This window comes from Chroicocephalus ridibundus, chromosome Z, assembly GCF_963924245.1.
Source record: "Chroicocephalus ridibundus chromosome Z, bChrRid1.1, whole genome shotgun sequence".
NCBI classification, from domain to species: domain Eukaryota; kingdom Metazoa; phylum Chordata; class Aves; order Charadriiformes; family Laridae; genus Chroicocephalus; species Chroicocephalus ridibundus.
Genome location: NC_086316.1, coordinates 38,954,326 through 39,093,799, shown reverse-complemented (window position 1 = coordinate 39,093,799; position 139,474 = coordinate 38,954,326).

Sequence of the window (139,474 nt, the reverse complement as noted above, 5' to 3'; positions counted from 1 at the left end):
TTGAAAAGTCCTGGAGAACAGGCGAGGTGCCTGCGGACTGGAGGAAAGCCAATGTCACTCCAGTCTTCAAGAAAGGCAAGAAGGAGGAGCCGGGGAACTACAGGCCGGTCAGCCTCACCTCCATCCCTGGAAAGATGATGGAACAGCTCGTTCTGGGTGTCATCTCAAGGCGCGTGGAGGAAAGGAAAGCTATCAGAAGTACTCAGCATGGATTCACCAGGGGGAAATCATGTCTGACTAACCTGATAGCCTTCTACGATGGCATGACTAGATGGATAGATGAGGGGAGGGCGGTAGATGTGGTCTACCTTGACTTAAGCAAGGCGTTTGACACGGTCTCCCACAGCATCCTCATAGGGAAGCTTAGGAAGTGTGGGTTAGATGAATGGACAGTGGGGTGGATAGAAAACTGGTTGAAAGATAGAGCTCAGAGGGTTGTGATTAGGGGCACAGAGTCTAGTTGGAGACCAGTGACGAGTGGTGTTCCCCAGGGGTCAGTACTGGGTCCAGTCCTGTTCAACATATTCATCAATGACCTGGATGAGGGGATAGAGTGCACCCTCAGCAAGTTTGCTGATGACACCAAGCTGGGTGGGGTGGCTGACACACCGGAAGGCTGTGCCGCCATACAGAGAGACCTGGACAGGTTGGAGATCTGGGCAGAGAGAAACCTTATGAAGTTCAACAAGGGCAAGTGTAGGGTGCTGCACCTGGGGAGGAACAACCCCATGCACCAGTACAGGTTGGGTGCTGACCTGCTGGAGAGCAGCTCTGTGGAAAGAGACCTGGGAGTCCTGGTGGACAACAGGATGACCATGAGTCAGCAATGTGCCCTTGTGGCCAAGAAGGCCAATGGCATCCTGGGGTGCATCAAGAGGAGCGTGGCCAGCAGGTCAAGGGAGGTCATCCTCCCCCTCTACTCTGCCTTGGTGAGACCGCACCTGGAGTACTGTGTCCAGTTCTGGGCTCCCCGGTTCAAGAGGGACAGGGAACTGCTGGAAAGGGTGCAGCGGAGGGCTACGAGGATGATTAGGGGACTGGAACACCTCTCTTATGAGGAAAGGCTGAGGGATTTGGGTCTCTTCAGTCTGGAAAAAAGACGTCTGAGGGGTGACCTTATCAACGCTTATAAATACTTAAAGGGTGGGTGTCAGGACGATGGGGCGAGGCTCTTTTCAGTGGTGCCCGGGGACAGGACAAGAGGCAACGGGCACAAACTGGAACATAGGAAGTTCCACCTAAACATGAGGAGGAACTTCTTTACCCTGAGGGTGGCAGAGCACTGGAACAGGCTGCCCAGAGAGGTGGTGGAGTCTCCATCTCTGGAGACATTCAAAACCCACCTGGACATGTTCCTGTGTAACCTGCTCTAGGTGACCCTGCTCTGGCAGGGGGGTTGGACTAGATGATCTCCAGAGGTCCCTTCCAACCCTATGATTCTATGATTCTATGATTCTATGATTCTATGAAGGACCCGTTGGAAAAATTGGCATCTAGCCGGCAATCTGTTTTTAGGGCAGCTCTTCTGAGAGTGATAGCATAGAGGTAGCTGGTGCAATTGGATAGAGTTTGCGGAGACAGTGAGGAGAAGCCCCACTTTTCCCTCCTGGCTCTTTCTATGTGAGAGGAACCTCCAATGGTTCCTGCTTTTCAGTGTAGCTCTCACGTGAGTGATAGCAAAGAGACAACCTGAGCAGCGAGAGCAGTTCCCAGAGACAGTGAGAACAAGGCCCACTTTTCCCTCCCGGCACTTTTTGTGTGGGAGCAACCTCCACACGGTTCCGGTTTTCAGTACAGCTCTAAAGAGAGTGTGAGCACACCAGTTCCCTGCACACTAAAAGCACTTCCTAGAGACACTGAGAACAAGCCTTCCTTTTCCCTCCCGGGGCTTTCCATGTGGCAGATATCCCCAGATGTTTCTTTCTTTGTTTGTTGGTCTGTAGGACCAGGAACGCTCTCTGGAGAGGGTTAGCCCAGAACTGCCTGAACCAGTGAGAGCAGTTCCTCGAGACCCTGAGAAGAAGCCCTGCATTTCCCACCGGCCACTTTCCATATGGGAGCAATTTCCTTGTTTTGCTGCTTTTGTGTGCAGCTCTTTGCAGAGCGTAACAACTGAGGTTACTGGGACGGTGCAAGCCGTTCCTAGAGACAGTGGGAAGAAGGCCTACAAGTCCCTCTTGGCACTTCCCATGTGGGAGATCTAGCAAGATGGTTGTTGGTTTTGCGCCTAGCTCCGAGGAGAGTGTAAGCAAAGCGATAAGTGGAAGTAGTTTCTGGAGACAGTGAGAACAAGAACCACTTTTCCCTTCCCGCACTTTTTGTGTGGGAGCAATCTGCACACGGTTCCCTGTTTTCAGGGCAGCTCCGAAGAGAGTGTGAGCACACCAGTTCCCTGCACACTGAAAGCACTTCCTAGAGACACTGAGAACAAGCCTTCCTTTTCCCTCCCGGGGCTTTCCATGTGGCAGATATCCCCAGATGTTTCTTTCTTTGTTGGTTTGTTTTGAGGAACGCTCTCTGGAGAGGGTTAGCCCAGAACTGCCTGAACCAGTGAGAGCAGTTCCTCGAGACCCTGAGAAGAAGCCCTACATTTCCCTCCGGCCACTTGCCATATGGGAGCAATTTCCTTGTTTTGCTGCTTTTGTGTGCAGCTCTTTGCAGAGCGTAACAACTGAGGTTACTGGGACGGTGCAAGCCGTTCCTAGAGACAGTGGGAAGAAGGCCTACAAGTCCCTCTTGGCACTTCCCATGTGGGAGATCTAGCAAGATGATTGTTGGTTTTGCGCCTAGCTCCGAGGAGAGTGTAAGCAAAGCGATAAGTGGAAGTAGTTTCTGGAGACAGTGAGAACAAGAACCACTTTTCCCTTCCCCCACTTTTTGTGTGGGAGCAATCTGCACACGGTTCCCTGTTTTCAGGGCCGCTCCGAAGAGAGTGTGAGCACACCAGTTCCCTGCACACTGAAAGCACTTCCTAGAGACACTGAGAACAAGCCTTCCTTTTCCCTCCCGGGGCTTTCCATGTGGCAGATATCCCCAGATGTTTCTTTCTTTGTTTGTTGGTCTGTAGGACCAGGAACGCTCTCTGGAGAGGGTTAGCCCAGAACTGCCTGAACCAGTGAGAGCAGTTCCTCGAGACCCTGAGAAGAAGCCCTACATTTCCCTCCGGCCACTTGCCATATGGGAGCAATTTCCTTGTTTTGCTGCTTTTGTGTGCAGCTCTTTGCAGAGCGTAACAACTGAGGTTACTGGGACGGTGCAAGCCGTTCCTAGAGACAGTGGGAAGAAGGCCTACAAGTCCCTCTTGGCACTTCCCATGTGGGAGATCTAGCAAGATGATTGTTGGTTTTGCGCCTAGCTCCGAGGAGAGTGTAAGCAAAGCGATAAGTGGCAGTAGTTTCTGGAGACAGCGAGGAGATCCACTTTTCCCTCTTGGCACTTTCTCGAGGAGCCAGGAGGGAAAAGTGTGGCTTGTTCTAAAGCTCTCTGGGAGCGGCTTGCATGGCCCCACAGACCTTGGGGCTGCGCGTTTCCCTGCCGCCTCCGACCTCCAAAGTCCCCGTTCTCTCATGTCGAAGGACCCGTTGGAAAAATTGGCATCTAGCCGGCAATCTGTTTTTAGGGCAGCTCTTCTGAGAGTGATAGCATAGAGGTAGCTGGTGCAATTGGATAGAGTTTGCGGAGACAGTGAGGAGAAGCCCCACTTTTCCCTCCTGGCTCTTTCTATGTGAGAGGAACCTCCAATGGTTCCTGCTTTTCAGTGTAGCTCTCACGTGAGTGATAGCAAAGAGACAACCTGAGCAGCGAGAGCAGTTCCCAGAGACAGTGAGAACAAGGCCCACTTTTCCCTCCCGGCACTTTTTGTGTGGGAGCAACCTCCACACGGTTCCGGTTTTCAGTACAGCTCTAAAGAGAGTGTGAGCACACCAGTTCCCTGCACACTGAAAGCACTTCCTAGAGACACTGAGAACAAGCCTTCCTTTTCCCTCCCGGGGCTTTCCATGTGGCAGATATCCCCAGATGTTTCTTTCTTTGTTGGTTTGTTTTGAGGAACGCTCTCTGGAGAGGGTTAGCCCAGAACTGCCTGAACCAGTGAGAGCAGTTCCTCGAGACCCTGAGAAGAAGCCCTACATTTCCCTCCGGCCACTTGCCATATGGGAGCAATTTCCTTGTTTTGCTGCTTTTGTGTGCAGCTCTTTGCAGAGCGTAACAACTGAGGTTACTGGGACGGTGCAAGCCGTTCCTAGAGACAGTGGGAAGAAGGCCTACAAGTCCCTCTTGGCACTTCCCATGTGGGAGATCTAGCAAGATGGTTGTTGGTTTTGCGCCTAGCTCCGAGGAGAGTGTAAGCAAAGCGATAAGTGGAAGTAGTTTCTGGAGACAGTGAGAACAAGAACCACTTTTCCCTTCCCCCACTTTTTGTGTGGGAGCAATCTGCACACGGTTCCCTGTTTTCAGGACAGCTCTAAAGAGAGTGTGAGCACACCAGTTCCCTGCACACTGAAAGCACTTCCTAGAGACACTGAGAACAAGCCTTCCTTTTCCCTCCCGGGGCTTTCCATGTGGCAGATATCCCCAGATGTTTCTTTCTTTGTTTGTTGGTCTGTAGGACCAGGACCGCTCTCTGGAGAGGGTTAGCCCAGAACTGCCTGAACCAGTGAGAGCAGTTCCTCGAGACCCTGAGAAGAAGCCCTACATTTCCCTCCGGCCACTTGCCATATGGGAGCAATTTCCTTGTTTTGCTGCTTTTGTGTGCAGCTCTTTGCAGAGCGTAACAACTGAGGTTACTGGGACGGTGCAAGCCGTTCCTAGAGACAGTGGGAAGAAGGCCTACAAGTCCCTCTTGGCACTTCCCATGTGGGAGATCTAGCAAGATGGTTGTTGGTTTTGCGCCTAGCTCCGAGGAGAGTGTAAGCAAAGCGATAAGTGGCAGTAGTTTCTGGAGACAGCGAGGAGATCCACTTTTCCCTCTTGGCACTTTCTCGAGGAGCCAGGAGGGAAAAGTGTGGCTTGTTCTAAAGCTCTCTGGGAGCGGCTTGCATGGCCCCAGAGACCTTGGGGCTGCGCGTTTCCCTGCCGCCTCCGACCTCCAAAGTCCCCGTTCTCTCATTCTCTCATGCTTCGGTCTTTTCTGCTCGGCCCAGCCCTCAGGAGTCCCAGGCATTGAATAAAGTAACAGGGAAAGAAGACGACTTCCCTTGGGTTGAGGAGGAGCGAGTGAGGGACCAATTAGATCATCTAGATATTCACAAGTCCATGGGCCCTGATGGGATGCACCCGAGAGTGCTGAGGGAGCTGGCGGAAGTCATTGCTGGGCCGCTCTCCATCATCTTTGAAAAGTCCTGGAGAACAGGCGAGGTGCCTGCGGACTGGAGGAAAGCCAATGTCACTCCAGTCTTCAAGAAAGGCAAGAAGGAGGAGCCGGGGAACTACAGGCCGGTCAGCCTCACCTCCATCCCTGGAAAGATGATGGAACAGCTCGTTCTGGGTGTCATCTCAAGGCGCGTGGAGGAAAGGAAAGCTATCAGAAGTACTCAGCATGGATTCACCAGGGGGAAATCATGTCTGACTAACCTGATAGCCTTCTACGATGGCATGACTAGATGGATAGATGAGGGGAGGGCGGTAGATGTGGTCTACCTTGACTTAAGCAAGGCGTTTGACACGGTCTCCCACAGCATCCTCATAGGGAAGCTTAGGAAGTGTGGGTTAGATGAATGGACAGTGGGGTGGATAGAAAACTGGTTGAAAGATAGAGCTCAGAGGGTTGTGATTAGGGGCACAGAGTCTAGTTGGAGACCAGTGACGAGTGGTGTTCCCCAGGGGTCAGTACTGGGTCCAGTCCTGTTCAACATATTCATCAATGACCTGGATGAGGGGATAGAGTGCACCCTCAGCAAGTTTGCTGATGACACCAAGCTGGGTGGGGTGGCTGACACACCGGAAGGCTGTGCCGCCATACAGAGAGACCTGGACAGGTTGGAGATCTGGGCAGAGAGAAACCTTATGAAGTTCAACAAGGGCAAGTGTAGGGTGCTGCACCTGGGGAGGAACAACCCCATGCACCAGTACAGGTTGGGTGCTGACCTGCTGGAGAGCAGCTCTGTGGAAAGAGACCTGGGAGTCCTGGTGGACAACAGGATGACCATGAGTCAGCAATGTGCCCTTGTGGCCAAGAAGGCCAATGGCATCCTGGGGTGCATCAAGAGGAGCGTGGCCAGCAGGTCAAGGGAGGTCATCCTCCCCCTCTACTCTGCCTTGGTGAGACCGCACCTGGAGTACTGTGTCCAGTTCTGGGCTCCCCGGTTCAAGAGGGACAGGGAACTGCTGGAAAGGGTGCAGCGGAGGGCTACGAGGATGATTAGGGGACTGGAACACCTCTCTTATGAGGAAAGGCTGAGGGATTTGGGTCTCTTCAGTCTGGAAAAAAGACGTCTGAGGGGTGACCTTATCAACGCTTATAAATACTTAAAGGGTGGGTGTCAGGACGATGGGGCGAGGCTCTTTTCAGTGGTGCCCGGGGACAGGACAAGAGGCAACGGGCACAAACTGGAACATAGGAAGTTCCACCTAAACATGAGGAGGAACTTCTTTACCCTGAGGGTGGCAGAGCACTGGAACAGGCTGCCCAGAGAGGTGGTGGAGTCTCCATCTCTGGAGACATTCAAAACCCACCTGGACATGTTCCTGTGTAACCTGCTCTAGGTGACCCTGCTCTGGCAGGGGGGTTGGACTAGATGATCTCCAGAGGTCCCTTCCAACCCTATGATTCTATGATTCTATGATTCTATGATTCTATGAAGGACCCGTTGGAAAAATTGGCATCTAGCCGGCAATCTGTTTTTAGGGCAGCTCTTCTGAGAGTGATAGCATAGAGGTAGCTGGTGCAATTGGATAGAGTTTGCGGAGACAGTGAGGAGAAGCCCCACTTTTCCCTCCTGGCTCTTTCTATGTGAGAGGAACCTCCAATGGTTCCTGCTTTTCAGTGTAGCTCTCAGGTGAGTGATAGCAAAGAGACAACCTGAGCAGCGAGAGCAGTTCCCAGAGACAGTGAGAACAAGGCCCACTTTTCCCTCCCGGCACTTTTTGTGTGGGAGCAACCTCCACACGGTTCCGGTTTTCAGTACAGCTCTAAAGAGAGTGTGAGCACACCAGTTCCCTGCACACTAAAAGCACTTCCTAGAGACACTGAGAACAAGCCTTCCTTTTCCCTCCCGGGGCTTTCCATGTGGCAGATATCCCCAGATGTTTCTTTCTTTGTTTGTTGGTCTGTAGGACCAGGAACGCTCTCTGGAGAGGGTTAGCCCAGAACTGCCTGAACCAGTGAGAGCAGTTCCTCGAGACCCTGAGAAGAAGCCCTGCATTTCCCACCGGCCACTTTCCATATGGGAGCAATTTCCTTGTTTTGCTGCTTTTGTGTGCAGCTCTTTGCAGAGCGTAACAACTGAGGTTACTGGGACGGTGCAAGCCGTTCCTAGAGACAGTGGGAAGAAGGCCTACAAGTCCCTCTTGGCACTTCCCATGTGGGAGATCTAGCAAGATGGTTGTTGGTTTTGCGCCTAGCTCCGAGGAGAGTGTAAGCAAAGCGATAAGTGGAAGTAGTTTCTGGAGACAGTGAGAACAAGAACCACTTTTCCCTTCCCGCACTTTTTGTGTGGGAGCAATCTGCACACGGTTCCCTGTTTTCAGGGCAGCTCCGAAGAGAGTGTGAGCACACCAGTTCCCTGCACACTGAAAGCACTTCCTAGAGACACTGAGAACAAGCCTTCCTTTTCCCTCCCGGGGCTTTCCATGTGGCAGATATCCCCAGATGTTTCTTTCTTTGTTTGTTGGTCTGTAGGACCAGGAACGCTCTCTGGAGAGGGTTAGCCCAGAACTGCCTGAACCAGTGAGAGCAGTTCCTCGAGACCCTGAGAAGAAGCCCTACATTTCCCTCCGGCCACTTGCCATATGGGAGCAATTTCCTTGTTTTGCTGCTTTTGTGTGCAGCTCTTTGCAGAGCGTAACAACTGAGGTTACTGGGACGGTGCAAGCCGTTCCTAGAGACAGTGGGAAGAAGGCCTACAAGTCCCTCTTGGCACTTCCCATGTGGGAGATCTAGCAAGATGGTTGTTGGTTTTGCGCCTAGCTCCGAGGAGAGTGTAAGCAAAGCGATAAGTGGCAGTAGTTTCTGGAGACAGCGAGGAGATCCACTTTTCCCTCTTGGCACTTTCTCGAGGAGCCAGGAGGGAAAAGTGTGGCTTGTTCTAAAGCTCTCTGGGAGCGGCTTGCATGGCCCCACAGACCTTGGGGCTGCGCGTTTCCCTGCCGCCTCCGACCTCCAAAGTCCCCGTTCTCTCATGTCGAAGGACCCGTTGGAAAAATTGGCATCTAGCCGGCAATCTGTTTTTAGGGCAGCTCTTCTGAGAGTGATAGCATAGAGGTAGCTGGTGCAATTGGATAGAGTTTGCGGAGACAGTGAGGAGAAGCCCCACTTTTCCCTCCTGGCTCTTTCTATGTGAGAGGAACCTCCAATGGTTCCTGCTTTTCAGTGTAGCTCTCATGTGAGTGATAGCAAAGAGACAACCTGAGCAGCGAGAGCAGTTCCCAGAGACAGTGAGAACAAGGCCCACTTTTCCCTCCCGGCACTTTTTGTGTGGGAGCAACCTCCACACGGTTCCGGTTTTCAGTACAGCTCTAAAGAGAGTGTGAGCACACCAGTTCCCTGCACACTAAAAGCACTTCCTAGAGACACTGAGAACAAGCCTTCCTTTTCCCTCCCGGGGCTTTCCATGTGGCAGATATCCCCAGATGTTTCTTTCTTTGTTTGTTGGTCTGTAGGACCAGGAACGCTCTCTGGAGAGGGTTAGCCCAGAACTGCCTGAACCAGTGAGAGCAGTTCCTCGAGACCCTGAGAAGAAGCCCTGCATTTCCCACCGGCCACTTTCCATATGGGAGCAATTTCCTTGTTTTGCTGCTTTTGTGTGCAGCTCTTTGCAGAGCGTAACAACTGAGGTTACTGGGACGGTGCAAGCCGTTCCTAGAGACAGTGGGAAGAAGGCCTACAAGTCCCTCTTGGCACTTCCCATGTGGGAGATCTAGCAAGATGGTTGTTGGTTTTGCGCCTAGCTCCGAGGAGAGTGTAAGCAAAGCGATAAGTGGAAGTAGTTTCTGGAGACAGTGAGAACAAGAACCACTTTTCCCTTCCCGCACTTTTTGTGTGGGAGCAATCTGCACACGGTTCCCTGTTTTCAGGGCAGCTCCGAAGAGAGTGTGAGCACACCAGTTCCCTGCACACTGAAAGCACTTCCTAGAGACACTGAGAACAAGCCTTCCTTTTCCCTCCCGGGGCTTTCCATGTGGCAGATATCCCCAGATGTTTCTTTCTTTGTTTGTTGGTCTGTAGGACCAGGAACGCTCTCTGGAGAGGGTTAGCCCAGAACTGCCTGAACCAGTGAGAGCAGTTCCTCGAGACCCTGAGAAGAAGCCCTACATTTCCCTCCGGCCACTTGCCATATGGGAGCAATTTCCTTGTTTTGCTGCTTTTGTGTGCAGCTCTTTGCAGAGCGTAACAACTGAGGTTACTGGGACGGTGCAAGCCGTTCCTAGAGACAGTGGGAAGAAGCCCTACAAGTCCCTCTTGGCACTTCCCATGTGGGAGATCTAGCAAGATGGTTGTTGGTTTTGCGCCTAGCTCCGAGGAGAGTGTAAGCAAAGCGATAAGTGGAAGTAGTTTCTGGAGACAGTGAGAACAAGGCCCACTTTTCCCTCCCGGCACTTTTTGTCTGGGAGCAACCTCCACACGGTTCCTGTTTTCAGGGCAGCTCCAAAGAGAGTGTGAGCACACCAGTTCCCTGCACACTGAAAGCACTTCCTAGAGACACTGAGAACAAGCCTTCCTTTTCCCTCCCGGGGCTTTCCATGTGGCAGATATCCCCAGATGTTTCTTTCTTTGTTGGTTTGTTTTGAGGAACGCTCTCTGGAGAGGGTTAGCCCAGAACTGCCTGAACCAGTGAGAGCAGTTCCTCGAGACCCTGAGAAGAAGCCCTACATTTCCCTCCGGCCACTTGCCATATGGGAGCAATTTCCTTGTTTTGCTGCTTTTGTGTGCAGCTCTTTGCAGAGCGTAACAACTGAGGTTACTGGGACGGTGCAAGCCGTTCCTAGAGACAGTGGGAAGAAGGCCTACAAGTCCCTCTTGGCACTTCCCATGTGGGAGATCTAGCAAGATGGTTGTTGGTTTTGCGCCTAGCTCCGAGGAGAGTGTAAGCAAAGCGATAAGTGGAAGTAGTTTCTGGAGACAGTGAGAACAAGAACCACTTTTCCCTCCCGGCACTTTTTGTGTGGGAGCAATCTGCACACGGTTCCCTGTTTTCAGGGCCGCTCCGAAGAGAGTGTGAGCACACCAGTTCCCTGCACACTGAAAGCACTTCCTAGAGACACTGAGAACAAGCCTTCCTTTTCCCTCCCGGGGCTTTCCATGTGGCAGATATCCCCAGATGTTTCTTTCTTTGTTTGTTGGTCTGTAGGACCAGGAACGCTCTCTGGAGAGGGTTAGCCCAGAACTGCCTGAACCAGTGAGAGCAGTTCCTCGAGACCCTGAGAAGAAGCCCTACATTTCCCTCCGGCCACTTGCCATATGGGAGCAATTTCCTTGTTTTGCTGCTTTTGTGTGCAGCTCTTTGCAGAGCGTAACAACTGAGGTTACTGGGACGGTGCAAGCCGTTCCTAGAGACAGTGGGAAGAAGGCCTACAAGTCCCTCTTGGCACTTCCCATGTGGGAGATCTAGCAAGATGATTGTTGGTTTTGCGCCTAGCTCCGAGGAGAGTGTAAGCAAAGCGATAAGTGGCAGTAGTTTCTGGAGACAGCGAGGAGATCCACTTTTCCCTCTTGGCACTTTCTCGAGGAGCCAGGAGGGAAAAGTGTGGCTTGTTCTAAAGCTCTCTGGGAGCGGCTTGCATGGCCCCACAGACCTTGGGGCTGCGCGTTTCCCTGCCGCCTCCGACCTCCAAAGTCCCCGTTCTCTCATGTCGAAGGACCCGTTGGAAAAATTGGCATCTAGCCGGCAATCTGTTTTTAGGGCAGCTCTTCTGAGAGTGATAGCATAGAGGTAGCTGGTGCAATTGGATAGAGTTTGCGGAGACAGTGAGGAGAAGCCCCACTTTTCCCTCCTGGCTCTTTCTATGTGAGAGGAACCTCCAATGGTTCCTGCTTTTCAGTGTAGCTCTCACGTCAGTGATAGCAAAGAGACAACCTGAGCAGCGAGAGCAGTTCCCAGAGACAGTGAGAACAAGGCCCACTTTTCCCTCCCGGCACTTTTTGTGTGGGAGCAACCTCCACACGGTTCCGGTTTTCAGTACAGCTCTAAAGAGAGTGTGAGCACACCAGTTCCCTGCACACTGAAAGCACTTCCTAGAGACACTGAGAACAAGCCTTCCTTTTCCCTCCCGGGGCTTTCCATGTGGCAGATATCCCCAGATGTTTCTTTCTTTGTTGGTTTGTTTTGAGGAACGCTCTCTGGAGAGGGTTAGCCCAGAACTGCCTGAACCAGTGAGAGCAGTTCCTCGAGACCCTGAGAAGAAGCCCTACATTTCCCTCCGGCCACTTGCCATATGGGAGCAATTTCCTTGTTTTGCTGCTTTTGTGTGCAGCTCTTTGCAGAGCGTAACAACTGAGGTTACTGGGACGGTGCAAGCCGTTCCTAGAGACAGTGGGAAGAAGCCCTACAAGTCCCTCTTGGCACTTCCCATGTGGGAGATCTAGCAAGATGGTTGTTGGTTTTGCGCCTAGCTCCGAGGAGAGTGTAAGCAAAGCGATAAGTGGAAGTAGTTTCTGGAGACAGTGAGAACAAGAACCACTTTTCCCTTCCCCCACTTTTTGTGTGGGAGCAATCTGCACACGGTTCCCTGTTTTCAGGACAGCTCTAAAGAGAGTGTGAGCACACCAGTTCCCTGCACACTGAAAGCACTTCCTAGAGACACTGAGAACAAGCCTTCCTTTTCCCTCCCGGGGCTTTCCATGGGGCAGATATCCCCAGATGTTTCTTTCTTTGTTTGTTGGTCTGTAGGACCAGGACCGCTCTCTGGAGAGGGTTAGCCCAGAACTGCCTGAACCAGTGAGAGCAGTTCCTCGAGACCCTGAGAAGAAGCCCTACATTTCCCTCCGGCCACTTGCCATATGGGAGCAATTTCCTTGTTTTGCTGCTTTTGTGTGCAGCTCTTTGCAGAGCGTAACAACTGAGGTTACTGGGACGGTGCAAGCCGTTCCTAGAGACAGTGGGAAGAAGGCCTACAAGTCCCTCTTGGCACTTCCCATGTGGGAGATCTAGCAAGATGGTTGTTGGTTTTGCGCCTAGCTCCGAGGAGAGTGTAAGCAAAGCGATAAGTGGCAGTAGTTTCTGGAGACAGCGAGGAGATCCACTTTTCCCTCTTGGCACTTTCTCGAGGAGCCAGGAGGGAAAAGTGTGGCTTGTTCTAAAGCTCTCTGGGAGCGGCTTGCATGGCCCCACAGACCTTGGGGCTGCGCGTTTCCCTGCCGCCTCCGACCTCCAAAGTCCCCGTTCTCTCATTCTCTCATGCTTCGGTCTTTTCTGCTCGGCCCAGCCCTCAGGAGTCCCAGGCATTGAATAAAGTAACAGGGAAAGAAGACGACTTCCCTTGGGTTGAGGAGGAGCGAGTGAGGGACCAATTAGATCATCTAGATATTCACAAGTCCATGGGCCCTGATGGGATGCACCCGAGAGTGCTGAGGGAGCTGGCGGAAGTCATTGCTGGGCCGCTCTCCATCATCTTTGAAAAGTCCTGGAGAACAGGCGAGGTGCCTGCGGACTGGAGGAAAGCCAATGTCACTCCAGTCTTCAAGAAAGGCAAGAAGGAGGAGCCGGGGAACTACAGGCCGGTCAGCCTCACCTCCATCCCTGGAAAGATGATGGAACAGCTCGTTCTGGGTGTCATCTCAAGGCGCGTGGAGGAAAGGAAAGCTATCAGAAGTACTCAGCATGGATTCACCAGGGGGAAATCATGTCTGACTAACCTGATAGCCTTCTACGATGGCATGACTAGATGGATAGATGAGGGGAGGGCGGTAGATGTGGTCTACCTTGACTTAAGCAAGGCGTTTGACACGGTCTCCCACAGCATCCTCATAGGGAAGCTTAGGAAGTGTGGGTTAGATGAATGGACAGTGGGGTGGATAGAAAACTGGTTGAAAGATAGAGCTCAGAGGGTTGTGATTAGGGGCACAGAGTCTAGTTGGAGACCAGTGACGAGTGGTGTTCCCCAGGGGTCAGTACTGGGTCCAGTCCTGTTCAACATATTCATCAATGACCTGGATGAGGGGATAGAGTGCACCCTCAGCAAGTTTGCTGATGACACCAAGCTGGGTGGGGTGGCTGACACACCGGAAGGCTGTGCCGCCATACAGAGAGACCTGGACAGGTTGGAGATCTGGGCAGAGAGAAACCTTATGAAGTTCAACAAGGGCAAGTGTAGGGTGCTGCACCTGGGGAGGAACAACCCCATGCACCAGTACAGGTTGGGTGCTGACCTGCTGGAGAGCAGCTCTGTGGAAAGAGACCTGGGAGTCCTGGTGGACAACAGGATGACCATGAGTCAGCAATGTGCCCTTGTGGCCAAGAAGGCCAATGGCATCCTGGGGTGCATCAAGAGGAGCGTGGCCAGCAGGTCAAGGGAGGTCATCCTCCCCCTCTACTCTGCCTTGGTGAGACCGCACCTGGAGTACTGTGTCCAGTTCTGGGCTCCCCGGTTCAAGAGGGACAGGGAACTGCTGGAAAGGGTGCAGCGGAGGGCTACGAGGATGATTAGGGGACTGGAACACCTCTCTTATGAGGAAAGGCTGAGGGATTTGGGTCTCTTCAGTCTGGAAAAAAGACGTCTGAGGGGTGACCTTATCAACGCTTATAAATACTTAAAGGGTGGGTGTCAGGACGATGGGGCGAGGCTCTTTTCAGTGGTGCCCGGGGACAGGACAAGAGGCAATGGGCACAAACTGGAACATAGGAAGTTCCACCTAAACATGAGGAGGAACTTCTTTACCCTGAGGGTGGCAGAGCACTGGAACAGGCTGCCCAGAGAGGTGGTGGAGTCTCCATCTCTGGAGACATTCAAAACCCACCTGGACATGTTCCTGTGTAACCTGCTCTAGGTGACCCTGCTCTGGCAGGGGGGTTGGACTAGATGATCTCCAGAGGTCCCTTCCAACCCTATGATTCTATGATTCTATGATTCTATGATTCTATGAAGGACCCGTTGGAAAAATTGGCATCTAGCCGGCAATCTGTTTTTAGGGCAGCTCTTCTGAGAGTGATAGCATAGAGGTAGCTGGTGCAATTGGATAGAGTTTGCGGAGACAGTGAGGAGAAGCCCCACTTTTCCCTCCTGGCTCTTTCTATGTGAGAGGAACCTCCAATGGTTCCTGCTTTTCAGTGTAGCTCTCACGTGAGTGATAGCAAAGAGACAACCTGAGCAGCGAGAGCAGTTCCCAGAGACAGTGAGAACAAGGCCCACTTTTCCCTCCCGGCACTTTTTGTGTGGGAGCAACCTCCACACGGTTCCGGTTTTCAGTACAGCTCTAAAGAGAGTGTGAGCACACCAGTTCCCTGCACACTAAAAGCACTTCCTAGAGACACTGAGAACAAGCCTTCCTTTTCCCTCCCGGGGCTTTCCATGTGGCAGATATCCCCAGATGTTTCTTTCTTTGTTTGTTGGTCTGTAGGACCAGGAACGCTCTCTGGAGAGGGTTAGCCCAGAACTGCCTGAACCAGTGAGAGCAGTTCCTCGAGACCCTGAGAAGAAGCCCTGCATTTCCCACCGGCCACTTTCCATATGGGAGCAATTTCCTTGTTTTGCTGCTTTTGTGTGCAGCTCTTTGCAGAGCGTAACAACTGAGGTTACTGGGACGGTGCAAGCCGTTCCTAGAGACAGTGGGAAGAAGGCCTACAAGTCCCTCTTGGCACTTCCCATGTGGGAGATCTAGCAAGATGGTTGTTGGTTTTGCGCCTAGCTCCGAGGAGAGTGTAAGCAAAGCGATAAGTGGCAGTAGTTTCTGGAGACAGCGAGGAGATCCACTTTTCCCTCTTGGCACTTTCTCGAGGAGCCAGGAGGGAAAAGTGTGGCTTGTTCTAAAGCTCTCTGGGAGCGGCTTGCATGGCCCCACAGACCTTGGGGCTGCGCGTTTCCCTGCCGCCTCCGACCTCCAAAGTCCCCGTTCTCTCATGTCGAAGGACCCGTTGGAAAAATTGGCATCTAGCCGGCAATCTGTTTTTAGGGCAGCTCTTCTGAGAGTGATAGCATAGAGGTAGCTGGTGCAATTGGATAGAGTTTGCGGAGACAGTGAGGAGAAGCCCCACTTTTCCCTCCTGGCTCTTTCTATGTGAGAGGAACCTCCAATGGTTCCTGCTTTTCAGTGTAGCTCTCATGTGAGTGATAGCAAAGAGACAACCTGAGCAGCGAGAGCAGTTCCCAGAGACAGTGAGAACAAGGCCCACTTTTCCCTCCCGGCACTTTTTGTGTGGGAGCAACCTCCACACGGTTCCGGTTTTCAGTACAGCTCTAAAGAGAGTGTGAGCACACCAGTTCCCTGCACACTAAAAGCACTTCCTAGAGACACTGAGAACAAGCCTTCCTTTTCCCTCCCGGGGCTTTCCATGTGGCAGATATCCCCAGATGTTTCTTTCTTTGTTTGTTGGTCTGTAGGACCAGGAACGCTCTCTGGAGAGGGTTAGCCCAGAACTGCCTGAACCAGTGAGAGCAGTTCCTAGAGACCCTGAGAAGAAGCCCTGCATTTCCCACCGGCCACTTTCCATATGGGAGCAATTTCCTTGTTTTGCTGCTTTTGTGTGCAGCTCTTTGCAGAGCGTAACAACTGAGGTTACTGGGACGGTGCAAGCCGTTCCTAGAGACAGTGGGAAGAAGGCCTACAAGTCCCTCTTGGCACTTCCCATGTGGGAGATCTAGCAAGATGGTTGTTGGTTTTGCGCCTAGCTCCGAGGAGAGTGTAAGCAAAGCGATAAGTGGAAGTAGTTTCTGGAGACAGTGAGAACAAGAACCACTTTTCCCTTCCCGCACTTTTTGTGTGGCAGCAATCTGCACACGGTTCCCTGTTTTCAGGGCAGCTCCGAAGAGAGTGTGAGCACACCAGTTCCCTGCACACTGAAAGCACTTCCTAGAGACACTGAGAACAAGCCTTCCTTTTCCCTCCCGGGGCTTTCCATGTGGCAGATATCCCCAGATGTTTCTTTCTTTGTTTGTTGGTCTGTAGGACCAGGAACGCTCTCTGGAGAGGGTTAGCCCAGAACTGCCTGAACCAGTGAGAGCAGTTCCTCGAGACCCTGAGAAGAAGCCCTACATTTCCCTCCGGCCACTTGCCATATGGGAGCAATTTCCTTGTTTTGCTGCTTTTCTGTGCAGCTCTTTGCAGAGCGTAACAACTGAGGTTACTGGGACGGTGCAAGCCGTTCCTAGAGACAGTGGGAAGAAGGCCTACAAGTCCCTCTTGGCACTTCCCATGTGGGAGATCTAGCAAGATGGTTGTTGGTTTTGCGCCTAGCTCCGAGGAGAGTGTAAGCAAAGCGATAAGTGGAAGTAGTTTCTGGAGACAGTGAGAACAAGGCCCACTTTTCCCTCCCGGCACTTTTTGTCTGGGAGCAACCTCCACACGGTTCCGGTTTTCAGTACAGCTCTAAAGAGAGTGTGAGCACACCAGTTCCCTGCACACTGAAAGCACTTCCTAGAGACACTGAGAACAAGCCTTCCTTTTCCCTCCCGGGGCTTTCCATGTGGCAGATATCCCCAGATGTTTCTTTCTTTGTTGGTTTGTTTTGAGGAACGCTCTCTGGAGAGGGTTAGCCCAGAACTGCCTGAACCAGTGAGAGCAGTTCCTCGAGACCCTGAGAAGAAGCCCTGCATTTCCCACCGGCCACTTTCCATATGGGAGCAATTTCCTTGTTTTGCTGCTTTTGTGTGCAGCTCTTTGCAGAGCGTAACAACTGAGGTTACTGGGACGGTGCAAGCCGTTCCTAGAGACAGTGGGAAGAAGGCCTACAAGTCCCTCTTGGCACTTCCCATGTGGGAGATCTAGCAAGATGGTTGTTGGTTTTGCGCCTAGCTCCGAGGAGAGTGTAAGCAAAGCGATAAGTGGAAGTAGTTTCTGGAGACAGTGAGAACAAGAACCACTTTTCCCTTCCCGCACTTTTTGTGTGGGAGCAATCTGCACACGGTTCCCTGTTTTCAGGGCAGCTCCGAAGAGAGTGTGAGCACACCAGTTCCCTGCACACTGAAAGCACTTCCTAGAGACACTGAGAACAAGCCTTCCTTTTCCCTCCCGGGGCTTTCCATGGGGCAGATATCCCCAGATGTTTCTTTCTTTGTTTGTTGGTCTGTAGGACCATGACCGCTCTCTGGAGAGGGTTAGCCCAGAACTGCCTGAACCAGTGAGAGCAGTTCCTCGAGACCCTGAGAAGAAGCCCTACATTTCCCTCCGGCCACTTGCCATATGGGAGCAATTTCCTTGTTTTGCTGCTTTTGTGTGCAGCTCTTTGCAGAGCGTAACAACTGAGGTTACTGGGACGGTGCAAGCCGTTCCTAGAGACAGTGGGAAGAAGGCCTACAAGTCCCTCTTGGCACTTCCCATGTGGGAGATCTAGCAAGATGGTTGTTGGTTTTGCGCCTAGCTCCGAGGAGAGTGTAAGCAAAGCGATAAGTGGCAGTAGTTTCTGGAGACAGCGAGGAGATCCACTTTTCCCTCTTGGCACTTTCTCGAGGAGCCAGGAGGGAAAAGTGTGGCTTGTTCTAAAGCTCTCTGGGAGCGGCTTGCATGGCCCCACAGACCTTGGGGCTGCGCGTTTCCCTGCCGCCTCCGACCTCCAAAGTCCCCGTTCTCTCATGTCGAAGGACCCGTTGGAAAAATTGGCATCTAGCCGGCAATCTGTTTTTAGGGCAGCTCTTCTGAGAGTGATAGCATAGAGGTAGCTGGTGCAATTGGATAGAGTTTGCGGAGACAGTGAGGAGAAGCCCCACTTTTCCCTCCTGGCTCTTTCTATGTGAGAGGAACCTCCAATGGTTCCTGCTTTTCAGTGTAGCTCTCATGTGAGTGATAGCAAAGAGACAACCTGAGCAGCGAGAGCAGTTCCCAGAGACAGTGAGAACAAGGCCCACTTTTCCCTCCCGGCACTTTTTGTGTGGGAGCAACCTCCACACGGTTCCGGTTTTCAGTACAGCTCTAAAGAGAGTGTGAGCACACCAGTTCCCTGCACACTAAAAGCACTTCCTAGAGACACTGAGAACAAGCCTTCCTTTTCCCTCCCGGGCCTTTCCATGTGGCAGATATCCCCAGATGTTTCTTTCTTTGTTGGTTGGTCTGTAGGACCAGGAACGCTCTCTGGAGAGGGTTAGCCCAGAACTGCCTGAACCAGTGAGAGCAGTTCCTCGAGACCCTGAGAAGAAGCCCTACATTTCCCTCCGGCCACTTGCCATATGGGAGCAATTTCCTTGTTTTGCTGCTTTTGTGTGCAGCTCTTTGCAGAGCGTAACAACTGAGGTTACTGGGACGGTGCAAGCCGTTCCTAGAGACAGTGGGAAGAAGGCCTACAAGTCCCTCTTGGCACTTCCCATGTGGGAGATCTAGCAAGATGGTTGTTGGTTTTGCGCCTAGCTCCGAGGAGAGTGTAAGCAAAGCGATAAGTGGAAGTAGTTTCTGGAGACAGTGAGAACAAGAACCACTTTTCCCTTCCCCCACTTTTTGTGTGGGAGCAATCTGCACACGGTTCCCTGTTTTCAGGGCAGCTCCGAAGAGAGTGTGAGCACACCAGTTCCCTGCACACTGAAAGCACTTCCTAGAGACACTGAGAACAAGCCTTCCTTTTCCCTCCCGGGGCTTTCCATGGGGCAGATATCCCCAGATGTTTCTTTCTTTGTTTGTTGGTCTGTAGGACCAGGACCGCTCTCTGGAGAGGGTTAGCCCAGAACTGCCTGAACCAGTGAGAGCAGTTCCTCGAGACCCTGAGAAGAAGCCCTACATTTCCCTCCGGCCACTTGCCATATGGGAGCAATTTCCTTGTTTTGCTGCTTTTGTGTGCAGCTCTTTGCAGAGCGTAACAACTGAGGTTACTGGGACGGTGCAAGCCGTTCCTAGAGACAGTGGGAAGAAGCCCTACAAGTCCCTCTTGGCACTTCCCATGTGGGAGATCTAGCAAGATGGTTGTTGGTTTTGCGCCTAGCTCCGAGGAGAGTGTAAGCAAAGCGATAAGTGGCAGTAGTTTCTGGAGACAGCGAGGAGATCCACTTTTCCCTCTTGGCACTTTCTCGAGGAGCCAGGAGGGAAAAGTGTGGCTTGTTCTAAAGCTCTCTGGGAGCGGCTTGCATGGCCCCACAGACCTTGGGGCTGCGCGTTTCCCTGCCGCCTCCGACCTCCAAAGTCCCCGTTCTCTCATGTCGAAGGACCCGTTGGAAAAATTGGCATCTAGCCGGCAATCTGTTTTTAGGGCAGCTCTTCTGAGAGTGATAGCATAGAGGTAGCTGGTGCAATTGGATAGAGTTTGCGGAGACAGTGAGGAGAAGCCCCACTTTTCCCTCCTGGCTCTTTCTATGTGAGAGGAACCTCCAATGGTTCCTGCTTTTCAGTGTAGCTCTCACGTGAGTGATAGCAAAGAGACAACCTGAGCAGCGAGAGCAGTTCCCAGAGACAGTGAGAACAAGGCCCACTTTTCCCTCCCGGCACTTTTTGTCTGGGAGCAACCTCCACACGGTTCCGGTTTTCAGTACAGCTCTAAAGAGAGTGTGAGCACACCAGTTCCCTGCACACTGAAAGCACTTCCTAGAGACACTGAGAACAAGCCTTCCTTTTCCCTCCCGGGGCTTTCCATGTGGCAGATATCCCCAGATGTTTCTTTCTTTGTTGGTTTGTTTTGAGGAACGCTCTCTGGAGAGGGTTAGCCCAGAACTGCCTGAACCAGTGAGAGCAGTTCCTCGAGACCCTGAGAAGAAGCCCTACATTTCCCTCCGGCCACTTGCCATATGGGAGCAATTTCCTTGTTTTGCTGCTTTTGTGTGCAGCTCTTTGCAGAGCGTAACAACTGAGGTTACTGGGACGGTGCAAGCCGTTCCTAGAGACAGTGGGAAGAAGGCCTACAAGTCCCTCTTGGCACTTCCCATGTGGGAGATCTAGCAAGATGGTTGTTGGTTTTGCGCCTAGCTCCGAGGAGAGTGTAAGCAAAGCGATAAGTGGAAGTAGTTTCTGGAGACAGTGAGAACAAGAACCACATTTCCCTCCCCGCACTTTTTGTGTGGGAGCAACCTCCACACGGTTCCGGTTTTCAGTACAGCTCTAAAGAGAGTGTGAGCACACCAGTTCCCTGCACACTGAAAGCACTTCCTAGAGACACTGAGAACAAGCCTTCCTTTTCCCTCCCGGGGCTTTCCATGGGGCAGATATCCCCAGATGTTTCTTTTTTGTTGGTTTGTTTTGAGGAACGCTCTCTGGAGAGGGTTAGCCCAGAACTGCCTGAACCAGTGAGAGCAGTTCCTCGAGACCCTGAGAAGAAGCCCTACATTTCCCTCCGGCCACTTGCCATATGGGAGCAATTTCCTTGTTTTGCTGCTTTTGTGTGCAGCTCTTTGCAGAGCGTAACAACTGAGGTTACTGGGACGGTGCAAGCCGTTCCTAGAGACAGTGGGAAGAAGCCCTACAAGTCCCTCTTGGCACTTCCCATGTGGGAGATCTAGCAAGATGGTTGTTGGTTTTGCGCCTAGCTCCGAGGAGAGTGTAAGCAAAGCGATAAGTGGAAGTAGTTTCTGGAGACAGTGAGAACAAGAACCACATTTCCCTCCCCGCACTTTTTGTGTGGGAGCAACCTCCACACGGTTCCGGTTTTCAGTACAGCTCTAAAGAGAGTGTGAGCACACCAGTTCCCTGCACACTGAAAGCACTTCCTAGAGACACTGAGAACAAGCCTTCCTTTTCCCTCCCGGGGCTTTCCATGGGGCAGATATCCCCAGATGTTTCTTTTTTGTTGGTTTGTTTTGAGGAACGCTCTCTGGAGAGGGTTAGCCCAGAACTGCCTGAACCAGTGAGAGCAGTTCCTCGAGACCCTGAGAAGAAGCCCTACATTTCCCTCCGGCCACTTGCCATATGGGAGCAATTTCCTTGTTTTGCTGCTTTTGTGTGCAGCTCTTTGCAGAGCGTAACAACTGAGGTTACTGGGACGGTGCAAGCCGTTCCTAGAGACAGTGGGAAGAAGGCCTACAAGTCCCTCTTGGCACTTCCCATGTGGGAGATCTAGTAGATGGTTGTTGGTTTTGCGCCTAGCTCCGAGGAGAGTGTAAGCAAAGCGATAAGTGGCAGTAGTTTCTGGAGACAGCGAGGAGATCCACTTTTCCCTCTTGGCACTTTCTCGAGGAGCCAGGAGGGAAAAGTGTGGCTTGTTCTAAAGCTCTCTGGGAGCGGCTTGCATGGCCCCACAGACCTTGGGGCTGCGCGTTTCCCTGCCGCCTCCGACCTCCAAAGTCCCCGTTCTCTCATGTCGAAGGACCCGTTGGAAAAATTGGCATCTAGCCGGCAATCTGTTTTTAGGGCAGCTCTTCTGAGAGTGATAGCATAGAGGTAGCTGGTGCAATTGGATAGAGTTTGCGGAGACAGTGAGGAGAAGCCCCACTTTTCCCTCCTGGCTCTTTCTATGTGAGAGGAACCTCCAATGGTTCCTGCTTTTCAGTGTAGCTCTCACGTGAGTGATAGCAAAGAGACAACCTGAGCAGCGAGAGCAGTTCCCAGAGACAGTGAGAACAAGGCCCACTTTTCCCTCCCGGCACTTTTTGTCTGGGAGCAACCTCCACACGGTTCCGGTTTTCAGTACAGCTCTAAAGAGAGTGTGAGCACACCAGTTCCCTGCACACTGAAAGCACTTCCTAGAGACACTGAGAACAAGCCTTCCTTTTCCCTCCCGGGGCTTTCCATGGGGCAGATATCCCCAGATGTTTCTTTCTTTGTTGGTTTGTTTTGAGGAACGCTCTCTGGAGAGGGTTAGCCCAGAACTGCCTGAACCAGTGAGAGCAGTTCCTCGAGACCCTGAGAAGAAGCCCTACATTTCCCTCCGGCCACTTGCCATATGGGAGCAATTTCCTTGTTTTGCTGCTTTTGTGTGCAGCTCTTTGCAGAGCGTAACAACTGAGGTTACTGGGACGGTGCAAGCCGTTCCTAGAGACAGTGGGAAGAAGCCCTACAAGTCCCTCTTGGCACTTCCCATGTGGGAGATCTAGCAAGATGGTTGTTGGTTTTGCGCCTAGCTCCGAGGAGAGTGTAAGCAAAGCGATAAGTGGAAGTAGTTTCTGGAGACAGTGAGAACAAGAACCACTTTTCCCTCCCCGCACTTTTTGTGTGGGAGCAACCTCCACACGGTTCCGGTTTTCAGTACAGCTCTAAAGAGAGTGTGAGCACACCAGTTCCCTGCACACTGAAAGCACTTCCTAGAGACACTGAGAACAAGCCTTCCTTTTCCCTCCCGGGGCTTTCCATGTGGCAGATATCCCCAGATGTTTCTTTCTTTGTTTGTTGGTCTGTAGGACCAGGAACGCTCTCTGGAGAGGGTTAGCCCAGAACTGCCTGAACCAGTGAGAGCAGTTCCTCGAGACCCTGAGAAGAAGCCCTACATTTCCCTCCGGCCACTTGCCATATGGGAGCAATTTCCTTGTTTTGCTGCTTTTGTGTGCAGCTCTTTGCAGAGCGTAACAACTGAGGTTACTGGGACGGTGCAAGCCGTTCCTAGAGACAGTGGGAAGAAGCCCTACAAGTCCCTCTTGGCACTTCCCATGTGGGAGATCTAGTAGATGGTTGTTGGTTTTGCGCCTAGCTCCGAGGAGAGTGTAAGCAAAGCGATAAGTGGCAGTAGTTTCTGGAGACAGCGAGGAGATCCACTTTTCCCTCTTGGCACTTTCTCGAGGAGCCAGGAGGGAAAAGTGTGGCTTGTTCTAAAGCTCTCTGGGAGCGGCTTGCATGGCCCCACAGACCTTGGGGCTGCGCGTTTCCCTGCCGCCTCCGACCTCCAAAGTCCCCGTTCTCTCATGTCGAAGGACCCGTTGGAAAAATTGGCATCTAGCCGGCAATCTGTTTTTAGGGCAGCTCTTCTGAGAGTGATAGCATAGAGGTAGCTGGTGCAATTGGATAGAGTTTGCGGAGACAGTGAGGAGAAGCCCCACTTTTCCCTCCTGGCTCTTTCTATGTGAGAGGAACCTCCAATGGTTCCTGCTTTTCAGTGTAGCTCTCACGTGAGTGATAGCAAAGAGACAACCTGAGCAGCGAGAGCAGTTCCCAGAGACAGTGAGAACAAGGCCCACTTTTCCCTCCCGGCACTTTTTGTCTGGGAGCAACCTCCACACGGTTCCGGTTTTCAGTACAGCTCTAAAGAGAGTGTGAGCACACCAGTTCCCTGCACACTGAAAGCACTTCCTAGAGACACTGAGAACAAGCCTTCCTTTTCCCTCCCGGGGCTTTCCATGTGGCAGATATCCCCAGATGTTTCTTTCTTTGTTGGTTTGTTTTGAGGAACGCTCTCTGGAGAGGGTTAGCCCAGAACTGCCTGAACCAGTGAGAGCAGTTCCTCGAGACCCTGAGAAGAAGCCCTACATTTCCCTCCGGCCACTTGCCATATGGGAGCAATTTCCTTGTTTTGCTGCTTTTGTGTGCAGCTCTTTGCAGAGCGTAACAACTGAGGTTACTGGGACGGTGCAAGCCGTTCCTAGAGACAGTGGGAAGAAGCCCTACAAGTCCCTCTTGGCACTTCCCATGTGGGAGATCTAGCAAGATGGTTGTTGGTTTTGCGCCTAGCTCCGAGGAGAGTGTAAGCAAAGCGATAAGTGGAAGTAGTTTCTGGAGACAGTGAGAACAAGAACCACTTTTCCCTTCCCCCACTTTTTGTGTGGGAGCAATCTGCACACGGTTCCCTGTTTTCAGGGCAGCTCCGAAGAGAGTGTGAGCACACCAGTTCCCTGCACACTGAAAGCACTTCCTAGAGACACTGAGAACAAGCCTTCCTTTTCCCTCCCGGGGCTTTCCATGGGGCAGATATCCCCAGATGTTTCTTTCTTTGTTTGTTGGTCTGTAGGACCAGGACCGCTCTCTGGAGAGGGTTAGCCCAGAACTGCCTGAACCAGTGAGAGCAGTTCCTCGAGACCCTGAGAAGAAGCCCTACATTTCCCTCCGGCCACTTGCCATATGGGAGCAATTTCCTTGTTTTGCTGCTTTTGTGTGCAGCTCTTTGCAGAGCGTAACAACTGAGGTTACTGGGACGGTGCAAGCCGTTCCTAGAGACAGTGGGAAGAAGGCCTACAAGTCCCTCTTGGCACTTCCCATGTGGGAGATCTAGCAAGATGGTTGTTGGTTTTGCGCCTAGCTCCGAGGAGAGTGTAAGCAAAGCGATAAGTGGCAGTAGTTTCTGGAGACAGCGAGGAGATCCACTTTTCCCTCTTGGCACTTTCTCGAGGAGCCAGGAGGGAAAAGTGTGGCTTGTTCTAAAGCTCTCTGGGAGCGGCTTGCATGGCCCCACAGACCTTGGGGCTGCGCGTTTCCCTGCCGCCTCCGACCTCCAAAGTCCCCGTTCTCTCATGTCGAAGGACCCGTTGGAAAAATTGGCATCTAGCCGGGAATCTGTTTTTAGGGCAGCTCTTCTGAGAGTGATAGCATAGAGGTAGCTGGTGCAATTGGATAGAGTTTGCGGAGACAGTGAGGAGAAGCCCCACTTTTCCCTCCTGGCTCTTTCTATGTGAGAGGAACCTCCAATGGTTCCTGCTTTTCAGTGTAGCTCTCACGTGAGTGATAGCAAAGAGACAACCTGAGCAGCGAGAGCAGTTCCCAGAGACAGTGAGAACAAGGCCCACTTTTCCCTCCCGGCACTTTTTGTCTGGGAGCAACCTCCACACGGTTCCGGTTTTCAGTACATCTCTAAAGAGAGTGTGAGCACACCAGTTCCCTGCACACTGAAAGCACTTCCTAGAGACACTGAGAACAAGCCTTCCTTTTCCCTCCCGGGGCTTTCCATGGGGCAGATATCCCCAGATGTTTCTTTCTTTGTTGGTTTGTTTTGAGGAACGCTCTCTGGAGAGGGTTAGCCCAGAACTGCCTGAACCAGTGAGAGCAGTTCCTCGAGACCCTGAGAAGAAGCCCTACATTTCCCTCCGGCCACTTGCCATATGGGAGCAATTTCCTTGTTTTGCTGCTTTTGTGTGCAGCTCTTTGCAGAGCGTAACAACTGAGGTTACTGGGACGGTGCAAGCGGTTCCTAGAGACAGTGGGAAGAAGCCCTACAAGTCCCTCTTGGCACTTCCCATGTGGGAGATCTAGCAAGATGGTTGTTGGTTTTGCGCCTAGCTCCGAGGAGAGTGTAAGCAAAGCGATAAGTGGAAGTAGTTTCTGGAGACAGTGAGAACAAGAACCACATTTCCCTCCCCGCACTTTTTGTGTGGGAGCAACCTCCACACGGTTCCGGTTTTCAGTACAGCTCTAAAGAGAGTGTGAGCACACCAGTTCCCTGCACACTGAAAGCAGTTCCTAGAGACACTGAGAACAAGCCTTCCTTTTCCCTCCCGGGGCTTTCCATGGGGCAGATATCCCCAGATGTTTCTTTTTTGTTGGTTTGTTTTGAGGAACGCTCTCTGGAGAGGGTTAGCCCAGAACTGCCTGAACCAGTGAGAGCAGTTCCTCGAGACCCTGAGAAGAAGCCCTACATTTCCCTCCGGCCACTTGCCATATGGGAGCAATTTCCTTGTTTTGCTGCTTTTGTGTGCAGCTCTTTGCAGAGCGTAACAACTGAGGTTACTGGGACGGTGCAAGCCGTTCCTAGAGACAGTGGGAAGAAGGCCTACAAGTCCCTCTTGGCACTTCCCATGTGGGAGATCTAGTAGATGGTTGTTGGTTTTGCGCCTAGCTCCGAGGAGAGTGTAAGCAAAGCGATAAGTGGCAGTAGTTTCTGGAGACAGCGAGGAGATCCACTTTTCCCTCTTGGCACTTTCTCGAGGAGCCAGGAGGGAAAAGTGTGGCTTGTTCTAAAGCTCTCTGGGAGCGGCTTGCATGGCCCCACAGACCTTGGGGCTGCGCGTTTCCCTGCCGCCTCCGACCTCCAAAGTCCCCGTTCTCTCATGTCGAAGGACCCGTTGGAAAAATTGGCATCTAGCCGGCAATCTGTTTTTAGGGCAGCTCTTCTGAGAGTGATAGCATAGAGGTAGCTGGTGCAATTGGATAGAGTTTGCGGAGACAGTGAGGAGAAGCCCCACTTTTCCCTCCTGGCTCTTTCTATGTGAGAGGAACCTCCAATGGTTCCTGCTTTTCAGTGTAGCTCTCACGTGAGTGATAGCAAAGAGACAACCTGAGCAGCGAGAGCAGTTCCCAGAGACAGTGAGAACAAGGCCCACTTTTCCCTCCCGGCACTTTTTGTCTGGGAGCAACCTCCACACGGTTCCGGTTTTCAGTACAGCTCTAAAGAGAGTGTGAGCACACCAGTTCCCTGCACACTGAAAGCACTTCCTAGAGACACTGAGAACAAGCCTTCCTTTTCCCTCCCGGGGCTTTCCATGTGGCAGATATCCCCAGATGTTTCTTTCTTTGTTGGTTTGTTTTGAGGAACGCTCTCTGGAGAGGGTTAGCCCAGAACTGCCTGAACCAGTGAGAGCAGTTCCTCGAGACCCTGAGAAGAAGCCCTACATTTCCCTCCGGCCACTTGCCATATGGGAGCAATTTCCTTGTTTTGCTGCTTTTGTGTGCAGCTCTTTGCAGAGCGTAACAACTGAGGTTACTGGGACGGTGCAAGCCGTTCCTAGAGACAGTGGGAAGAAGCCCTACAAGTCCCTCTTGGCACTTCCCATGTGGGAGATCTAGCAAGATGGTTGTTGGTTTTGCGCCTAGCTCCGAGGAGAGTGTAAGCAAAGCGATAAGTGGCAGTAGTTTCTGGAGACAGCGAGGAGATCCACTTTTCCCTCTTGGCACTTTCTCGAGGAGCCAGGAGGGAAAAGTGTGGCTTGTTCTCAAGCTCTCTGGGAGCGGCTTGCATGGCCCCACAGACCTTGGGGCTGCGCGTTTCCCTGCCGCCTCCGACCTCCAAAGTCCCCGTTCTCTCATGTCGAAGGACCCGTTGGAAAAATTGGCATCTAGCCGGCAATCTGTTTTTAGGGCAGCTCTTCTGAGAGTGATAGCATAGAGGTAGCTGGTGCAATTGGATAGAGTTTGCGGAGACAGTGAGGAGAAGCCGCACTTTTCCCTCCTGGCTCTTTCTATGTGAGAGGAACCTCCAATGGTTCCTGCTTTTCAGTGTAGCTCTCACGTGAGTGATAGCAAAGAGACAACCTGAGCAGCGAGAGCAGTTCCCAGAGACAGTGAGAACAAGGCCCACTTTTCCCTCCCGGCACTTTTTGTGTGGGAGCAACCTCCACACGGTTCCGGTTTTCAGTACAGCTCTAAAGAGAGTGTGAGCACACCAGTTCCCTGCACACTGAAAGCACTTCCTAGAGACACTGAGAACAAGCCTTCCTTTTCCCTCCCGGGGCTTTCCATGTGGCAGATATCCCCAGATGTTTCTTTCTTTGTTGCTTTGTTTTGAGGAACGCTCTCTGGAGAGGGTTAGCCCAGAACTGCCTGAACCAGTGAGAGCAGTTCCTCGAGACCCTGAGAAGAAGCCCTACATTTCCCTCCGGCCACTTGCCATATGGGAGCAATTTCCTTGTTTTGCTGCTTTTGTGTGCAGCTCTTTGCAGAGCGTAACAACTGAGGTTACTGGGACGGTGCAAGCCGTTCCTAGAGACAGTGGGAAGAAGGCCTACAAGTCCCTCTTGGCACTTCCCATGTGGGAGATCTAGCAAGATGGTTGTTGGTTTTGCGCCTAGCTCCGAGGAGAGTGTAAGCAAAGCGATAAGTGGAAGTAGTTTCTGGAGACAGCGAGGAGATCCACTTTTCCCTCTTGGCACTTTCTCGAGGAGCCAGGAGGGAAAAGTGTGGCTTGTTCTAAAGCTCTCTGGGAGCGGCTTGCATGGCCCCACAGACCTTGGGGCTGCGCGTTTCCCTGCCGCCTCCGACCTCCAAAGTCCCCGTTCTCTCATGTCGAAGGACCCATTGGAAAAATTGGCATCTAGCCGGCAATCTGTTTTTAGGGCAGCTCTTCTGAGAGTGATAGCATAGAGGTAGCTGGTGCAATTGGATAGAGTTTGCGGAGACAGTGAGGAGAAGCCCCACTTTTCCCTCCTGGCTCTTTCTATGTGAGAGGAACCTCCAATGGTTCCTGCTTTTCAGTGTAGCTCTCACGTGAGTGATAGCAAAGAGACAACCTGAGCAGCGAGAGCAGTTCCCAGAGACAGTGAGAACAAGGCCCACTTTTCCCTCCCGGCACTTTTTGTCTGGGAGCAACCTCCACACGGTTCCGGTTTTCAGTACACCTCTAAAGAGAGTGTGAGCACACCAGTTCCCTGCACACTGAAAGCACTTCCTAGAGACACTGAGAACAAGCCTTCCTTTTCCCTCCCGGGGCTTTCCATGTGGCAGATATCCCCAGATGTTTCTTTCTTTGTTGGTTTGTTTTGAGGAACGCTCTCTGGAGACGGTTAGCCCAGAACTGCCTGAACCAGTGAGAGCAGTTCCTCGAGACCCTGAGAAGAAGCCCTACATTTCCCTCCGGCCACTTGCCATATGGGAGCAATTTCCTTGTTTTGCTGCTTTTGTGTGCAGCTCTTTGCAGAGCGTAACAACTGAGGTTACTGGGACGGTGCAAGCCGTTCCTAGAGACAGTGGGAAGAAGCCCTACAAGTCCCTCTTGGCACTTCCCATGTGGGAGATCTAGCAAGATGATTGTTGGTTTTGCGCCTAGCTCCGAGGAGAGTGTAAGCAAAGCGATAAGTGGAAGTAGTTTCTGGAGACAGTGAGAACAAGGCCCACTTTTCCCTCCCGGCACTTTTTGTGTGGGAGCAACCTCCACACGGTTCCGGTTTTCAGTACAGCTCTAAAGAGAGTGTGAGCACACCAGTTCCCTGCACACTGAAAGCACTTCCTAGAGACACTGAGAACAAGCCTTCCTTTTCCCTCCCGGGGCTTTCCATGTGGCAGATATCCCCAGATGTTTCTTTCTTTGTTGCTTTGTTTTGAGGAACGCTCTCTGGAGAGGGTTAGCCCAGAACTGCCTGAACCAGTGAGAGCAGTTCCTCGAGACCCTGAGAAGAAGCCCTACATTTCCCTCCGGCCACTTGCCATATGGGAGCAATTTCCTTGTTTTGCTGCTTTTGTGTGCAGCTCTTTGCAGAGCGTAACAACTGAGGTTACTGGGACGGTGCAATCCGTTCCTAGAGACAGTGGGAAGAAGGCCTACAAGTCCCTCTTGGCACTTCCCATGTGGGAGATCTAGTAGATGGTTGTTGGTTTTGCGCCTAGCTCCGAGGAGAGTGTAAGCAAAGCGATAAGTGGAAGTAGTTTCTGGAGACAGCGAGGAGATCCACTTTTCCCTCTTGGCACTTTCTCGAGGAGCCAGGAGGAAAAAGTGTGGCTTGTTCTAAAGCTCTCTGGGAGCGGCTTGCATGGCCCCACAGACCTTGGGGCTGCGCGTTTCCCTGCCGCCTCCGACCTCCAAAGTCCCCGTTCTCTCATGTCGAAGGACCCGTTGGAAAAATTGGCATCTAGCCGGCAATCTGTTTTTAGGGCAGCTCTTCTGAGAGTGATAGCATAGAGGTAGCTGGTGCAATTGGATAGAGTTTGCGGAGACAGTGAGGAGAAGCCCCACTTTTCCCTCCTGGCTCTTTCTATGTGAGAGGAACCTCCAATGGTTCCTGCTTTTCAGTGTAGCTCTCACGTGAGTGATAGCAAAGAGACAACCTGAGCAGCGAGAGCAGTTCCCAGAGACAGTGAGAACAAGGCCCAATTTTCCCTCCCAGCACTTTTTGTGTGGGAGCAACCTCCACACGGTTCCGGTTTTCAGTACAGCTCTAAAGAGAGTGTGAGCACACCAGTTCCCTGCACACTGAAAGCACTTCCTAGAGACACTGAGAACAAGCCTTCCTTTTCCCTCCCGGGGCTTTCCATGTGGCAGATATCCCCAGATGTTTCTTTCTTTGTTGGTTTGTTTTGAGGAACGCTCTCTGGAGAGGGTTAGCCCAGAACTGCCTGAACCAGTGAGAGCAGTTCCTCGAGACCCTGAGAAGAAGCCCTACATTTCCCTCCGGCCACTTGCCATATGGGAGCAATTTCCTTGTTTTGCTGCTTTTGTGTGCAGCTCTTTGCAGAGCGTAACAACTGAGGTTACTGGGACGGTGCAAGCCGTTCCTAGAGACAGTGGGAAGAAGGCCTACAAGTCCCTCTTGGCACTTCCCATGTGGGAGATCTAGCAAGATGGTTGTTGGTTTTGCGCCTAGCTCCGAGGAGAGTGTAAGCAAAGCGATAAGTGGCAGTAGTTTCTGGAGACAGCGAGGAGATCCACTTTTCCCTCTTGGCACTTTCTCGAGGAGCCAGGAGGGAAAAGTGTGGCTTGTTCTAAAGCTCTCTGGGAGTGGCTTGCATGGCCCCAGAGACCTTGGGGCTGCGCGTTTCCCTGCCGCCTCCGACCTCCAAAGTCCCCGTTCTCTCATGTCGAAGGACCCGTTGGAAAAATTGGCATCTAGCCGGCAATCTGTTTTTAGGGCAGCTCTTCTGAGAGTGATAGCATAGAGGTAGCTGGTGCAATTGGATAGAGTTTGCGGAGACAGTGAGGAGAAGCCCCACTTTTCCCTCCTGGCTCTTTCTATGTGAGAGGAAGCTCCAATGGTTCCTGCTTTTCAGTGTAGCTCTCACGTGAGTGATAGCAAAGAGACAACCTGAGCAGCGAGAGCAGTTCCCAGAGACAGTGAGAACAAGGCCCACTTTTCCCTCCCGGCACTTTTTGTGTGGGAGCAACCTCCACACGGTTCCGGTTTTCAGTACAGCTCTAAAGAGAGTGTGAGCACACCAGTTCCCTGCACACTGAAAGCACTTCCTAGAGACACTGAGAACAAGCCTTCCTTTTCCCTCCCGGGGCTTTCCATGTGGCAGATATCCCCAGATGTTTCTTTCTTTGTTGGTTTGTTTTGAGGAACGCTCTCTGGAGAGGGTTAGCCCAGAACTGCCTGAACCAGTGAGAGCAGTTCCTCGAGACCCTGAGAAGAAGCCCTACATTTCCCTCCGGCCACTTGCCATATGGGAGCAATTTCCTTGTTTTGCTGCTTTTGTGTGCAGCTCTTTGCAGAGCGTAACAACTGAGGTTACTGGGACGGTGCAAGCCGTTCCTAGAGACAGTGGGAAGAAGCCCTACAAGTCCCTCTTGGCACTTCCCATGTGGGAGATCTAGCAAGATGGTTGTTGGTTTTGCGCCTAGCTCCGAGGAGAGTGTAAGCAAAGCGATAAGTGGAAGTAGTTTCTGGAGACAGTGAGAACAAGAACCACTTTTCCCTTCCCGCACTTTTTGTGTGGGAGCAATCTGCACACGGTTCCCTGTTTTCAGGGCAGCTCCGAAGAGAGTGTGAGCACACCAGTTCCCTGCACACTGAAAGCACTTCCTAGAGACACTGAGAACAAGCCTTCCTTTTCCCTCCCGGGGCTTTCCATGTGGCAGATATCCCCAGATGTTTCTTTCTTTGTTTGTTGGTCTGTAGGACCAGGACCGCTCTCTGGAGAGGGTTAGCCCAGAACTGCCTGAACCAGTGAGAGCAGTTCCTCGAGACCCTGAGAAGAAGCCCTACATTTCCCTCCGGCCACTTGCCATATGGGAGCAATTTCCTTGTTTTGCTGCTTTTGTGTGCAGCTCTTTGCAGAGCGTAACAACTGAGGTTACTGGGACGGTGCAAGCCGTTCCTAGAGACAGTGGGAAGAAGGCCTACAAGTCCCTCTTGGCACTTCCCATGTGGGAGATCTAGCAAGATGGTTGTTGGTTTTGCGCCTAGCTCTGAGGAGAGTGTAAGCAAAGCGATAAGTGGAAGTAGTTTCTGGAGACAGTGAGAACAAGAACCACTTTTCCCTTCCCGCACTTTTTGTGTGGGAGCAATCTGCACACGGTTCCCTGTTTTCAGGGCAGCTCCGAAGAGAGTGTGAGCACACCAGTTCCCTGCACACTGAAAGCACTTCCTAGAGACACTGAGAACAAGCCTTCCTTTTCCCTCCCGGGGCTTTCCATGGGGCAGATATCCCCAGATGTTTCTTTCTTTGTTGGTTTGTTTTGAGGACCGCTCTCTGGAGAGGGTTAGCCCAGAACTGCCTGAACCAGTGAGAGCAGTTCCTCGAGACCCTGAGAAGAAGCCCTACATTTCCCTCCGGCCACTTGCCATATGGGAGCAATTTCCTTGTTTTGCTGCTTTTGTGTGCAGCTCTTTGCAGAGCGTAACAACTGAGGTTACTGGGACGGTGCAAGCCGTTCCTAGAGACAGTGGGAAGAAGGCCTACAAGTCCCTCTTGGCACTTCCCATGTGGGAGATCTAGTAGATGGTTGTTGGTTTTGCGCCTAGCTCCGAGGAGAGTGTAAGCAAAGCGATAAGTGGAAGTAGTTTCTGGAGACAGCGAGGAGATCCACTTTTCCCTCTTGGCACTTTCTCGAGGAGCCAGGAGGGAAAAGTGTGGCTTGTTCTAAAGTTCTCTGGGAGCGGCTTGCATGGCCCCAGAGACCTTGGGGCTGCGCGTTTCCCTGCCGCCTCCGACCTCCAAAGTCCCCGTTCTCTCATGTCGAAGGACCCGTTGGAAAAATTGGCATCTAGCCGGCAATCTGTTTTTAGGGCAGCTCTTCTGAGAGTGATAGCATAGAGGTAGCTGGTGCAATTGGATAGAGTTTGCGGAGACAGTGAGGAGAAGCCCCACTTTTCCCTCCTGGCTCTTTCTATGTGAGAGGAACCTCCAATGGTTCCTGCTTTTCAGTGTAGCTCTCACGTGAGTGATAGCAAAGAGACAACCTGAGCAGCGAGAGCAGTTCCCAGAGACAGTGAGAACAAGGCCCACTTTTCCCTCCCGGCACTTTTTGTGTGGGAGCAACCTCCACACGGTTCCGGTTTTCAGTACAGCTCTAAAGAGAGTGTGAGCACACCAGTTCCCTGCACACTGAAAGCAGTTCCTAGAGACACTGAGAACAAGCCTTCCTTTTCCCTCCCGGGGCTTTCCATGTGGCAGATATCCCCAGATGTTTCTTTCTTTGTTGGTTTGTTTTGAGGACCGCTCTCTGGAGAGGGTTAGCCCAGAACTGCCTGAACCAGTGAGAGCAGTTCCTCGAGACCCTGAGAAGAAGCCCTACATTTCCCTCCGGCCACTTGCCATATGGGAGCAATTTCCTTGTTTTGCTGCTTTTGTGTGCAGCTCTTTGCAGAGCGTAACAACTGAGGTTACTGGAACGGTGCAAGCCGTTCCTAGAGACAGTGGGAAGAAGGCCTACAAGTCCCTCTTGGCACTTCCCATGTGGGAGATCTAGTAGATGGTTGTTGGTTTTGCGCCTAGCTCCGAGGAGAGTGTAAGCAAAGCGATAAGTGGAAGTAGTTTCTGGAGACAGCGAGGAGATCCACTTTTCCCTCTTGGCACTTTCTCGAGGAGCCAGGAGGGAAAAGTGTGGCTTGTTCTAAAGTTCTCTGGGAGCGGCTTTCATGGCCCCAGAGACCTTGGGGCTGCGCGTTTCCCTGCCGCCTCCGACCTCCAAAGTCCCCGTTCTCTCATGTCGAAGGACCCGTTGGAAAAATTGGCATCTAGCCGGCAATCTGTTTTTAGGGCAGCTCTTCTGAGAGTGATAGCATAGAGGTAGCTGGTGCAATTGGATAGAGTTTGCGGAGACAGTGAGGAGAAGCCCCACTTTTCCCTCCTGGCTCTTTCTATGTGAGAGGAACCTCCAATGGTTCCTGCTTTTCAGTGTAGCTCTCACGTGAGTGATAGCAAAGAGACAACCTGAGCAGCGAGAGCAGTTCCCAGAGACAGTGAGAACAAGGCCCACTTTTCCCTCCCGGCACTTTTTGTGTGGGAGCAACCTCCACACGGTTCCGGTTTTCAGTACAGCTCTAAAGAGAGTGTGAGCACACCAGTTCCCTGCACACTGAAAGCAGTTCCTAGAGACACTGAGAACAAGCCTTCCTTTTCCCTCCCGGGGCTTTCCATGTGGCAGATATCCCCAGATGTTTCTTTCTTTGTTGGTTTGTTTTGAGGAACGCTCTCTGGAGAGGGTTAGCCCAGAACTGCCTGAACCAGTGAGAGCAGTTCCTCGAGACCCTGAGAAGAAGCCCTGCATTTCCCACCGGCCACTTTCCATATGGGAGCAATTTCCTTGTTTTGCTGCTTTTGTGTGCAGCTCTTTGCAGAGCGTAACAACTGAGGTTACTGGGACGGTGCAAGCCGTTCCTAGAGACAGTGGGAAGAAGGCCTACAAGTCCCTCTTGGCACTTCCCATGTGGGAGGTCTAGCAAGATGGTTGTTGGTTTTGCGCCTAGCTCCGAGGAGAGTGTAAGCAAAGCGATAAGTGGAAGTAGTTTCTGGAGACAGTGAGAACAAGAACCACTTTTCCCTTCCCGCACTTCTTGTGTGGGAGCAATCTGCACACGGTTCCCTGTTTTCAGGGCAGCTCCGAAGAGAGTGTGAGCACACCAGTTCCCTGCACACTGAAAGCACTTCCTAGAGACACTGAGAACAAGCCTTCCTTTTCCCTCCCGGGGCTTTCCATGGGGCAGATATCCCCAGATGTTTCTTTCTTTGTTTGTTGGTCTGTAGGACCAGGACCGCTCTCTGGAGAGGGTTAGCCCAGAACTGCCTGAACCAGTGAGAGCAGTTCCTCGAGACCCTGAGAAGAAGCCCTACATTTCCCTCCGGCCACTTGCCATATGGGAGCAATTTCCTTGTTTTGCTGCTTTTGTGTGCAGCTCTTTGCAGAGCGTAACAACTGAGGTTACTGGGACGGTGCAAGCCGTTCCTAGAGACAGTGGGAAGAAGGCCTACAAGTCCCTCTTGGCACTTCCCATGTGGGAGATCTAGCAAGATGGTTGTTGGTTTTGCGCCTAGCTCCGAGGAGAGTGTAAGCAAAGCGATAAGTGGAAGTAGTTTCTGGAGACAGTGAGAACAAGAACCACTTTTCCCTTCCCGCACTTTTTGTGTGGGAGCAATCTGCACACGGTTCCCTGTTTTCAGGGCAGCTCCGAAGAGAGTGTGAGCACACCAGTTCCCTGCACACTGAAAGCACTTCCTAGAGACACTGAGAACAAGCCTTCCTTTTCCCTCCCGGGGCTTTCCATGTGGCAGATATCCCCAGATGTTTCTTTCTTTGTTGGTTTGTTTTGAGGAACGCTCTCTGGAGAGGGTTAGCCCAGAACTGCCTGAACCAGTGAGAGCAGTTCCTCGAGACCCTGAGAAGAAGCCCTACATTTCCCTCCGGCCACTTGCCATATGGGAGCAATTTCCTTGTTTTGCTGCTTTTGTGTGCAGCTCTTTGCAGAGCGTAACAACTGAGGTTACTGGGACGGTGCAAGCGGTTCCTAGAGACAGTGGGAAGAAGGCCTACAAGTCCCTCTTGGCACTTCCCATGTGGGAGATCTAGCAAGATGGTTGTTGGTTTTGCGCCTAGCTCTGAGGAGAGTGTAAGCAAAGCGATAAGTGGAAGTAGTTTCTGGAGACAGTGAGAACAAGAACCACTTTTCCCTTCCCGCACTTTTTGTGTGGGAGCAATCTGCACACGGTTCCCTGTTTTCAGGGCAGCTCCGAAGAGAGTGTGAGCACACCAGTTCCCTGCACACTGAAAGCACTTCCTAGAGACACTGAGAACAAGCCTTCCTTTTCCCTCCCGGGGCTTTCCATGTGGCAGATATCCCCAGATGTTTCTTTCTTTGTTGGTTTGTTTTGAGGAACGCTCTCTGGAGAGGGTTAGCCCAGAACTGCCTGAACCAGTGAGAGCAGTTCCTCGAGACCCTGAGAAGAAGCCCTACATTTCCCTCCGGCCACTTGCCATATGGGAGCAATTTCCTTGTTTTGCTGCTTTTGTGTGCAGCTCTTTGCAGAGCGTAACAACTGAGGTTACTGGGACGGTGCAAGCCGTTCCTAGAGACAGTGGGAAGAAGGCCTACAAGTCCCTCTTGGCACTTCCCATGTGGGAGATCTAGCAAGATGGTTGTTGGTTTTGCGCCTAGCTCCGAGGAGAGTGTAAGCAAAGCGATAAGTGGAAGTAGTTTCTGGAGACAGTGAGAACAAGAACCACTTTTCCCTTCCCGCACTTTTTGTGTGGGAGCAATCTGCACACGGTTCCCTGTTTTCAGGGCAGCTCCGAAGAGAGTGTGAGCACACCAGTTCCCTGCACACTGAAAGCACTTCCTAGAGACACTGAGAACAAGCCTTCCTTTTCCCTCCCGGGGCTTTCCATGTGGCAGATATCCCCAGATGTTTCTTTCTTTGTTGGTTTGTTTTGAGGAACGCTCTCTGGAGAGGGTTAGCCCAGAACTGCCTGAACCAGTGAGAGCAGTTCCTCGAGACCCTGAGAAGAAGCCCTACATTGCCCTCCGGCCACTTGCCATATGGGAGCAATTTCCTTGTTTTGCTGCTTTTGTGTGCAGCTCTTTGCAGAGCGTAACAACTGAGGTTACTGGGACGGTGCAAGCGGTTCCTAGAGACAGTGGGAAGAAGGCCTACAAGTCCCTCTTGGCACTTCCCATGTGGGAGATCTAGCAAGATGGTTGTTGGTTTTGCGCCTAGCTCTGAGGAGAGTGTAAGCAAAGCGATAAGTGGAAGTAGTTTCTGGAGACAGTGAGAACAAGAACCACTTTTCCCTTCCCGCACTTTTTGTGTGGGAGCAATCTGCACACGGTTCCCTGTTTTCAGGGCAGCTCCGAAGAGAGTGTGAGCACACCAGTTCCCTGCACACTGAAAGCACTTCCTAGAGACACTGAGAACAAGCCTTCCTTTTCCCTCCCGGGGCTTTCCATGTGGCAGATATCCCCAGATGTTTCTTTCTTTGTTTGTTGGTCTGTAGGACCAGGAATGCTCTCTGGAGAGGGTTAGCCCAGAACTGCCTGAACCAGTGAGAGCAGTTCCTCGAGACCCTGAGAAGAAGCCCTACATTTCCCTCCGGCCACTTGCCATATGGGAGCAATTTCCTTGTTTTGCTGCTTTTGTGTGCAGCTCTTTGCAGAGCGTAACAACTGAGGTTACTGGGACGGTGCAAGCCGTTCCTAGAGACAGTGGGAAGAAGGCCTACAAGTCCCTCTTGGCACTTCCCATGTGGGAGATCTAGCAAGATGGTTGTTGGTTTTGCGCCTAGCTCCGAGGAGAGTGTAAGCAAAGCGATAAGTGGCAGTAGTTTCTGGAGACAGCGAGGAGATCCACTTTTCCCTCTTGGCACTTTCTCGAGGAGCCAGGAGGGAAAAGTGTGGCTTGTTCTAAAGCTCTCTGGGAGCGGCTTGCATGGCCCCACAGACCTTGGGGCTGCGCGTTTCCCTGCCGCCTCCGACCTCCAAAGTCCCCGTTCTCTCATGTCGAAGGACCCGTTGGAAAAATTGGCATCTAGCCGGCAATCTGTTTTTAGGGCAGCTCTTCTGAGAGTGATAGCATAGAGGTAGCTGGTGCAATTGGATAGAGTTTGCGGAGACAGTGAGGAGAAGCCCCACTTTTCCCTCCTGGCTCTTTCTATGTGAGAGGAACCTCCAATGGTTCCTGCTTTTCAGTGTAGCTCTCACGTGAGTGATAGCAAAGAGACAACCTGAGCAGCGAGAGCAGTTCCCAGAGACAGTGAGAACAAGGCCCACTTTTCCCTCCCGGCACTTTTTGTCTGGGAGCAACCTCCACACGGTTCCGGTTTTCAGTACAGCTCTAAAGAGAGTGTGAGCACACCAGTTCCCTGCACACTGAAAGCACTTCCTAGAGACACTGAGAACAAGCCTTCCTTTTCCCTCCCGGGGCTTTCCATGTGGCAGATATCCCCAGATGTTTCTTTCTTTGTTGGTTTGTTTTGAGGAACGCTCTCTGGAGAGGGTTAGCCCAGAACTGCCTGAACCAGTGAGAGCAGTTCCTCGAGACCCTGAGAAGAAGCCCTACATTTCCCTCCGGCCACTTGCCATATGGGAGCAATTTCCTTGTTTTGCTGCTTTTGTGTGCAGCTCTTTGCAGAGCGTAACAACTGAGGTTACTGGGACGGTGCAAGCCGTTCCTAGAGACAGTGGGAAGAAGCCCTACAAGTCCCTCTTGGCACTTCCCATGTGGGAGATCTAGCAAGATGGTTGTTGGTTTTGCGCCTAGCTCCGAGGAGAGTGTAAGCAAAGCGATAAGTGGCAGTAGTTTCTGGAGACAGCGAGGAGATCCACTTTTCCCTCTTGGCACTTTCTCGAGGAGCCAGGAGGGAAAAGTGTGGCTTGTTCTCAAGCTCTCTGGGAGCGGCTTGCATGGCCCCACAGACCTTGGGGCTGCGCGTTTCCCTGCCGCCTCCGACCTCCAAAGTCCCCGTTCTCTCATGTCGAAGGACCCGTTGGAAAAATTGGCATCTAGCCGGCAATCTGTTTTTAGGGCAGCTCTTCTGAGAGTGATAGCATAGAGGTAGCTGGTGCAATTGGATAGAGTTTGCGGAGACAGTGAGGAGAAGCCGCACTTTTCCCTCCTGGCTCTTTCTATGTGAGAGGAACCTCCAATGGTTCCTGCTTTTCAGTGTAGCTCTCACGTGAGTGATAGCAAAGAGACAACCTGAGCAGCGAGAGCAGTTCCCAGAGACAGTGAGAACAAGGCCCACTTTTCCCTCCCGGCACTTTTTGTGTGGGAGCAACCTCCACACGGTTCCGGTTTTCAGTACAGCTCTAAAGAGAGTGTGAGCACACCAGTTCCCTGCACACTGAAAGCACTTCCTAGAGACACTGAGAACAAGCCTTCCTTTTCCCTCCCGGGGCTTTCCATGTGGCAGATATCCCCAGATGTTTCTTTCTTTGTTGCTTTGTTTTGAGGAACGCTCTCTGGAGAGGGTTAGCCCAGAACTGCCTGAACCAGTGAGAGCAGTTCCTCGAGACCCTGAGAAGAAGCCCTACATTTCCCTCCGGCCACTTGCCATATGGGAGCAATTTCCTTGTTTTGCTGCTTTTGTGTGCAGCTCTTTGCAGAGCGTAACAACTGAGGTTACTGGGACGGTGCAAGCCGTTCCTAGAGACAGTGGGAAGAAGGCCTACAAGTCCCTCTTGGCACTTCCCATGTGGGAGATCTAGCAAGATGGTTGTTGGTTTTGCGCCTAGCTCCGAGGAGAGTGTAAGCAAAGCGATAAGTGGAAGTAGTTTCTGGAGACAGCGAGGAGATCCACTTTTCCCTCTTGGCACTTTCTCGAGGAGCCAGGAGGGAAAAGTGTGGCTTGTTCTAAAGCTCTCTGGGAGCGGCTTGCATGGCCCCACAGACCTTGGGGCTGCGCGTTTCCCTGCCGCCTCCGACCTCCAAAGTCCCCGTTCTCTCATGTCGAAGGACCCATTGGAAAAATTGGCATCTAGCCGGCAATCTGTTTTTAGGGCAGCTCTTCTGAGAGTGATAGCATAGAGGTAGCTGGTGCAATTGGATAGAGTTTGCGGAGACAGTGAGGAGAAGCCCCACTTTTCCCTCCTGGCTCTTTCTATGTGAGAGGAACCTCCAATGGTTCCTGCTTTTCAGTGTAGCTCTCACGTGAGTGATAGCAAAGAGACAACCTGAGCAGCGAGAGCAGTTCCCAGAGACAGTGAGAACAAGGCCCACTTTTCCCTCCCGGCACTTTTTGTCTGGGAGCAACCTCCACACGGTTCCGGTTTTCAGTACACCTCTAAAGAGAGTGTGAGCACACCAGTTCCCTGCACACTGAAAGCACTTCCTAGAGACACTGAGAACAAGCCTTCCTTTTCCCTCCCGGGGCTTTCCATGTGGCAGATATCCCCAGATGTTTCTTTCTTTGTTGGTTTGTTTTGAGGAACGCTCTCTGGAGACGGTTAGCCCAGAACTGCCTGAACCAGTGAGAGCAGTTCCTCGAGACCCTGAGAAGAAGCCCTACATTTCCCTCCGGCCACTTGCCATATGGGAGCAATTTCCTTGTTTTGCTGCTTTTGTGTGCAGCTCTTTGCAGAGCGTAACAACTGAGGTTACTGGGACGGTGCAAGCCGTTCCTAGAGACAGTGGGAAGAAGGCCTACAAGTCCCTCTTGGCACTTCCCATGTGGGAGATCTAGCAAGATGATTGTTGGTTTTGCGCCTAGCTCCGAGGAGAGTGTAAGCAAAGCGATAAGTGGAAGTAGTTTCTGGAGACAGTGAGAACAAGGCCCACTTTTCCCTCCCGGCACTTTTTGTGTGGGAGCAACCTCCACACGGTTCCGGTTTTCAGTACAGCTCTAAAGAGAGTGTGAGCACACCAGTTCCCTGCACACTGAAAGCACTTCCTAGAGACACTGAGAACAAGCCTTCCTTTTCCCTCCCGGGGCTTTCCATGTGGCAGATATCCCCAGATGTTTCTTTCTTTGTTGCTTTGTTTTGAGGAACGCTCTCTGGAGAGGGTTAGCCCAGAACTGCCTGAACCAGTGAGAGCAGTTCCTCGAGACCCTGAGAAGAAGCCCTACATTTCCCTCCGGCCACTTGCCATATGGGAGCAATTTCCTTGTTTTGCTGCTTTTGTGTGCAGCTCTTTGCAGAGCGTAACAACTGAGGTTACTGGGACGGTGCAATCCGTTCCTAGAGACAGTGGGAAGAAGGCCTACAAGTCCCTCTTGGCACTTCCCATGTGGGAGATCTAGTAGATGGTTGTTGGTTTTGCGCCTAGCTCCGAGGAGAGTGTAAGCAAAGCGATAAGTGGAAGTAGTTTCTGGAGACAGCGAGGAGATCCACTTTTCCCTCTTGGCACTTTCTCGAGGAGCCAGGAGGGAAAAGTGTGGCTTGTTCTAAAGCTCTCTGGGAGCGGCTTGCATGGCCCCACAGACCTTGGGGCTGCGTGTTTCCCTGCCGCCTCCGACCTCCAAAGTCCCCGTTCTCTCATGTCGAAGGACCCGTTGGAAAAATTGGCATCTAGCCGGCAATCTGTTTTTAGGGCAGCTCTTCTGAGAGTGATAGCATAGAGGTAGCTGGTGCAATTGGATAGAGTTTGCGGAGACAGTGAGGAGAAGCCCCACTTTTCCCTCCTGGCTCTTTCTATGTGAGAGGAACCTCCAATGGTTCCTGCTTTTCAGTGTAGCTCTCACGTGAGTGATAGCAAAGAGACAACCTGAGCAGCGAGAGCAGTTCCCAGAGACAGTGAGAACAAGGCCCAATTTTCCCTCCCAGCACTTTTTGTGTGGGAGCAACCTCCACACGGTTCCGGTTTTCAGTACAGCTCTAAAGAGAGTGTGAGCACACCAGTTCCCTGCACACTGAAAGCACTTCCTAGAGACACTGAGAACAAGCCTTCCTTTTCCCTCCCGGGGCTTTCCATGTGGCAGATATCCCCAGATGTTTCTTTCTTTGTTGGTTTGTTTTGAGGAACGCTCTCTGGAGAGGGTTAGCCCAGAACTGCCTGAACCAGTGAGAGCAGTTCCTCGAGACCCTGAGAAGAAGCCCTACATTTCCCTCCGGCCACTTGCCATATGGGAGCAATTTCCTTGTTTTGCTGCTTTTGTGTGCAGCTCTTTGCAGAGCGTAACAACTGAGGTTACTGGGACGGTGCAAGCCGTTCCTAGAGACAGTGGGAAGAAGGCCTACAAGTCCCTCTTGGCACTTCCCATGTGGGAGATCTAGCAAGATGGTTGTTGGTTTTGCGCCTAGCTCCGAGGAGAGTGTAAGCAAAGCGATAAGTGGCAGTAGTTTCTGGAGACAGCGAGGAGATCCACTTTTCCCTCTTGGCACTTTCTCGAGGAGCCAGGAGGGAAAAGTGTGGCTTGTTCTAAAGCTCTCTGGGAGTGGCTTGCATGGCCCCAGAGACCTTGGGGCTGCGCGTTTCCCTGCCGCCTCCGACCTCCAAAGTCCCCGTTCTCTCATGTCGAAGGACCCGTTGGAAAAATTGGCATCTAGCCGGCAATCTGTTTTTAGGGCAGCTCTTCTGAGAGTGATAGCATAGAGGTAGCTGGTGCAATTGGATAGAGTTTGCGGAGACAGTGAGGAGAAGCCCCACTTTTCCCTCCTGGCTCTTTCTATGTGAGAGGAAGCTCCAATGGTTCCTGCTTTTCAGTGTAGCTCTCACGTGAGTGATAGCAAAGAGACAACCTGAGCAGCGAGAGCAGTTCCCAGAGACAGTGAGAACAAGGCCCACTTTTCCCTCCCGGCACTTTTTGTGTGGGAGCAACCTCCACACGGTTCCGGTTTTCAGTACAGCTCTAAAGAGAGTGTGAGCACACCAGTTCCCTGCACACTGAAAGCACTTCCTAGAGACACTGAGAACAAGCCTTCCTTTTCCCTCCCGGGGCTTTCCATGTGGCAGATATCCCCAGATGTTTCTTTCTTTGTTGGTTTGTTTTGAGGAACGCTCTCTGGAGAGGGTTAGCCCAGAACTGCCTGAACCAGTGAGAGCAGTTCCTCGAGACCCTGAGAAGAAGCCCTACATTTCCCTCCGGCCACTTGCCATATGGGAGCAATTTCCTTGTTTTGCTGCTTTTGTGTGCAGCTCTTTGCAGAGCGTAACAACTGAGGTTACTGGGACGGTGCAAGCCGTTCCTAGAGACAGTGGGAAGAAGGCCTACAAGTCCCTCTTGGCACTTCCCATGTGGGAGATCTAGCAAGATGGTTGTTGGTTTTGCGCCTAGCTCCGAGGAGAGTGTAAGCAAAGCGATAAGTGGAAGTAGTTTCTGGAGACAGTGAGAACAAGAACCACTTTTCCCTTCCCGCACTTTTTGTGTGGGAGCAATCTGCACACGGTTCCCTGTTTTCAGGGCAGCTCCGAAGAGAGTGTGAGCACACCAGTTCCCTGCACACTGAAAGCACTTCCTAGAGACACTGAGAACAAGCCTTCCTTTTCCCTCCCGGGCCTTTCCATGTGGCAGATATCCCCAGATGTTTCTTTCTTTGTTTGTTGGTCTGTAGGACCAGGACCGCTCTCTGGAGAGGGTTAGCCCAGAACTGCCTGAACCAGTGAGAGCAGTTCCTCGAGACCCTGAGAAGAAGCCCTACATTTCCCTCCGGCCACTTGCCATATGGGAGCAATTTCCTTGTTTTGCTGCTTTTGTGTGCAGCTCTTTGCAGAGCGTAACAACTGAGGTTACTGGGACGGTGCAAGCCGTTCCTAGAGACAGTGGGAAGAAGGCCTACAAGTCCCTCTTGGCACTTCCCATGTGGGAGATCTAGCAAGATGGTTGTTGGTTTTGCGCCTAGCTCTGAGGAGAGTGTAAGCAAAGCGATAAGTGGAAGTAGTTTCTGGAGACAGTGAGAACAAGAACCACTTTTCCCTTCCCGCACTTTTTGTGTGGGAGCAATCTGCACACGGTTCCCTGTTTTCAGGGCAGCTCCGAAGAGAGTGTGAGCACACCAGTTCCCTGCACACTGAAAGCACTTCCTAGAGACACTGAGAACAAGCCTTCCTTTTCCCTCCCGGGGCTTTCCATGGGGCAGATATCCCCAGATGTTTCTTTCTTTGTTGGTTTGTTTTGAGGACCGCTCTCTGGAGAGGGTTAGCCCAGAACTGCCTGAACCAGTGAGAGCAGTTCCTCGAGACCCTGAGAAGAAGCCCTACATTTCCCTCCGGCCACTTGCCATATGGGAGCAATTTCCTTGTTTTGCTGCTTTTGTGTGCAGCTCTTTGCAGAGCGTAACAACTGAGGTTACTGGGACGGTGCAAGCCGTTCCTAGAGACAGTGGGAAGAAGGCCTACAAGTCCCTCTTGGCACTTCCCATGTGGGAGATCTAGTAGATGGTTGTTGGTTTTGCGCCTAGCTCCGAGGAGAGTGTAAGCAAAGCGATAAGTGGAAGTAGTTTCTGGAGACAGCGAGGAGATCCACTTTTCCCTCTTGTCACTTTCTCGAGGAGCCAGGAGGGAAAAGTGTGGCTTGTTCTAAAGTTCTCTGGGAGCGGCTTGCATGGCCCCAGAGACCTTGGGGCTGCGCGTTTCCCTGCCGCCTCCGACCTCCAAAGTCCCCGTTCTCTCATGTCGAAGGACCCGTTGGAAAAATTGGCATCTAGCCGGCAATCTGTTTTTAGGGCAGCTCTTCTGAGAGTGATAGCATAGAGGTAGCTGGTGCAATTGGATAGAGTTTGCGGAGACAGTGAGGAGAAGCCCCACTTTTCCCTCCTGGCTCTTTCTATGTGAGAGGAACCTCCAATGGTTCCTGCTTTTCAGTGTAGCTCTCACGTGAGTGATAGCAAAGAGACAACCTGAGCAGCGAGAGCAGTTCCCAGAGACAGTGAGAACAAGGCCCACTTTTCCCTCCCGGCACTTTTTGTGTGGGAGCAACCTCCACACGGTTCCGGTTTTCAGTACAGCTCTAAAGAGAGTGTGAGCACACCAGTTCCCTGCACACTGAAAGCAGTTCCTAGAGACACTGAGAACAAGCCTTCCTTTTCCCTCCCGGGGCTTTCCATGTGGCAGATATCCCCAGATGTTTCTTTCTTTGTTGGTTTGTTTTGAGGACCGCTCTCTGGAGAGGGTTAGCCCAGAACTGCCTGAACCAGTGAGAGCAGTTCCTCGAGACCCTGAGAAGAAGCCCTACATTTCCCTCCGGCCACTTGCCATATGGGAGCAATTTCCTTGTTTTGCTGCTTTTGTGTGCAGCTCTTTGCAGAGCGTAACAACTGAGGTTACTGGAACGGTGCAAGCCGTTCCTAGAGACAGTGGGAAGAAGGCCTACAAGTCCCTCTTGGCACTTCCCATGTGGGAGATCTAGTAGATGGTTGTTGGTTTTGCGCCTAGCTCCGAGGAGAGTGTAAGCAAAGCGATAAGTGGAAGTAGTTTCTGGAGACAGCGAGGAGATCCACTTTTCCCTCTTGGCACTTTCTCGAGGAGCCAGGAGGGAAAAGTGTGGCTTGTTCTAAAGTTCTCTGGGAGCGGCTTGCATGGCCCCAGAGACCTTGGGGCTGCGCGTTTCCCTGCCGCCTCCGACCTCCAAAGTCCCCGTTCTCTCATGTCGAAGGACCCGTTGGAAAAATTGGCATCTAGCCGGCAATCTGTTTTTAGGGCAGCTCTTCTGAGAGTGATAGCATAGAGGTAGCTGGTGCAATTGGATAGAGTTTGCGGAGACAGTGAGGAGAAGCCCCACTTTTCCCTCCTGGCTCTTTCTATGTGAGAGGAACCTCCAATGGTTCCTGCTTTTCAGTGTAGCTCTCACGTGAGTGATAGCAAAGAGACAACCTGAGCAGCGAGAGCAGTTCCCAGAGACAGTGAGAACAAGGCCCACTTTTCCCTCCCGGCACTTTTTGTGTGGGAGCAACCTCCACACGGTTCCGGTTTTCAGTACAGCTCTAAAGAGAGTGTGAGCACACCAGTTCCCTGCACACTGAAAGCAGTTCCTAGAGACACTGAGAACAAGCCTTCCTTTTCCCTCCCGGGGCTTTCCATGTGGCAGATATCCCCAGATGTTTCTTTCTTTGTTGGTTTGTTTTGAGGAACGCTCTCTGGAGAGGGTTAGCCCAGAACTGCCTGAACCAGTGAGAGCAGTTCCTCGAGACCCTGAGAAGAAGCCCTGCATTTCCCACCGGCCACTTTCCATATGGGAGCAATTTCCTTGTTTTGCTGCTTTTGTGTGCAGCACTTTGCAGAGCGTAACAACTGAGGTTACTGGGACGGTGCAAGCCGTTCCTAGAGACAGTGGGAAGAAGGCCTACAAGTCCCTCTTGGCACTTCCCATGTGGGAGGTCTAGCAAGATGGTTGTTGGTTTTGCGCCTAGCTCCGAGGAGAGTGTAAGCAAAGCGATAAGTGGAAGTAGTTTCTGGAGACAGTGAGAACAAGAACCACTTTTCCCTTCCCGCACTTCTTGTGTGGGAGCAATCTGCACACGGTTCCCTGTTTTCAGGGCAGCTCCGAAGAGAGTGTGAGCACACCAGTTCCCTGCACACTGAAAGCACTTCCTAGAGACACTGAGAACAAGCCTTCCTTTTCCCTCCCGGGGCTTTCCATGGGGCAGATATCCCCAGATGTTTCTTTCTTTGTTTGTTGGTCTGTAGGACCAGGACCGCTCTCTGGAGACGGTTAGCCCAGAACTGCCTGAACCAGTGAGAGCAGTTCCTCGAGACCCTGAGAAGAAGCCCTACATTTCCCTCCGGCCACTTGCCATATGGGAGCAATTTCCTTGTTTTGCTGCTTTTGTGTGCAGCTCTTTGCAGAGCGTAACAACTGAGGTTACTGGGACGGTGCAAGCCGTTCCTAGAGACAGTGGGAAGAAGGCCTACAAGTCCCTCTTGGCACTTCCCATGTGGGAGATCTAGCAAGATGGTTGTTGGTTTTGCGCCTAGCTCCGAGGAGAGTGTAAGCAAAGCGATAAGTGGAAGTAGTTTCTGGAGACAGTGAGAACAAGAACCACTTTTCCCTTCCCCCACTTTTTGTGTGGGAGCAATCTGCACACGGTTCCCTGTTTTCAGGGCAGCTCCGAAGAGAGTGTGAGCACACCAGTTCCCTGCACACTGAAAGCACTTCCTAGAGACACTGAGAACAAGCCTTCCTTTTCCCTCCCGGGGCTTTCCATGTGGCAGATATCCCCAGATGTTTCTTTCTTTGTTGGTTTGTTTTGAGGAACGCTCTCTGGAGAGGGTTAGCCCAGAACTGCCTGAACCAGTGAGAGCAGTTCCTCGAGACCCTGAGAAGAAGCCCTACATTTCCCTCCGGCCACTTGCCATATGGGAGCAATTTCCTTGTTTTGCTGCTTTTGTGTGCAGCTCTTTGCAGAGCGTAACAACTGAGGTTACTGGGACGGTGCAAGCGGTTCCTAGAGACAGTGGGAAGAAGGCCTACAAGTCCCTCTTGGCACTTCCCATGTGGGAGATCTAGCAAGATGGTTGTTGGTTTTGCGCCTAGCTCTGAGGAGAGTGTAAGCAAAGCGATAAGTGGAAGTAGTTTCTGGAGACAGTGAGAACAAGAACCACTTTTCCCTTCCCGCACTTTTTGTGTGGGAGCAATCTGCACACGGTTCCCTGTTTTCAGGGCAGCTCCGAAGAGAGTGTGAGCACACCAGTTCCCTGCACACTGAAAGCACTTCCTAGAGACACTGAGAACAAGCCTTCCTTTTCCCTCCCGGGGCTTTCCATGTGGCAGATATCCCCAGATGTTTCTTTCTTTGTTGGTTTGTTTTGAGGAACGCTCTCTGGAGAGGGTTAGCCCAGAACTGCCTGAACCAGTGAGAGCAGTTCCTCGAGACCCTGAGAAGAAGCCCTACATTTCCCTCCGGCCACTTGCCATATGGGAGCAATTTCCTTGTTTTGCTGCTTTTGTGTGCAGCTCTTTGCAGAGCGTAACAACTGAGGTTACTGGGACGGTGCAAGCCGTTCCTAGAGACAGTGGGAAGAAGGCCTACAAGTCCCTCTTGGCACTTCCCATGTGGGAGATCTAGCAAGATGGTTGTTGGTTTTGCGCCTAGCTCCGAGGAGAGTGTAAGCAAAGCGATAAGTGGAAGTAGTTTCTGGAGACAGTGAGAACAAGAACCACTTTTCCCTTCCCGCACTTTTTGTGTGGGAGCAATCTGCACACGGTTCCCTGTTTTCAGGGCAGCTCCGAAGAGAGTGTGAGCACACCAGTTCCCTGCACACTGAAAGCACTTCCTAGAGACACTGAGAACAAGCCTTCCTTTTCCCTCCCGGGGCTTTCCATGTGGCAGATATCCCCAGATGTTTCTTTCTTTGTTGGTTTGTTTTGAGGAACGCTCTCTGGAGAGGGTTAGCCCAGAACTGCCTGAACCAGTGAGAGCAGTTCCTCGAGACCCTGAGAAGAAGCCCTACATTGCCCTCCGGCCACTTGCCATATGGGAGCAATTTCCTTGTTTTGCTGCTTTTGTGTGCAGCTCTTTGCAGAGCGTAACAACTGAGGTTACTGGGACGGTGCAAGCGGTTCCTAGAGACAGTGGGAAGAAGGCCTACAAGTCCCTCTTGGCACTTCCCATGTGGGAGATCTAGCAAGATGGTTGTTGGTTTTGCGCCTAGCTCTGAGGAGAGTGTAAGCAAAGCGATAAGTGGAAGTAGTTTCTGGAGACAGTGAGAACAAGAACCACTTTTCCCTTCCCGCACTTTTTGTGTGGGAGCAATCTGCACACGGTTCCCTGTTTTCAGGGCAGCTCCGAAGAGAGTGTGAGCACACCAGTTCCCTGCACACTGAAAGCACTTCCTAGAGACACTGAGAACAAGCCTTCCTTTTCCCTCCCGGGGCTTTCCATGTGGCAGATATCCCCAGATGTTTCTTTCTTTGTTTGTTGGTCTGTAGGACCAGGAATGCTCTCTGGAGAGGGTTAGCCCAGAACTGCCTGAACCAGTGAGAGCAGTTCCTCGAGACCCTGAGAAGAAGCCCTACATTTCCCTCCGGCCACTTGCCATATGGGAGCAATTTCCTTGTTTTGCTGCTTTTGTGTGCAGCTCTTTGCAGAGCGTAACAACTGAGGTTACTGGGACGGTGCAAGCCGTTCCTAGAGACAGTGGGAAGAAGGCCTACAAGTCCCTCTTGGCACTTCCCATGTGGGAGATCTAGCAAGATGGTTGTTGGTTTTGCGCCTAGCTCCGAGGAGAGTGTAAGCAAAGCGATAAGTGGAAGTAGTTTCTGGAGACAGTGAGAACAAGAACCACTTTTCCCTTCCTGCACTTTTTGTGTGGGAGCAATCTGCACACGGTTCCCTGTTTTCAGGGCAGCTCCGAAGAGAGTGTGAGCACACCAGTTCCCTGCACACTGAAAGCACTTCCTAGAGACACTGAGAACAAGCCTTCCTTTTCCCTCCTGGGGCTTTCCATGGGGCAGATATCCCCAGATGTTTCTTTCTTTGTTTGTTGGTCTGTAGGACCAGGACCGCTCTCTGGAGAGGGTTAGCCCAGAACTGCCTGAACCAGTGAGAGCAGTTCCTCGAGACCCTGAGAAGAAGCCCTACATTTCCCTCCGGCCACTTGCCATATGGGAGCAATTTCCTTGTTTTGCTGCTTTTGTGTGCAGCTCTTTGCAGAGCGTAACAACTGAGGTTACTGGGACGGTGCAAGCGGTTCCTAGAGACAGTGGGAAGAAGGCCTACAAGTCCCTCTTGGCACTTCCCATGTGGGAGATCTAGCAAGATGGTTGTTGGTTTTGCGCCTAGCTCTGAGGAGAGTGTAAGCAAAGCGATAAGTGGAAGTAGTTTCTGGAGACAGCGAGGAGATCCACTTTTCCCTCTTGGCACTTTCTCGAGGAGCCAGGAGGGAAAAGTGTGGCTTGTTCTAAAGCTCTCTGGGAGCGTCTTGCATGGCCCCACAGACCTTGGGGCTGCGCGTTTCCCTGCCGCCTCCGACCTCCAAAGTCCCCGTTCTCTCATGTCGAAGGACCCGTTGGAAAAATTGGCATCTAGCCGGCAATCTGTTTTTAGGGCAGCTCTTCTGAGAGTGATAGCATAGAAGTAGCTGGTGCAATTGGATAGAGTTTGCGGAGACAGTGAGGAGAAGCCCCACTTTTCCCTCCTGGCTCTTTCTATGTGAGAGGAACCTCCAATGGTTCCTGCTTTTCAGTGTAGCTCTCACGTGAGTGATAGCAAAGAGACAACCTGAGCAGCGAGAGCAGTTCCCAGAGACAGTGAGAACAAGGCCCACTTTTCCCTCCCGGCACTTTTTGTGTGGGAGCAACCTCCACACGGTTCCGGTTTTCAGTACAGCTCTAAAGAGAGTGTGAGCACACCAGTTCCCTGCACACTGAAAGCACTTCCTAGAGACACTGAGAACAAGCCTTCCTTTTCCCTCCCGGGGCTTTCCATGGGGCAGATATCCCCAGATGTTTCTTTCTTTGTTGGTTTGTTTTGAGGAACGCTCTCTGGAGAGGATTAGCCCAGAACTGCCTGAACCAGTGAGAGCAGTTCCTCGAGACCCTGAGAAGAAGCCCTGCATTTCCCACCGGCCACTTTCCATATGGGAGCAATTTCCTTGTTTTGCTGCTTTTGTGTGCAGCTCTTTGCAGAGCGTAACAACTGAGGTTACTGGGACGGTGCAAGCCGTTCCTAGAGACAGTGGGAAGAAGGCCTACAAGTCCCTCTTGGCACTTCCCATGTGGGAGATCTAGCAAGATGGTTGTTGGTTTTGCGCCTAGCTCCGAGGAGAGTGTAAGCAAAGCGATAAGTGGAAGTAGTTTCTGGAGACAGTGAGAACAAGAACCACTTTTCCCTCCCGGCACTTTTTGTGTGGGAGCAACCTCCACACGGTTCCGGTTTTCAGTACAGCTCTAAAGAGAGTGTGAGCACACCAGTTCCCTGCACACTGAAAGCACTTCCTAGAGACACTGAGAACAAGCCTTCCTTTTCCCTCCCGGGGCTTTCCATGTGGCAGATATCCCCAGATGTTTCTTTCTTTGTTGGTTTGTTTTGAGGAACGCTCTCTGGAGAGGGTTAGCCCAGAACTGCCTGAACCAGTGAGAGCAGTTCCTCGAGACCCTGAGAAGAAGCCCTACATTTCCCTCCGGCCACTTGCCATATGGGAGCAATTTCCTTGTTTTGCTGCTTTTGTGTGCAGCTCTTTGCAGAGCGTAACAACTGAGGTTACTGGGACGGTGCAAGCCGTTCCTAGAGACAGTGGGAAGAAGGCCTACAAGTCCCTCTTGGCACTTCCCATGTGGGAGATCTAGCAAGATGGTTGTTGGTTTTGCGCCTAGCTCCGAGGAGAGTGTAAGCAAAGCGATAAGTGGAAGTAGTTTCTGGAGACAGTGAGAACAAGGCCCACTTTTCCCTCCCGGCACTTTTTGTGTGGGAGCAACCTCCACACGGTTCCGGTTTTCAGTACAGCTCTAAAGAGAGTGTGCGCACACCAGTTCCCTGCACACTGAAAGCACTTCCTAGAGACACTGAGAACAAGCCTTCCTTTTCCCTCCCGGGGCTTTCCATGTGGCAGATATCCCCAGATGTTTCTTTCTTTGTTTGTTGGTCTGTAGGACCAGGACCGCTCTCTGGAGAGGGTTAGCCCAGAACTGCCTGAACCAGTGAGAGCAGTTCCTCGAGACCCTGAGAAGAAGCCCTACATTTCCCTCCGGCCACTTGCCATATGGGAGCAATTTCCTTGTTTTGCTGCTTTTGTGTGCAGCTCTTTGCAGAGCGTAACAACTGAGGTTACTGGGACGGTGCAAGCCGTTCCTAGAGACAGTGGGAAGAAGGCCTACAAGTCCCTCTTGGCACTTCCCATGTGGGAGATCTAGCAAGATGGTTGTTGGTTTTGCGCCTAGCTCTGAGGAGAGTGTAAGCAAAGCGATAAGTGGAAGTAGTTTCTGGAGACAGTGAGAACAAGGCCCACTTTTCCCTCCCGGCACTTTTTGTGTGGGAGCAACCTCCACACGGTTCCGGTTTTCAGTACAGCTCTAAAGAGAGTGTGAGCACACCAGTTCCCTGCACACTGAAAGCACTTCCTAGAGACACTGAGAACAAGCCTTCCTTTTCCCTCCCGGGGCTTTCCATGTGGCAGATATCCCCAGATGTTTCTTTCTTTGTTGGTTTGTTTTGAGGAACGCTCTCTGGAGAGGGTTAGCCCAGAACTGCCTGAACCAGTGAGAGCAGTTCCTCGAGACCCTGAGAAGAAGCCCTGCATTTCCCACCGGCCACTTTCCATATGGGAGCAATTTCCTTGTTTTGCTGCTTTTGTGTGCAGCTCTTTGCAGAGCGTAACAACTGAGGTTACTGGGACGGTGCAAGCCGTTCCTAGAGACAGTGGGAAGAAGGCCTACAAGTCCCTCTTGGCACTTCCCATGTGGGAGATCTAGCAAGATGGTTGTTGGTTTTGCGCCTAGCTCCGAGGAGAGTGTAAGCAAAGCGATAAGTGGAAGTAGTTTCTGGAGACAGTGAGAACAAGAACCACTTTTCCCTTCCCCCACTTTTTGTGTGGGAGCAATCTGCACACGGTTCCCTGTTTTCAGGGCAGCTCCGAAGAGAGTGTGAGCACACCAGTTCCCTGCACACTGAAAGCACTTCCTAGAGACACTGGGAACAAGCCTTCCTTTTCCCTCCCGGGGCTTTCCATGTGGCAGATATCCCCAGATGTTTCTTTCTTTGTTGGTTTGTTTTGAGGAACGCTCTCTGGAGAGGGTTAGCCCAGAACTGCCTGAACCAGTGAGAGCAGTTCCTCGAGACCCTGAGAAGAAGCCCTACATTTCCCTCCGGCCACTTGCCATATGGGAGCAATTTCCTTGTTTTGCTGCTTTTGTGTGCAGCTCTTTGCAGAGCGTAACAACTGAGGTTACTGGGACGGTGCAAGCCGTTCCTAGAGACAGTGGGAAGAAGGCCTACAAGTCCCTCTTGGCACTTCCCATGTGGGAGATCTAGCAAGATGATTGTTGGTTTTGCGCCTAGCTCCGAGGAGAGTGTAAGCAAAGCGATAAGTGGAAGTAGTTTCTGGAGACAGTGAGAACAAGAACCACTTTTCCCTTCCCGCACTTTTTGTGTGGGAGCAATCTGCACACGGTTCCCTGTTTTCAGGGCAGCTCCGAAGAGAGTGTGAGCACACCAGTTCCCTGCACACTGAAAGCACTTCCTAGAGACACTGAGAAGAAGCCTTCCTTTTCCCTCCCGGGGCTTTCCATGTGGCAGATATCCCCAGATGTTTCTTTCTTTGTTTGTTGGTCTGTAGGACCAGGACCGCTCTCTGGAGAGGGTTAGCCCAGAACTGCCTGAACCAGTGAGAGCAGTTCCTCGAGACCCTGAGAAGAAGCCCTACATTTCCCTCCGGCCACTTGCCATATGGGAGCAATTTCCTTGTTTTGCTGCTTTTGTGTGCAGCTCTTTGCAGAGCGTAACAACTGAGGTTACTGGGACGGTGCAAGCCGTTCCTAGAGACAGTGGGAAGAAGGCCTACAAGTCCCTCTTGGCACTTCCCATGTGGGAGATCTAGCAAGATGGTTGTTGGTTTTGCGCCTAGCTCTGAGGAGAGTGTAAGCAAAGCGATAAGTGGAAGTAGTTTCTGGAGACAGTGAGAACAAGAACCACTTTTCCCTCCCGGCACTTTTTGTGTGGGAGCAACCTCCACACGGTTCCGGTTTTCAGTACAGCTCTAAAGAGAGTGTGAGCACACCAGTTCCCTGCACACTGAAAGCACTTCCTAGAGACACTGAGAACAAGCCTTCCTTTTCCCTCCCGGGGCTTTCCATGTGGCAGATATCCCCAGATGTTTCTTTCTTTGTTGGTTTGTTTTGAGGAACGCTCTCTGGAGAGGGTTAGCCCAGAACTGCCTGAACCAGTGAGAGCAGTTCCTCGAGACCCTGAGAAGAAGCCCTGCATTTCCCACCGGCCACTTTCCATATGGGAGCAATTTCCTTGTTTTGCTGCTTTTGTGTGCAGCTCTTTGCAGAGCGTAACAACTGAGGTTACTGGGACGGTGCAAGCCGTTCCTAGAGACAGTGGGAAGAAGGCCTACAAGTCCCTCTTGGCACTTCCCATGTGGGAGATCTAGCAAGATGGTTGTTGGTTTTGCGCCTAGCTCCGAGGAGAGTGTAAGCAAAGCGATAAGTGGAAGTAGTTTCTGGAGACAGTGAGAACAAGAACCACTTTTCCCTTCCCCCACTTTTTGTGTGGGAGCAATCTGCACACGGTTCCCTGTTTTCAGGGCAGCTCCGAAGAGAGTGTGAGCACACCAGTTCCCTGCACACTGAAAGCACTTCCTAGAGACACTGGGAACAAGCCTTCCTTTTCCCTCCCGGGGCTTTCCATGTGGCAGATATCCCCAGATGTTTCTTTCTTTGTTGGTTTGTTTTGAGGAACGCTCTCTGGAGAGGGTTAGCCCAGAACTGCCTGAACCAGTGAGAGCAGTTCCTCGAGACCCTGAGAAGAAGCCCTACATTTCCCTCCGGCCACTTGCCATATGGGAGCAATTTCCTTGTTTTGCTGCTTTTGTGTGCAGCTCTTTGCAGAGCGTAACAACTGAGGTTACTGGGACGGTGCAAGCCGTTCCTAGAGACAGTGGGAAGAAGGCCTACAAGTCCCTCTTGGCACTTCCCATGTGGGAGATCTAGCAAGATGATTGTTGGTTTTGCGCCTAGCTCCGAGGAGAGTGTAAGCAAAGCGATAAGTGGAAGTAGTTTCTGGAGACAGTGAGAACAAGAACCACTTTTCCCTTCCCCCACTTTTTGTGTGGGAGCAATCTGCACACGGTTCCCTGTTTTCAGGGCAGCTCCGAAGAGAGTGTGAGCACACCAGTTCCCTGCACACTGAAAGCACTTCCTAGAGACACTGAGAAGAAGCCTTCCTTTTCCCTCCCGGGGCTTTCCATGGGGCAGATATCCCCAGATGTTTCTTTCTTTGTTTGTTGGTCTGTAGGACCAGGACCGCTCTCTGGAGAGGGTTAGCCCAGAACTGCCTGAACCAGTGAGAGCAGTTCCTCGAGACCCTGAGAAGAAGCCCTACATTTCCCTCCGGCCACTTGCCATATGGGAGCAATTTCCTTGTTTTGCTGCTTTTGTGTGCAGCTCTTTGCAGAGCGTAACAACTGAGCTTACTGGGACGGTGCAAGCCGTTCCTAGAGACAGTGGGAAGAAGGCCTACAAGTCCCTCTTGGCACTTCCCATGTGGGAGATCTAGCAAGATGGTTGTTGGTTTTGCGCCTAGCTCCGAGGAGAGTGTAAGCAAAGCGATAAGTGGAAGTAGTTTCTGGAGACAGTGAGAACAAGAACCACTTTTCCCTTCCCGCACTTTTTGTGTGGGAGCAATCTGCACACGGTTCCCTGTTTTCAGGGCAGCTCCGAAGAGAGTGTGAGCACACCAGTTCCCTGCACACTGAACGCAGTTCCTAGAGACACTGAGAACAAGCCTTCCTTTTCCCTCCCGGGTCTTTCCATGTGGCAGATATCCCCAGATGTTTCTTTCTTTGTTGGTTTGTTTTGAGGAACGCTCTCTGGAGAGGGTTAGCCCAGAACTGCCTGAACCAGTGAGAGCAGTTCCTCGAGACCCTGAGAAGAAGCCCTACATTTCCCTCCGGCCACTTGCCATATGGGAGCAATTTCCTTGTTTTGCTGCTTTTGTGTGCAGCTCTTTGCAGAGCGTAACAACTGAGGTTACTGGGACGGTGCAAGCCGTTCCTAGAGACAGTGGGAAGAAGACCTACAAGTCCCTCTTGGCACTTCCCATGTGGGAGATCTAGCAAGATGGTTGTTGGTTTTGCGCCTAGCTCCGAGGAGAGTGTAAGCAAAGCGATAAGTGGAAGTAGTTTCTGGAGACAGTGAGAACAAGAACCACTTTTCCCTTCCCGCACTTTTTGTGTGGGAGCAATCTGCACACGGTTCCCTGTTTTCAGGGCAGCTCCGAAGAGAGTGTGAGCACACCAGTTCCCTGCACACTGAAAGCACTTCCTAGAGACACTGAGAACAAGCCTTCCTTTTCCCTCCCGGGGCTTTCCATGTGGCAGATATCCCCAGATGTTTCTTTCTTTGTTTGTTGGTCTGTAGGACCAGGACCGCTCTCTGGAGAGGGTTAGCCCAGAACTGCCTGAACCAGTGAGAGCAGTTCCTCGAGACTCTGAGAAGAAGCCCTACATTTCCCTCCGGCCACTTGCCATATGGGAGCAATTTCCTTGTTTTGCTGCTTTTGTGTGCAGCTCTTTGCAGAGCGTAACAACTGAGGTTACTGGGACGGTGCAAGCCGTTCCTAGAGACAGTGGGAAGAAGGCCTACAAGTCCCTCTTGGCACTTCCCATGTGGGAGATCTAGCAAGATGGTTGTTGGTTTTGCGCCTAGCTCCGAGGAGAGTGTAAGCAAAGCGATAAGTGGAAGTAGTTTCTGGAGACAGTGAGAACAAGGCCCACTTTTCCCTCCCGGCACTTTTTGTGTGGGAGCAACCTCCACACGGTTCCGGTTTTCAGTACAGCTCTAAAGAGAGTGTGAGCACACCAGTTCCCTGCACACTGAAAGCACTTCCTAGAGACACTGAGAACAAGCCTTCCTTTTCCCTCCCGGGGCTTTCCATGTGGCAGATATCCCCAGATGTTTCTTTCTTTGTTGGTTTGTTTTGAGGAACGCTCTCTGGAGAGGGTTAGCCCAGAACTGCCTGAACCAGTGAGAGCAGTTCCTCGAGACCCTGAGAAGAAGCCCTGCATTTCCCACCGGCCACTTTCCATATGGGAGCAATTTCCTTGTTTTGCTGCTTTTGTGTGCAGCTCTTTGCAGAGTGTAACAACTGAGGTTACTGGGACGGTGCAAGCCGTTCCTAGAGACAGTGGGAAGAAGGCCTACAAGTCCCTCTTGGCACTTCCCATGTGGGAGATCTAGCAAGATGGTTGTTGGTTTTGCGCCTAGCTCCGAGGAGAGTGTAAGCAAAGCGATAAGTGGAAGTAGTTTCTGGAGACAGTGAGAACAAGAACCACTTTTCCCTTCCCGCACTTTTTGTGTGGGAGCAATCTGCACACGGTTCCCTGTTTTCAGGGCAGCTCCGAAGAGAGTGTGAGCACACCAGTTCCCTGCACACTGAAAGCACTTCCTAGAGACACTGAGAACAAGCCTTCCTTTTCCCTCCCGGGGCTTTCCATGTGGCAGATATCCCCAGATGTTTCTTTCTTTGTTTGTTGGTCTGTAGGACCAGGACCGCTCTCTGGAGAGGGTTAGCCCAGAACTGCCTGAACCAGTGAGAGCAGTTCCTCGAGACCCTGAGAAGAAGCCCTACATTTCCCTCCGGCCACTTGCCATATGGGAGCAATTTCCTTGTTTTGCTGCTTTTGTGTGCAGCTCTTTGCAGAGCGTAACAACTGAGGTTACTGGGACGGTGCAAGCCGTTCCTAGAGACAGTGGGAAGAAGGCCTACAAGTCCCTCTTGGCACTTCCCATGTGGGAGATCTAGCAAGATGATTGTTGGTTTTGCGCCTAGCTCCGAGGAGAGTGTAAGCAAAGCGATAAGTGGCAGTAGTTTCTGGAGACAGCGAGGAGATCCACTTTTCCCTCTTGGCACTTTCTCGAGGAGCCAGGAGGGAAAAGTGTGGCTTGTTCTAAAGCTCTCTGGGAGCGGCTTGCATGGCCCCACAGACCTTGGGGCTGCGCGTTTCCCTGCCGCCTCCGACCTCCAAAGTCCCCGTTCTCTCATGTCGAAGGACCCGTTGGAAAAATTGGCATCTAGCCGGCAATCTGTTTTTAGGGCAGCTCTTCTGAGAGTGATAGCATAGAGGTAGCTGGTGCAATTGGATAGAGTTTGCGGAGACAGTGAGGAGAAGCCCCACTTTTCCCTTCTGGCTCTTTCTATGTGAGAGGAACCTCCAATGGTTCCTGCTTTTCAGTGTAGCTCTCACGTGAGTGATAGCAAAGAGACAACCTGAGCAGCGAGAGCAGTTCCCAGAGACAGTGAGAACAAGGCCCACTTTTCCCTCCCGGCACTTTTTGTGTGGGAGCAACCTCCACACGGTTCCGGTTTTCAGTACAGCTCTAAAGAGAGTGTGAGCACACCAGTTCCCTGCACACTGAAAGCACTTCCTAGAGACACTGAGAACAAGCCTTCCTTTTCCCTCCCGGGGCTTTCCATGTGGCAGATATCCCCAGATGTTTCTTTCTTTGTTGGTTTGTGTCCTGGTTCCGGTGGGGATAGGGTTAATTTTCCCTGGTATTCCATGCCATGTGAGCCACGCCCACCCTGAGCTGCCGGGGGAGGGGACAGGAAGTTGCTGCTTAAAAGCGGGCTGGGGCGTCCCGGGGCCGGCTGGTCGGTGAGCGGCGGGGAGTGGCGGTTCCGTAATCGCGTTTGTATATTCCCCTACCCGTGTTGTTGTTGTTGTTTGCCTGTTCCCTTTGCTGTTTTGTTAAACTGCCTTTGTCCCAACCCAAGAGTCTTGCCTTTTCTTACGATCCTTCCTCTATTAGGAAGGCACGTGCGAGCGGCACGTGGTTCTTTGTTGCCATCTGAGGCTAAACCACGACAGTCCTTTTTGGCGCCCAACGTGGGGCTCGAAGGGTTGAGATAACGACAGAATCCAACTAGAACGTGGAAAAAACGGTTTTGGGTTTTTTTTTTCCTTCTTGTATGCATTTATTTTATTAGGTAAATAGTCACTGGTCATCATGTTGCTTGGTTTGTTCTCATGGCTGTGTTACATAAATTCCTATATGGCTTATGTACTCCCTGCGATGCTGTTTACCATGTCTGGAAGAGGGATGAGGATTATCATTCTGCTGTCCTGTGCGATATCTGTTTATGATATGATAACATCACTGTTCAGACGGCTATTTTGGGGTGTTTATGTGGTTTTGTTGTCCTGTCCGTACATTGGACACTGTCTCTCAGAATTTGTTAATAGTTTCCCCAGCCCTTTTGCCTCCCTTTTCTCCTTCGGGTCAGGTATGACAGCTTTTGAGAATCTTGAATATCCTTGGGATACTCAAACCAGCGTGCTCCTAGTGTTATGTCTCCTGAATACGTTCCAGGTCTTGTTTAGGGTTAAGCAACTATTTAAGACTACCACCCGGAGATCTGCTCCGAGGCTGGATAGTCAGGGGTGGCATGGCATGTGGGAGAGCATGGGCAGGTACCTAGAGAACTACTCACCTCCAATGGTCTGGGACTTCACCCCTGAACAATTACAGGACCCTGATAAAGTGGTAGAATATTTGAAGGGAAAATGCTGTGGCTATTCTAGAGAGGCACAACTCACCGCGCTGTGCTGGGCCCTGGCCAGTATCTACCAGGCACTGCTCAGAATTATGCAGCACCCTCAAGGGGAAGAGATGGAAACCAGACTGGCGGCCCCTACTGCAGCCCCTGCGGCGGCCCCTGCGGCTACTGCAGCCCCTGCGGCGGCCCCTGCGGCTACTGCAGCCCCTGCGGCGGCCCCTGCGGCTACTGCAACCCCTGCGGCGGCCCCTGCGGCTACTGCAACCCCTGCGGCGGACACTGCGGCTACTGCAACCCCTGCGGCAGACACTGCGGCTACTGCAACCCCCGTGGTAGCCACTGCCACTGAACCAGGAAACCAACCCGTGCCGGTATCAGTTGCCCCCATACAGAAGAAGAAGTACACAAAGAAATCAGTTCGCTTAGTAAGAGATGATGATGAACCAGGGCCATCACGAGAGCAGGAGGAAGAGGCAGAACCAGAGATAATTACTCGATCCCTATCCTTGAGTGAGCTGCGGGATATGCGAAAAGATTTCAGCCGACTTTCAGGCGAGCACATTGTCACCTGGCTGCTCCGGTGCTGGGATAATGGGGCCAGTAGCCTGGAATTAGAGGGTAGGGAGGCCAGGCAGCTGGGATCCCTGTCTAGGGAAGGCGGCATTGACAAGGCGATTGGGAAAAAGACCCAAGCCCTCAGCCTCTGGAAACGACTCCTGTCAGGCGTGAGGGAGAGGTACCCCTTCAGTGAGGATGTTGTATGTCAGCCAAGCAAGTGGACTACCATGGAAAGAGGTATCCAGTACCTGAGAGAATTAGCCGTGCGGGAGATGATTTATTATGACTTGGACAATGCCGACTTACCCACAGACCCTGATGAGGTGCGATGCACAAGGCCCATGTGGCGGAAGTTTGTACGGAGCGCACCATCGTCATATGCCAACTCCCTGGCAGTAATGGAATGGAAAGGTGAAGAGGGACCAACAGTGGATGAGGTAGCTGGCCGGCTCCGGCGATATGAAGAAAGTCTCTCTTCCCCCCTTGTCTCAGCTGTGGAGAAATTGTCGCGGAAGGTCCAGCAACTTGAAGAGAATATGTTCTATTCCCCACCTGCACGGGCCAGCATCTCAGCTATTAGAAGCAGGCATTTCCCCACTCAAGAGAGAGAGTACAGAGGGTACACACCACGAGGCACCCTGTGGTTCTACCTGCAGGACCACGGAGAGGACATGAGGAAGTGGGATGGACGACCTACTTCGATCCTGCGGACACGGGTACAGGAGTTGCAAGGAAGGACAACCACAAAAGGGGATCCCTCCAGGAAAAGTGCCGCCCCAGTTTCCAGTGGGCCGTTCCCCAGACAAAGCAGAAGGCCTGATCTTGCTTCTGATCCTCTTGAAGGAACTTCCAAGTCATTTATGCAAGAAGTGAGTAATGGATACTATGACGAGTATTAGGGGGGCCCTGCCTCCGGCCAGGTGGAGGAAAGGGACAACCGGGTTTATTGGACGGTGTGGATTCGATGGCCTGGCACATCAGACCCACAGGAGTATAAGGCTCTAGTGGACACGGGTGCGCAGTGTACTTTAATACCATCAAGCTATAGAGGGGCAGAACCCATTTGTATTTCTGGGGTGACAGGGGGATCCCAAGAGTTGACTGTACTGGAGGCAGAAGTGAGCCTAACTGGGAATGAGTGGCAAAAGCATCCCATTGTGACTGGCCCAGAGGCTCCATGCATCCTTGGTATAGATTACCTCAGGAGAGGGTATTTTAAGGACCCAAAAGGGTACCGCTGGGCCTTTGGCATAGCTGCTTTGGAGACAGAGGAAGTTAAACAGTTGTCTGCCTTGCCTGGTCTCTCGGAGGATTCTTCTGTTGTGGGGTTATTGAGGGTCAAAGAACAACAGGTGCCGATTGCTACCACAACGGTGCACCGGCGACAGTATCGCACTAACCGAGACTCTCTGATTCCCATCCATGAGCTGATTCGTCAACTAGAGGTTCAAGGAGTGATCAGCAAGACTCGCTCCCCCTTTAACAGTCCCATATGGCCGGTGCGAAAATCTAATGGAGAGTGGAGGCTAACTGTAGACTATCGTGGTCTGAATGAAGTCACGCCACCGCTGAGTGCTGCCGTGCCGGACATGCTAGAACTGCAGTACGAACTGGAGTCCAAGGCAGCCAAGTGGTATGCCACGATTGATATAGCGAATGCATTCTTCTCAATCCCTTTGGCAGCAGAGTGCAGGCCACAGTTTGCTTTCACTTGGAGGGGCGTCCAATACACCTGGAATCGACTGCCCCAGGGGTGGAAACACAGTCCCACCATTTGCCATGGACTGATCCAGACTGCACTGGAACAGGGTGAAGCTCCAGAACATCTGCAGTACATTGATGACATCATTGTATGGGGAAACACAGCAGAAGAAGTTTTTGAGAAAGGGAGTAAAATAGTCCAAATCCTTCTGAACGCTGGTTTTGCTATAAAGCGAAGTAAGGTCAAGGGACCTGCGCAGGAGATCCAGTTTTTAGGAATAAAATGGCAAGATGGACGCCGTCAGATTCCAATGGATGTGATCAACAAAATAGCATCTATGTCTCCACCAACTAGTAAAAAGGAAACACAGGCTTTCTTAGGTATTGTGGGTTTTTGGAGAATGCATATCCCAGATTATAGTCAAATTGTAAGCCCTCTGTATCAAGTAACCCGGAAGAAGAATGATTTTAAATGGGGTCCTGAGCAACGACAAGCTTTTGAACAAATCAAACAGGAAATAGTCCATGCAGTGGCCCTGGGGCCAGTCCGGGCAGGACAAGATGTTAAAAATGTGCTCTATACCGCAGCCGGGGAGAACGGCCCTACCTGGAGCCTCTGGCAGAAAGCACCAGGGGAGACTCGAGGTCGACCCCTAGGGTTTTGGAGTAAGTGGATTGCACTGATCACGCAGCGAACTCGAATGGGAAACCCCAGTCGCCCAGGAATTCTGGAAGTGATCATGGACTGGCCAGAAGGCAAGGATTTCGGAATGTCACCAGAGGAGGAGGTGACGCGTGCAGAAGAGGCCCCACCATATAATAAACTGCCAGAAAATGAGAAGAAATATGCCCTGTTCACTGATGGGTCCTGCCGTATTGTGGGAAAGCATCGAAAGTGGAAGGCTGCTGTGTGGAGTCCTACACGACGGGTTGCAGAAGCCAGTGAGGGACAGGGTGAATCGAGCCAGTTTGCAGAGGTGAAGGCTATTCAGCTGGCTTTGGACATTGCTGAGCGAGAAAAATGGCCAGTACTTTATCTCTACACTGACTCATGGATGGTGGCAAATGCTCTGTGGGGGTGGTTACAGCAGTGGAAGCAGGGCAACTGGCAGCGCAGAGGCAAACCCATCTGGGCTGCTGACCTATGGCAAGATATTGCTGCCCGGATAGAGAATCTGGTTGTGAAAGTACGCCATGTAGACGCCCACGTACCGAAGAATCGGGCCACGGAGGAGCATCAGAACAACCAGCAGGTGGATCGGGCCGCCAGGATTGAAGTGGCTCAGGTGGATCTGGACTGGCAACGTAAGGGTGAACTATTCATAGCTCGGTGGGCCCATGACTCCTCAGGCCATCAAGGGAGAGATGCGACATATAGATGGGCTCGTGACCGAGGGGTGGACTTGACCATGGACGCTATTGCACAGGTCATCCATGAATGTGAGACATGTGCTGCGATCAAACAAGCCAAGCGTTTGAAGCCTCTTTGGTATGGAGGGCGATGGCTGAAATACAAATATGGGGAGGCCTGGCAGATTGATTATATCACACTGCCACAAACCCGTCAAGGCAAGCGCTATGTGCTCACAATGGTGGAAGCAACCACTGGATGGCTGGAAACATACCCTGTGCCCCATGCCACTGCCCGGAACACTATACTGGGCCTTGAAAAGCAAGTCCTGTGGCGACATGGTACCCCAGAGAGAATTGAGTCGGACAACGGGACTCATTTCCGAAACAGCCTCATAGACACCTGGGCCAAAGAGCATGGTATCGAGTGGGTGTATCACATCCCCTATCACGCACCAGCCTCTGGGAAGATAGAACGATACAATGGACTGTTAAAAACTACACTGAGAGCAATGGGTGGTGGGACTTTCAAACACTGGGATACACATTTAGCAAAAGCTACCTGGCTAGTTAACACCAGGGGATCTAACAATCGGGCTGGCCCTGCCCAATCGAAACTTCCACGTACTGTAGAAGGGGATAAAGTCCCCGTAGGGCACATGAAGAATATGCTAGGGAAGACAGTCTGGGTTAGTCCTGCCTCAGGCAAAGGCAAACCCATCCGTGGGATTGCTTTTGCCCAGGGACCTGGGTGCACTTGGTGGGTGATGCGGCAGGATGGGGAAGTCCGATGTGTACCTTATGGGGATCTGATTTTGGGCGAGAATAGCCAATGAATCAGATTGTGTGCTGTTAATTGCTAAGTAACATTGTCATTGTATGTCCTCATTGCTATAATTACTATCAGTTGTACTACAAGTAAGGCACAGGGATGATGGGATAAGAACTGATCTCAACAGCTGGCGCCCAGCAGTTTCCTCAAGATCTACATCTTCAGCCCACGGACCGCGTGCATGAGCCACACCAGGTGCACCAGTCACAAGCTCCGAAAAATACAGCATGCAACAGACCAGCACCACCCAGCATCTCACCTGCCCTGAGAGACTGTTCTAACAGATGGAGCCCAAAGCCGTGGATTAAAAGAACTCAACGGACACTTTGGAGGGATGACCCATAAACTAAGGGCATTATATGTGTGTATATATATATATATATATATATATATATATAACAGGGGACAGTGGTGGCAATTCATTGGAACCTGCTGGGCATGGCATAGATGGTATGGAATAAGGGGTGGATAATGTCCTGGTTCCGGTGGGGATAGGGTTAATTTTCCCTGGTATTCCATGCCATGTGAGCCACGCCCACCCTGAGCTGCCGGGGGAGGGGACAGGAAGTTGCTGCTTAAAAGCGGGCTGGGGCGTCCCGGGGCCGGCTGGTCGGAGAGCGGCGGGGAGTGGCGGTTCCGTAATCGCGTTTGTATATTCCCCTACCCGTGTTGTTGTTGTTGTTTGCCTGTTCCCTTTGCTGTTTTGTTAAACTGCCTTTGTCCCAACCCAAGAGTCTTGCCTTTTCTTACGATCCTTCCTCTATTAGGAAGGCACGTGCAAGCGGCACGTGGTTCTTTGTTGCCATCTGAGGCTAAACCACGACAGTTTGTTTTGAGGAACGCTCTCTGGAGAGGGTTAGCCCAGAACTGCCTGAACCAGTGAGAGCAGTTCCTCGAGACCCTGAGAAGAAGCCCTACATTTCCCTCCGGCCACTTGCCATATGGGAGCAATTTCCTTGTTTTGCTGCTTTTGTGTGCAGCTCTTTGCAGAGCGTAACAACTGAGGTTACTGGGACGGTGCAAGCCGTTCCTAGAGACAGTGGGAAGAAGCCCTACAAGTCCCTCTTGGCACTTCCCATGTGGGAGATCCAGCAAGATGGTTGTTGGTTTTGCGCCTAGCTCCGAGGAGAGTGTAAGCAAAGCGATAAGTGGAAGTAGTTTCTGGAGACAGTGAGAACAAGAACCACTTTTCCCTTCCCGCACTTTTTGTGTGGGAGCAATCTGCACACGGTTCCCTGTTTTCAGGGCAGCTCCGAAGAGAGTGTGAGCACACCAGTTCCCTGCACACTGAAAGCACTTCCTAGAGACACTGGGAACAAGCCTTCCTTTTCCCTCCCGGGGCTTTCCATGTGGCAGATATCCCCGGATGTTTCTTTCTTTGTTTGTTGGTCTGTAGGACCAGGACCGCTCTCTGGAGAGGGTTAGCCCAGAACTGCCTGAACCAGTGAGAGCAGTTCCTCGAGACCCTGAGAAGAAGCCCTGCATTTCCCACCGGCCACTTTCCATATGGGAGCAATTTCCTTGTTTTGCTGCTTTTGTGTGCAGCTCTTTGCAGAGTGTAACAACTGAGGTTACTGGGACGGTGCAAGCCGTTCCTAGAGACAGTGGGAAGAAGGCCTACAAGTCCCTCTTGGCACTTCCCATGTGGGAGATCTAGCAAGATGGTTGTTGGTTTTGCGCCTAGCTCCGAGGAGAGTGTAAGCAAAGCGATAAGTGGAAGTAGTTTCTGGAGACAGTGAGAACAAGAACCACTTTTCCCTTCCCGCACTTTTTGTGTGGGAGCAATCTGCACACGGTTCCCTGTTTTCAGGGCAGCTCCGAAGAGAGTGTGAGCACACCAGTTCCCTGCACACTGAAAGCACTTCCTAGAGACACTGAGAACAAGCCTTCCTTTTCCCTCCCGGGGCTTTCCATGGGGCAGATATCCCCAGATGTTTCTTTCTTTGTTTGTTGGTCTGTAGGACCAGGACCGCTCTCTGGAGAGGGTTAGCCCAGAACTGCCTGAACCAGTGAGAGCAGTTCCTCGAGACCCTGAGAAGAAGCCCTACATTTCCCTCCGGCCACTTGCCATATGGGAGCAATTTCCTTGTTTTGCTGCTTTTGTGTGCAGCTCTTTGCAGAGCGTAACAACTGAGGTTACTGGGACGGTGCAAGCCGTTCCTAGAGACAGTGGGAAGAAGCCCTACAAGTCCCTCTTGGCACTTCCCATGTGGGAGATCTAGCAAGATGGTTGTTGGTTTTGCGCCTAGCTCCGAGGAGAGTGTAAGCAAAGCGATAAGTGGCAGTAGTTTCTGGAGACAGCGAGGAGATCCACTTTTCCCTCTTGGCACTTTCTCGAGGAGCCAGGAGGGAAAAGTGTGGCTTGTTCTAAAGCTCTCTGGGAGCGGCTTGCATGGCCCCACAGACCTTGGGGCTGCGCGTTTCCCTGCCGCCTCCGACCTCCAAAGTCCCCGTTCTCTCATGTCGAAGGACCCGTTGGAAAAATTGGCATCTAGCCGGCAATCTGTTTTTAGGGCAGCTCTTCTGAGAGTGATAGCATAGAGGTAGCTGGTGCAATTGGATAGAGTTTGCGGAGACAGTGAGGAGAAGCCCCACTTTTCCCTCCTGGCTCTTTCTATGTGAGAGGAACCTCCAATGGTTCCTGCTTTTCAGTGTAGCTCTCACGTGAGTGATAGCAAAGAGACAACCTGAGCAGCGAGAGCAGTTCCCAGAGACAGTGAGAACAAGGCCCACTTTTCCCTCCCGGCACTTTTTGTCTGGGAGCAACCTCCACACGGTTCCGGTTTTCAGTACAGCTCTAAAGAGAGTGTGAGCACACCAGTTCCCTGCACACTAAAAGCACTTCCTAGAGACACTGAGAACAAGCCTTCCTTTTCCCTCCCGGGGCTTTCCATGTGGCAGATATCCCCAGATGTTTCTTTCTTTGTTTGTTGGTCTGTAGGACCAGGAACGCTCTCTGGAGAGGGTTAGCCCAGAACTGCCTGAACCAGTGAGAGCAGTTCCTCGAGACCCTGAGAAGAAGCCCTGCATTTCCCACCGGCCACTTTCCATATGGGAGCAATTTCCTTGTTTTGCTGCTTTTGTGTGCAGCTCTTTGCAGAGCGTAACAACTGAGGTTACTGGGACGGTGCAAGCCGTTCCTAGAGACAGTGGGAAGAAGGCCTACAAGTCCCTCTTGGCACTTCCCATGTGGGAGATCTAGCAAGATGGTTGTTGGTTTTGCGCCTAGCTCCGAGGAGAGTGTAAGCAAAGCGATAAGTGGAAGTAGTTTCTGGAGACAGTGAGAACAAGAACCACTTTTCCCTTCCCGCACTTTTTGTGTGGGAGCAATCTGCACACGGTTCCCTGTTTTCAGGGCAGCTCCGAAGAGAGTGTGAGCACACCAGTTCCCTGCACACTGAAAGCACTTCCTAGAGACACTGAGAACAAGCCTTCCTTTTCCCTCCCGGGGCTTTCCATGTGGCAGATATCCCCAGATGTTTCTTTCTTTGTTGGTTTGTTTTGAGGAACGCTCTCTGGAGAGGGTTAGCCCAGAACTGCCTGAACCAGTGAGAGCAGTTCCTCGAGACCCTGAGAAGAAGCCCTACATTTCCCTCCGGCCACTTGCCATATGGGAGCAATTTCCTTGTTTTGCTGCTTTTGTGTGCAGCTCTTTGCAGAGCGTAACAACTGAGGTTACTGGGACGGTGCAAGCCGTTCCTAGAGACAGTGGGAAGAAGCCCTACAAGTCCCTCTTGGCACTTCCCATGTGGGAGATCCAGCAAGATGGTTGTTGGTTTTGCGCCTAGCTCCGAGGAGAGTGTAAGCAAAGCGATAAGTGGAAGTAGTTTCTGGAGACAGTGAGAACAAGAACCACTTTTCCCTTCCCGCACTTTTTGTGTGGGAGCAATCTGCACACGGTTCCCTGTTTTCAGGGCAGCTCCGAAGAGAGTGTGAGCACACCAGTTCCCTGCACACTGAAAGCACTTCCTAGAGACACTGAGAACAAGCCTTCCTTTTCCCTCCCGGGGCTTTCCATGTGGCAGATATCCCCAGATGTTTCTTTCTTTGTTGGTTTGTTTTGAGGAACGCTCTCTGGAGAGGGTTAGCCCAGAACTGCCTGAACCAGTGAGAGCAGTTCCTCGAGACCCTGAGAAGAAGCCCTACATTTCCCTCCGGCCACTTGCCATATGGGAGCAATTTCCTTGTTTTGCTGCTTTTGTGTGCAGCTCTTTGCAGAGCGTAACAACTGAGGTTACTGGGACGGTGCAAGCCGTTCCTAGAGACAGTGGGAAGAAGGCCTACAAGTCCCTCTTGGCACTTCCCATGTGGGAGATCTAGCAAGATGGTTGTTGGTTTTGCGCCTAGCTCCGAGGAGAGTGTAAGCAAAGCGATAAGTGGAAGTAGTTTCTGGAGACAGTGAGAACAAGAACCACTTTTCCCTTCCCGCACTTTTTGTGTGGGAGCAATCTGCACACGGTTCCCTGTTTTCAGGGCAGCTCCGAAGAGAGTGTGAGCACACCAGTTCCCTGCACACTGAAAGCACTTCCTAGAGACACTGAGAAGAAGCCTTCCTTTTCCCTCCTGGGGCTTTCCATGTGGCAGATATCCCCAGATGTTTCTTTCTTTGTTTGTTGGTCTGTAGGACCAGGAACGCTCTCTGGAGAGGGTTAGCCCAGAACTGCCTGAACCAGTGAGAGCAGTTCCTCGAGACCCTGAGAAGAAGCCCTACATTTCCCTCCGGCCACTTGCCATATGGGAGCAATTTCCTTGTTTTGCTGCTTTTGTGTGCAGCTCTTTGCAGAGCGTAACAACTGAGGTTACTGGGACGGTGCAAGCCGTTCCTAGAGACAGTGGGAAGAAGCCCTACAAGTCCCTCTTGGCACTTCCCATGTGGGAGATCTAGCAAGATGGTTGTTGGTTTTGCGCCTAGCTCCGAGGAGAGTGTAAGCAAAGCGATAAGTGGCAGTAGTTTCTGGAGACAGCGAGGAGATCCACTTTTCCCTCTTGGCACTTTCTCGAGGAGCCAGGAGGGAAAAGTGTGGCTTGTTCTAAAGCTCTCTGGGAGCGGCTTGCATGGCCCCACAGACCTTGGGGCTGCGCGTTTCCCTGCCGCCTCCGACCTCCAAAGTCCCCGTTCTCTCATGTCGAAGGACCCGTTGGAAAAATTGGCATCTAGCCGGCAATCTGTTTTTAGGGCAGCTCTTCTGAGAGTGATAGCATAGAGGTAGCTGGTGCAATTGGATAGAGTTTGCGGAGACAGTGAGGAGAAGCCCCACTTTTCCCTCCTGGCTCTTTCTATGTGAGAGGAACCTCCAATGGTTCCTGCTTTTCAGTGTAGCTCTCACGTGAGTGATAGCAAAGAGACAACCTGAGCAGCGAGAGCAGTTCCCAGAGACAGTGAGAACAAGGCCCACTTTTCCCTCCCGGCACTTTTTGTCTGGGAGCAACCTCCACACGGTTCCGGTTTTCAGTACAGCTCTAAAGAGAGTGTGAGCACACCAGTTCCCTGCACACTAAAAGCACTTCCTAGAGACACTGAGAACAAGCCTTCCTTTTCCCTCCCGGGGCTTTCCATGTGGCAGATATCCCCAGATGTTTCTTTCTTTGTTTGTTGGTCTGTAGGACCAGGAACGCTCTCTGGAGAGGGTTAGCCCAGAACTGCCTGAACCAGTGAGAGCAGTTCCTCGAGACCCTGAGAAGAAGCCCTGCATTTCCCACCGGCCACTTTCCATATGGGAGCAATTTCCTTGTTTTGCTGCTTTTGTGTGCAGCTCTTTGCAGAGCGTAACAACTGAGGTTACTGGGACGGTGCAAGCCGTTCCTAGAGACAGTGGGAAGAAGGCCTACAAGTCCCTCTTGGCACTTCCCATGTGGGAGATCTAGCAAGATGGTTGTTGGTTTTGCGCCTAGCTCCGAGGAGAGTGTAAGCAAAGCGATAAGTGGAAGTAGTTTCTGGAGACAGTGAGAACAAGAACCACTTTTCCCTTCCCGCACTTTTTGTGTGGGAGCAATCTGCACACGGTTCCCTGTTTTCAGGGCAGCTCCGAAGAGAGTGTGAGCACACCAGTTCCCTGCACACTGAAAGCACTTCCTAGAGACACTGAGAACAAGCCTTCCTTTTCCCTCCCGGGGCTTTCCATGTGGCAGATATCCCCAGATGTTTCTTTCTTTGTTTGTTGGTCTGTAGGACCAGGACCGCTCTCTGGAGAGGGTTAGCCCAGAACTGCCTGAACCAGTGAGAGCAGTTCCTCGAGACCCTGAGAAGAAGCCCTACATTTCCCTCCGGCCACTTGCCATATGGGAGCAATTTCCTTGTTTTGCTGCTTTTGTGTGCAGCTCTTTGCAGAGCGTAACAACTGAGGTTACTGGGACGGTGCAAGCCGTTCCTAGAGACAGTGGGAAGAAGGCCTACAAGTCCCTCTTGGCACTTCCCATGTGGGAGATCTAGCAAGATGGTTGTTGGTTTTGCGCCTAGCTCCGAGGAGAGTGTAAGCAAAGCGATAAGTGGAAGTAGTTTCTGGAGACAGTGAGAACAAGGCCCACTTTTCCCTCCCGGCACTTTTTGTGTGGGAGCAACCTCCACACGGTTCCGGTTTTCAGTACAGCTCTAAAGAGAGTGTGAGCACACCAGTTCCCTGCACACTGAAAGCACTTCCTAGAGACACTGAGAACAAGCCTTCCTTTTCCCTCCCGGGGCTTTCCATGTGGCAGATATCCCCAGATGTTTCTTTCTTTGTTGGTTTGTTTTGAGGAACGCTCTCTGGAGAGGGTTAGCCCAGAACTGCCTGAACCAGTGAGAGCAGTTCCTCGAGACCCTGAGAAGAAGCCCTACATTTCCCTCCGGCCACTTGCCATATGGGAGCAATTTCCTTGTTTTGCTGCTTTTGTGTGCAGCTCTTTGCAGAGCGTAACAACTGAGGTTACTGGGACGGTGCAAGCCGTTCCTAGAGACAGTGGGAAGAAGGCCTACAAGTCCCTCTTGGCACTTCCCATGTGGGAGATCTAGCAAGATGGTTGTTGGTTTTGCGCCTAGCTCCGAGGAGAGTGTAAGCAAAGCGATAAGTGGAAGTAGTTTCTGGAGACAGTGAGAACAAGGCCCACTTTTCCCTCCCGGCACTTTTTGTGTGGGAGCAACCTCCACACGGTTCCGGTTTTCAGTACAGCTCTAAAGAGAGTGTGAGCACACCAGTTCCCTGCACACTGAAAGCACTTCCTAGAGACACTGAGAACAAGCCTTCCTTTTCCCTCCCGGGGCTTTCCATGTGGCAGATATCCCCAGATGTTTCTTTCTTTGTTGGTTTGTTTTGAGGAACGCTCTCTGGAGAGGGTTAGCCCAGAACTGCCTGAACCAGTGAGAGCAGTTCCTCGAGACCCTGAGAAGAAGCCCTACATTTCCCTCCGGCCACTTGCCATATGGGAGCAATTTCCTTGTTTTGCTGCTTTTGTGTGCAGCTCTTTGCAGAGCGTAACAACTGAGCTTACTGGGACGGTGCAAGCCGTTCCTAGAGACAGTGGGAAGAAGCCCTACAAGTCCCTCTTGGCACTTCCCATGTGGGAGATCCAGCAAGATGGTTGTTGGTTTTGCGCCTAGCTCCGAGGAGAGTGTAAGCAAAGCGATAAGTGGAAGTAGTTTCTGGAGACAGTGAGAACAAGAACCACTTTTCCCTTCCCGCACTTTTTGTGTGGGAGCAATCTGCACACGGTTCCCTGTTTTCAGGGCAGCTCCGAAGAGAGTGTGAGCACACCAGTTCCCTGCACACTGAAAGCACTTCCTAGAGACACTGAGAACAAGCCTTCCTTTTCCCTCCCGGGGCTTTCCATGTGGCAGATATCCCCAGATGTTTCTTTCTTTGTTGGTTTGTTTTGAGGAACGCTCTCTGGAGAGGGTTAGCCCAGAACTGCCTGAACCAGTGAGAGCAGTTCCTCGAGACCCTGAGAAGAAGCCCTACATTTCCCTCCGGCCACTTGCCATATGGGAGCAATTTCCTTGTTTTGCTGCTTTTGTGTGCAGCTCTTTGCAGAGCGTAACAACTGAGCTTACTGGGACGGTGCAAGCCGTTCCTAGAGACAGTGGGAAGAAGCCCTACAAGTCCCTCTTGGCACTTCCCATGTGGGAGATCTAGCAAGATGATTGTTGGTTTTGCGCCTAGCTCCGAGGAGAGTGTAAGCAAAGCGATAAGTGGCAGTAGTTTCTGGAGACAGCGAGGAGATCCACTTTTCCCTCTTGGCACTTTCTCGAGGAGCCAGGAGGGAAAAGTGTGGCTTGTTCTAAAGCTCTCTGGGAGCGGCTTGCATGGCCCCACAGACCTTGGGGCTGCGCGTTTCCCTGCCGCCTCCGACCTCCAAAGTCCCCGTTCTCTCATGTCGAAGGACCCGTTGGAAAAATTGGCATCTAGCCGGCAATCTGTTTTTAGGGCAGCTCTTCTGAGAGTGATAGCATAGAGGTAGCTGGTGCAATTGGATAGAGTTTGCGGAGACAGTGAGGAGAAGCCCCACTTTTCCCTCCTGGCTCTTTCTATGTGAGAGGAACCTCCAATGGTTCCTGCTTTTCAGTGTAGCTCTCACGTGAGTGATAGCAAAGAGACAACCTGAGCAGCGAGAGCAGTTCCCAGAGACAGTGAGAACAAGGCCCACTTTTCCCTCCCGGCACTTTTTGTGTGGGAGCAACCTCCACACGGTTCCGGTTTTCAGTACAGCTCTAAAGAGAGTGTGAGCACACCAGTTCCCTGCACACTGAAAGCACTTCCTAGAGACACTGAGAACAAGCCTTCCTTTTCCCTCCCGGGGCTTTCCATGTGGCAGATATCCCCAGATGTTTCTTTCTTTGTTGGTTTGTTTTGAGGAACGCTCTCTGGAGAGGGTTAGCCCAGAACTGCCTGAACCAGTGAGAGCAGTTCCTCGAGACCCTGAGAAGAAGCCCTACATTTCCCTCCGGCCACTTGCCATATGGGAGCAATTTCCTTGTTTTGCTGCTTTTGTGTGCAGCTCTTTGCAGAGCGTAACAACTGAGGTTACTGGGACGGTGCAAGCCGTTCCTAGAGACAGTGGGAAGAAGCCCTACAAGTCCCTCTTGGCACTTCCCATGTGGGAGATCTAGCAAGATGGTTGTTGGTTTTGCGCCTAGCTCCGAGGAGAGTGTAAGCAAAGCGATAAGTGGAAGTAGTTTCTGGAGACAGTGAGAACAAGAACCACTTTTCCCTTCCCCCACTTTTTGTGTGGGAGCAATCTGCACACGGTTCCCTGTTTTCAGGGCAGCTCCGAAGAGAGTGTGAGCACACCAGTTCCCTGCACACTGAAAGCACTTCCTAGAGACACTGAGAACAAGCCTTCCTTTTCCCTCCCGGGGCTTTCCATGTGGCAGATATCCCCAGATGTTTCTTTCTTTGTTTGTTGGTCTGTAGGACCAGGACCGCTCTCTGGAGAGGGTTAGCCCAGAACTGCCTGAACCAGTGAGAGCAGTTCCTCGAGACCCTGAGAAGAAGCCCTACATTTCCCTCCGGCCACTTGCCATATGGGAGCAATTTCCTTGTTTTGCTGCTTTTGTGTGCAGCTCTTTGCAGAGCGTAACAACTGAGGTTACTGGGACGGTGCAAGCCGTTCCTAGAGACAGTGGGAAGAAGGCCTACAAGTCCCTCTTGGCACTTCCCATGTGGGAGATCTAGCAAGATGGTTGTTGGTTTTGCGCCTAGCTCCGAGGAGAGTGTAAGCAAAGCGATAAGTGGCAGTAGTTTCTGGAGACAGCGAGGAGATCCACTTTTCCCTCTTGGCACTTTCTCGAGGAGCCAGGAGGGAAAAGTGTGGCTTGTTCTAAAGCTCTCTGGGAGTGGCTTGCATGGCCCCAGAGACCTTGGGGCTGCGCGTTTCCCTGCCGCCTCCGACCTCCAAAGTCCCCGTTCTCTCATGTCGAAGGACCCGTTGGAAAAATTGGCATCTAGCCGGCAATCTGTTTTTAGGGCAGCTCTTCTGAGAGTGATAGCATAGAGGTAGCTGGTGCAATTGGATAGAGTTTGCGGAGACAGTGAGGAGAAGCCCCACTTTTCCCTCCTGGCTCTTTCTATGTGAGAGGAACCTCCAATGGTTCCTGCTTTTCAGTGTAGCTCTCACGTGAGTGATAGCAAAGAGACAACCTGAGCAGCGAGAGCAGTTCCCAGAGACAGTGAGAACAAGGCCCACTTTTCCCTCCCGGCACTTTTTGTGTGGGAGCAACCTCCACACGGTTCCGGTTTTCAGTACAGCTCTAAAGAGAGTGTGAGCACACCAGTTCCCTGCACACTGAAAGCACTTCCTAGAGACACTGAGAACAAGCCTTCCTTTTCCCTCCCGGGGCTTTCCATGTGGCAGATATCCCCAGATGTTTCTTTCTTTGTTGGTTTGTTTTGAGGAACGCTCTCTGGAGAGGGTTAGCCCAGAACTGCCTGAACCAGTGAGAGCAGTTCCTCGAGACCCTGAGAAGAAGCCCTACATTTCCCTCCGGCCACTTGCCATATGGGAGCAATTTCCTTGTTTTGCTGCTTTTGTGTGCAGCTCTTTGCAGAGCGTAACAACTGAGGTTACTGGGACGGTGCAAGCCGTTCCTAGAGACAGTGGGAAGAAGCCCTACAAGTCCCTCTTGGCACTTCCCATGTGGGAGATCTAGCAAGATGGTTGTTGGTTTTGCGCCTAGCTCCGAGGAGAGTGTAAGCAAAGCGATAAGTGGCAGTAGTTTCTGGAGACAGCGAGGAGATCCACTTTTCCCTCTTGGCACTTTCTCGAGGAGCCAGGAGGGAAAAGTGTGGCTTGTTCTAAAGCTCTCTGGGAGCGGCTTGCATGGCCCCACAGACCTTGGGGCTGCGCGTTTCCCTGCCGCCTCCGACCTCCAAAGTCCCCGTTCTCTCATGTCGAAGGACCCGTTGGAAAAATTGGCATCTAGCCGGCAATCTGTTTTTAGGGCAGCTCTTCTGAGAGTGATAGCATAGAGGTAGCTGGTGCAATTGGATAGAGTTTGCGGAGACAGTGAGGAGAAGCCCCACTTTTCCCTCCTGGCTCTTTCTATGTGAGAGGAACCTCCAATGGTTCCTGCTTTTCAGTGTAGCTCTCACGTGAGTGATAGCAAAGAGACAACCTGAGCAGCGAGAGCAGTTCCCAGAGACAGTGAGAACAAGGCCCACTTTTCCCTCCCGGCACTTTTTGTGTGGGAGCAACCTCCACACGGTTCCGGTTTTCAGTACAGCTCTAAAGAGAGTGTGAGCACACCAGTTCCCTGCACACTGAAAGCACTTCCTAGAGACACTGAGAACAAGCCTTCCTTTTCCCTCCCGGGGCTTTCCATGTGGCAGATATCCCCAGATGTTTCTTTCTTTGTTGGTTTGTTTTGAGGAACGCTCTCTGGAGAGGGTTAGCCCAGAACTGCCTGAACCAGTGAGAGCAGTTCCTCGAGACCCTGAGAAGAAGCCCTACATTTCCCTCCGGCCACTTGCCATATGGGAGCAATTTCCTTGTTTTGCTGCTTTTGTGTGCAGCTCTTTGCAGAGCGTAACAACTGAGGTTACTGGGACGGTGCAAGCCGTTCCTAGAGACAGTGGGAAGAAGCCCTACAAGTCCCTCTTGGCACTTCCCATGTGGGAGATCTAGCAAGATGGTTGTTGGTTTTGCGCCTAGCTCCGAGGAGAGTGTAAGCAAAGCGATAAGTGGAAGTAATTTCTGGAGACAGTGAGAACAAGAACCACTTTTCCCTTCCCGCACTTTTTGTGTGGGAGCAATCTGCACACGGTTCCCTGTTTTCAGGGCAGCTCCGAAGAGAGTGTGAGCACACCAGTTCCCTGCACACTGAAAGCACTTCCTAGAGACACTGAGAACAAGCCTTCCTTTTCCCTCCCGGGGCTTTCCATGTGGCAGATATCCCCAGATGTTTCTTTCTTTGTTGGTTTGTTTTGAGGAACACTCTCTGGAGAGGGTTAGCCCAGAACTGCCTGAACCAGTGAGAGCAGTTCCTCGAGACCCTGAGAAGAAGCCCTACATTTCCCTCCGGCCACTTGCCATATGGGAGCAATTTCCTTGTTTTGCTGCTTTTGTGTGCAGCTCTTTGCAGAGCGTAACAACTGAGCTTACTGGGACGGTGCAAGCCGTTCCTAGAGACAGTGGGAAGAAGGCCTACAAGTCCCTCTTGGCACTTCCCATGTGGGAGATCTAGCAAGATGGTTGTTGGTTTTGCGCCTAGCTCCGAGGAGAGTGTAAGCAAAGCGATAAGTGGAAGTAGTTTCTGGAGACAGTGAGAACAAGAACCACTTTTCCCTTCCCCCACTTTTTGTGTGGGAGCAATCTGCACACGGTTCCCTGTTTTCAGGGCAGCTCCGAAGAGAGTGTGAGCACACCAGTTCCCTGCACACTGAAAGCACTTCCTAGAGACACTGAGAACAAGCCTTCCTTTTCCCTCCCGGGGCTTTCCATGTGGCAGATATCCCCAGATGTTTCTTTCTTTGTTTGTTGGTCTGTAGGACCAGGACCGCTCTCTGGAGAGGGTTAGCCCAGAACTGCCTGAACCAGTGAGAGCAGTTCCTCGAGACCCTGAGAAGAAGCCCTACATTTCCCTCCGGCCACTTGCCATATGGGAGCAATTTCCTTGTTTTGCTGCTTTTGTGTGCAGCTCTTTGCAGAGCGTAACAACTGAGGTTACTGGGACGGTGCAAGCCATTCCTAGAAACAGTGGGAAGAAGGCCTACAAGTCCCTCTTGGCACTTCCCATGTGGGAGATCTAGTAGATGGTTGTTGGTTTTGCGCCTAGCTCCGAGGAGAGTGTAAGCAAAGCGATAAGTGGCAGTAGTTTCTGGAGACAGCGAGGAGATCCACTTTTCCCTCTTGGCACTTTCTCGAGGAGCCAGGAGGGAAAAGTGTGGCTTGTTCTAAAGCTCTCTGGGAGCGGCTTGCATGGCCCCAGAGACCTTGGGGCTGCGCGTTTCCCTGCCGCCTCCGACCTCCAAAGTCCCCGTTCTCTCATGTCGAAGGACCCGTTGGAAAAATTGGCATCTAGCCGGCAATCTGTTTTTAGGGCAGCTCTTCTGAGAGTGATAGCATAGAGGTAGCTGGTGCAATTGGATAGAGTTTGCGGAGACAGTGAGGAGAAGCCCCACTTTTCCCTCCTGGCTCTTTCTATGTGAGAGGAACCTCCAATGGTTCCTGCTTTTCAGTGTAGCTCTCACGTGAGTGATAGCAAAGAGACAACCTGAGCAGCGAGAGCAGTTCCCAGAGACAGTGAGAACAAGAACCACTTTTCCCTCCCCGCACTTTTTGTGTGGGAGCAACCTCCACACGGTTCCGGTTTTCAGTACAGCTCTAAAGAGAGTGTGAGCACACCAGTTCCCTGCACACTGAAAGCACTTCCTAGAGACACTGAGAACAAGCCTTCCTTTTCCCTCCCGGGGCTTTCCATGTGGCAGATATCCCCAGATGTTTCTTTTTTGTTGGTTTGTTTTGAGGAACGCTCTCTGGAGAGGGTTAGCCCAGAACTGCCTGAACCAGTGAGAGCAGTTCCTCGAGACCCTGAGAAGAAGCCCTACATTTCCCTCCGGCCACTTGCCATATGGGAGCAATTTCCTTGTTTTGCTGCTTTTGTGTGCAGCTCTTTGCAGAGCGTAACAACTGAGGTTACTGGGACGGTGCAAGCCGTTCCTAGAGACAGTGGGAAGAAGGCCTACAAGTCCCTCTTGGCACTTCCCATGTGGGAGATCTAGTAGATGGTTGTTGGTTTTGCGCCTAGCTCCGAGGAGAGTGTAAGCAAAGCGATAAGTGGCAGTAGTTTCTGGAGACAGCGAGGAGATCCACTTTTCCCTCTTGGCACTTTCTCGAGGAGCCAGGAGGGAAAAGTGTGGCTTGTTCTAAAGCTCTCTGGGAGCGGCTTGCATGGCCCCAGAGACCTTGGGGCTGCGCGTTTCCCTGCCGCCTCCGACCTCCAAAGTCCCCGTTCTCTCATGTCGAAGGACCCGTTGGAAAAATTGGCATCTAGCCGGCAATCTGTTTTTAGGGCAGCTCTTCTGAGAGTGATAGCATAGAGGTAGCTGGTGCAATTGGATAGAGTTTGCGGAGACAGTGAGGAGAAGCCCCACTTTTCCCTCCTGGCTCTTTCTATGTGAGAGGAACCTCCAATGGTTCCTGCTTTTCAGTGTAGCTCTCACGTGAGTGATAGCAAAGAGACAACCTGAGCAGCGAGAGCAGTTCCCAGAGACAGTGAGAACAAGGCCCACTTTTCCCTCCCGGCACTTTTTGTCTGGGAGCAACCTCCACACGGTTCCGGTTTTCAGTACAGCTCTAAAGAGAGTGTGAGCACACCAGTTCCCTGCACACTGAAAGCACTTCCTAGAGACACTGAGAACAAGCCTTCCTTTTCCCTCCCGGGGCTTTCCATGGGGCAGATATCCCCAGATGTTTCTTTCTTTGTTGGTTTGTTTTGAGGAACTCTCTCTGGAGACGGTTAGCCCAGAACTGCCTGAACCAGTGAGAGCAGTTCCTCGAGACCCTGAGAAGAAGCCCTACATTTCCCTCCGGCCACTTGCCATATGGGAGCAATTTCCTTGTTTTGCTGCTTTTGTGTGCAGCTCTTTGCAGAGCGTAACAACTGAGGTTACTGGGACGGTGCAAGCCGTTCCTAGAGACAGTGGGAAGAAGGCCTACAAGTCCCTCTTGGCACTTCCCATGTGGGAGATCTAGCAAGATGGTTGTTGGTTTTGCGCCTAGCTCCGAGGAGAGTGTAAGCAAAGCGATAAGTGGAAGTAGTTTCTGGAGACAGTGAGAACAAGAACCACTTTTCCCTCCCCGCACTTTTTGTGTGGGAGCAACCTCCACACGGTTCCGGTTTTCAGTACAGCTCTAAAGAGAGTGTGAGCACACCAGTTCCCTGCACACTGAAAGCACTTCCTAGAGACACTGAGAACAAGCCTTCCTTTTCCCTCCCGGGGCTTTCCATGTGGCAGATATCCCCAGATGTTTCTTTCTTTGTTTGTTGGTCTGTAGGACCAGGAACGCTCTCTGGAGAGGGTTAGCCCAGAACTGCCTGAACCAGTGAGAGCAGTTCCTCGAGACCCTGAGAAGAAGCCCTACATTTCCCTCCGGCCACTTGCCATATGGGAGCAATTTCCTTGTTTTGCTGCTTTTGTGTGCAGCTCTTTGCAGAGCGTAACAACTGAGGTTACTGGGACGGTGCAAGCCGTTCCTAGAGACAGTGGGAAGAAGCCCTACAAGTCCCTCTTGGCACTTCCCATGTGGGAGATCTAGTAGATGGTTGTTGGTTTTGCGCCTAGCTCCGAGGAGAGTGTAAGCAAAGCGATAAGTGGAAGTAGTTTCTGGAGACAGCGAGGAGATCCACTTTTCCCTCTTGGCACTTTCTCGAGGAGCCAGGAGGGAAAAGTGTGGCTTGTTCTAAAGCTCTCTGGGAGCGGCTTGCATGGCCCCACAGACCTTGGGGCTGCGCGTTTCCCTGCCGCCTCCGACCTCCAAAGTCCCCGTTCTCTCATGTCGAAGGACCCGTTGGAAAAATTGGCATCTAGCCGGCAATCTGTTTTTAGGGCAGCTCTTCTGAGAGTGATAGCATAGAGGTAGCTGGTGCAATTGGATAGAGTTTGCGGAGACAGTGAGGAGAAGCCGCACTTTTCCCTCCTGGCTCTTTCTATGTGAGAGGAACCTCCAATGGTTCCTGCTTTTCAGTGTAGCTCTCACGTGAGTGATAGCAAAGAGACAACCTGAGCAGCGAGAGCAGTTCCCAGAGACAGTGAGAACAAGGCCCACTTTTCCCTCCCGGCACTTTTTGTCTGGGAGCAACCTCCACACGGTTCCGGTTTTCAGTACAGCTCTAAAGAGAGTGTGAGCACACCAGTTCCCTGCACACTGAAAGCACTTCCTAGAGACACTGAGAACAAGCCTTCCTTTTCCCTCCCGGGGCTTTCCATGTGGCAGATATCCCCAGATGTTTCTTTCTTTGTTGGTTTGTTTTGAGGAACGCTCTCTGGAGAGGGTTAGCCCAGAACTGCCTGAACCAGTGAGAGCAGTTCCTCGAGACCCTGAGAAGAAGCCCTACATTTCCCTCCGGCCACTTGCCATATGGGAGCAATTTCCTTGTTTTGCTGCTTTTGTGTGCAGCTCTTTGCAGAGCGTAACAACTGAGGTTACTGGGACGGTGCAAGCCGTTCCTAGAGACAGTGGGAAGAAGCCCTACAAGTCCCTCTTGGCACTTCCCATGTGGGAGATCTAGCAAGATGGTTGTTGGTTTTGCGCCTAGCTCCGAGGAGAGTGTAAGCAAAGCGATAAGTGGAAGTAGTTTCTGGAGACAGCGAGGAGATCCACTTTTCCCTCTTGGCACTTTCTCGAGGAGCCAGGAGGGAAAAGTGTGGCTTGTTCTAAAGCTCTCTGGGAGCGGCTTGCATGGCCCCACAGACCTTGGGGCTGCGCGTTTCCCTGCCGCCTCCGACCTCCAAAGTCCCCGTTCTCTCATGTCGAAGGACCCGTTGGAAAAATTGGCATCTAGCCGGCAATCTGTTTTTAGGGCAGCTCTTCTGAGAGTGATAGCATAGAGGTAGCTGGTGCAATTGGATAGAGTTTGCGGAGACAGTGAGGAGAAGCCCCACTTTTCCCTCCTGGCTCTTTCTATGTGAGAGGAACCTCCAATGGTTCCTGCTTTTCAGTGTAGCTCTCACGTGAGTGATAGCAAAGAGACAACCTGAGCAGCGAGAGCAGTTCCCAGAGACAGTGAGAACAAGGCCCACTTTTCCCTCCCGGCACTTTTTGTGTGGGAGCAACCTCCACACGGTTCCGGTTTTCAGTACAGCTCTAAAGAGAGTGTGAGCACACCAGTTCCCTGCACACTGAAAGCACTTCCTAGAGACACTGAGAACAAGCCTTCCTTTTCCCTCCCGGGGCTTTCCATGTGGCAGATATCCCCAGATGTTTCTTTCTTTGTTGGTTTGTTTTGAGGAACGCTCTCTGGAGAGGGTTAGCCCAGAACTGCCTGAACCAGTGAGAGCAGTTCCTCGAGACCCTGAGAAGAAGCCCTACATTTCCCTCCGGCCACTTGCCATATGGGAGCAATTTCCTTGTTTTGCTGCTTTTGTGTGCAGCTCTTTGCAGAGCGTAACAACTGAGGTTACTGGGACGGTGCAAGCCGTTCCTAGAGACAGTGGGAAGAAGCCCTACAAGTCCCTCTTGGCACTTCCCATGTGGGAGATCTAGCAAGATGATTGTTGGTTTTGCGCCTAGCTCCGAGGAGAGTGTAAGCAAAGCGATAAGTGGAAGTAGTTTCTGGAGACAGTGAGAACAAGAACCACTTTTCCCTTCCCCCACTTTTTGTGTGGGAGCAATCTGCACACGGTTCCCTGTTTTCAGGGCAGCTCCGAAGAGAGTGTGAGCACACCAGTTCCCTGCACACTGAAAGCACTTCCTAGAGACACTGAGAACAAGCCTTCCTTTTCCCTCCCGGGGCTTTCCATGTGGCAGATATCCCCAGATGTTTCTTTCTTTGTTTGTTGGTCTGTAGGACCAGGAACGCTCTCTGGAGAGGGTTAGCCCAGAACTGCCTGAACCAGTGAGAGCAGTTCCTCGAGACCCTGAGAAGAAGCCCTACATTTCCCTCCGGCCACTTGCCATATGGGAGCAATTTCCTTGTTTTGCTGCTTTTGTGTGCAGCTCTTTGCAGAGCGTAACAACTGAGCTTACTGGGACGGTGCAAGCCGTTCCTAGAGACAGTGGGAAGAAGGCCTACAAGTCCCTCTTGGCACTTCCCATGTGGGAGATCTAGCAAGATGGTTGTTGGTTTTGCGCCTAGCTCCGAGGAGAGTGTAAGCAAAGCGATAAGTGGAAGTAGTTTCTGGAGACAGTAAGAACAAGGCCCACTTTTCCCTCCCGGCACTTTTTGTGTGGGAGCAACCTCCACACGGTTCCGGTTTTCAGTACAGCTCTAAAGAGAGTGTGAGCACACCAGTTCCCTGCACACTGAAAGCACTTCCTAGAGACACTGAGAACAAGCCTTCCTTTTCCCTCCCGGGGCTTTCCATGTGGCAGATATCCCCAGATGTTTCTTTCTTTGTTGGTTTGTTTTGAGCAACGCTCTCTGGAGAGGGTTAGCCCAGAACTGCCTGAACCAGTGAGAGCAGTTCCTCGAGACCCTGAGAAGAAGCCCTACATTGCCCTCCGGCCACTTGCCATATGGGAGCAATTTCCTTGTTTTGCTGCTTTTGTGTGCAGCTCTTTGCAGAGCGTAACAACTGAGGTTACTGGGACGGTGCAAGCCGTTCCTAGAGACAGTGGGAAGAAGCCCTACAAGTCCCTCTTGGCACTTCCCATGTGGGAGATCTAGTAGATGGTTGTTGGTTTTGCGCCTAGCTCCGAGGAGAGTGTAAGCAAAGCGATAAGTGGAAGTAGTTTCTGGAGACAGCGAGGAGATCCACTTTTCCCTCTTGGCACTTTCTCGAGGAGCCAGGAGGGAAAAGTGTGGCTTGTTCTAAAGCTCTCTGGGAGCGGCTTGCATGGCCCCACAGACCTTGGGGCTGCGCGTTTCCCTGCCGCCTCCGACCTCCAAAGTCCCCGTTCTCTCATGTCGAAGGACCCGTTGGAAAAATTGGCATCTAGCCGGCAATCTGTTTTTAGGGCAGCTCTTCTGAGAGTGATAGCATAGAGGTAGCTGGTGCAATTGGATAGAGTTTGCGGAGACAGTGAGGAGAAGCCCCACTTTTCCCTCCTGGCTCTTTCTATGTGAGAGGAACCTCCAATGGTTCCTGCTTTTCAGTGTAGCTCTCACGTGAGTGATAGCAAAGAGACAACCTGAGCAGCGAGAGCAGTTCCCAGAGACAGTGAGAACAAGGCCCACTTTTCCCTCCCGGCACTTTTTGTCTGGGAGCAACCTCCACACGGTTCAGGTTTTCAGTACAGCTCTAAAGAGAGTGTGAGCACACCAGTTCCCTGCACACTGAAAGCACTTCCTAGAGACACTGAGAACAAGCCTTCCTTTTCCCTCCCGGGGCTTTCCATGGGGCAGATATCCCCAGATGTTTCTTTCTTTGTTGGTTTGTTTTGAGGAACGCTCTCTGGAGAGGGTTAGCCCAGAACTGCCTGAACCAGTGAGAGCAGTTCCTCGAGACCCTGAGAAGAAGCCCTACATTTCCCTCCGGCCACTTGCCATATGGGAGCAATTTCCTTGTTTTGCTGCTTTTGTGTGCAGCTCTTTGCAGAGCGTAACAACTGAGGTTACTGGGACGGTGCAATCCGTTCCTAGAGACAGTGGGAAGAAGCCCTACAAGTCCCTCTTGGCACTTCCCATGTGGGAGATCTAGTAGATGGTTGTTGGTTTTGCGCCTAGCTCCGAGGAGAGTGTAAGCAAAGCGATAAGTGGAAGTAGTTTCTGGAGACAGCGAGGAGATCCACTTTTCCCTCTTGGCACTTTCTCGAGGAGCCAGGAGGGAAAAGTGTGGCTTGTTCTAAAGCTCTCTGGGAGCGGCTTGCATGGCCCCAGAGACCTTGGGGCTGCGCGTTTCCCTGCCGCCTCCGACCTCCAAAGTCCCCGTTCTCTCATGTCGAAGGACCCGTTGGAAAAATTGGCATCTAGCCGGCAATCTGTTTTTAGGGCAGCTCTTCTGAGAGTGATAGCATAGAGGTAGCTGGTGCAATTGGATAGAGTTTGTGGAGACAGTGAGGAGAAGCCGCACTTTTCCCTCCTGGCTCTTTCTATGTGAGAGGAACCTCCAATGGTTCCTGCTTTTCAGTGTAGCTCTCACGTGAGTGATAGCAAAGAGACAACCTGAGCAGCGAGAGCAGTTCCCAGAGACAGTGAGAACAAGGCCCACTTTTCCCTCCCGGCACTTTTTGTCTGGGAGCAACCTCCACACGGTTCCGGTTTTCAGTACAGCTCTAAAGAGAGTGTGAGCACACCAGTTCCCTGCACACTGAAAGCACTTCCTAGAGACACTGAGAACAAGCCTTCCTTTTCCCTCCCGGGGCTTTCCATGTGGCAGATATCCCCAGATGTTTCTTTCTTTGTTGCTTTGTTTTGAGGAACGCTCTCTGGAGAGGGTTAGCCCAGAACTGCCTGAACCAGTGAGAGCAGTTCCTCGAGACCCTGAGAAGAAGCCCTACATTTCCCTCCGGCCACTTGCCATATGGGAGCAATTTCCTTGTTTTGCTGCTTTTGTGTGCAGCTCTTTGCAGAGCGTAACAACTGAGGTTACTGGGACGGTGCAAGCTGTTCCTAGAGACAGTGGGAAGAAGCCCTACAAGTCCCTCTTGGCACTTCCCATGTGGGAGATCTAGCAAGATGGTTGTTGGTTTTGCGCCTAGCTCCGAGGAGAGTGTAAGCAAAGCGATAAGTGGAAGTAGTTTCTGCAGACAGTTAGAACAAGGCCCACTTTTCCCTCCCGGCACTTTTTGTCTGGGAGCAACCTCCACACGGTTCCGGTTTTCAGTACAGCTCTAAAGAGAGTGTGAGCACACCAGTTCCCTGCACACTGAAAGCACTTCCTAGAGACACTGAGAACAAGCCTTCCTTTTCCCTCCCGGGGCTTTCCATGGGGCAGATATCCCCAGATGTTTCTTTCTTTGTTGGTTTGTTTTGAGCAACGCTCTCTGGAGAGGGTTAGCCCAGAACTGCCTGAACCAGTGAGAGCAGTTCCTCGAGACCCTGAGAAGAAGCCCTACATTTCCCTCCGGCCACTTGCCATATGGGAGCAATTTCCTTGTTTTGCTGCTTTTGTGTGCAGCTCTTTGCAGAGGGTAACAACTGAGGTTACTGGGACGGTGCAATCCGTTCCTAGAGACAGTGGGAAGAAGCCCTACAAGTCCCTCTTGGCACTTCCCATGTGGGAGATCTAGTAGATGGTTGTTGGTTTTGCGCCTAGCTCCGAGGAGAGTGTAAGCAAAGCGATAAGTGGAAGTAGTTTCTGGAGACAGCGAGGAGATCCACTTTTCCCTCTTGGCACTTTCTCGAGGAGCCAGGAGGGAAAAGTGTGGCTTGTTCTAAAGCTCTCTGGGAGCGGCTTGCATGGCCCCACAGACCTTGGGGCTGCGCGTTTCCCTGCCGCCTCCGACCTCCAAAGTCCCCGTTCTCTCATGTCGAAGGACCCGTTGGAAAAATTGGCATCTAGCCGGCAATCTGTTTTTAGGGCAGCTCTTCTGAGAGTGATAGCATAGAGGTAGCTGGTGCAATTGTATAGAGTTTGTGGAGACAGTGAGGAGAAGCCGCACTTTTCCCTCCTGGCTCTTTCTATGTGAGAGGAACCTCCAATGGTTCCTGCTTTTCAGTGTAGCTCTCACGTGAGTGATAGCAAAGAGACAACCTGAGCAGCGAGAGCAGTTCCCAGAGACAGTGAGAACAAGGCCCACTTTTCCCTCCCGGCACTTTTTGTCTGGGAGCAACCTCCACACAGTTCCGGTTTTCAGTACAGCTCTAAAGAGAGTGTGAGCACACCAGTTCCCTGCACACTGAAAGCACTTCCTAGAGACACTGAGAACAAGCCTTCCTTTTCCCTCCCGGGGCTTTCCATGTGGCAGATATCCCCAGATGTTTCTTTCTTTGTTGGTTTGTTTTGAGGAACGCTCTCTGGAGAGGGTTAGCCCAGAACTGCCTGAACCAGTGAGAGCAGTTCCTCGAGACCCTGAGAAGAAGCCCTACATTTCCCTCCGGCCACTTGCCATATGGGAGCAATTTCCTTGTTTTGCTGCTTTTGTGTGCAGCTCTTTGCAGAGCGTAACAACTGAGGTTACTGGGACGGTGCAAGCCGTTCCTAGAGACAGTGGGAAGAAGCCCTACAAGTCCCTCTTGGCACTTCCCATGTGGGAGATCTAGCAAGATGGTTGTTGGTTTTGCGCCTAGCTCCGAGGAGAGTGTAAGCAAAGCGATAAGTGGAAGTAGTTTCTGGAGACAGTGAGAACAAGGCCCACTTTTCCCTCCCGGCACTTTTTGTCTGGGAGCAACCTCCACACGGTTCCGGTTTTCAGTACAGCTCTAAAGAGAGTGTGAGCACACCAGTTCCCTGCACACTGAAAGCACTTCCTAGAGACACTGAGAACAAGCCTTCCTTTTCCCTCCCGGGGCTTTCCATGTGGCAGATATCCCCAGATGTTTCTTTCTTTGTTGGTTTGTTTTGAGGAACGCTCTCTGGAGAGGGTTAGCCCAGAACTGCCTGAACCAGTGAGAGCAGTTCCTCGAGACCCTGAGAAGAAGCCCTACATTTCCCTCCGGCCACTTGCCATATGGGAGCAATTTCCTTGTTTTGCTGCTTTTGTGTGCAGCTCTTTGCAGAGCGTAACAACTGAGGTTACTGGGACGGTGCAATCCGTTCCTAGAGACAGTGGGAAGAAGCCCTACAAGTCCCTCTTGGCACTTCCCATGTGGGAGATCTAGTAGATGGTTGTTGGTTTTGCGCCTAGCTCCGAGGAGAGTGTAAGCAAAGCGATAAGTGGAAGTAGTTTCTGGAGACAGCGAGGAGATCCACTTTTCCCTCTTGGCACTTTCTCGAGGAGCCAGGAGGGAAAAGTGTGGCTTGTTCTAAAGCTCTCTGGGAGCGGCTTGCATGGCCCCAGAGACCTTGGGGCTGCGCGTTTCCCTGCCGCCTCCGACCTCCAAAGTCCCCGTTCTCTCATGTCGAAGGACCCGTTGGAAAAATTGGCATCTAGCCGGCAATCTGTTTTTAGGGCAGCTCTTCTGAGAGTGATAGCATAGAGGTAGCTGGTGCAATTGGATAGAGTTTGTGGAGACAGTGAGGAGAAGCCGCACTTTTCCCTCCTGGCTCTTTCTATGTGAGAGGAACCTCCAATGGTTCCTGCTTTTCAGTGTAGCTCTCACGTGAGTGATAGCAAAGAGACAACCTGAGCAGCGAGAGCAGTTCCCAGAGACAGTGAGAACAAGGCCCACTTTTCCCTCCCGGCACTTTTTGTGTGGGAGCAACCTCCACACGGTTCCGGTTTTCAGTACAGCTCTAAAGAGAGTGTGAGCACACCAGTTCCCTGCACACTGAAAGCACTTCCTAGAGACACTGAGAACAAGCCTTCCTTTTCCCTCCCGGGGCTTTCCATGGGGCAGATATCCCCAGATGTTTCTTTCTTTGTTGGTTTGTTTTGAGGAACGCTCTCTGGAGAGGGTTAGCCCAGAACTGCCTGAACCAGTGAGAGCAGTTCCTCGAGACCCTGAGAAGAAGCCCTACATTTCCCTCCGGCCACTTGCCATATGGGAGCAATTTCCTTGTTTTGCTGCTTTTGTGTGCAGCTCTTTGCAGAGCGTAACAACTGAGGTTACTGGGACGGTGCAAGCCGTTCCTAGAGACAGTGGGAAGAAGCCCTACAAGTCCCTCTTGGCACTTCCCATGTGGGAGATCTAGTAGATGGTTGTTGGTTTTGCGCCTAGCTCCGAGGAGAGTGTAAGCAAAGCGATAAGTGGAAGTAGTTTCTGGAGACAGCGAGGAGATCCACTTTTCCCTCTTGGCACTTTCTCGAGGAGCCAGGAGGGAAAAGTGTGGCTTGTTCTAAAGCTCTCTGGGAGCGGCTTGCATGGCCCCACAGACCTTGGGGCTGCGCGTTTCCCTGCCGCCTCCGACCTCCAAAGTCCCCGTTCTCTCATGTCGAAGGACCCGTTGGAAAAATTGGCATCTAGCCGGCAATCTGTTTTTAGGGCAGCTCTTCTGAGAGTGATAGCATAGAGGTAGCTGGTGCAATTGGATAGAGTTTGTGGAGACAGTGAGGAGAAGCCGCACTTTTCCCTCCTGGCTCTTTCTATGTGAGAGGAACCTCCAATGGTTCCTGCTTTTCAGTGTAGCTCTCACGTGAGTGATAGCAAAGAGACAACCTGAGCAGCGAGAGCAGTTCCCAGAGACAGTGAGAACAAGGCCCACTTTTCCCTCCCGGCACTTTTTGTCTGGGAGCAACCTCCACACGGTTCCGGTTTTCAGTACAGCTCTAAAGAGAGTGTGAGCACACCAGTTCCCTGCACACTGAAAGCACTTCCTAGAGACACTGAGAACAAGCCTTCCTTTTCCCTCCCGGGGCTTTCCATGGGGCAGATATCCCCAGATGTTTCTTTCTTTGTTGGTTTGTTTTGAGGAACGCTCTCTGGAGAGGGTTAGCCCAGAACTGCCTGAACCAGTGAGAGCAGTTCCTCGAGACCCTGAGAAGAAGCCCTACATTTCCCTCCGGCCACTTGCCATATGGGAGCAATTTCCTTGTTTTGCTGCTTTTGTGTGCAGCTCTTTGCAGAGCGTAACAACTGAGGTTACTGGGACGGTGCAAGCCGTTCCTAGAGACAGTGGGAAGAAGCCCTACAAGTCCCTCTTGGCACTTCCCATGTGGGAGATCTAGCAAGATGGTTGTTGGTTTTGCGCCTAGCTCCGAGGAGAGTGTAAGCAAAGCGATAAGTGGAAGTAGTTTCTGGAGACAGTGAGAACAAGGCCCACTTTTCCCTCCCGGCACTTTTTGTCTGGGAGCAACCTCCACACGGTTCCGGTTTTCAGTACAGCTCTAAAGAGAGTGTGAGCACACCAGTTCCCTGCACACTGAAAGCACTTCCTAGAGACACTGAGAACAAGCCTTCCTTTTCCCTCCCGGGGCTTTCCATGTGGCAGATATCCCCAGATGTTTCTTTCTTTGTTGGTTTGTTTTGAGGAACGCTCTCTGGAGAGGGTTAGCCCAGAACTGCCTGAACCAGTGAGAGCAGTTCCTCGAGACCCTGAGAAGAAGCCCTACATTTCCCTCCGGCCACTTGCCATATGGGAGCAATTTCCTTGTTTTGCTGCTTTTGTGTGCAGCTCTTTGCAGAGCGTAACAACTGAGGTTACTGGGACGGTGCAATCCGTTCCTAGAGACAGTGGGAAGAAGCCCTACAAGTCCCTCTTGGCACTTCCCATGTGGGAGATCTAGTAGATGGTTGTTGGTTTTGCGCCTAGCTCCGAGGAGAGTGTAAGCAAAGCGATAAGTGGAAGTAGTTTCTGGAGACAGCGAGGAGATCCACTTTTCCCTCTTGGCACTTTCTCGAGGAGCCAGGAGGGAAAAGTGTGGCTTGTTCTAAAGCTCTCTGGGAGCGGCTTGCATGGCCCCACAGACCTTGGGGCTGCGCGTTTCCCTGCCGCCTCCGACCTCCAAAGTCCCCGTTCTCTCATGTCGAAGGACCCGTTGGAAAAATTGGCATCTAGCCGGCAATCTGTTTTTAGGGCAGCTCTTCTGAGAGTGATAGCATAGAGGTAGCTGGTGCAATTGGATAGAGTTTGTGGAGACAGTGAGGAGAAGCCGCACTTTTCCCTCCTGGCTCTTTCTATGTGAGAGGAACCTCCAATGGTTCCTGCTTTTCAGTGTAGCTCTCACGTGAGTGATAGCAAAGAGACAACCTGAGCAGCGAGAGCAGTTCCCAGAGACAGTGAGAACAAGGCCCACTTTTCCCTCCCGGCACTTTTTGTCTGGGAGCAACCTCCACACGGTTCCGGTTTTCAGTACAGCTCTAAAGAGAGTGTGAGCACACCAGTTCCCTGCACACTGAAAGCACTTCCTAGAGACACTGAGAACAAGCCTTCCTTTTCCCTCCCGGGGCTTTCCATGGGGCAGATATCCCCAGATGTTTCTTTCTTTGTTGGTTTGTTTTGAGGAACGCTCTCTGGAGAGGGTTAGCCCAGAACTGCCTGAACCAGTGAGAGCAGTTCCTCGAGACCCTGAGAAGAAGCCCTACATTTCCCTCCGGCCACTTGCCATATGGGAGCAATTTCCTTGTTTTGCTGCTTTTGTGTGCAGCTCTTTGCAGAGCGTAACAACTGAGGTTACTGGGACGGTGCAAGCCGTTCCTAGAGACAGTGGGAAGAAGCCCTACAAGTCCCTCTTGGCACTTCCCATGTGGGAGATCTAGCAAGATGGTTGTTGGTTTTGCGCCTAGCTCCGAGGAGAGTGTAAGCAAAGCGATAAGTGGAAGTAGTTTCTGGAGACAGTGAGAACAAGGCCCACTTTTCCCTCCCGGCACTTTTTGTCTGGGAGCAACCTCCACACGGTTCCGGTTTTCAGTACAGCTCTAAAGAGAGTGTGAGCACACCAGTTCCCTGCACACTGAAAGCACTTCCTAGAGACACTGAGAACAAGCCTTCCTTTTCCCTCCCGGGGCTTTCCATGTGGCAGATATCCCCAGATGTTTCTTTCTTTGTTGGTTTGTTTTGAGGAACGCTCTCTGGAGAGGGTTAGCCCAGAACTGCCTGAACCAGTGAGAGCAGTTCCTCGAGACCCTGAGAAGAAGCCCTACATTTCCCTCCGGCCACTTGCCATATGGGAGCAATTTCCTTGTTTTGCTGCTTTTGTGTGCAGCTCTTTGCAGAGCGTAACAACTGAGGTTACTGGGACGGTGCAATCCGTTCCTAGAGACAGTGGGAAGAAGCCCTACAAGTCCCTCTTGGCACTTCCCATGTGGGAGATCTAGTAGATGGTTGTTGGTTTTGCGCCTAGCTCCGAGGAGAGTGTAAGCAAAGCGATAAGTGGAAGTAGTTTCTGGAGACAGCGAGGAGATCCACTTTTCCCTCTTGGCACTTTCTCGAGGAGCCAGGAGGGAAAAGTGTGGCTTGTTCTAAAGCTCTCTGGGAGCGGCTTGCATGGCCCCACAGACCTTGGGGCTGCGCGTTTCCCTGCCGCCTCCGACCTCCAAAGTCCCCGTTCTCTCATGTCGAAGGACCCGTTGGAAAAATTGGCATCTAGCCGGCAATCTGTTTTTAGGGCAGCTCTTCTGAGAGTGATAGCATAGAGGTAGCTGGTGCAATTGGATAGAGTTTGTGGAGACAGTGAGGAGAAGCCGCACTTTTCCCTCCTGGCTCTTTCTATGTGAGAGGAACCTCCAATGGTTCCTGCTTTTCAGTGTAGCTCTCACGTGAGTGATAGCAAAGAGACAACCTGAGCAGCGAGAGCAGTTCCCAGAGACAGTGAGAACAAGGCCCACTTTTCCCTCCCGGCACTTTTTGTCTGGGAGCAACCTCCACACGGTTCCGGTTTTCAGTACAGCTCTAAAGAGAGTGTGAGCACACCAGTTCCCTGCACACTGAAAGCACTTCCTAGAGACACTGAGAACAAGCCTTCCTTTTCCCTCCCGGGGCTTTCCATGGGGCAGATATCCCCAGATGTTTCTTTCTTTGTTGGTTTGTTTTGAGGAACGCTCTCTGGAGAGGGTTAGCCCAGAACTGCCTGAACCAGTGAGAGCAGTTCCTCGAGACCCTGAGAAGAAGCCCTACATTTCCCTCCGGCCACTTGCCATATGGGAGCAATTTCCTTGTTTTGCTGCTTTTGTGTGCAGCTCTTTGCAGAGCGTAACAACTGAGGTTACTGGGACGGTGCAAGCCGTTCCTAGAGACAGTGGGAAGAAGCCCTACAAGTCCCTCTTGGCACTTCCCATGTGGGAGATCTAGCAAGATGGTTGTTGGTTTTGCGCCTAGCTCCGAGGAGAGTGTAAGCAAAGCGATAAGTGGAAGTAGTTTCTGGAGACAGTGAGAACAAGGCCCACTTTTCCCTCCCGGCACTTTTTGTCTGGGAGCAACCTCCACACGGTTCCGGTTTTCAGTACAGCTCTAAAGAGAGTGTGAGCACACCAGTTCCCTGCACACTGAAAGCACTTCCTAGAGACACTGAGAACAAGCCTTCCTTTTCCCTCCCGGGGCTTTCCATGTGGCAGATATCCCCAGATGTTTCTTTCTTTGTTGGTTTGTTTTGAGGAACGCTCTCTGGAGAGGGTTAGCCCAGAACTGCCTGAACCAGTGAGAGCAGTTCCTCGAGACCCTGAGAAGAAGCCCTACATTTCCCTCCGGCCACTTGCCATATGGGAGCAATTTCCTTGTTTTGCTGCTTTTGTGTGCAGCTCTTTGCAGAGCGTAACAACTGAGGTTACTGGGACGGTGCAATCCGTTCCTAGAGACAGTGGGAAGAAGCCCTACAAGTCCCTCTTGGCACTTCCCATGTGGGAGATCTAGTAGATGGTTGTTGGTTTTGCGCCTAGCTCCGAGGAGAGTGTAAGCAAAGCGATAAGTGGAAGTAGTTTCTGGAGACAGCGAGGAGATCCACTTTTCCCTCTTGGCACTTTCTCGAGGAGCCAGGAGGGAAAAGTGTGGCTTGTTCTAAAGCTCTCTGGGAGCGGCTTGCATGGCCCCACAGACCTTGGGGCTGCGCGTTTCCCTGCCGCCTCCGACCTCCAAAGTCCCCGTTCTCTCATGTCGAAGGACCCGTTGGAAAAATTGGCATCTAGCCGGCAATCTGTTTTTAGGGCAGCTCTTCTGAGAGTGATAGCATAGAGGTAGCTGGTGCAATTGGATAGAGTTTGTGGAGACAGTGAGGAGAAGCCGCACTTTTCCCTCCTGGCTCTTTCTATGTGAGAGGAACCTCCAATGGTTCCTGCTTTTCAGTGTAGCTCTCACGTGAGTGATAGCAAAGAGACAACCTGAGCAGCGAGAGCAGTTCCCAGAGACAGTGAGAACAAGGCCCACTTTTCCCTCCCGGCACTTTTTGTCTGGGAGCAACCTCCACACGGTTCCGGTTTTCAGTACAGCTCTAAAGAGAGTGTGAGCACACCAGTTCCCTGCACACTGAAAGCACTTCCTAGAGACACTGAGAACAAGCCTTCCTTTTCCCTCCCGGGGCTTTCCATGGGGCAGATATCCCCAGATGTTTCTTTCTTTGTTGGTTTGTTTTGAGGAACGCTCTCTGGAGAGGGTTAGCCCAGAACTGCCTGAACCAGTGAGAGCAGTTCCTCGAGACCCTGAGAAGAAGCCCTACATTTCCCTCCGGCCACTTGCCATATGGGAGCAATTTCCTTGTTTTGCTGCTTTTGTGTGCAGCTCTTTGCAGAGCGTAACAACTGAGGTTACTGGGACGGTGCAAGCCGTTCCTAGAGACAGTGGGAAGAAGCCCTACAAGTCCCTCTTGGCACTTCCCATGTGGGAGATCTAGCAAGATGGTTGTTGGTTTTGCGCCTAGCTCCGAGGAGAGTGTAAGCAAAGCGATAAGTGGAAGTAGTTTCTGGAGACAGTGAGAACAAGGCCCACTTTTCCCTCCCGGCACTTTTTGTCTGGGAGCAACCTCCACACGGTTCCGGTTTTCAGTACAGCTCTAAAGAGAGTGTGAGCACACCAGTTCCCTGCACACTGAAAGCACTTCCTAGAGACACTGAGAACAAGCCTTCCTTTTCCCTCCCGGGGCTTTCCATGTGGCAGATATCCCCAGATGTTTCTTTCTTTGTTGGTTTGTTTTGAGGAACGCTCTCTGGAGAGGGTTAGCCCAGAACTGCCTGAACCAGTGAGAGCAGTTCCTCGAGACCCTGAGAAGAAGCCCTACATTTCCCTCCGGCCACTTGCCATATGGGAGCAATTTCCTTGTTTTGCTGCTTTTGTGTGCAGCTCTTTGCAGAGCGTAACAACTGAGGTTACTGGGACGGTGCAATCCGTTCCTAGAGACAGTGGGAAGAAGCCCTACAAGTCCCTCTTGGCACTTCCCATGTGGGAGATCTAGTAGATGGTTGTTGGTTTTGCGCCTAGCTCCGAGGAGAGTGTAAGCAAAGCGATAAGTGGAAGTAGTTTCTGGAGACAGCGAGGAGATCCACTTTTCCCTCTTGGCACTTTCTCGAGGAGCCAGGAGGGAAAAGTGTGGCTTGTTCTAAAGCTCTCTGGGAGCGGCTTGCATGGCCCCACAGACCTTGGGGCTGCGCGTTTCCCTGCCGCCTCCGACCTCCAAAGTCCCCGTTCTCTCATGTCGAAGGACCCGTTGGAAAAATTGGCATCTAGCCGGCAATCTGTTTTTAGGGCAGCTCTTCTGAGAGTGATAGCATAGAGGTAGCTGGTGCAATTGGATAGAGTTTGTGGAGACAGTGAGGAGAAGCCGCACTTTTCCCTCCTGGCTCTTTCTATGTGAGAGGAACCTCCAATGGTTCCTGCTTTTCAGTGTAGCTCTCACGTGAGTGATAGCAAAGAGACAACCTGAGCAGCGAGAGCAGTTCCCAGAGACAGTGAGAACAAGGCCCACTTTTCCCTCCCGGCACTTTTTGTGTGGGAGCAACCTCCACACGGTTCTGGTTTTCAGTACAGCTCTAAAGAGAGTGTGAGCACACCAGTTCCCTGCACACTGAAAGCACTTCCTAGAGACACTGAGAACAAGCCTTCCTTTTCCCTCCCGGGGCTTTCCATGTGGCAGATATCCCCAGATGTTTCTTTCTTTGTTGGTTTGTTTTGAGGAACGCTCTCTGGAGAGGGTTAGCCCAGAACTGCCTGAACCAGTGAGAGCAGTTCCTCGAGACCCTGAGAAGAAGCCCTACATTTCCCTCCGGCCACTTGCCATATGGGAGCAATTTCCTTGTTTTGCTGCTTTTGTGTGCAGCTCTTTGCAGAGCGTAACAACTGAGGTTACTGGGACGGTGCAAGCCGTTCCTAGAGACAGTGGGAAGAAGCCCTACAAGTCCCTCTTGGCACTTCCCATGTGGGAGATCTAGCAAGATGGTTGTTGGTTTTGCGCCTAGCTCCGAGGAGAGTGTAAGCAAAGCGATAAGTGGAAGTAGTTTCTGGAGACAGTGAGAACAAGGCCCACTTTTCCCTCCCCGCACTTTTTGTGTGGGAGCAACCTCCACACGGTTCCGGTTTTCAGTACAGCTCTAAAGAGAGTGTGAGCACACCAGTTCCCTGCACACTGAAAGCACTTCCTAGAGACACTGAGAACAAGCCTTCCTTTTCCCTTCCGGGGCTTTCCATGTGGCAGATATCCCCAGATGTTTCTTTCTTTGTTGGTTTGTTTTGAGGAACGCTCTCTGGAGAGGGTTAGCCCAGAACTGCCTGAACCAGTGAGAGCAGTTCCTCGAGACCCTGAGAAGAAGCCCTACATTTCCCTCCGGCCACTTGCCATATGGGAGCAATTTCCTTGTTTTGCTGCTTTTGTGTGCAGCTCTTTGCAGAGCGTAACAACTGAGGTTACTGGGACGGTGCAATCCGTTCCTAGAGACAGTGGGAAGAAGGCATACAAGTCCCTCTTGGCACTTCCCATGTGGGAGATCTAGTAGATGGTTGTTGGTTTTGCGCCTAGCTCCGAGGAGAGTGTAAGCAAAGCGATAAGTGGAAGTAGTTTCTGGAGACAGCGAGGAGATCCACTTTTCCCTCTTGGCACTTTCTCGAGGAGCCAGGAGGGAAAAGTGTGGCTTGTTCTAAAGCTCTCTGGGAGCGGCTTGCATGGCCCCACAGACCTTGGGGCTGCGCGTTTCCCTGCCGCCTCTGGCCTCCAAAGTCCCCGTTCTCTCATGTCGAAGGACCCGTTGGAAAAATTGGCATCTAGCCGGCAATCTGTTTTTAGGGCAGCTCTTCTGAGAGTGATAGCATAGAGGTAGCTGGTGCAATTGGATAGAGTTTGTGGAGACAGTGAGGAGAAGCCGCACTTTTCCCTCCTGGCTCTTTCTATGTGAGAGGAACCTCCAATGGTTCCTGCTTTTCAGTGTAGCTCTCACGTGAGTGATAGCAAAGAGACAACCTGAGCAGCGAGAGCAGCTCCCAGAGACAGTGAGAACAAGGCCCACTTTTCCCTCCCGGCACTTTTTGTGTGGGAGCAACCTCCACACGGTTCCGGTTTTCAGTACAGCTCTAAAGAGAGTGTGAGCACACCAGTTCCCTGCACACTGAAAGCACTTCCTAGAGACACTGAGAACAAGCCTTCCTTTTCCCTCCCGGGGCTTTCCATGTGGCAGATATCCCCAGATGTTTCTTTCTTTGTTTGTTGGTCTGTAGGACCAGGACCACTCTCTGGAGAGGGTTAGCCCAGAACTGCCTGAACCAGTGAGAGCAGTTCCTCGAGACCCTGAGAAGAAGCCCTACATTTCCCTCCGGCCACTTGCCATATGGGAGCAATTTCCTTGTTTTGCTGCTTTTGTGTGCAGCTCTTTGCAGAGCGTAACAACTGAGGTTACTGGGACGGTGCAAGCCGTTCCTAGAGACAGTGGGAAGAAGGCCTACAAGTCCCTCTTGGCACTTCCCATGTGGGAGATCTAGCAAGATGGTTGTTGGTTTTGCGCCTAGCTCCGAGGAGAGTGTAAGCAAAGCGATAAGTGGAAGTAGTTTCTGGAGACAGTGAGAACAAGGCCCACTTTTCCCTCCCCGCACTTTTTGTGTGGGAGCAACCTCCACACGGTTCCGGTTTTCAGTACAGCTCTAAAGAGAGTGTGAGCACACCAGTTCCCTGCACACTGAAAGCACTTCCTAGAGACACTGAGAACAAGCCTTCCTTTTCCCTTCCGGGGCTTTCCATGTGGCAGATATCCCCAGATGTTTCTTTCTTTGTTGGTTTGTTTTGAGGAACGCTCTCTGGAGAGGGTTAGCCCAGAACTGCCTGAACCAGTGAGAGCAGTTCCTCGAGACCCTGAGAAGAAGCCCTACATTTCCCTCCGGCCACTTGCCATATGGGAGCAATTTCCTTGTTTTGCTGCTTTTGTGTGCAGCTCTTTGCAGAGCGTAACAACTGAGGTTACTGGGACGGTGCAATCCGTTCCTAGAGACAGTGGGAAGAAGGCCTACAAGTCCCTCTTGGCACTTCCCATGTGGGAGATCTAGTAGATGGTTGTTGGTTTTGCGCCTAGCTCCGAGGAGAGTGTAAGCAAAGCGATAAGTGGAAGTAGTTTCTGGAGACAGCGAGGAGATCCACTTTTCCCTCTTGGCACTTTCTCGAGGAGCCAGGAGGGAAAAGTGTGGCTTGTTCTAAAGCTCTCTGGGAGCGGCTTGCATGGCCCCACAGACCTTGGGGCTGCGCGTTTCCCTGCCGCCTCTGGCCTCCAAAGTCCCCGTTCTCTCATGTCGAAGGACCCGTTGGAAAAATTGGCATCTAGCCGGCAATCTGTTTTTAGGGCAGCTCTTCTGAGAGTGATAGCATAGAGGTAGCTGGTGCAATTGGATAGAGTTTGTGGAGACAGTGAGGAGAAGCCGCACTTTTCCCTCCTGGCTCTTTCTATGTGAGAGGAACCTCCAATGGTTCCTGCTTTTCAGTGTAGCTCTCACGTGAGTGATAGCAAAGAGACAACCTGAGCAGCGAGAGCAGCTCCCAGAGACAGTGAGAACAAGGCCCACTTTTCCCTCCCGGCACTTTTTGTGTGGGAGCAACCTCCACACGGTTCCGGTTTTCAGTACAGCTCTAAAGAGAGTGTGAGCACACCAGTTCCCTGCACACTGAAAGCACTTCCTAGAGACACTGAGAACAAGCCTTCCTTTTCCCTCCCGGGGCTTTCCATGTGGCAGATATCCCCAGATGTTTCTTTCTTTGTTTGTTGGTCTGTAGGACCAGGACCACTCTCTGGAGAGGGTTAGCCCAGAACTGCCTGAACCAGTGAGAGCAGTTCCTCGAGACCCTGAGAAGAAGCCCTACATTTCCCTCCGGCCACTTGCCATATGGGAGCAATTTCCTTGTTTTGCTGCTTTTGTGTGCAGCTCTTTGCAGAGCGTAACAACTGAGGTTACTGGGACGGTGCAAGCCGTTCCTAGAGACAGTGGGAAGAAGGCCTACAAGTCCCTCTTGGCACTTCCCATGTGGGAGATCTAGCAAGATGGTTGTTGGTTTTGCGCCTAGCTCCGAGGAGAGTGTAAGCAAAGCGATAAGTGGAAGTAGTTTCTGGAGACAGTGAGAACAAGGCCCACTTTTCCCTCCCCGCACTTTTTGTGTGGGAGCAACCTCCACACGGTTCCGGTTTTCAGTACAGCTCTAAAGAGAGTGTGAGCACACCAGTACCCTGCACACTGAAAGCACTTCCTAGAGACACTGAGAACAAGCCTTCCTTTTCCCTCCCGGGGCTTTCCATGTGGCAGATATCCCCAGATGTTTCTTTCTTTGTTGGTTTGTTTTGAGGAACGCTCTCTGGAGAGGGTTAGCCCAGAACTGCCTGAACCAGTGAGAGCAGTTCCTCGAGACCCTGAGAAGAAGCCCTACATTTCCCTCCGGCCACTTGCCATATGGGAGCAATTTCCTTGTTTTGCTGCTTTTGTGTGCAGCTCTTTGCAGAGCGTAACAACTGAGGTTACTGGGACGGTGCAATCCGTTCCTAGAGACAGTGGGAAGAAGCCCTACAAGTCCCTCTTGGCACTTCCCATGTGGGAGATCTAGTAGATGGTTGTTGGTTTTGCGCCTAGCTCCGAGGAGAGTGTAAGCAAAGCGATAAGTGGAAGTAGTTTCTGGAGACAGCGAGGAGATCCACTTTTCCCTCTTGGCACTTTCTCGAGGAGCCAGGAGGGAAAAGTGTGGCTTGTTCTAAAGCTCTCTGGGAGCGGCTTGCATGGCCCCACAGACCTTGGGGCTGCGCGTTTCCCTGCCGCCTCCGACCTCCAAAGTCCCCGTTCTCTCATGTCGAAGGACCCGTTGGAAAAATTGGCATCTAGCCGGCAATCTGTTTTTAGGGCAGCTCTTCTGAGAGTGATAGCATAGAGGTAGCTGGTGCAATCGGATAGAGTTTGTGGAGACAGTGAGGAGAAGCCGCACTTTTCCCTCCTGGCTCTTTCTATGTGAGAGGAACCTCCAATGGTTCCTGCTTTTCAGTGTAGCTCTCACGTGAGTGATAGCAAAGAGACAACCTGAGCAGCGAGAGCAGTTCCCAGAGACAGTGAGAACAAGGCCCACTTTTCCCTCCCGGCACTTTTTGTGTGGGAGCAACCTCCACACGGTTCCGGTTTTCAGTACAGCTCTAAAGAGAGTGTGAGCACACCAGTTCCCTGCACACTGAAAGCACTTCCTAGAGACACTGAGAACAAGCCTTCCTTTTCCCTCCCGGGGCTTTCCATGTGGCAGATATCCCCAGATGTTTCTTTCTTTGTTTGTTGGTCTGTAGGACCAGGACCACTCTCTGGAGAGGGTTAGCCCAGAACTGCCTGAACCAGTGAGAGCAGTTCCTCGAGACCCTGAGAAGAAGCCCTACATTTCCCTCCGGCCACTTGCCATATGGGAGCAATTTCCTTGTTTTGCTGCTTTTGTGTGCAGCTCTTTGCAGAGCGTAACAACTGAGGTTACTGGGACGGTGCAAGCCGTTCCTAGAGACAGTGGGAAGAAGGCCTACAAGTCCCTCTTGGCACTTCCCATGTGGGAGATCTAGCAAGATGATTGTTGGTTTTGCGCCTAGCTCCGAGGAGAGTGTAAGCAAAGCGATAAGTGGAAGTAGTTTCTGGAGACAGTGAGAACAAGAACCACTTTTCCCTCCCCGCACTTTTTGTGTGGGAGCAACCTCCACACGGTTCCGGTTTTCAGTACAGCTCTAAAGAGAGTGTGAGCACACCAGTTCCCTGCACACTGAAAGCACTTCCTAGAGACACTGAGAACAAGCCTTCCTTTTCCCTCCCGGGGCTTTCCATGTGGCAGATATCCCCAGATGTTTCTTTCTTTGTTGGTTTGTTTTGAGGAACGCTCTCTGGAGAGGGTTAGCCCAGAACTGCCTGAACCAGTGAGAGCAGTTCCTCGAGACCCTGAGAAGAAGCCCTACATTGCCCTCCGGCCACTTGCCATATGGGAGCAATTTCCTTGTTTTGCTGCTTTTGTGTGCAGCTCTTTGCAGAGCGTAACAACTGAGGTTACTGGGACGGTGCAAGCCGTTCCTAGAGACAGTGGGAAGAAGCCCTACAAGTCCCTCTTGGCACTTCCCATGTGGGAGATCTAGTAGATGGTTGTTGGTTTTGCGCCTAGCTCCGAGGAGAGTGTAAGCAAAGCGATAAGTGGAAGTAGTTTCTGGAGACAGCGAGGAGATCCACTTTTCCCTCTTGGCACTTTCTCGAGGAGCCAGGAGGGAAAAGTGTGGCTTGTTCTAAAGCTCTCTGGGAGCGGCTTGCATGGCCCCACAGACCTTGGGGCTGCACGTTTCCCTGCCGCCTCCGTCCTCCAAAGTACCCGTTCTCTCATGTCGAAGGACCCGTTGGAAAAATTGGCATCTATCCGGCAATCTGTTTTTAGGGCAGCTCTTCTGAGAGTGATAGCATAGAGGTAGCTGGTGCAATTGGATAGAGTTTGCGGAGACAGTGAGGAGAAGCCCCACTTTTCCCTCCTGGCTCTTTCTATGTGAGAGGAACCTCCAATGGTTCCTGCTTTTCAGTGTAGCTCTCACGTGAGTGATAGCAAAGAGACAACCTGAGCAGCGAGAGCAGTTCCCAGAGACAGTGAGAACAAGGCCCACTTTTCCCTCCCGGCACTTTTTGTCTGGGAGCAACCTCCACACGGTTCCGGTTTTCAGTACAGCTCTAAAGAGAGTGTGAGCACACCAGTTCCCTGCACACTGAAAGCACTTCCTAGAGACACTGAGAACAAGCCTTCCTTTTCCCTCCCGGGGCTTTCCATGTGGCAGATATCCCCAGATGTTTCTTTCTTTGTTGGTTTGTTTTGAGGAACGCTCTCTGGAGAGGGTTAGCCCAGAACTGCCTGAACCAGTGAGAGCAGTTCCTCGAGACCCTGAGAAGAAGCCCTACATTGCCCTCCGGCCACTTGCCATATGGGAGCAATTTCCTTGTTTTGCTGCTTTTGTGTGCAGCTCTTTGCAGAGCGTAACAACTGAGGTTACTGGGACGGTGCAAGCCGTTCCTAGAGACAGTGGGAAGAAGCCCTACAAGTCCCTCTTGGCACTTCCCATGTGGGAGATCTAGTAGATGGTTGTTGGTTTTGCGCCTAGCTCCGAGGAGAGTGTAAGCAAAGCGATAAGTGGAAGTAGTTTCTGGAGACAGCGAGGAGATCCACTTTTCCCTCTTGGCACTTTCTCGAGGAGCCAGGAGGGAAAAGTGTGGCTTGTTCTAAAGCTCTCTGGGAGCGGCTTGCATGGCCCCACAGACCTTGGGGCTGCGCGTTTCCCTGCCGCCTCCGACCTCCAAAGTCCCCGTTCTCTCATGTCGAAGGACCCGTTGGAAAAATTGGCATCTAGCCGGCAATCTGTTTTTAGGGCAGCTCTTCTGAGAGTGATAGCATAGAGGTAGCTGGTGCAATTGGATAGAGTTTGCGGAGACAGTGAGGAGAAGCCCCACTTTTCCCTCCTGGCTCTTTCTATGTGAGAGGAACCTCCAATGGTTCCTGCTTTTCAGTGTAGCTCTCACGTGAGTGATAGCAAAGAGACAACCTGAGCAGCGAGAGCAGTTCCCAGAGACAGTGAGAACAAGGCCCACTTTTCCCTCCCGGCACTTTTGTCTGGGAGCAACCTCCACACGGTTCCGGTTTTCAGTACAGCTCTAAAGAGAGTGTGAGCACACCAGTTCCCTGCACACTGAAAGCACTTCCTAGAGACACTGAGAACAAGCCTTCCTTTTCCCTCCCGGGGCTTTCCATGTGGCAGATATCCCCAGATGTTTCTTTCTTTGTTGGTTTCTTTTGAGGAACGCTCTCTGGAGAGGGTTAGCCCAGAACTGCCTGAACCAGTGAGAGCAGTTCCTCGAGACCCTGAGAAGAAGCCCTACATTTCCCTCCGGCCACTTGCCATATGGGAGCAATTTCCTTGTTTTGCTGCTTTTGTGTGCAGCTCTTTGCAGAGCGTAACAACTGAGGTTACTGGGACGGTGCAAGCCGTTCCTAGAGACAGTGGGAAGAAGCCCTACAAGTCCCTCTTGGCACTTCCCATGTGGGAGATCTAGTAGATGGTTGTTGGTTTTGCGCCTAGCTCCGAGGAGAGTGTAAGCAAAGCGATAAGTGGAAGTAGTTTCTGGAGACAGCGAGGAGATCCACTTTTCCCTCTTGGCACTTTCTCGAGGAGCCAGGAGGGAAAAGTGTGGCTTGTTCTAAAGCTCTCTGGGAGCGGCTTGCATGGCCCCACAGACCTTGGGGCTGCGCGTTTCCCTGCCGCCTCCGACCTCCAAAGTCCCCGTTCTCTCATGTCGAAGGACCCGTTGGAAAAATTGGCATCTAGCCGGCAATCTGTTTTTAGGGCAGCTCTTCTGAGAGTGATAGCATAGAGGTAGCTGGTGCAATTGGATAGAGTTTGCGGAGACAGTGAGGAGAAGCCCCACTTTTCCCTCCTGGCTCTTTCTATGTGAGAGGAACCTCCAATGGTTCCTGCTTTTCAGTGTAGCTCTCACGTGAGTGATAGCAAAGAGACAACCTGAGCAGCGAGAGCAGTTCCCAGAGACAGTGAGAACAAGGCCCACTTTTCCCTCCCGGCACTTTTGTCTGGGAGCAACCTCCACACGGTTCCGGTTTTCAGTACAGCTCTAAAGAGAGTGTGAGCACACCAGTTCCCTGCACACTGAAAGCACTTCCTAGAGACACTGAGAACAAGCCTTCCTTTTCCCTCCCGGGGCTTTCCATGTGGCAGATATCCCCAGATGTTTCTTTCTTTGTTGGTTTGTTTTGAGGAACGCTCTCTGGAGAGGGTTAGCCCAGAACTGCCTGAACCAGTGAGAGCAGTTCCTCGAGACCCTGAGAAGAAGCCCTACATTGCCCTCCGGCCACTTGCCATATGGGAGCAATTTCCTTGTTTTGCTGCTTTTGTGTGCAGCTCTTTGCAGAGCGTAACAACTGAGGTTACTGGGACGGTGCAAGCCGTTCCTAGAGACAGTGGGAAGAAGCCCTACAAGTCCCTCTTGGCACTTCCCATGTGGGAGATCTAGTAGATGGTTGTTGGTTTTGCGCCTAGCTCCGAGGAGAGTGTAAGCAAAGCGATAAGTGGAAGTAGTTTCTGGAGACAGCGAGGAGATCCACTTTTCCCTCTTGGCACTTTCTCGAGGAGCCAGGAGGGAAAAGTGTGGCTTGTTCTAAAGCTCTCTGGGAGCGGCTTGCATGGCCCCACAGACCTTGGGGCTGCGCGTTTCCCTGCCGCCTCCGACCTCCAAAGTCCCCGTTCTCTCATGTCGAAGGACCCGTTGGAAAAATTGGCATCTAGCCGGCAATCTGTTTTTAGGGCAGCTCTTCTGAGAGTGATAGCATAGAGGTAGCTGGTGCAATTGGATAGAGTTTGTGGAGACAGTGAGGAGAAGCCCCACTTTTCCCTCCTGGCTCTTTCTATGTGAGAGGAACCTCCAATGGTTCCTGCTTTTCAGTGTAGCTCTCACGTGAGTGATAGCAAAGAGACAACCTGAGCAGCGAGAGCAGTTCCCAGAGACAGTGAGAACAAGGCCCACTTTTCCCTCCCGGCACTTTTTGTCTGGGAGCAACCTCCACACGGTTCCGGTTTTCAGTACAGCTCTAAAGAGAGTGTGAGCACACCAGTTCCCTGCACACTGAAAGCACTTCCTAGAGACACTGAGAACAAGCCTTCCTTTTCCCTCCCGGGGCTTTCCATGTGGCAGATATCCCCAGATGTTTCTTTCTTTGTTTGTTGGTCTGTAGGACCAGGACCACTCTCTGGAGAGGGTTAGCCCAGAACTGCCTGAACCAGTGAGAGCAGTTCCTCGAGACCCTGAGAAGAAGCCCTACATTTCCCTCCGGCCACTTGCCATATGGGAGCAATTTCCTTGTTTTGCTGCTTTTGTGTGCAGCTCTTTGCAGAGCGTAACAACTGAGGTTACTGGGACGGTGCAAGCCGTTCCTAGAGACAGTGGGAAGAAGGCCTACAAGTCCCTCTTGGCACTTCCCATGTGGGAGATCTAGCAAGATGGTTGTTGGTTTTGCGCCTAGCTCCGAGGAGAGTGTAAGCAAAGCGATAAGTGGAAGTAGTTTCTGGAGACAGTGAGAACAAGGCCCACTTTTCCCTCCCCGCACTTTTTGTGTGGGAGCAACCTCCACACGGTTCCGGTTTTCAGTACAGCTCTAAAGAGAGTGTGAGCACACCAGTTCCCTGCACACTGAAAGCACTTCCTAGAGACACTGAGAACAAGCCTTCCTTTTCCCTCCCGGGGCTTTCCATGTGGCAGATATCCCCAGATGTTTCTTTCTTTGTTGGTTTGTTTTGAGGAACGCTCTCTGGAGAGGGTTAGCCCAGAACTGCCTGAACCAGTGAGAGCAGTTCCTCGAGACCCTGAGAAGAAGCCCTACATTGCCCTCCGGCCACTTGCCATATGGGAGCAATTTCCTTGTTTTGCTGCTTTTGTGTGCAGCTCTTTGCAGAGCGTAACAACTGAGGTTACTGGGACGGTGCAATCCGTTCCTAGAGACAGTGGGAAGAAGCCCTACAAGTCCCTCTTGGCACTTCCCATGTGGGAGATCTAGTAGATGGTTGTTGGTTTTGCGCCTAGCTCCGAGGAGAGTGTAAGCAAAGCGATAAGTGGAAGTAGTTTCTGGAGACAGCGAGGAGATCCACTTTTCCCTCTTGGCACTTTCTCGAGGAGCCAGGAGGGAAAAGTGTGGCTTGTTCTAAAGCTCTCTGGGAGCGGCTTGCATGGCCCCACAGACCTTGGGGCTGCGCGTTTCCCTGCCGCCTCCGACCTCCAAAGTCCCCGTTCTCTCATGTCGAAGGACCCGTTGGAAAAATTGGCATCTAGCCGGCAATCTGTTTTTAGGGCAGCTCTTCTGAGAGTGATAGCATAGAGGTAGCTGGTGCAATTGGATAGAGTTTGTGGAGACAGTGAGGAGAAGCCGCACTTTTCCCTCCTGGCTCTTTCTATGTGAGAGGAACCTCCAATGGTTCCTGCTTTTTAGTGTAGCTCTCACGTGAGTGATAGCAAAGAGACAACCTGAGCAGCGAGAGCAGTTCCCAGAGACAGTGAGAACAAGGCCCACTTTTCCCTCCCGGCACTTTTTGTGTGGGAGCAACCTCCACACGGTTCCGGTTTTCAGTACAGCTCTAAAGAGAGTGTGAGCACACCAGTTCCCTGCACACTGAAAGCACTTCCTAGAGACACTGAGAACAAGCCTTCCTTTTCCCTCCCGGGGCTTTCCATGTGGCAGATATCCCCAGATGTTTCTTTCTTTGTTGGTTTGTTTTGAGGAACGCTCTCTGGAGAGGGTTAGCCCAGAACTGCCTGAACCAGTGAGAGCAGTTCCTCGAGACCCTGAGAAGAAGCCCTACATTTCCCTCCGGCCACTTGCCATATGGGAGCAATTTCCTTGTTTTGCTGCTTTTGTGTGCAGCTCTTTGCAGAGCGTAACAACTGAGGTTACTGGGACGGTGCAAGCCGTTCCTAGAGACAGTGGGAAGAAGCCCTACAAGTCCCTCTTGGCACTTCCCATGTGGGAGATCTAGTAGATGGTTGTTGGTTTTGCGCCTAGCTCCGAGGAGAGTGTAAGCAAAGCGATAAGTGGAAGTAGTTTCTGGAGACAGCGAGGAGATCCACTTTTCCCTCTTGGCACTTTCTCGAGGAGCCAGGAGGGAAAAGTGTGGCTTGTTCTAAAGCTCTCTGGGAGCGGCTTGCATGGCCCCACAGACCTTGGGGCTGCACGTTTCCCTGCCGCCTCCGTCCTCCAAAGTACCCGTTCTCTCATGTCGAAGGACCCGTTGGAAAAATTGGCATCTAGCCGGCAATCTGTTTTTAGGGCAGCTCTTCTGAGAGTGATAGCATAGAGGTAGCTGGTGCAATTGGATAGAGTTTGCGGAGACAGTGAGGAGAAGCCCCACTTTTCCCTCCTGGCTCTTTCTATGTGAGAGGAACCTCCAATGGTTCCTGCTTTTCAGTGTAGCTCTCACGTGAGTGATAGCAAAGAGACAACCTGAGCAGCGAGAGCAGTTCCCAGAGACAGTGAGAACAAGGCCCACTTTTCCCTCCCGGCACTTTTTGTCTGGGAGCAACCTCCACACGGTTCCGGTTTTCAGTACAGCTCTAAAGAGAGTGTGAGCACACCAGTTCCCTGCACACTAAAAGCAGTTCCTAGAGACACTGAGAACAAGCCTTCCTTTTCCCTCCCGGGGCTTTCCATGGGGCAGATATCCCCAGATGTTTCTTTCTTTGTTGGTTTGTTTTGAGGAACGCTCTCTGGAGAGGGTTAGCCCAGAACTGCCTGAACCAGTGAGAGCAGTTCCTCGAGACCCTGAGAAGAAGCCCTACATTGCCCTCCGGCCACTTGCCATATGGGAGCAATTTCCTTGTTTTGCTGCTTTTGTGTGCAGCTCTTTGCAGAGCGTAACAACTGAGGTTACTGGGACGGTGCAAGCCGTTCCTAGAGACAGTGGGAAGAAGCCCTACAAGTCCCTCTTGGCACTTCCCATGTGGGAGATCTAGTAGATAGTTGTTGGTTTTGCGCCTAGCTCCGAGGAGAGTGTAAGCAAAGCGATAAGTGGAAGTAGTTTCTGGAGACAGCGAGGAGATCCACTTTTCCCTCTTGGCACTTTCTCGAGGAGCCAGGAGGGAAAAGTGTGGCTTGTTCTAAAGCTCTCTGGGAGCGGCTTGCATGGCCCCACAGACCTTGGGGCTGCGCGTTTCCCTGCCGCCTCCGACCTCCAAAGTCCCCGTTCTCTCATGTCGAAGGACCCGTTGGAAAAATTGGCATCTAGCCGGCAATCTGTTTTTAGGGCAGCTCTTCTGAGAGTGATAGCATAGAGGTAGCTGGTGCAATTGGATAGAGTTTGCGGAGACAGTGAGGAGAAGCCCCACTTTTCCCTCCTGGCTCTTTCTATGTGAGAGGAACCTCCAATGGTTCCTGCTTTTCAGTGTAGCTCTCACGTGAGTGATAGCAAAGAGACAACCTGAGCAGCGAGAGCAGTTCCCAGAGACAGTGAGAACAAGGCCCACTTTTCCCTCCCGGCACTTTTGTCTGGGAGCAACCTCCACACGGTTCCGGTTTTCAGTACAGCTCTAAAGAGAGTGTGAGCACACCAGTTCCCTGCACACTGAAAGCACTTCCTAGAGACACTGAGAACAAGCCTTCCTTTTCCCTCCCGGGGCTTTCCATGTGGCAGATATCCCCAGATGTTTCTTTCTTTGTTGGTTTGTTTTGAGGAACGCTCTCTGGAGAGGGTTAGCCCAGAACTGCCTGAACCAGTGAGAGCAGTTCCTCGAGACCCTGAGAAGAAGCCCTACATTTCCCTCCGGCCACTTGCCATATGGGAGCAATTTCCTTGTTTTGCTGCTTTTGTGTGCAGCTCTTTGCAGAGCGTAACAACTGAGCTTACTGGGACGGTGCAAGCCGTTCTTAGAGACAGTGGGAAGAAGGCCTACAAGTCCCTCTTGGCACTTCCCATGTGGGAGATCTAGCAAGATGGTTGTTGGTTTTGCGCCTAGCTCCGAGGAGAGTGTAAGCAAAGCGATAAGTGGAAGTAGTTTCTGGAGACAGTGAGAACAAGAACCACTTTTCCCTTCCCCCACTTTTTGTGTGGGAGCAATCTGCACACGGTTCCCTGTTTTCAGGGCAGCTCCGAAGAGAGTGTGAGCACACCAGTTCCCTGCACACTGAAAGCACTTCCTAGAGACACTGAGAACAAGCCTTCCTTTTCCCTCCCGGGGCTTTCCATGTGGCAGATATCCCCAGATGTTTCTTTCTTTGTTTGTTGGTCTGTAGGACCAGGACCACTCTCTGGAGAGGGTTAGCCCAGAACTGCCTGAACCAGTGAGAGCAGTTCCTCGAGACCCTGAGAAGAAGCCCTACATTTCCCTCCGGCCACTTGCCATATGGGAGCAATTTCCTTGTTTTGCTGCTTTTGTGTGCAGCTCTTTGCAGAGCGTAACAACTGAGGTTACTGGGACGGTGCAAGCCGTTCCTAGAGACAGTGGGAAGAAGCCCTACAAGTCCCTCTTGGCACTTCCCATGTGGGAGATCTAGTAGATGGTTGTTGGTTTTGCGCCTAGCTCCGAGGAGAGTGTAAGCAAAGCGATAAGTGGCAGTAGTTTCTGGAGACAGCGAGGAGATCCACTTTTCCCTCTTGGCACTTTCTCGAGGAGCCAGGAGGGAAAAGTGTGGCTTGTTCTAAAGCTCTCTGGGAGCGGCTTGCATGGCCCCACAGACCTTGGGGCTGCGCGTTTCCCTGCCGCCTCCGACCTCCAAAGTCCCCGTTCTCTCATGTCGAAGGACCCGTTGGAAAAATTGGCATCTAGCCGGCAATCTGTTTTTAGGGCAGCTCTTCTGAGAGTGATAGCATAGAGGTAGCTGGTGCAATTGGATAGAGTTTGCGGAGACAGTGAGGAGAAGCCGCACTTTTCCCTCCTGGCTCTTTCTATGTGAGAGGAACCTCCAATGGTTCCTGCTTTTCAGTGTAGCTCTCACGTGAGTGATAGCAAAGAGACAACCTGAGCAGCGAGAGCAGTTCCCAGAGACAGTGAGAACAAGGCCCACTTTTCCCTCCCGGCACTTTTTGTCTGGGAGCAACCTCCACACGGTTCCGGTTTTCAGTACAGCTCTAAAGAGAGTGTGAGCACACCAGTTCCCTGCACACTGAAAGCACTTCCTAGAGACACTGAGAACAAGCCTTCCTTTTCCCTCCCGGGGCTTTCCATGTGGCAGATATCCCCAGATGTTTCTTTCTTTGTTGGTTTGTTTTGAGGAACGCTCTCTGGAGAGGGTTAGCCCAGAACTGCCTGAACCAGTGAGAGCAGTTCCTCGAGACCCTGAGAAGAAGCCCTACATTTCCCTCCGGCCACTTGCCATATGGGAGCAATTTCCTTGTTTTGCTGCTTTTGTGTGCAGCTCTTTGCAGAGCGTAACAACTGAGGTTACTGGGACGGTGCAATCCGTTCCTAGAGACAGTGGGAAGAAGCCCTACAAGTCCCTCTTGGCACTTCCCATGTGGGAGATCTAGCAAGATGATTGTTGGTTTTGCGCCTAGCTCCGAGGAGAGTGTAAGCAAAGCGATAAGTGGAAGTAGTTTCTGGAGAGAGCGAGGAGATCCACTTTTCCCTCTTGGCACTTTCTCGAGGAGCCAGGAGGGAAAAGTGTGGCTTGTTCTAAAGCTCTCTGGGAGCGGCTTGCATGGCCCCACAGACCTTGGGGCTGCGCGTTTCCCTGCCGCCTCCGACCTCCAAAGTCCCCGTTCTCTCATGTCGAAGGACCCGTTGGAAAAATTGGCATCTAGCCGGCAATCTGTTTTTAGGGCAGCTCTTCTGAGAGTGATAGCATAGAGGTAGCTGGTGCAATTGGATAGAGTTTGCGGAGACAGTGAGGAGAAGCCCCACTTTTCCCTCCTGGCTCTTTCTATGTGAGAGGAACCTCCAATGGTTCCTGCTTTTCAGTGTAGCTCTCACGTGAGTGATAGCAAAGAGACAACCTGAGCAGCGAGAGCAGTTCCCAGAGACAGTGAGAACAAGGCCCACTTTTCCCTCCCGGCACTTTTTGTGTGGGAGCAACCTCCACACGGTTCCGGTTTTCAGTACAGCTCTAAAGAGAGTGTGAGCACACCAGTTCCCTGCACACTGAAAGCACTTCCTAGAGACACTGAGAACAAGCCTTCCTTTTCCCTCCCGGGGCTTTCCATGTGGCAGATATCCCCAGATGTTTCTTTCTTTGTTGGTTTGTTTTGAGGAACGCTCTCTGGAGAGGGTTAGCCCAGAACTGCCTGAACCAGTGAGAGCAGTTCCTCGAGACCCTGAGAAGAAGCCCTACATTTCCCTCCGGCCACTTGCCATATGGGAGCAATTTCCTTGTTTTGCTGCTTTTGTGTGCAGCTCTTTGCAGAGCGTAACAACTGAGGTTACTGGGACGGTGCAAGCCGTTCCTAGAGACAGTGGGAAGAAGCCCTACAAGTCCCTCTTGGCACTTCCCATGTGGGAGATCTAGCAAGATGGTTGTTGGTTTTGCGCCTAGCTCCGAGGAGAGTGTAAGCAAAGCGATAAGTGGAAGTAGTTTCTGGAGACAGCGAGGAGATCCACTTTTCCCTCTTGGCACTTTCTCGAGGAGCCAGGAGGGAAAAGTGTGGCTTGTTCTAAAGCTCTCTGGGAGCGGCTTGCATGGCCCCACAGACCTTGGGGCTGCGCGTTTCCCTGCCGCCTCCGACCTCCAAAGTCCCCGTTCTCTCATGTCGAAGGACCCGTTGGAAAAATTGGCATCTAGCCGGCAATCTGTTTTTAGGGCAGCTCTTCTGAGAGTGATAGCATAGAGGTAGCTGGTGCAATTGGATAGAGTTTGCGGAGACAGTGAGGAGAAGCCGCACTTTTCCCTCCTGGCTCTTTCTATGTGAGAGGAACCTCCAATGGTTCCTGCTTTTCAGTGTAGCTCTCACGTGAGTGATAGCAAAGAGACAACCTGAGCAGCGAGAGCAGTTCCCAGAGACAGTGAGAACAAGGCCCACTTTTCCCTCCCGGCACTTTTTGTGTGGGAGCAACCTCCACACGGTTCCGGTTTTCAGTACAGCTCTAAAGAGAGTGTGAGCACACCAGTTCCCTGCACACTGAAAGCACTTCCTAGAGACACTGAGAACAAGCCTTCCTTTTCCCTCCCGGGGCTTTCCATGTGGCAGATATCCCCAGATGTTTCTTTCTTTGTTGGTTTGTTTTGAGGAACGCTCTCTGGAGAGGGTTAGCCCAGAACTGCCTGAACCAGTGAGAGCAGTTCCTCGAGACCCTGAGAAGAAGCCCTACATTTCCCTCCGGCCACTTGCCATATGGGAGCAATTTCCTTGTTTTGCTGCTTTTGTGTGCAGCTCTTTGCAGAGCGTAACAACTGAGGTTACTGGGACGGTGCAAGCCGTTCCTAGAGACAGTGGGAAGAAGGCCTACAAGTCCCTCTTGGCACTTCCCATGTGGGAGATCTAGCAAGATGGTTGTTGGTTTTGCGCCTAGCTCCGAGGAGAGTGTAAGCAAAGCGATAAGTGGAAGTAGTTTCTGGAGACAGCGAGGAGATCCACTTTTCCCTCTTGGCACTTTCTCGAGGAGCCAGGAGGGAAAAGTGTGGCTTGTTCTAAAGCTCTCTGGGAGCGGCTTGCATGGCCCCACAGACCTTGGGGCTGCGCGTTTCCCTGCCGCCTCCGACCTCCAAAGTCCCCGTTCTCTCATGTCGAAGGACCCGTTGGAAAAATTGGCATCTAGCCGGCAATCTGTTTTTAGGGCAGCTCTTCTGAGAGTGATAGCATAGAGGTAGCTGGTGCAATTGGATAGAGTTTGCGGAGACAGTGAGGAGAAGCCCCACTTTTCCCTCCTGGCTCTTTCTATGTGAGAGGAACCTCCAATGGTTCCTGCTTTTCAGTGTAGCTCTCACGTGAGTGATAGCAAAGAGACAACCTGAGCAGCGAGAGCAGTTCCCAGAGACAGTGAGAACAAGGCCCACTTTTCCCTCCCGGCACTTTTTGTCTGGGAGCAATCTGCACACGGTTCCGGTTTTCAGTACAGCTCTAAAGAGAGTGTGAGCACACCAGTTCCCTGCACACTGAAAGCACTTCCTAGAGACACTGAGAACAAGCCTTCCTTTTCCCTCCCGGGGCTTTCCATGTGGCAGATATCCCCAGATGTTTCTTTCTTTGTTGGTTTGTTTTGAGGAATGCTCTCTGGAGAGGGTTAGCCCAGAACTGCCTGAACCAGTGAGAGCAGTTCCTCGAGACCCTGAGAAGAAGCCCTACATTTCCCTCCGGCCACTTGCCATATGGGAGCAATTTCCTTGTTTTGCTGCTTTTGTGTGCAGCTCTTTGCAGAGCGTAACAACTGAGGTTACTGGGACGGTGCAAGCCGTTCCTAGAGACAGTGGGAAGAAGGCCTACAAGTCCCTCTTGGCACTTCCCATGTGGGAGATCTAGCAAGATGGTTGTTGGTTTTGCGCCTAGCTCCGAGGAGAGTGTAAGCAAAGCGATAAGTGGAAGTAGTTTCTGGAGACAGTGAGAACAAGAACCACTTTTCCCTTCCCGCACTTTTTGTGTGGGAGCAATCTGCACACGGTTCCCTGTTTTCAGGGCAGCTCCGAAGAGAGTGTGAGCACACCAGTTCCCTGCACACTGAAAGCACTTCCTAGAGACACTGAGAACAAGCCTTCCTTTTCCCTCCCGGGGCTTTCCATGTGGCAGAAATCCCCAGATGTTTCTTTCTTTGTTTGTTGGTCTGTAGGACCAGGACCACTCTCTGGAGAGGGTTAGCCCAGAACTGCCTGAACCAGTGAGAGCAGTTCCTCGAGACCCTGAGAAGAAGCCCTACATTTCCCTCCGGCCACTTGCCATATGGGAGCAATTTCCTTGTTTTGCTGCTTTTGTGTGCAGCTCTTTGCAGAGCGTAACAACTGAGCTTACTGGGACGGTGCATGCCGTTCTTAGAGACAGTGGGAAGAAGGCCTACAAGTCCCTCTTGCAACTTCCCATGTGGGAGATCTAGCAAGATGGTTGTTGGTTTTGCGCCTAGCTCCGAGGAGAGTGTAAGCAAAGCGATAAGTGGAAGTAGTTTCTGGAGACAGTGAGAACAAGAACCACTTTTCCCTTCCCGCACTTTTTGTGTGGGAGCAATCTGCACACGGTTCCCTGTTTTCAGGGCAGCTCCGAAGAGAGTATGAGCACACCAGTTCCCTGCACACTGAAAGCACTTCCTAGAGACACTGAGAACAAGCCTTCCTTTTCCCTCCCGGGGCTTTCCATGTGGCAGAAATCCCCAGATGTTTCTTTCTTTGTTTGTTGGTCTGTAGGACCAGGACCACTCTCTGGAGAGGGTTAGCCCAGAACTGCCTGAACCAGTGAGAGCAGTTCCTCGAGACCCTGAGAAGAAGCCCTACATTTCCCTCCGGCCACTTGCCATATGGGAGCAATTTCCTTGTTTTGCTGCTTTTGTGTGCAGCTCTTTGCAGAGCGTAACAACTGAGGTTACTGGGACGGTGCATGCCGTTCTTAGAGACAGTGGGAAGAAGGCCTACAAGTCCCTCTTGGCACTTCCCATGTGGGAGATCTAGCAAGATGGTTGTTGGTTTTGCGCCTAGCTCCGAGGAGAGTGTAAGCAAAGCGATAAGTGGAAGTAGTTTCTGGAGACAGTGAGAACAAGAACCACTTTTCCCTTCCCGCACTTTTTGTGTGGGAGCAATCTGCACACGGTTCCCTGTTTTCAGGGCAGCTCCGAAGAGAGTGTGAGCACACCAGTTCCCTGCACACTGAAAGCACTTCCTAGAGACACTGAGAACAAGCCTTCCTTTTCCCTCCCGGGGCTTTCCATGTGGCAGATATCCCCAGATGTTTCTTTCTTTGTTTGTTGGTCTGTAGGACCAGGACCACTCTCTGGAGAGGGTTAGCCCAGAACTGCCTGAACCAGTGAGAGCAGTTCCTCGAGACCCTGAGAAGAAGCCCTACATTTCCCTCCGGCCACTTGCCATATGGGAGCAATTTCCTTGTTTTGCTGCTTTTGTGTGCAGCTCTTTGCAGAGCGTAACAACTGAGGTTACTGGGACGGTGCAAGCCGTTCCTAGAGACAGTGGGAAGAAGCCCTACAAGTCCCTCTTGGCACTTCCCATGTGGGAGATCTAGTAGATGGTTGTTGGTTTTGCGCCTAGCTCCGAGGAGAGTGTAAGCAAAGCGATAAGTGGAAGTAGTTTCTGGAGACAGCGAGGAGATCCACTTTTCCCTCTTGGCACTTTCTCGAGGAGCCAGGAGGGAAAAGTGTGGCTTGTTCTAAAGCTCTCTGGGAGCGGCTTGCATGGCCCCACAGACCTTGGGGCTGCGCGTTTCCCTGCCGCCTCTGGCCTCCAAAGTCCCCGTTCTCTCATGTCGAAGGACCCGTTGGAAAAATTGGCATCTAGCCGGCAATCTGTTTTTAGGGCAGCTCTTCTGAGAGTGATAGCATAGAGGTAGCTGGTGCAATTGGATAGAGTTTGCGGAGACAGTGAGGAGAAGCCCCACTTTTCCCTCCTGGCTCTTTCTATGTGAGAGGAACCTCCAATGGTTCCTGCTTTTCAGTGTAGCTCTCACGTGAGTGATAGCAAAGAGACAACCTGAGCAGCGAGAGCAGTTCCCAGAGACAGTGAGAACAAGGCCCACTTTTCCCTCCCGGCACTTTTTGTGTGGGAGCAACCTCCACACGGTTCCGGTTTTCAGTTCAGCTCTAAAGAGAGTGTGAGCACACCAGTTCCCTGCACACTGAAAGCAGTTCCTAGAGACACTGAGAACAAGCCTTCCTTTTCCCTCCCGGGGCTTTCCATGTGGCAGATATCCCCAGATGTTTCTTTCTTTGTTGGTTTGTTTTGAGGAACGCTCTCTGGAGAGGGTTAGCCCAGAACTGCCTGAACCAGTGAGAGCAGTTCCTCGAGACCCTGAGAAGAAGCCCTACATTTCCCTCCGGCCACTTGCCATATGGGAGCAATTTCCTTGTTTTGCTGCTTTTGTGTGCAGCTCTTTGCAGAGCGTAACAACTGAGGTTACTGGGACGGTGCAAGCCGTTCCTAGAGACAGTGGGAAGAAGCCCTACAAGTCCCTCTTGGCACTTCCCATGTGGGAGATCTAGCAAGATGGTTGTTGGTTTTGCGCCTAGCTCTGAGGAGAGTGTAAGCAAAGCGATAAGTGGAAGTAGTTTCTGGAGACAGTGAGAACAAGAACCACTTTTCCCTTCCCGCACTTTTTGTGTGGGAGCAATCTGCACACGGTTCCCTGTTTTCAGGGCAGCTCCGAAGAGAGTGTGAGCACACCAGTTCCCTGCACACTGAAAGCACTTCCTAGAGACACTGAGAACAAGCCTTCCTTTTCCCTCCCGGGGCTTTCCATGTGGCAGATATCCCCAGATGTTTCTTTCTTTGTTTGTTGGTCTGTAGGACCAGGACCACTCTCTGGAGAGGGTTAGCCCAGAACTGCCTGAACCAGTGAGAGCAGTTCCTCGAGACCCTGAGAAGAAGCCCTACATTTCCCTCCGGCCACTTGCCATATGGGAGCAATTTCCTTGTTTTGCTGCTTTTGTGTGCAGCTCTTTGCAGAGCGTAACAACTGAGGTTACTGGGACGGTGCAAGCCGTTCCTAGAGACAGTGGGAAGAAGCCCTACAAGTCCCTCTTGGCACTTCCCATGTGGGAGATCTAGTAGATGGTTGTTGGTTTTGCGCCTAGCTCCGAGGAGAGTGTAAGCAAAGCGATAAGTGGAAGTAGTTTCTGGAGACAGCGAGGAGATCCACTTTTCCCTCTTGGCACTTTCTCGAGGAGCCAGGAGGGAAAAGTGTGGCTTGTTCTAAAGCTCTCTGGGAGCGGCTTGCATGGCCCCACAGACCTTGGGGCTGCGCGTTTCCCTGCCGCCTCTGGCCTCCAAAGTCCCCGTTCTCTCATGTCGAAGGACCCGTTGGAAAAATTGGCATCTAGCCGGCAATCTGTTTTTAGGGCAGCTCTTCTGAGAGTGATAGCATAGAGGTAGCTGGTGCAATTGGATAGAGTTTGCGGAGACAGTGAGGAGAAGCCCCACTTTTCCCTCCTGGCTCTTTCTATGTGAGAGGAACCTCCAATGGTTCCTGCTTTTCAGTGTAGCTCTCACGTGAGTGATAGCAAAGAGACAACCTGAGCAGCGAGAGCAGTTCCCAGAGACAGTGAGAACAAGGCCCACTTTTCCCTCCCGGCACTTTTTGTCTGGGAGCAACCTCCACACGGTTCCGGTTTTCAGTTCAGCTCTAAAGAGAGTGTGAGCACACCAGTTCCCTGCACACTGAAAGCAGTTCCTAGAGACACTGAGAACAAGCCTTCCTTTTCCCTCCCGGGGCTTTCCATGTGGCAGATATCCCCAGATGTTTCTTTCTTTGTTGGTTTGTTTTGAGGAACGCTCTCTGGAGAGGGTTAGCCCAGAACTGCCTGAACCAGTGAGAGCAGTTCCTCGAGACCCTGAGAAGAAGCCCTACATTTCCCTCCGGCCACTTGCCATATGGGAGCAATTTCCTTGTTTTGCTGCTTTTGTGTGCAGCTCTTTGCAGAGCGTAACAACTGAGGTTACTGGGACGGTGCAAGCCGTTCCTAGAGACAGTGGGAAGAAGCCCTACAAGTCCCTCTTGGCACTTCCCATGTGGGAGATCTAGTAGATGGTTGTTGGTTTTGCGCCTAGCTCCGAGGAGAGTGTAAGCAAAGCGATAAGTGGAAGTAGTTTCTGGAGACAGCGAGGAGATCCACTTTTCCCTCTTGGCACTTTCTCGAGGAGCCAGGAGGGAAAAGTGTGGCTTGTTCTAAAGCTCTCTGGGAGCGGCTTGCATGGCCCCACAGACCTTGGGGCTGCGCGTTTCCCTGCCGCCTCCGACCTCCAAAGTCCCCGTTCTCTCATGTCGAAGGACCCGTTGGAAAAATTGGCATCTAGCCGGCAATCTGTTTTTAGGGCAGCTCTTCTGAGAGTGATAGCATAGAGGTAGCTGGTGCAATTGGATAGAGTTTGCGGAGACAGTGAGGAGAAGCCGCACTTTTCCCTCCTGGCTCTTTCTATGTGAGAGGAACCTCCAATGGTTCCTGCTTTTCAGTGTAGCTCTCACGTGAGTGATAGCAAAGAGACAACCTGAGCAGCGAGAGCAGTTCCCAGAGACAGTGAGAACAAGGCCCACTTTTCCCTCCCGGCACTTTTTGTCTGGGAGCAACCTCCACACGGTTCCGGTTTTCAGTACAGCTCTAAAGAGAGTGTGAGCACACCAGTTCCCTGCACACTGAAAGCACTTCCTAGAGACACTGAGAACAAGCCTTCCTTTTCCCTCCCGGGGCTTTCCATGTGGCAGATATCCCCAGATGTTTCTTTCTTTGTTGGTTTGTTTTGAGGAACGCTCTCTGGAGAGGGTTAGCCCAGAACTGCCTGAACCAGTGAGAGCAGTTCCTCGAGACCCTGAGAAGAAGCCCTACATTGCCCTCCGGCCACTTGCCATATGGGAGCAATTTCCTTGTTTTGCTGCTTTTGTGTGCAGCTCTTTGCAGAGCGTAACAACTGAGGTTACTGGGACGGTGCAAGCCGTTCCTAGAGACAGTGGGAAGAAGCCCCACAAGTCCCTCTTGGCACTTCCCATGTGGGAGATCTAGTAGATGGTTGTTGGTTTTGCGCCTAGCTCCGAGGAGAGTGTAAGCAAAGCGATAAGTGGAAGTAGTTTCTGGAGACAGCGAGGAGATCCACTTTTCCCTCTTGGCACTTTCTCGAGGAGCCAGGAGGGAAAAGTGTGGCTTGTTCTAAAGCTCTCTGGGAGCGGCTTGCATGGCCCCACAGACCTTGGGGCTGCGCGTTTCCCTGCCGCCTCCGACCTCCAAAGTCCCCGTTCTCTCATGTCGAAGGACCCGTTGGAAAAATTGGCATCTAGCCGGCAATCTGTTTTTAGGGCAGCTCTTCTGAGAGTGATAGCATAGAGGTAGCTGGTGCAATTGGATAGAGTTTGCGGAGACAGTGAGGAGAAGCCGCACTTTTCCCTCCTGGCTCTTTCTATGTGAGAGGAACCTCCAATGGTTCCTGCTTTTCAGTGTAGCTCTCACGTGAGTGATAGCAAAGAGACAACCTGAGCAGCGAGAGCAGTTCCCAGAGACAGTGAGAACAAGGCCCACTTTTCCCTCCCGGCACTTTTTGTCTGGGAGCAACCTCCACACGGTTCCGGTTTTCAGTACAGCTCTAAAGAGAGTGTGAGCACACCAGTTCCCTGCACACTGAAAGCACTTCCTAGAGACACTGAGAACAAGCCTTCCTTTTCCCTCCCGGGGCTTTCCATGTGGCAGATATCCCCAGATGTTTCTTTCTTTGTTGGTTTGTTTTGAGGAACGCTCTCTGGAGAGGGTTAGCCCAGAACTGCCTGAACCAGTGAGAGCAGTTCCTCGAGACCCTGAGAAGAAGCCCTACATTTCCCTCCGGCCACTTGCCATATGGGAGCAATTTCCTTGTTTTGCTGCTTTTGTGTGCAGCTCTTTGCAGAGCGTAACAACTGAGCTTACTGGGACGGTGCATGCCGTTCTTAGAGACAGTGGGAAGAAGGCCTACAAGTCCCTCTTGGCACTTCCCATGTGGGAGATCTAGCAAGATGGTTGTTGGTTTTGCGCCTAGCTCCGAGGAGAGTGTAAGCAAAGCGATAAGTGGAAGTAGTTTCTGGAGACAGTGAGAACAAGAACCACTTTTCCCTTCCCGCACTTTTTGTGTGGGAGCAATCTGCACACGGTTCCCTGTTTTCAGGGCAGCTCCGAAGAGAGTGTGAGCACACCAGTTCCCTGCACACTGAAAGCACTTCCTAGAGACACTGAGAACAAGCCTTCCTTTTCCCTCCCGGGGCTTTCCATGTGGCAGATATCCCCAGATGTTTCTTTCTTTGTTGGTTTGTTTTGAGGAACGCTCTCTGGAGAGGGTTAGCCCAGAACTGCCTGAACCAGTGAGAGCAGTTCCTCGAGACCCTGAGAAGAAGCCCTACATTTCCCTCCGGCCACTTGCCATATGGGAGCAATTTCCTTGTTTTGCTGCTTTTGTGTGCAGCTCTTTGCAGAGCGTAACAACTGAGGTTACTGGGACGGTGCAAGCCGTTCCTAGAGACAGTGGGAAGAAGCCCTACAAGTCCCTCTTGGCACTTCCCATGTGGGAGATCTAGCAAGATGGTTGTTGGTTTTGCGCCTAGCTCCGAGGAGAGTGTAAGCAAAGCGATAAGTGGAAGTAGTTTCTGGAGACAGTGAGAACAAGAACCACTTTTCCCTTCCTGCACTTTTTGTGTGGGAGCAATCTGCACACGGTTCCCTGTTTTCAGGGCAGCTCCGAAGAGAGTGTGAGCACACCAGTTCCCTGCACACTGAAAGCACTTCCTAGAGACACTGAGAACAAGCCTTCCTTTTCCCTCCCGGGGCTTTCCATGTGGCAGATATCCCCAGATGTTTCTTTCTTTGTTTGTTGGTCTGTAGGACCAGGACCACTCTCTGGAGAGGGTTAGCCCAGAACTGCCTGAACCAGTGAGAGCAGTTCCTCGAGACCCTGAGAAGAAGCCCTACATTGCCCTCCGGCCACTTGCCATATGGGAGCAATTTCCTTGTTTTGCTGCTTTTGTGTGCAGCTCTTTGCAGAGCGTAACAACTGAGGTTACTGGGACGGTGCAAGCCGTTCCTAGAGACAGTGGGAAGAAGGCCTACAAGTCCCTCTTGGCACTTCCCATGTGGGAGATCTAGTAGATGGTTGTTGGTTTTGCGCCTAGCTCCGAGGAGAGTGTAAGCAAAGCGATAAGTGGAAGTAGTTTCTGGAGACAGCGAGGAGATCCACTTTTCCCTCTTGGCACTTTCTCGAGGAGCCAGGAGGGAAAAGTGTGGCTTGTTCTAAAGCTCTCTGGGAGCGGCTTGCATGGCCCCACAGACCTTGGGGCTGCGCGTTTCCCTGCCGCCTCCGACCTCCAAAGTCCCCGTTCTCTCATGTCGAAGGACCCGTTGGAAAAATTGGCATCTAGCCGGCAATCTGTTTTTAGGGCAGCTCTTCTGAGAGTGATAGCATAGAGGTAGCTGGTGCAATTGGATAGAGTTTGCGGAGACAGTGAGGAGAAGCCCCACTTTTCCCTCCTGGCTCTTTCTATGTGAGAGGAACCTCCAATGGTTCCTGCTTTTCAGTGTAGCTCTCAGGTGAGTGATAGCAAAGAGACAACCTGAGCAGCGAGAGCAGTTCCCAGAGACAGTGAGAACAAGGCCCACTTTTCCCTCCCGGCACTTTTTGTGTGGGAGCAACCTCCACACGGTTCCGGTTTTCAGTACAGCTCTAAAGAGAGTGTGAGCACACCAGTTCCCTGCACACTGAAAGCACTTCCTAGAGACACTGAGAACAAGCCTTCCTTTTCCCTCCCGGGGCTTTCCATGTGGCAGATATCCCCAGATGTTTCTTTCTTTGTTGGTTTGTTTTGAGGAACGCTCTCTGGAGAGGGTTAGCCCAGAACTGCCTGAACCAGTGAGAGCAGTTCCTCGAGACCCTGAGAAGAAGCCCTACATTTCCCTCCGGCCACTTGCCATATGGGAGCAATTTCCTTGTTTTGCTGCTTTTGTGTGCAGCTCTTTGCAGAGCGTAACAACTGAGGTTACTGGGACGGTGCAAGCCGTTCCTAGAGACAGTGGGAAGAAGGCATACAAGTCCCTCTTGGCACTTCCCATGTGGGAGATCTAGCAAGATGGTTGTTGGTTTTGCGCCTAGCTCTGAGGAGAGTGTAAGCAAAGCGATAAGTGGAAGTAGTTTCTGGAGACAGTGAGAACAAGAACCACTTTTCCCTTCCCCCACTTTTTGTGTGGGAGCAATCTGCACACGGTTCCCTGTTTTCAGGGCAGCTCCGAAGAGAGTGTGAGCACACCAGTTCCCTGCACACTGAAAGCACTTCCTAGAGACACTGAGAACAAGCCTTCCTTTTCCCTCCCGGGGCTTTCCATGTGGCAGATATCCCCAGATGTTTCTTTCTTTGTTTGTTGGTCTGTAGGACCAGGACCACTCTCTGGAGAGGGTTAGCCCAGAACTGCCTGAACCAGTGAGAGCAGTTCCTCGAGACCCTGAGAAGAAGCCCTACATTTCCCTCCGGCCACTTGCCATATGGGAGCAATTTCCTTGTTTTGCTGCTTTTGTGTGCAGCTCTTTGCAGAGCGTAACAACTGAGCTTACTGGGACGGTGCAAGCCGTTCCTAGAGACAGTGGGAAGAAGCCCTACAAGTCCCTCTTGGCACTTCCCATGTGGGAGATCTAGTAGATGGTTGTTGGTTTTGCGCCTAGCTCCGAGGAGAGTGTAAGCAAAGCGATAAGTGGAAGTAGTTTCTGGAGACAGCGAGGAGATCCACTTTTCCCTCTTGGCACTTTCTCGAGGAGCCAGGAGGGAAAAGTGTGGCTTGTTCTAAAGCTCTCTGGGAGCGGCTTGCATGGCCCCACAGACCTTGGGGCTGCGCGTTTCCCTGCCGCCTCCGGCCTCCAAAGTCCCCGTTCTCTCATGTCGAAGGACCCGTTGGAAAAATTGGCATCTAGCCGGCAATCTGTTTTTAGGGCAGCTCTTCTGAGAGTGATAGCATAGAGGTAGCTGGTGCAATTGGATAGAGTTTGCGGAGACAGTGAGGAGAAGCCCCACTTTTCCCTCCTGGCTCTTTCTATGTGAGAGGAACCTCCAATGGTTCCTGCTTTTCAGTGTAGCTCTCACGTGAGTGATAGCAAAGAGACAACCTGAGCAGCGAGAGCAGTTCCCAGAGACAGTGAGAACAAGGCCCACTTTTCCCTCCCGGCACTTTTTGTGTGGGAGCAACCTCCACACGGTTCCGGTTTTCAGTTCAGCTCTAAAGAGAGTGTGAGCACACCAGTTCCCTGCACACTAGAAGCAGTTCCTAGAGACACTGAGAACAAGCCTTCCTTTTCCCTCCCGGGGCTTTCCATGTGGCAGATATCCCCAGATGTTTCTTTCTTTGTTGGTTTGTTTTGAGGAACGCTCTCTGGAGAGGGTTAGCCCAGAACTGCCTGAACCAGTGAGAGCAGTTCCTCGAGACCCTGAGAAGAAGCCCTACATTTCCCTCCGGCCACTTGCCATATGGGAGCAATTTCCTTGTTTTGCTGCTTTTGTGTGCAGCTCTTTGCAGAGCGTAACAACTGAGCTTACTGGGACGGTGCAAGCCGTTCCTAGAGACAGTGGGAAGAAGGCCTACAAGTCCCTCTTGCAACTTCCCATGTGGGAGATCTAGCAAGATGGTTGTTGGTTTTGCGCCTAGCTCCGAGGAGAGTGTAAGCAAAGCGATAAGTGGAAGTAGTTTCTGGAGACAGTGAGAACAAGAACCACTTTTCCCTTCCCGCACTTTTTGTGTGGGAGCAATCTGCACACGGTTCCCTGTTTTCAGGGCAGCTCCGAAGAGAGTGTGAGCACACCAGTTCCCTGCACACTGAAAGCACTTCCTAGAGACACTGAGAACAAGCCTTCCTTTTCCCTCCCGGGGCTTTCCATGTGGCAGATATCCCCAGATGTTTCTTTCTTTGTTTGTTGGTCTGTAGGACCAGGACCACTCTCTGGAGAGGGTTAGCCCAGAACTGCCTGAACCAGTGAGAGCAGTTCCTCGAGACCCTGAGAAGAAGCCCTACATTTCCCTCCGGCCACTTGCCATATGGGAGCAATTTCCTTGTTTTGCTGCTTTTGTGTGCAGCTCTTTGCAGAGCGTAACAACTGAGGTTACTGGGACGGTGCAAGCCGTTCCTAGAGACAGTGGGAAGAAGGCCTACAAGTCCCTCTTGGCACTTCCCATGTGGGAGATCTAGTAGATGGTTGTTGGTTTTGCGCCTAGCTCCGAGGAGAGTGTAAGCAAAGCGATAAGTGGAAGTAGTTTCTGGAGACAGCGAGGAGATCCACTTTTCCCTCTTGGCACTTTCTCGAGGAGCCAGGAGGGAAAAGTGTGGCTTGTTCTAAAGCTCTCTGGGAGCGGCTTGCATGGCCCCACAGACCTTGGGGCTGCGCGTTTCCCTGCCGCCTCCGACCTCCAAAGTCCCCGTTCTCTCATGTCGAAGGACCCGTTGGAAAAATTGGCATCTAGCCGGCAATCTGTTTTTAGGGCAGCTCTTCTGAGAGTGATAGCATAGAGGTAGCTGGTGCAATTGGATAGAGTTTGCGGAGACAGTGAGGAGAAGCCCCACTTTTCCCTCCTGGCTCTTTCTATGTGAGAGGAACCTCCAATGGTTCCTGCTTTTCAGTGTAGCTCTCACGTGAGTGATAGCAAAGAGACAACCTGAGCAGCGAGAGCAGTTCCCAGAGACAGTGAGAACAAGGCCCACTTTTCCCTCCCGGCACTTTTTGTCTGGGAGCAACCTCCACACGGTTCCGGTTTTCAGTACAGCTCTAAAGAGAGTGTGAGCACACCAGTTCCCTGCACACTGAAAGCACTTCCTAGAGACACTGAGAACAAGCCTTCCTTTTCCCTCCCGGGGCTTTCCATGTGGCAGATATCCCCAGATGTTTCTTTCTTTGTTGGTTTGTTTTGAGGAACGCTCTCTGGAGAGGGTTAGCCCAGAACTGCCTGAACCAGTGAGAGCAGTTCCTCGAGACCCTGAGAAGAAGCCCTACATTTCCCTCCGGCCACTTGCCATATGGGAGCAATTTCCTTGTTTTGCTGCTTTTGTGTGCAGCTCTTTGCAGAGCGTAACAACTGAGGTTACTGGGACGGTGCAAGCCGTTCCTAGAGACAGTGGGAAGAAGGCATACAAGTCCCTCTTGGCACTTCCCATGTGGGAGATCTAGCAAGATGGTTGTTGGTTTTGCGCCTAGCTCTGAGGAGAGTGTAAGCAAAGCGATAAGTGGAAGTAGTTTCTGGAGACAGTGAGAACAAGAACCACTTTTCCCTTCCCCCACTTTTTGTGTGGGAGCAATCTGCACACGGTTCCCTGTTTTCAGGGCAGCTCCGAAGAGAGTGTGAGCACACCAGTTCCCTGCACACTGAAAGCACTTCCTAGAGACACTGAGAACAAGCCTTCCTTTTCCCTCCCGGGGCTTTCCATGTGGCAGATATCCCCAGATGTTTCTTTCTTTGTTTGTTGGTCTGTAGGACCAGGACCACTCTCTGGAGAGGGTTAGCCCAGAACTGCCTGAACCAGTGAGAGCAGTTCCTCGAGACCCTGAGAAGAAGCCCTACATTTCCCTCCGGCCACTTGCCATATGGGAGCAATTTCCTTGTTTTGCTGCTTTTGTGTGCAGCTCTTTGCAGAGCGTAACAACTGAGCTTACTGGGACGGTGCAAGCCGTTCCTAGAGACAGTGGGAAGAAGCCCTACAAGTCCCTCTTGGCACTTCCCATGTGGGAGATCTAGTAGATGGTTGTTGGTTTTGCGCCTAGCTCCGAGGAGAGTGTAAGCAAAGCGATAAGTGGAAGTAGTTTCTGGAGACAGCGAGGAGATCCACTTTTCCCTCTTGGCACTTTCTCGAGGAGCCAGGAGGGAAAAGTGTGGCTTGTTCTAAAGCTCTCTGGGAGCGGCTTGCATGGCCCCACAGACCTTGGGGCTGCGCGTTTCCCTGCCGCCTCCGGCCTCCAAAGTCCCCGTTCTCTCATGTCGAAGGACCCGTTGGAAAAATTGGCATCTAGCCGGCAATCTGTTTTTAGGGCAGCTCTTCTGAGAGTGATAGCATAGAGGTAGCTGGTGCAATTGGATAGAGTTTGCGGAGACAGTGAGGAGAAGCCCCACTTTTCCCTCATGGCTCTTTCTATGTGAGAGGAACCTCCAATGGTTCCTGCTTTTCAGTGTAGCTCTCACGTCAGTGATAGCAAAGAGACAACCTGAGCAGCGAGAGCAGTTCCCAGAGACAGTGAGAACAAGGCCCACTTTTCCCTCCCGGCACTTTTTGTCTGGGAGCAACCTCCACACGGTTCCGGTTTTCAGTTCAGCTCTAAAGAGAGTGTGAGCACACCAGTTCCCTGCACACTAGAAGCAGTTCCTAGAGACACTGAGAACAAGCCTTCCTTTTCCCTCCCGGGGCTTTCCATGTGGCAGATATCCCCAGATGTTTCTTTCTTTGTTGGTTTGTTTTGAGGAACGCTCTCTGGAGAGGGTTAGCCCAGAACTGCCTGAACCAGTGAGAGCAGTTCCTCGAGACCCTGAGAAGAAGCCCTACATTTCCCTCCGGCCACTTGCCATATGGGAGCAATTTCCTTGTTTTGCTGCTTTTGTGTGCAGCTCTTTGCAGAGCGTAACAACTGAGGTTACTGGGACGGTGCAAGCCGTTCCTAGAGACAGTGGGAAGAAGGCCTACAAGTCCCTCTTGGCACTTCCCATGTGGGAGATCTAGTAGATGGTTGTTGGTTTTGCGCCTAGCTCCGAGGAGAGTGTAAGCAAAGCGATAAGTGGAAGTAGTTTCTGGAGACAGCGAGGAGATCCACTTTTCCCTCTTGGCACTTTCTCGAGGAGCCAGGAGGGAAAAGTGTGGCTTGTTCTAAAGCTCTCTGGGAGCGGCTTGCATGGCCCCACAGACCTTGGGGCTGCGCGTTTCCCTGCCGCCTCCGACCTCCAAAGTCCCCGTTCTCTCATGTCGAAGGACCCGTTGGAAAAATTGGCATCTAGCCGGCAATCTGTTTTTAGGGCAGCTCTTCTGAGAGTGATAGCATAGAGGTAGCTGGTGCAATTGGATAGAGTTTGCGGAGACAGTGAGGAGAAGCCGCACTTTTCCCTCCTGGCTCTTTCTATGTGAGAGGAACCTCCAATGGTTCCTGCTTTTCAGTGTAGCTCTCACGTGAGTGATAGCAAAGAGACAACCTGAGCAGCAAGAGCAGTTCCCAGAGACAGTGAGAACAAGGCCCACTTTTCCCTCCCGGCACTTTTTGTCTGGGAGCAACCTCCACACGGTTCCGGTTTTCAGTACAGCTCTAAAGAGAGTGTGAGCACACCAGTTCCCTGCACACTGAAAGCACTTCCTAGAGACACTGAGAACAAGCCTTCCTTTTCCCTCCCGGGGCTTTCCATGTGGCAGATATCCCCAGATGTTTCTTTCTTTGTTGGTTTGTTTTGAGGACCGCTCTCTGGAGAGGGTTAGCCCAGAACTGCCTGAACCAGTGAGAGCAGTTCCTCGAGACCCTGAGAAGAAGCCCTACATTTCCCTCCGGCCACTTGCCATATGGGAGCAATTTCCTTGTTTTGCTGCTTTTGTGTGCAGCTCTTTGCAGAGCGTAACAACTGAGCTTACTGGGACGGTGCAAGCCGTTCTTAGAGACAGTGGGAAGAAGCCCTACAAGTCCCTCTTGGCAGTTCCCATGTGGGAGATCTAGCAAGATGGTTGTTGGTTTTGCGCCTAGCTCCGAGGAGAGTGTAAGCAAAGCGATAAGTGGAAGTAGTTTCTGGAGACAGTGAGAACAAGAACCACTTTTCCCTTCCCGCACTTTTTGTGTGGGAGCAATCTGCACACGGTTCCCTGTTTTCAGGGCAGCTCCGAAGAGAGTGTGAGCACACCAGTTCCCTGCACACTGAAAGCACTTCCTAGAGACACTGAGAACAAGCCTTCCTTTTCCCTCCCGGGGCTTTCCATGTGGCAGATATCCCCAGATGTTTCTTTCTTTGTTGGTTTGTTTTGAGGAACACTCTCTGGAGAGGGTTAGCCCAGAACTGCCTGAACCAGTGAGAGCAGTTCCTCGAGACCCTGCGAAGAAGCCCTACATTTCCCTCCGGCCACTTGCCATATGGGAGCAATTTCCTTGTTTTGCTGCTTTTGTGTGCAGCTCTTTGCAGAGCGTAACAACTGAGCTTACTGGGACGGTGCAAGCCGTTCCTAGAGACAGTGGGAAGAAGGCCTACAAGTCCCTCTTGGCACTTCCCATGTGGGAGATCTAGCAAGATGGTTGTTGGTTTTGCGCCTAGCTCCGAGGAGAGTGTAAGCAAAGCGATAAGTGGAAGTAGTTTCTGGAGACAGTGAGAACAAGAACCACTTTTCCCTTCCCGCACTTTTTGTGTGGGAGCAATCTGCACACGGTTCCCTGTTTTCAGGGCAGCTCCGAAGAGAGTGTGAGCACACCAGTTCCCTGCACACTGAAAGCACTTCCTAGAGACACTGAGAACAAGCCTTCCTTTTCCCTCCCGGGGCTTTCCATGTGGCAGAAATCCCCAGATGTTTCTTTCTTTGTTTGTTGGTCTGTAGGACCAGGACCACTCTCTGGAGAGGGTTAGCCCAGAACTGCCTGAACCAGTGAGAGCAGTTCCTCGAGACCCTGAGAAGAAGCCCTACATTTCCCTCCGGCCACTTGCCATATGGGAGCAATTTCCTTGTTTTGCTGCTTTTGTGTGCAGCTCTTTGCAGAGCGTAACAACTGAGCTTACTGGGACGGTGCAAGCCGTTCCTAGAGACAGTGGGAAGAAGGCCTACAAGTCCCTCTTGCAACTTCCCATGTGGGAGATCTAGCAAGATGGTTGTTGGTTTTGCGCCTAGCTCCGAGGAGAGTGTAAGCAAAGCGATAAGTGGAAGTAGTTTCTGGAGACAGTGAGAACAAGAACCACTTTTCCCTTCCCGCACTTTTTGTGTGGGAGCAATCTGCACACGGTTCCCTGTTTTCAGGGCAGCTCCGAAGAGAGTGTGAGCACACCAGTTCCCTGCACACTGAAAGCACTTCCTAGAGACACTGAGAACAAGCCTTCCTTTTCCCTCCCGGGGCTTTCCATGTGGCAGATATCCCCAGATGTTTCTTTCTTTGTTTGTTGGTCTGTAGGACCAGGACCACTCTCTGGAGAGGGTTAGCCCAGAACTGCCTGAACCAGTGAGAGCAGTTCCTCGAGACCCTGAGAAGAAGCCCTACATTTCCCTCCGGCCACTTGCCATATGGGAGCAATTTCCTTGTTTTGCTGCTTTTGTGTGCAGCTCTTTGCAGAGCGTAACAACTGAGGTTACTGGGACGGTGCAAGCCGTTCCTAGAGACAGTGGGAAGAAGGCCTACAAGTCCCTCTTGGCACTTCCCATGTGGGAGATCTAGTAGATGGTTGTTGGTTTTGCGCCTAGCTCCGAGGAGAGTGTAAGCAAAGCGATAAGTGGAAGTAGTTTCTGGAGACAGCGAGGAGATCCACTTTTCCCTCTTGGCACTTTCTCGAGGAGCCAGGAGGGAAAAGTGTGGCTTGTTCTCAAGCTCTCTGGGAGCGGCTTGCATGGCCCCACAGACCTTGGGGCTGCGCGTTTCCCTGCCGCCTCCGACCTCCAAAGTCCCCGTTCTCTCATGTCGAAGGACCCGTTGGAAAAATTGGCATCTAGCCGGCAATCTGTTTTTAGGGCAGCTCTTCTGAGAGTGATAGCATAGAGGTAGCTGGTGCAATTGGATAGAGTTTGCGGAGACAGTGAGGAGAAGCCCCACTTTTCCCTCCTGGCTCTTTCTATGTGAGAGGAACCTCCAATGGTTCCTGCTTTTCAGTGTAGCTCTCACGTGAGTGATAGCAAAGAGACAACCTGAGCAGCGAGAGCAGTTCCCAGAGACAGTGAGAACAAGGCCCACTTTTCCCTCCCGGCACTTTTTGTCTGGGAGCAACCTCCACACGGTTCCGGTTTTCAGTACAGCTCTAAAGAGAGTGTGAGCACACCAGTTCCCTGCACACTGAAAGCACTTCCTAGAGACACTGAGAACAAGCCTTCCTTTTCCCTCCCGGGGCTTTCCATGTGGCAGATATCCCCAGATGTTTCTTTCTTTGTTGGTTTGTTTTGAGGAACACTCTCTGGAGAGGGTTAGCCCAGAACTGCCTGAACCAGTGAGAGCAGTTCCTCGAGACCCTGAGAAGAAGCCCTACATTTCCCTCCGGCCACTTGCCATATGGGAGCAATTTCCTTGTTTTGCTGCTTTTGTGTGCAGCTCTTTGCAGAGCGTAACAACTGAGCTTACTGGGACGGTGCAAGCCGTTCCTAGAGACAGTGGGAAGAAGGCCTACAAGTCCCTCTTGCAACTTCCCATGTGGGAGATCTAGCAAGATGGTTGTTGGTTTTGCGCCTAGCTCCGAGGAGAGTGTAAGCAAAGCGATAAGTGGAAGTAGTTTCTGGAGACAGTGAGAACAAGAACCACTTTTCCCTTCCCGCACTTTTTGTGTGGGAGCAATCTGCACACGGTTCCCTGTTTTCAGGGCAGCTCCGAAGAGAGTGTGAGCACACCAGTTCCCTGCACACTGAAAGCACTTCCTAGAGACACTGAGAACAAGCCTTCCTTTTCCCTCCCGGGGCTTTCCATGTGGCAGATATCCCCAGATGTTTCTTTCTTTGTTTGTTGGTCTGTAGGACCAGGACCACTCTCTGGAGAGGGTTAGCCCAGAACTGCCTGAACCAGTGAGAGCAGTTCCTCGAGACCCTGAGAAGAAGCCCTACATTTCCCTCCGGCCACTTGCCATATGGGAGCAATTTCCTTGTTTTGCTGCTTTTGTGTGCAGCTCTTTGCAGAGCGTAACAACTGAGGTTACTGGGACGGTGCAAGCCGTTCCTAGAGACAGTGGGAAGAAGGCCTACAAGTCCCTCTTGGCACTTCCCATGTGGGAGATCTAGTAGATGGTTGTTGGTTTTGCGCCTAGCTCCGAGGAGAGTGTAAGCAAAGCGATAAGTGGAAGTAGTTTCTGGAGACAGCGAGGAGATCCACTTTTCCCTCTTGGCACTTTCTCGAGGAGCCAGGAGGGAAAAGTGTGGCTTGTTCTCAAGCTCTCTGGGAGCGGCTTGCATGGCCCCACAGACCTTGGGGCTGCGCGTTTCCCTGCCGCCTCCGACCTCCAAAGTCCCCGTTCTCTCATGTCGAAGGACCCGTTGGAAAAATTGGCATCTAGCCGGCAATCTGTTTTTAGGGCAGCTCTTCTGAGAGTGATAGCATAGAGGTAGCTGGTGCAATTGGATAGAGTTTGCGGAGACAGTGAGGAGAAGCCCCACTTTTCCCTCCTGGCTCTTTCTATGTGAGAGGAACCTCCAATGGTTCCTGCTTTTCAGTGTAGCTCTCACGTGAGTGATAGCAAAGAGACAACCTGAGCAGCGAGAGCAGTTCCCAGAGACAGTGAGAACAAGGCCCACTTTTCCCTCCCGGCACTTTTTGTCTGGGAGCAACCTCCACACGGTTCCGGTTTTCAGTACAGCTCTAAAGAGAGTGTGAGCACACCAGTTCCCTGCACACTGAAAGCACTTCCTAGAGACACTGAGAACAAGCCTTCCTTTTCCCTCCCGGGGCTTTCCATGTGGCAGATATCCCCAGATGTTTCTTTCTTTGTTGGTTTGTTTTGAGGAACACTCTCTGGAGAGGGTTAGCCCAGAACTGCCTGAACCAGTGAGAGCAGTTCCTCGAGACCCTGAGAAGAAGCCCTACATTTCCCTCCGGCCACTTGCCATATGGGAGCAATTTCCTTGTTTTGCTGCTTTTGTGTGCAGCTCTTTGCAGAGCGTAACAACTGAGGTTACTGGGACGGTGCAAGCCGTTCCTAGAGACAGTGGGAAGAAGGCATACAAGTCCCTCTTGGCACTTCCCATGTGGGAGATCTAGCAAGATGGTTGTTGGTTTTGCGCCTAGCTCTGAGGAGAGTGTAAGCAAAGCGATAAGTGGAAGTAGTTTCTGGAGACAGTGAGAACAAGAACCACTTTTCCCTTCCCCCACTTTTTGTGTGGGAGCAATCTGCACACGGTTCCCTGTTTTCAGGGCAGCTCCGAAGAGAGTGTGAGCACACCAGTTCCCTGCACACTGAAAGCACTTCCTAGAGACACTGAGAACAAGCCTTCCTTTTCCCTCCCGGGGCTTTCCATGTGGCAGAAATCCCCAGATGTTTCTTTCTTTGTTTGTTGGTCTGTAGGACCAGGACCACTCTCTGGAGAGGGTTAGCCCAGAACTGCCTGAACCAGTGAGAGCAGTTCCTCGAGACCCTGAGAAGAAGCCCTACATTTCCCTCCGGCCACTTGCCATATGGGAGCAATTTCCTTGTTTTGCTGCTTTTGTGTGCAGCTCTTTGCAGAGCGTAACAACTGAGGTTACTGGGACGGTGCAAGCCGTTCCTAGAGACAGTGGGAAGAAGGCCTACAAGTCCCTCTTGGCACTTCCCATGTGGGAGATCTAGTAGATGGTTGTTGGTTTTGCGCCTAGCTCCGAGGAGAGTGTAAGCAAAGCGATAAGTGGAAGTAGTTTCTGGAGACAGCGAGGAGATCCACTTTTCCCTCTTGGCACTTTCTCGAGGAGCCAGGAGGGAAAAGTGTGGCTTGTTCTAAAGCTCTCTGGGAGCGGCTTGCATGGCCCCACAGACCTTGGGGCTGCGCGTTTCCCTGCCGCCTCCGGCCTCCAAAGTCCCCGTTCTCTCATGTCGAAGGACCCGTTGGAAAAATTGGCATCTAGCCGGCAATCTGTTTTTAGGGCAGCTCTTCTGAGAGTGATAGCATAGAGGTAGCTGGTGCAATTGGATAGAGTTTGCGGAGACAGTGAGGAGAAGCCCCACTTTTCCCTCCTGGCTCTTTCTATGTGAGAGGAACCTCCAATGGTTCCTGCTTTTCAGTGTAGCTCTCACGTGAGTGATAGCAAAGAGACAACCTGAGCAGCGAGAGCAGTTCCCAGAGACAGTGAGAACAAGGCCCACTTTTCCCTCCCGGCACTTTTTGTCTGGGAGCAACCTCCACACGGTTCCGGTTTTCAGTTCAGCTCTAAAGAGAGTGTGAGCACACCAGTTCCCTGCACACTGAAAGCACTTCCTAGAGACACTGAGAACAAGCCTTCCTTTTCCCTCCCGGGGCTTTCCATGTGGCAGATATCCCCAGATGTTTCTTTCTTTGTTGGTTTGTTTTGAGGAACGCTCTCTGGAGAGGGTTAGCCCAGAACTGCCTGAACCAGTGAGAGCAGTTCCTCGAGACCCTGAGAAGAAGCCCTACATTTCCCTCCGGCCACTTGCCATATGGGAGCAATTTCCTTGTTTTGCTGCTTTTGTGTGCAGCTCTTTGCAGAGCGTAACAACTGAGGTTACTGGGACGGTGCAAGCCGTTCCTAGAGACAGTGGGAAGAAGGCCTACAAGTCCCTCTTGGCACTTCCCATGTGGGAGATCTAGTAGATGGTTGTTGGTTTTGCGCCTAGCTCCGAGGAGAGTGTAAGCAAAGCGATAAGTGGAAGTAGTTTCTGGAGACAGCGAGGAGATCCACTTTTCCCTCTTGGCACTTTCTCGAGGAGCCAGGAGGGAAAAGTGTGGCTTGTTCTCAAGCTCTCTGGGAGCGGCTTGCATGGCCCCACAGACCTTGGGGCTGCGCGTTTCCCTGCCGCCTCCGACCTCCAAAGTCCCCGTTCTCTCATGTCGAAGGACCCGTTGGAAAAATTGGCATCTAGCCGGCAATCTGTTTTTAGGGCAGCTCTTCTGAGAGTGATAGCATAGAGGTAGCTGGTGCAATTGGATAGAGTTTGCGGAGACAGTGAGGAGAAGCCCCACTTTTCCCTCCTGGCTCTTTCTATGTGAGAGGAACCTCCAATGGTTCCTGCTTTTCAGTGTAGCTCTCACGTGAGTGATAGCAAAGAGACAACCTGAGCAGCGAGAGCAGTTCCCAGAGACAGTGAGAACAAGGCCCACTTTTCCCTCCCGGCACTTTTTGTCTGGGAGCAACCTCCACACGGTTCCGGTTTTCAGTACAGCTCTAAAGAGAGTGTGAGCACACCAGTTCCCTGCACACTGAAAGCACTTCCTAGAGACACTGAGAACAAGCCTTCCTTTTCCCTCCCGGGGCTTTCCATGTGGCAGATATCCCCAGATGTTTCTTTCTTTGTTGGTTTGTTTTGAGGAACACTCTCTGGAGAGGGTTAGCCCAGAACTGCCTGAACCAGTGAGAGCAGTTCCTCGAGACCCTGAGAAGAAGCCCTACATTTCCCTCCGGCCACTTGCCATATGGGAGCAATTTCCTTGTTTTGCTGCTTTTGTGTGCAGCTCTTTGCAGAGCGTAACAACTGAGGTTACTGGGACGGTGCAAGCCGTTCCTAGAGACAGTGGGAAGAAGGCATACAAGTCCCTCTTGGCACTTCCCATGTGGGAGATCTAGCAAGATGGTTGTTGGTTTTGCGCCTAGCTCTGAGGAGAGTGTAAGCAAAGCGATAAGTGGAAGTAGTTTCTGGAGACAGTGAGAACAAGAACCACTTTTCCCTTCCCCCACTTTTTGTGTGGGAGCAATCTGCACACGGTTCCCTGTTTTCAGGGCAGCTCCGAAGAGAGTGTGAGCACACCAGTTCCCTGCACACTGAAAGCACTTCCTAGAGACACTGAGAACAAGCCTTCCTTTTCCCTCCCGGGGCTTTCCATGTGGCAGAAATCCCCAGATGTTTCTTTCTTTGTTTGTTGGTCTGTAGGACCAGGACCACTCTCTGGAGAGGGTTAGCCCAGAACTGCCTGAACCAGTGAGAGCAGTTCCTCGAGACCCTGAGAAGAAGCCCTACATTTCCCTCCGGCCACTTGCCATATGGGAGCAATTTCCTTGTTTTGCTGCTTTTGTGTGCAGCTCTTTGCAGAGCGTAACAACTGAGGTTACTGGGACGGTGCAAGCCGTTCCTAGAGACAGTGGGAAGAAGGCCTACAAGTCCCTCTTGGCACTTCCCATGTGGGAGATCTAGTAGATGGTTGTTGGTTTTGCGCCTAGCTCCGAGGAGAGTGTAAGCAAAGCGATAAGTGGAAGTAGTTTCTGGAGACAGCGAGGAGATCCACTTTTCCCTCTTGGCACTTTCTCGAGGAGCCAGGAGGGAAAAGTGTGGCTTGTTCTAAAGCTCTCTGGGAGCGGCTTGCATGGCCCCACAGACCTTGGGGCTGCGCGTTTCCCTGCCGCCTCCGGCCTCCAAAGTCCCCGTTCTCTCATGTCGAAGGACCCGTTGGAAAAATTGGCATCTAGCCGGCAATCTGTTTTTAGGGCAGCTCTTCTGAGAGTGATAGCATAGAGGTAGCTGGTGCAATTGGATAGAGTTTGCGGAGACAGTGAGGAGAAGCCCCACTTTTCCCTCCTGGCTCTTTCTATGTGAGAGGAACCTCCAATGGTTCCTGCTTTTCAGTGTAGCTCTCACGTGAGTGATAGCAAAGAGACAACCTGAGCAGCGAGAGCAGTTCCCGGAGACAGTGAGAACAAGGCCCACTTTTCCCTCCCGGCACTTTTTGTCTGGGAGCAACCTCCACACGGTTCCGGTTTTCAGTTCAGCTCTAAAGAGAGTGTGAGCACACCAGTTCCCTGCACACTGAAAGCACTTCCTAGAGACACTGAGAACAAGCCTTCCTTTTCCCTCCCGGGGCTTTCCATGTGGCAGATATCCCCAGATGTTTCTTTCTTTGTTGGTTTGTTTTGAGGAACGCTCTCTGGAGAGGGTTAGCCCAGAACTGCCTGAACCAGTGAGAGCAGTTCCTCGAGACCCTGAGAAGAAGCCCTACATTTCCCTCCGGCCACTTGCCATATGGGAGCAATTTCCTTGTTTTGCTGCTTTTGTGTGCAGCTCTTTGCAGAGCGTAACAACTGAGGTTACTGGGACGGTGCAAGCCGTTCCTAGAGACAGTGGGAAGAAGGCCTACAAGTCCCTCTTGGCACTTCCCATGTGGGAGATCTAGTAGATGGTTGTTGGTTTTGCGCCTAGCTCCGAGGAGAGTGTAAGCAAAGCGATAAGTGGAAGTAGTTTCTGGAGACAGCGAGGAGATCCACTTTTCCCTCTTGGCACTTTCTCGAGGAGCCAGGAGGGAAAAGTGTGGCTTGTTCTCAAGCTCTCTGGGAGCGGCTTGCATGGCCCCACAGACCTTGGGGCTGCGCGTTTCCCTGCCGCCTCCGACCTCCAAAGTCCCCGTTCTCTCATGTCGAAGGACCCGTTGGAAAAATTGGCATCTAGCCGGCAATCTGTTTTTAGGGCAGCTCTTCTGAGAGTGATAGCATAGAGGTAGCTGGTGCAATTGGATAGAGTTTGCGGAGACAGTGAGGAGAAGCCCCACTTTTCCCTCCTGGCTCTTTCTATGTGAGAGGAACCTCCAATGGTTCCTGCTTTTCAGTGTAGCTCTCACGTGAGTGATAGCAAAGAGACAACCTGAGCAGCAAGAGCAGTTCCCAGAGACAGTGAGAACAAGGCCCACTTTTCCCTCCCGGCACTTTTTGTCTGGGAGCAACCTCCACACGGTTCCGGTTTTCAGTACAGCTCTAAAGAGAGTGTGAGCACACCAGTTCCCTGCACACTGAAAGCACTTCCTAGAGACACTGAGAACAAGCCTTCCTTTTCCCTCCCGGGGCTTTCCATGGGGCAGATATCCCCAGATGTTTCTTTCTTTGTTGGTTTGTTTTGAGGAACGCTCTCTGGAGAGGGTTAGCCCAGAACTGCCTGAACCAGTGAGAGCAGTTCCTCGAGACCCTGAGAAGAAGCCCTACATTTCCCTCCGGCCACTTGCCATATGGGAGCAATTTCCTTGTTTTGCTGCTTTTGTGTGCAGCTCTTTGCAGAGCGTAACAACTGAGGTTACTGGGACGGTGCAAGCCGTTCCTAGAGACAGTGGGAAGAAGCCCTACAAGTCCCTCTTGGCACTTCCCATGTGGGAGATCTAGCAAGATGGTTGTTGGTTTTGCGCCTAGCTCCGAGGAGAGTGTAAGCAAAGCGATAAGTGGAAGTAGTTTCTGGAGACAGTGAGAACAAGAACCACTTTTCCCTTCCCGCACTTTTTGTGTGGGAGCAATCTGCACACGGTTCCCTGTTTTCAGGGCAGCTCCGAAGAGAGTGTGAGCACACCAGTTCCCTGCACACTGAAAGCACTTCCTAGAGACACTGAGAACAAGCCTTCCTTTTCCCTCCCGGGGCTTTCCATGTGGCAGAAATCCCCAGATGTTTCTTTCTTTGTTTGTTGGTCTGTAGGACCAGGACCACTCTCTGGAGAGGGTTAGCCCAGAACTGCCTGAACCAGTGAGAGCAGTTCCTCGAGACCCTGAGAAGAAGCCCTACATTTCCCTCCGGCCACTTGCCATATGGGAGCAATTTCCTTGTTTTGCTGCTTTTGTGTGCAGCTCTTTGCAGAGCCTAACAACTGAGGTTACTGGGACGGTGCAAGCCGTTCCTAGAGACAGTGGGAAGAAGGCCTACAAGTCCCTCTTGGCACTTCCCATGTGGGAGATCTAGTAGATGGTTGTTGGTTTTGCGCCTAGCTCTGAGGAGAGTGTAAGCAAAGCGATAAGTGGAAGTAGTTTCTGGAGACAGCGAGGAGATCCACTTTTCCCTCTTGGCACTTTCTCGAGGAGCCAGGAGGGAAAAGTGTGGCTTGTTCTAAAGCTCTCTGGGAGCGGCTTGCATGGCCCCACAGACCTTGGGGCTGCGCGTTTCCCTGCCGCCTCCGACCTCCAAAGTCCCCGTTCTCTCATGTCGAAGGACCCGTTGGAAAAATTGGCATCTAGCCGGCAATCTGTTTTTAGGGCAGCTCTTCTGAGAGTGATAGCATAGAGGTATCTGGTGCAATTGGATAGAGTTTGCGGAGACAGTGAGGAGAAGCCCCACTTTTCCCTCCTGGCTCTTTCTATGTGAGAGGAACCTCCAATGGTTCCTGCTTTTCAGTGTAGCTCTCACGTGAGTGATAGCAAAGAGACAACCTGAGCAGCAAGAGCAGTTCCCAGAGACAGTGAGAACAAGGCCCACTTTTCCCTCCCGGCACTTTTTGTCTGGGAGCAACCTCCACACGGTTCCGGTTTTCAGTACAGCTCTAAAGAGAGTGTGAGCACACCAGTTCCCTGCACACTGAAAGCACTTCCTAGAGACACTGAGAACAAGCCTTCCTTTTCCCTCCCGGGGCTTTCCATGTGGCAGATATCCCCAGATGTTTCTTTCTTTGTTGGTTTGTTTTGAGGAACGCTCTCTGGAGAGGGTTAGCCCAGAACTGCCTGAACCAGTGAGAGCAGTTCCTCGAGACCCTGAGAAGAAGCCCTACATTTCCCTCCGGCCACTTGCCATATGGGAGCAATTTCCTTGTTTTGCTGCTTTTGTGTGCAGCTCTTTGCAGAGCGTAACAACTGAGGTTACTGGGACGGTGCAAGCCGTTCCTAGAGACAGTGGGAAGAAGCCCTACAAGTCCCTCTTGGCACTTCCCATGTGGGAGATCTAGCAAGATGGTTGTTGGTTTTGCGCCTAGCTCCGAGGAGAGTGTAAGCAAAGCGATAAGTGGAAGTAGTTTCTGGAGACAGTGAGAACAAGAACCACTTTTCCCTTCCCGCACTTTTTGTGTGGGAGCAATCTGCACACGGTTCCCTGTTTTCAGGGCAGCTCCGAAGAGAGTGTGAGCACACCAGTTCCCTGCACACTGAAAGCACTTCCTAGAGACACTGAGAACAAGCCTTCCTTTTCCCTCCCGGGGCTTTCCATGTGGCAGAAATCCCCAGATGTTTCTTTCTTTGTTTGTTGGTCTGTAGGACCAGGACCACTCTCTGGAGAGGGTTAGCCCAGAACTGCCTGAACCAGTGAGAGCAGTTCCTCGAGACCCTGAGAAGAAGCCCTACATTTCCCTCCGGCCACTTGCCATATGGGAGCAATTTCCTTGTTTTGCTGCTTTTGTGTGCAGCTCTTTGCAGAGCGTAACAACTGAGGTTACTGGGACGGTGCATGCCGTTCTTAGAGACAGTGGGAAGAAGGCCTACAAGTCCCTCTTAGCACTTCCCATGTGGGAGATCTAGCAAGATGGTTGTTGGTTTTGCGCCTAGCTCCGAGGAGAGAGTAAGCAAAGCGATAAGTGGAAGTAGTTTCTGGAGACAGTGAGAACAAGAACCACTTTTCCCTTCCCGCACTTTTTGTGTGGGAGCAATCTGCACACGGTTCCCTGTTTTCAGGGCAGCTCCGAAGAGAGTGTGAGCACACCAGTTCCCTGCACACTGAAAGCACTTCCTAGAGACACTGAGAACAAGCCTTCCTTTTCCCTCCCGGGGCTTTCCATGTGGCAGAAATCCCCAGATGTTTCTTTCTTTGTTTGTTGGTCTGTAGGACCAGGACCACTCTCTGGAGAGGGTTAGCCCAGAACTGCCTGAACCAGTGAGAGCAGTTCCTCGAGACCCTGAGAAGAAGCCCTACATTTCCCTCCGGCCACTTGCCATATGGGAGCAATTTCCTTGTTTTGCTGCTTTTGTGTGCAGCTCTTTGCAGAGCGTAACAACTGAGCTTACTGGGACGGTGCAAGCCGTTCCTAGAGACAGTGGGAAGAAGCCCTACAAGTCCCTCTTGGCACTTCCCATGTGGGAGATCTAGTAGATGGTTGTTGGTTTTGCGCCTAGCTCTGAGGAGAGTGTAAGCAAAGCGATAAGTGGAAGTAGTTTCTGGAGACAGCGAGGAGATCCACTTTTCCCTCTTGGCACTTTCTCGAGGAGCCAGGAGGGAAAAGTGTGGCTTGTTCTAAAGCTCTCTGGGAGCGGCTTGCATGGCCCCACAGACCTTGGGGCTGCGCGTTTCCCTGCCGCCTCTGACCTCCAAAGTCCCCGTTCTCTCATGTCGAAGGACCCGTTGGAAAAATTGGCATCTAGCCGGCAATCTGTTTTTAGGGCAGCTCTTCTGAGAGTGATAGCATAGAGGTAGCTGGTGCAATTGGATAGAGTTTGCGGAGACAGTGAGGAGAAGCCCCACTTTTCCCTCCTGGCTCTTTCTATGTGAGAGGAACCTCCAATGGTTCCTGCTTTTCAGTGTAGCTCTCAGGTGAGTGATAGCAAAGAGACAACCTGAGCAGCGAGAGCAGTTCCCAGAGACAGTGAGAACAAGGCCCACTTTTCCCTCCCGGCACTTTTTGTCTGGGAGCAACCTCCACACGGTTCCGGTTTTCAGTACAGCTCTAAAGAGAGTGTGAGCACACCAGTTCCCTGCACACTGAAAGCACTTCCTAGAGACACTGAGAACAAGCCTTCCTTTTCCCTCCCGGGGCTTTCCATGTGGCAGAAATCCCCAGATGTTTCTTTCTTTGTTTGTTGGTCTGTAGGACCAGGACCACTCTCTGGAGAGGGTTAGCCCAGAACTGCCTGAACCAGTGAGAGCAGTTCCTCGAGACCCTGAGAAGAAGCCCTACATTTCCCTCCGGCCACTTGCCATATGGGAGCAATTTCCTTGTTTTGCTGCTTTTGTGTGCAGCTCTTTGCAGAGCGTAACAACTGAGCTTACTGGGACGGTGCAAGCCGTTCTTAGAGACAGTGGGAAGAAGGCCTACAAGTCCCTCTTGGCACTTCCCATGTGGGAGATCTAGCAAGATGGTTGTTGGTTTTGCGCCTAGCTCCGAGGAGAGTGTAAGCAAAGCGATAAGTGGAAGTAGTTTCTGGAGACAGTGAGAACAAGAACCACTTTTCCCTTCCCGCACTTTTTGTGTGGGAGCAATCTGCACACGGTTCCCTGTTTTCAGGGCAGCTCCGAAGAGAGTGTGAGCACACCAGTTCCCTGCACACTGAAAGCACTTCCTAGAGACACTGAGAACAAGCCTTCCTTTTCCCTCCCGGGGCTTTCCATGTGGCAGAAATCCCCAGATGTTTCTTTCTTTGTTTGTTGGTCTGTAGGACCAGGACCACTCTCTGGAGAGGGTTAGCCCAGAACTGCCTGAACCAGTGAGAGCAGTTCCTCGAGACCCTGAGAAGAAGCCCTACATTTCCCTCCGGCCACTTGCCATATGGGAGCAATTTCCTTGTTTTGCTGCTTTTGTGTGCAGCTCTTTGCAGAGCGTAACAACTGAGGTTACTGGGACGGTGCAAGCCGTTCCTAGAGACAGTGGGAAGAAGGCCTACAAGTCCCTCTTGGCACTTCCCATGTGGGAGATCTAGCAAGATGGTTGTTGGTTTTGCGCCTAGCTCCGAGGAGAGTGTAAGCAAAGCGATAAGTGGAAGTAGTTTCTGGAGACAGTGAGAACAAGAACCACTTTTCCCTTCCCGCACTTTTTGTGTGGGAGCAATCTGCACACGGTTCCCTGTTTTCAGGGCAGCTCCGAAGAGAGTGTGAGCACACCAGTTCCCTGCACACTGAAAGCACTTCCTAGAGACACTGAGAACAAGCCTTCCTTTTCCCTCCCGGGGCTTTCCATGTGGCAGAAATCCCCAGATGTTTCTTTCTTTGTTTGTTGGTCTGTAGGACCAGGACCACTCTCTGGAGAGGGTTAGCCCAGAACTGCCTGAACCAGTGAGAGCAGTTCCTCGAGACCCTGAGAAGAAGCCCTACATTTCCCTCCGGCCACTTGCCATATGGGAGCAATTTCCTTGTTTTGCTGCTTTTGTGTGCAGCTCTTTGCAGAGCGTAACAACTGAGGTTACTGGGACGGTGCATGCCGTTCTTAGAGACAGTGGGAAGAAGGCCTACAAGTCCCTCTTGGCACTTCCCATGTGGGAGATCTAGCAAGATGGTTGTTGGTTTTGCGCCTAGCTCCGAGGAGAGTGTAAGCAAAGCGATAAGTGGAAGTAGTTTCTGGAGACAGTGAGAACAAGAACCACTTTTCCCTTCCCCCACTTTTTGTGTGGGAGCAATCTGCACACGGTTCCCTGTTTTCAGGGCAGCTCCGAAGAGAGTGTGAGCACACCAGTTCCCTGCACACTGAAAGCACTTCCTAGAGACACTGAGAACAAGCCTTCCTTTTCCCTCCCGGGGCTTTCCATGTGGCAGATATCCCCAGATGTTTCTTTCTTTGTTTGTTGGTCTGTAGGACCAGGACCACTCTCTGGAGAGGGTTAGCCCAGAACTGCCTGAACCAGTGAGAGCAGTTCCTCGAGACCCTGAGAAGAAGCCCTACATTTCCCTCCGGCCACTTGCCATATGGGAGCAATTTCCTTGTTTTGCTGCTTTTGTGTGCAGCTCTTTGCAGAGCGTAACAACTGAGGTTACTGGGACGGTGCAAGCCGTTCCTAGAGACAGTGGGAAGAAGCCCTACAAGTCCCTCTTGGCACTTCCCATGTGGGAGATCTAGTAGATGGTTGTTGGTTTTGCGCCTAGCTCCGAGGAGAGTGTAAGCAAAGCGATAAGTGGAAGTAGTTTCTGGAGACAGCGAGGAGATCCACTTTTCCCTCTTGGCACTTTCTCGAGGAGCCAGGAGGGAAAAGTGTGGCTTGTTCTCAAGCTCTCTGGGAGCGGCTTGCATGGCCCCACAGACCTTGGGGCTGCGCGTTTCCCTGCCGCCTCCGACCTCCAAAGTCCCCGTTCTCTCATGTCGAAGGACCCGTTGGAAAAATTGGCATCTAGCCGGCAATCTGTTTTTAGGGCAGCTCTTCTGAGAGTGATAGCATAGAGGTAGCTGGTGCAATTGGATAGAGTTTGCGGAGACAGTGAGGAGAAGCCCCACTTTTCCCTCCTGGCTCTTTCTATGTGAGAGGAACCTCCAATGGTTCCTGCTTTTCAGTGTAGCTCTCAGGTGAGTGATAGCAAAGAGACAACCTGAGCAGCGAGAGCAGTTCCCAGAGACAGTGAGAACAAGGCCCACTTTTCCCTCCCGGCACTTTTTGTCTGGGAGCAACCTCCACACGGTTCCGGTTTTCAGTTCAGCTCTAAAGAGAGTGTGAGCACACCAGTTCCCTGCACACTAAAAGCAGTTCCTAGAGACACTGAGAACAAGCCTTCCTTTTCCCTCCCGGGGCTTTCCATGTGGCAGATATCCCCAGATGTTTCTTTCTTTGTTGGTTTGTTTTGAGGA